Raw genomic sequence first — 118,760 nt, 5'->3', positions numbered from 1 at the left:
TTCCGAGCTGAGCAAGATATGTTAATTATCGAGGAAATTCCTTCTTCTACATCTTGCATCTCGTTATTTGACTTTTCCCCAAATATTTTGATGTTCAGTTATTATATCGCTTTATTTGGAAGTTAAAATCACAACATGAAATTATGAAAACCAAGTTCAGTGCATTATTTTATGGGCGGTATTTTAAGAGCTGCATCTGATCAATCGAAAACGACAAAACATTTTTTGCAGTATTTTCTTGTTTTTTAATTTCAAATTATTTAAAGCTGCATATTCGTTCACCATAAAACCATACATATACACAATAAAACCTCAGGGACACAGATATTCATTTTTTTAATAAGAACCGTGTTACAAATGACAGGATACAAAGAGGCAACACGGACATACCTGGTATTGTAAAGATTGTAAGGCCATGATTTACACACTGAATTGTCAAAGAATTTTCCCGTTATTTCCAGATCATGGCAATGAGCACACAGCGGGTGTGACAAGTTGGCAGGGAATGCTTACTTCTCCATGGCACACGATCCCACCTCTGATGTTTTAAAAGTTCGTGTTTGTTCTGTCCCTGAATTGCATTGTTTAATGGACTTTTGGGCTTGACTGTTTGTATCTCAATATATTTCATTGTCTTCTGAAAATCATAAACTTTATCTGTTTACTCTTGAACACTCGAAATACAATCTAATATGCATTCGTAAAAGGAGTTCTTGGTTAATTGTACTCCTGTACCAAGTTTTATTTGACATTAGACTAACAGCATAATTATAAGGAGTAGCATTTTGAAAGATTTCTATTTCTGATTTTTAAGGAAACATGGGAATTCATACTGATCATCAAAGTTGAAACCAATTAACAGAAATTTATACCATTTGTATAGTTTAATAATTTGCCAATTTATGTCAGGGATTTGAGGCTTGTTTGATAAATCCACAAATGCATTCATTTTATGCCAATTTATGGACAGACATTTAGAGTACTCCTACAAAGCTCAGTCATAACATCAGGTTAATAACCAATGAATATAATCAGAAAACAAGCTCTATATATTCTGTGCAAGTTTTAATGAGAACTTTGGCAGCTTTTACACTTATTTTTTGGTAACATTAATACACCAAATTGTGTTATGTGAAGACAATGGCTGCCTTGGTATACAATATGTCACCAGCCTGTTCACCTTCTAGCATGCTTCTATATGATACAGATAATGAGACAGGAAGATATGCAGACTGGAGTAAAATAATGAAACTCTCGGAAAAACATGGAAAGTTATTAATACCATACATGACTGCTACCAAATACTTATTGGTGGATATTTGAAATGTATATCTTAATGTATCATAAGTTAGTATCTTAAAGTCTGAAGTTAAAATGTATGCCTACAGATAGTTTACACAAACACATGACAGAGCACTAGTAATGGTACATATTAAACCTGTCCACAAACATAACTTGATTCTATTGATCAGAAAAAAATTTACTTTTCAATTTAGGTCTACCACTGTATTCCTTGATATATTAATTAAATTAAAGCACCATAATGTAAGCTGGTAATAACTTTTCGCACGCAGTAACTATAAATAACCTGTCGTTTAACAGATGAAAGTAGATTCTGATTGAAGTAGTATCTAATACAATGTAAGACTCACACTCAGTAAAACATAATATTGCAAATTAATCAATTATTCTCTCCAATGTTTTCTTCCCTTTGCAAAGGGAAAGTGAAGTAGGTTAGAACTGAAGAAAATCGTGTTGGCATCAGACAGGTCTTTTTAAAACATGCAGACATTACATTGTTATAATTTTAATTAAATAATTTCTTTAATAATAGATTTTGTTGGACCATTTAGATTATACTTATTAGGTACAACCTTTCATAAAATGATATACATATACAATAAATTATTATCCTATAACTTATGAAGTTAAACAAGAATTCTAATCAGGTATATACCCACAGCATAGGTATGTTTCCATATATACCAATTAGAGATAAGTTCCATCACCAGAATTTTGCAGTATTTTTTTTTTTGGACAATATGAATGGCTTCAAGGCTGAAATCTTAATAAAGCCTTCCTTGATAAGTTTCAAAATTAGCAAGTAATATGGACAATTAAGTTGCCAATTTCTTCTTCATCCATTTCAAAGACTCCATTTATTCCAATGCTGAAGTTTGATATGCAGAAAATCTTTGAAAGATTTTGAAATAGTAAATTAGTATCTAATTGCAGTTTAAGCCATTTCAACAATGAAATGCAAAATTCACAATTTCCCGTTTGGTGTAAAATATTTTAGAACCAGCAAATTTAATTGTTTAGTTTTTTTTGACAAAAAAAAGTCAAAACCAAATATAAAAGCAACATCCAACTAAATCCTGTGTTTCATTAGCATAACAGATCTGAATGATAAAATCTGACAGATTCCTAAATTTTTTTTGTTTCCTGAATGTTGATTGGAAGACACATTTATTGAAATTCATTCCAATCTACTCTACACAGGCTAACATGCTCTATAATAAGTTTCTGAAATATAAAAAGTGATTGTTTTATTCTGTAGTGTTTGTCAAATGGTAGACCAAGACTTTGAACATTGTTGGAGAATAATAAAATTTAGCTAACTTTGGTCAGATATCATATTTTCACTTACAGAAAATCTTTTTTTTTGCTTTGAAATATGTTTGGCAAGGTTACTAACTAGTGACTAAAATTTAAACAAAAAATACACCAATTTATGGACAGAGCTGTTCCAAGAACAGCTAAATGATTTTCTGTTGAAAATACATCAACTTGATAAAAACTCTAACAAACTCTCTACATTTTAACACATTCAACAAAACATACAAAATCTGACAAGAATTCCCAGTAAAACAATTTTTATAGCAACTACCTACTACTAACTGATGTATAATAACAAGTAAAAAGATTGTATATACTTCATTGTCTATATAATGACGAGGGTGGGGGATAAAAAGATTTACTGTCAATGACTTCCTGGTTCATGAAATCAATTACAAGTCTGTAAACAAAGTTAACATCAACATGCGTTTACTTGTCAAACAATACATTGCACACCATGTCCTGATAGTAATATACAGAGACAGCCTTACAGTAACTCATGCATGTATCTGACGGGGTATATTTACATTATATACACCATCATATTATTATTGCATCAACAATATTTTACTTATCACACATCAGATGATGTACCTATTTATATATACATATTTCTACTTGTCTGTAGATATACTTGTACTAAAGTACCTGATGCATGTCACAAACTAAAATCTCACATCCCATTCATTAAGTCAATAAAATTATACAATAAATGTAGCATTTTTAAAATTGATTTTAAACAAAAATTCTTTTTATAATAATAAACAAGATGAATTTTTTTTTTCATAGAACCTACTTAATTTTGCTTCACAATCAACAATGGAAGTCTTTGGAGAGTAAATTTAGTGGTTGGTGCCTGAAATAATCTGGATCTGTAGCTATCAACAGCAACTGGTGGAACATTTTCTCATGGTTGATCAGCTGTTACTATCAAATTCAAATTTCCCAGAATTTTTCAAATCTATGTAATCTCTGTTAATGATAATTTCAGAAGATGAATTTTCCGATTAGAAGTCCTAAAATGAACGCGATCACTAGGTATACAATGGGGGGAAGGTTTGGGATGGCCTGTTGTGCGGGTGCGGGTGCACTAGATGAGGGAGGGGAGGAAACTGTATCTTTAATTGCTACTTTTCTCAGCCTGACCTCCGTTTCCTGCAAAAGAACAACTTAAACGTAATAACATGCATATACAATGTACCTAAATCATAACTCTACATAATCTCATGACAAAGAAAAACAATAGAGCAATAATTTGAAAACCTTATTTACAATTAGAATATTATCTTGAAATTCAAAATTTTTCCAAAACCTATGTGCATCAAATATTCTTTTTTATTCTCCCTGTTATCAGGATTAGTGTATTTTAAATCAATGATGACCTTAATACAATGCTACAACTACTGCCTTACTAACAACAGACTTAGTCAGATTACCTTTAACTTTGCGTTTTCTTCATTCAATTTTTTCACCTCTGCCTGTAAGCTCTGAAGATCGTCCCCCTTTTTCCCAGGCTCAGAATCCACTATTGATGCCTGAAAGAATGAATTGTACTCTAACAACTCTCAATATCATAGTATGATATCAAAAGTAAGCAATAAAACATGTGCTTAATCCTTAATGTTATGGAAGATGGGTCAAAAAAGTATAGGCATTTTTTTTTATTTAAATTTTTTAAGTAAATGAAGATGGTATCTTGTTATTTGAATTTAAAGTGAGTTACATTTTCTTACTATATCTTTATATGGAAGATTCCTCCATTCTTGATGTATATATTTAAAATCTTCTGATCTAGTGATTTTATCCATTATTTTGTTTTGAAGCAAAAGCATGTTCCAAAAGAAAAGTAACACAACTAAAATATTGCTCAATTTGATATGATGAAATTGTGAAGCAATTATAGTTTTTAAAAAAAATTATCGATATGCATTGAAAAAATTTGATACAAAAATTTTAAAAATCATTCTGTTGTTTTAATAATGGTTCATATATGGATGATTTTCTTAAATTTTTTGAAGGATTTTTTTTTAAAATTTCAAACATATGCATTTTACTAAATCTGACAGCAAAGGTTAAGTACATAAAATTTTGCTTCACAACCTGGCCAATTAAATTTGTTGCTTGTAGATTACAAAGACAGTGATAGGCATTTGCACAGATAACTTACACACTTTATAGTTCTTATTAATAAATTAAATTAATAATGCATTAAACCCATCACTCTCTTTAAGCTGAGGTAAAGTGAATAAGGTAAGTACATAAGTGGGTGGTGAGGTTTCTAACTGGACTTGTTTGACAGGTTTGCTGGAAGCTGGTTTTTCTTCTGACTCTTTTACCTGCTGAAAATAACAAAACAGGGTGTGCATAATAAGGCTATATAAAATTGAAATCTTGGTTCTCAGGCCAGCGCGCATCCGTTTTGAGGTAGCCGCATTGCCGATTTTATTGTATTTTTGAAAAAATAAAAAGTAGGTATTGCGGAGACCAATCCGGGAAAAAAATTCCGCCCTCATTTGTTTCGTAGTTTAGTATTCAAATATCACTTCCGGTAGCTATTTACAATGAGATTTTGGCTACTTCGTTTGAAAATACATTCGAGGACATTACCTACGATGTTTACACGCTGTTAAGCAATGGATAAGGCAGAGAATTTGACCAGAAATGGAAAGTATATCTGTGATTAAAAAAATTATCTTTATGTTAAAGAAAATTCGGAAATTAAAAATAAAAAAAAATACCTCCCTCATCTACTTTATTGCCAATAAAATTAAAAATAAAATGCCGCCCTCCCGCATCTGTTTTGGAGAAAATTGGCCTGAGAACCAAGGAATTAAATTTAGATAGCCTAATATCTATCTTCACTAGCTCATAATATGGGAGAAATATGTATTTCAGTGAGGAACATTGAAGGAGTGAAATTTTCTGTTTGAATAAAACGTTTTGAGCTTTCTTTATAACCTTGCTTTTCACAATTACATGCCTATTTCTTTGGAAAGGAGAAAAATGGTTTATTGTATAGGCAAGGAAAATGCCAGTCTGTTCTGAGAGGCTTAGAGTTTACATGAATTTTACAGAAATGGGAAGTTTATCTGTCATAATCACTCTCTTCTAACTTCATAAAATTCCCATTTCAGCTAAATTTGCTTTGCTTTTGTCTCAGAAATTAGGGTGAGGTAAAACATTGTGATGAATATTGCCTTCTCCTTTCACTAATATAATATAACCTAAGCTATGAAGAGGAATGTAATATTTTCTACATGTCTATAATCATTTTCAAAACCTACTAATTCTAACACAAGGAAAATGTGCTACTTCAGTAAGGTATAATACGGTTTTAAAATTAATAGGGTGTTGAAGAATTTTTTGTCTTGATTGACAATTGTGTGCTAAGAAGGATCCCTTACCTTTGTCACGGGCCCGTGACTACTGTCTGCAGGCATTTCAAAAACACACTTTAACTTGGAGTCCATTAACTTGTCTGGAGTTGCCTCCTTCCACTGAAATAAACAACACCGCAGTAAAATTCCAACTATTTTTATGCCTACAACTAGTCTTTCGTTATCTCGCCTCACATGATTAAAAAGTACAAGTCTACATGTTATGGCTTTTACAGAATATCCACTGTGTTTCTATCTCAGCTTCATCTCTGCAATGAGGTCTTATTAATTTAAAGTATTAGCTTATTACAGCAATACTAAATGTAAATGCTTTATGCAAAATTTCTATTCACAGGGCTCTCGATTCTCTAAAATTGGGGCCTAAAAAAAAAAAAGGTACCTTTTTTCCCAAAAGAAAGGTGTAAATTTCCCAATTTCCATCCAGATTAAAATATTTATAATTAAAAAATAAAAGTCCATCAAACCTAATTGCAAAAAAAAAAAAAAAAACCCAAACAAAACACATCTGCAAATGAAAGTGAAACTGTACTACTATTTTATTAGTAGTTCGCGCCAAATGCATTCGTAAACTGGTTCGGGGAACCAGGTTATTGTTTTTACAAAAATGTATACAACTCTGAGTGCAGAGTATCTGTGTTTTCAACAAAAACCAGACATTTCATTTAAACATTAGTGGCTGCACCTAAAACATACCCGCGCTTCGGCATGTTCAGCATGACTGTATTGGTAAAAAAAGTTGCCCATGTGATCGAGGAAATTAATATGTTACTAACTGTCAAAATATATTACATATAACCGCAATATCATAACTCAAAGATAGTAATGACAAAGCTAATGTACTTTCATAAATAGCCTACGTAAAATGTTTGTTCTGTTTAACTGTTTATTCAAACCAGAGTTAGCATTGATGATAAAATGCTAGAAAAGCAAAATTTGATGATATTTTTTTTAATGAATTTGTGTTATCCAACTTTTCCCAAAATGACGATAATTTTCCCAATTTGAACGGCCCCGGCCCCAGTCCCAAAAAGTGGTGTGAGAGCCCTGATTCATTGAGATTTTTTTTAAGATTGGCCTAAAAAAATAAATTCAAAATAAAAATGTAGCCTCTGATGTATTGTGCATGGTATACAGATTATATAGGGACTTTCCAACTGTTCCTAACTTTCAACAGAACCAAAGCCCTGCTGTTTGGGGGGGGGGGGGATACCAGATTATTTTGGGACTTACCAGCTGCTCCTGACTTTCAATAGGACCATCGGGAGCAAACATTGTTTGAACCATGAATTTGTGTTTATTCTTTTCTTGTGGGTCATAATCAAATGGCTGTAGCATGACTGTAATGAAAAAAAAATAACATCTGATTACCAATAATTAATAATCTAAACATCAAAATATATTAATAAATTGAAAATTGATATAACTCTAAAACAAAAGAAAACATGACCTTAAAATGCACTAAAATGAAACTTAAAATGATCATTATTAAAAGTACATTTTTCAGCGTGGTATTAATTTACGCTTTGTATGCGCTCACAAATTTTCCAAGGAAATTTGTCCAAGCGTACTTAATATAAATGTTAGGCATATAGTGATAGTCTAGGAAATCCGCATAAATTTCTCCAAGCGGATTCAACAGAAATTAAGATTCTACGGAATCATGTCCCATGGAAAAAAGTACGTCTACAGTATGAATATGTACTTCCAAACAATGAAAAAAGAATTGGTTTCCTTTAAAATTAAAACAAACAAAATCCCATATGCAGACATCTAAATGATCAGGATTATCTAAGAAAAACTTACCTGCCACACTGACAGACTGATTCGGCTCAATGATGCCACTATTGGGTCGCACACAGTAGCGCTTTGGTGCTGTAGTTTTCACTTTGAAACATACTCGTTTTTCCGAGGGATTTACCAACTTCAGTTCAGCAGTGACCACATCCGTAAAAGGGCCTAAACAGCATATAAATAAATACAGATTACATCACTTATTTCTGCAAATTTATCCAAAGGAAACTTCCCAACTTCTTTCATACAAGAGGCCTATAAGCCACATCGCTCATCTGAGTAACTTTGGAAATGCCACTCTTTACCAGATCCCCCTGCCTTGCAAGACCTATTGTTAACCTGACCTACCACAGGGGTCATAATTTGAACAGACAAAAGAAGTATCTGCGCTCGCCGTGACGGTCGCAACATCAGCATATCATTATCAGTGCATTTATGCAGTACTGTAAGCTCATGTGATTGTACGTTTGGATCATGATTATTTTTCTAAACCTGCTCATCGTTATATCTGAATAAAAAAACTGAGTTTATAATTGTAAATGTATGGTTAGTTGACTAGTGTGTGTGTAATATACATGTACAATGCACTTACATGAAGTACTAAATTACTGTTTCGAGTAGCACCTGAATGTTTCCAATCAAATGAAACGTATAGAATAATTTCATTAATGAATAATTTGTAAATAAAAGGTAATTTACTAAATATTTCGAGAACATAAGTGAACTCTAGTCTTTTAATTCTCTTGTGGGATGGGGTCAAATAGCATAACGCCACTTTTTATCAATTTCAACACTCTTATACCTTGGATTGCTTACCTCTGAAGCGCAATTCGTTGTCTGGCTCTAATTTTAAAACCTGTTCTGTTTTCGCCATCGTAGCTGATGAAATGGCCACGTATTACCCTTTTTAAGATGTATCAATTTTATTCTCCCTTGTCATCTGCCAAGACGATTTCGTGTACTGAGCCTGCGCAATGAGATAATTCATTAGAAATTTTTTAACAAAACGAAATTATTCAGATCCCGATGCATTTTAAATATTTAAAAACATTTTTTTTTTTTTGTCAGAAATGAAGGACAAAACAGAAAACTGACATGGGAAATAAAATAAAAGATTAATAAAAATGCTTTAAAGGATCTTTCATAACTCAAATGGAATAAAAGAAAATATAGCGGAAATATGAGTCAGATGTCAAAATTAATCGGGATCGAAATGCAAGGGAACGCGGCTTCGGGGCGAGCAGAGCCACATGGCCCAAATGAGTTCGTCTACCTGGTAGCAAAGAAGACGTTGGGAGTAGCCCATTGCGCCGTGCCATTGAAACAAAGTATGGAGGAAAGCTCTAATTTGAAAAGGTTTCTTATTCTTTAATTTTTATCTTTTTATGTTCTTTCAGGTAGAAGATAGCTGGTCACATTATTGGTCCCCTACTAAGGACTAATATGTTGACGGTGCGACCGTTAGGGCGAGCGCAGATACATGTACTTATCCAGTTTTCATTTAGTCAGAATGATCTAACTGTGTCTCGGTACAAGCCCTCACCACAGTTAGAATACGTCCCATATACTTGCAATGTAGCAAATCGGAACGGATCCGCTCCGAAACGATTTTGAAGAATATAAAAGGATTTGCACTGGAAATAACTACCAAATTAATCAAAACAAACCTTTTTGAGATTGCTTATGCCTTTTATCCCATAAAATAATCCATCTAAAGACGGAAATCCAATTAATTTTCTCAACGTTTTTCTCTCGCTTCAAATTTACCTGCCATGTTTACATTCGGAACTCTCTAGATTGTTTGTAGTTAATGCACTGAGTTATAGTGAGTACGAGTTATCGCCCATGTTTCTTTTGCTGCATTACGAATACATGGAACGAATTCTATCGTTAAACTGGGTCCGTAGGACAATATCATTTTAACGATAGAACATTCTATCTAGTTTTCATTTAAATCGGGCTCGTCAAACCGCACGTGACATTCGATCGGCGTCTAAGACTCTGACGTCATATGACATCGTATGCATGTTGAATATATCAAACCAAAGCCTGAGCAGGGCTGATTTTAAATGAAGAACTGTTTTATTAACTATTTTCCTGCAACAAATTCATTAAATCAAGGCAAGTTTATTTTTCTTTTAACTTTTGTCGTTATTCTCGCGAGAACGTGGCTTTAGCGTTTGTGTACGAAGCGATGCATTGTGGGTCAAAATTACTGCGGAAAAAAATTCTATGGAATGAATGTGCAGTAGTCCGAATTTTCTCTTCGCCCAGGCGTTGTCGTTAGAGCTCGCTGCAATCTCTATTAGAACTAAAAGGCTTCCACTGTCTGTCTGTTTCTGTCTGTCTTTTAGTTTATCCCATTTGGTTTTCCGCACTTTAATTCTAAATGCGTTCATAGATGTGAGTGTATTTAATGAGCTGCAGATCAAGTTAGCATTTCGTTCCGCTTCGACGATTTTTGACGTAATAAACTAATAATAGCCTTTTAAATGGAATTTCTGCATTTTAGCTCACCTGAGCTGAACGATGAAGTAATCTTTTCTCTGCCAACCTCTTGTCCTTCATCAGTGTGCGTCTGCCCATTTATAAACGTTTTTACACATTTTATTCTCAAGACCCACTGCATAGGCCCTAATTGGCCATTTTTAACCAAGACAATACTAAATAAAGATGGAGTCATTAAAAAATCTCTCAAGAACTAATTTACCAGAGATGCAAAATTTATATGGACACTTCCTTAGAAAGACTTGTCAATGTTTAGTTTTAAATTTTTTCGAAATCTTTTTTTCAAGGCTCATCAAGCCTACATACCTGAAACATACACAGTATGTGGGAACCCTATTAGCAGGGCCGTCACTGCCCTCAAATTCGGACCTAATATCGGACCCATTCCCAATGGCACAAAGTGCTAGATTTTCCCAATTTCATACTTAAAAATTCCCAAAAACGTGTTTTCTTGTTTATATAGCCTAATTTTTCCACACATGAAAGCTGACATGAACTCTTAAAAATGCATCATTTTTTCATCTTTGTACGACTTACTACATTCCTGTACGCCTTTGTCCGCCATATTTCTTCAATTCCGCCATATTTACTTGAAAATTTTTGGCCACCTGTACCTGTTATATAAAGCCTGGTGCATTTGTTTCACTTGAGTGATTTTCTAGCCTGGCTGTCGACATGTACACATCTCCGATAGCATAGTTGTCATAAATCCATAAACTGACCAAATACATGATTTAAAAGTTAACAAAAACTAGAACTATACTGAGAAGTAAATTATTTTTGAATGCATTTGCTGCAATTTAGAAAAAAATAACACGAAAAACAGCAAAAACCGTTTGGATATGCACGCATGCAGGTCGAGAATACGCATCGAACGCAATGATAAGGATATTTACCTGAATACTGCTATCGTTACAGGGATGTGCACATGTCGAAAGAAATATCCTATTTTACTTTTATTGAAATATGCATCTCAGAATTCATGTAATCCATTGCTAACTGAACAGTAAAAATTGTCACCACATAGCACTTGGACACACGTGGTCCACGACGATAGTCTATTTGGTCAGGGGAAATTTCAAAGGTGGAAAGCTTACTGGTATTTTGGTTGACTGAAAAAGTGCAATTTTTTTTCAAAAATGAATATTACTCTTGTCTGTATATGTAAATGTAAACAAAATTTTTAGACATGGCTTAATTACATTAAATTTATTTTATAGCATGCAACATTACGAATCATTCATCCTTTGACGAGATTCTCCCGTTAAAAGGGGGGGGGGGGTTGGGGTAAAAAAAAAATGCATAACGCTCTCTGAAAAAGATCGGATTTTTTAACGATCAAATATTTTCATTATAAATAATGTGTATTGGCTTTATTTATTTATTTATTTATTTTAAATAAAGACCTTATATAACTTGATTTAAACTTATTTTCATAATTTTATATACAATAAACGAGTTTGATTCTATGGTACATGAATAATCAAAAATAGAATTCATTGGCGGATCCAGAGGTGGAGTGGGGTTCCACGGATTGGAACCCCCGGCCTTTATTTTTGTACACACATACAGAGACAGAGAGAGAGAGAGAGAGAGAGAGAGAATGTTTTTTTCTGTAATATAGAGTACAGATATTTATACGTCTAATAATATGAATAATTTGAAGAAATAAAAAAAATCTCTGTCCTTTCAGTTCTCTAGATCTGTAGATTTTCGCAGATTTGCTTTCCTCCGCGTACCTTCAATCATTTTTCAATCAACTATTTGAATCTCTTCACCATTTTACAAAAATCACAAAATATATAGGTGATTTTATACATAACAGTAGATCTATAAAGCATGCGTGAATAAGAAACTAAACCAAAAAATTGTACGTTGCTATAAATGTGAAGTATGGGAATTTAGGCGGGGGCATATTTTATTTTTTTTTCTTTATAAACGAGCAATATTTTCTCAGGAAACAGTGTTTATTGTTATTCATAATGTGTTTAAAATTAATCACATTCTGAAATTTTATGCTTTTTTTCTGTTAAGCATAGCATTCTTTCTGAAAGTAGCGAGCTGCACTTTAGTATGTAATGAAATTCACCTCTGAGTTCTTTTAAATTACAATGGGGACAAATTCTATTTTGTCTTGGTAACCCTGTCTAAGGGCTTCGACCACCCACAAGTAACATGCAAGGAAGATTCCAGCGAACTTTTTTTTTACCATTTTTGAACCATTTTCAGAAGTAACTAACTTTAAGAAGTATGCATGAAATATTTCGATTCGGTAAAGATAAAGGTTTAAAATGTTCCCGTAGTATGCAGATGGGCAGATGGAGGGGGGGGGCTCACTTTTTCTGAGAATAATCTTTGCTGCAGTTTTAAATAAATTAAAATTTTGATTTGGAAGCTCCCTCCACATTTTTTGTTTGCAGGAAAATACGCAGATTCAAGCATTCAAAAGTAATGTACTGAACAGAAAAGTTACAGGAAGCCTCCTTTATCCCCTACCAAAAAAGGATTGTATAGAGTGTGGTGCTTAGGTTTTTTTGTTTTGTTTTTTGTGTTTGTTTTGTTTTTTGTTTTTTGTTTTTTTTTTTGCTTGTCAACTGATGTTGGAGGTCCCCCATCAATATAAATTGAAGTGGCTGTGTTGTGATTCTATGCATGAGTGCCATGCGCGGATCTAGAGGGGATTAGCCCCCCCCCCCCTACCCTGGGATTTGCAAGGTTATTAAATTTATTTACTAAAGCAAGAAAAAAAGTTACGTAGAAACCCCCTCGGAAAACGCAGACTCCCTGGTAAACGCGAATTTGTGTTAAATTGGTATGAAAAGGCTAAGGTTTGAAGCATTCGAAGTCGTCGGCTACCCCCCCCCCCCCCCCCCCCCCCCCCTCACCGAAATAGGTTTTGAAGTTTGGGCGAGTTTACGGGGGTCTTTTTTTGCATGTCAAGAAATATCTGGGTTGGATATAAATTATTAATAGTCGAAGCATATAGGAAGGGAAAGCAAACTGCCGATGAGAGTTCCACATTCTACCAAAAATTAGCTTTTTTATACCTCTTGTCTAAATAATTTTTGTCCAGATTCCTTACCTGAGAAGGTACATGCATTTGAGAAAGTTCCCAATGTTCCCATTCCTATGATGTAGACTTCACGTTTACATGTATTTTCCTTTCAATTTCGGCGTTTAGGTTTATTTTCTTGTCAAAAGTAAAATTATTATTTTAATTTTTGAACAAGTTTCGACATCCCCGCCTGACAAAAAAAAAATCTTTGATCTGTCCCAAGATCTAATAAATGGTACAGCACAAAATAGATATGACTTTATATCTATTATTGCGCTTACAGATGGTTACAGGAGGAGAGAAAGCGAGAGAGTTCAATGAATAAAAGAGTAATTAAAAATTATCTGTATTCCACCAGGTTTCAAGTTTCCCTACCAAGGTTTTTAAAAGTATCTCCCAAATATTGCAACAGAAATTATTTTTATTTTTTAAAAAACTAGACTGTCAGACAGGGATACTGAATTCTCGAAAGACTTCCTTTAATAATTATAAAACAGCCATGCACATTCCGCAAAAATGTTCATACTTTGTGGTCGGAGTGAGACAATAAAAAATCTTCAAAAATGGAATTGGCAGAAATGTCTGTCTTCCAAGAATATTTAGGTAACGGCCATGTCAATTATTTCTGCCCCCCCCCCCTTAAAATACAAATGCCTCAATATCAGTCTAAAAGGGGGATGTTTTTTCCGCGTGTGTGTTAAAGAACGTACAGATGCACACATAAACTTTTGTATTCTGGTTAAATGTTTTTAAGTCTTGAACTAAATATTTACCGTATATCAAATTACTTGGTTTAGATTTGAGATTAGTACTAAAATAATCAGTTGTAATTGACAAATGAATTTTGCGATGCAAAACAACTGCAGACTATATAAAGAATGTTTATTAGAACTAGATAGACAATTTTCAGTTATACCTTATGAAGCCGTTATAATTATACTTTAGATCCCCCCCCCCCATTTCAGCCGCGCAAATACCACTCTTTTCCACTTGTGATATTTTCCCTGACCAAAATCTGATCAGCACGGACTAAGTGTATCGACGCGCTAGACTGTACGGAGTAGATACAGTGTGTTTATTGAGTTTTTATGGAGTTTATTTCTTTTTTGTGATGCATATTTCAATAAATGGAATTCAGGGTGTATATCACTTGACTTGTGCACATCTTCGAACCGATGCAGTGATCTTATTACCAGGTATGGGTGCGTTTACAGCGTTCGACGCGTTTTCTCGACATGCATCAAAGTCTGTATAAGACCTGCAAATCAAAGACGCTGATGGTTTTGTTCCATTCAAATGATAATAATTTCAAAGTGTGTTTACGGGTTTTAGTGCTTTTTATTTCATGTTTATTCTGCATAAATTGGCGCAGTGTAAAAATGCGTACTCGTGCAACTAAATCTTTCTTTCAAACTTGCATTTTCTTTCTTTTTTTTATTACATTTGATTCAAATCTATAATTATTCAGAAATATGATTATTATGTTGTGTGGTTTTGAAATGTCTTGATCCCATGTGTTTTCAAATGTTTTACCATCGGAGATGTGCACAAGTCGATAGCCAAGCCAAAAAATCATTCAAGTGTAACGAGGGCATTCGGGTATATATCGTTACAATAAGACAAGGTATCTGAGAGAAATATGGCGGAATACGGCCATAGTTGGTATGAAACAAGTCGTACATAAATGAAAAAGTTGCGTTTTTAAGAATTCATGTCAGCTTTAATATGTGGGGGGTTAATATTCAATTCAATTCAATTCTATATTGGCACTAAAGCACAATGACATATTTATATACAGGAATTATATACAGGAATGTGTTGTTAGCCATATATATGTATTGCAAAATATTATACTATTGTTAGCTTGTTTCTAATATCAAAACAGTCTCTGATATATAGACAGATTTGTTTTGTAGATACAAAGTTATGTGGATTAAGCAAACAAGATAAGTTATTAACATCTAGTAACCTTGAATACTTTTTTCTGACATTTTCATACACAGGACAATCAAGTAAAAAGTGTTTTTCATCTTCAACAATAGTTTTACATTGGATAAATGAAAGTATGTTTAAAATTTTCCTAATTTGACAAAAATGTCAAGGATTTTTCCCAATATAGAGGGACCCGGTCCCTGTACCAAAAGGTATTGTGACAGCCCTGATTAGATAGTGTAGATTTTAAATTTTTCAATTGCATCATGACCTATGGGGGTTGGATGGGACAACAATAAAGAATCTTTTTTTTTTACATTGAAATGAAATTGTAAAATCTATAAAAATCTTCTTTTCAACTACCACCGAGCCAGAAAGGTTCAACTTATGTGGAAGCTTCCTGAGGTAGTGTAGATTCAAACTTTTTCAAGTCTTAATTCATTCTTAAGGTAGGGTGGGATGTCTGGGGCCACAGTAAGTATGACAATTAAGGGGGAGGGGCAAATTGGTGAGGAACAGCTGGACCATATTGCTCAGGTGAGCATTGTCGCCCATTGGCCTCTTGTTCCTAAATACCTAAGAATATTGAGCTAATTTGGGTATGTGAGTTTACTTTTGCTGGGATATACATCAAGTTAACATTTTCTTCTGCTTCAGTACTACTGAAATAAATACAATTCTCTAAGAATGCTTCTTAAACTTGATAGGTGTAAATCACCTGTCACCAAGAGTTTTAATCCTATATTTCCACTTCCATTCCTCTGATAGTTGTAATCTTAAGATTGTTTTTAGTGTTATTGAAGATGTCAAAGGGGAAAGGCAATGATGTCCATTAGGATGATCTGAAAATATGAGTATAGGGACATTTGAAATAATTAAGCCACACAATTGAATTTGGGGGAAGATTTCTGTTCAAATAAAGTGGGTGCAAAAAACCAGCTGCTTGCAACAATGTGGGAAGGAAGGAGTATCTTGCATACTGCAAGTTATGTTAAATTGATATTATAAATATGTACTTCTACAGCAAATGATGAATTCTTTGAGCTCTTCACTGATCTTCAAATGTGATGGCTTCAATGATAGGACTGATGCTGTAATCCTGCTGCATTTGTAATTAATGAATATTCAGTGTTTCAGTGTTTTCCTTAAGAACCGGCTACCGGCCAAATTGACTGCTTCAATTGACAAAAATGCCGCGTTGAAATGAAAATTTATTACAAGTTCCACAAAGATTCTGTTCATAAATCTCAGCCCCTAGCCCATCACAACTGATCTCTAACCCTTTACTTTGAAATAAAGGGAAAACACTGACTTTTAAAACAAACAAATTTGTAATAAATATACAGAAAATTTTTCCAGGACAGATTGAAAACATGACTGTATAGTACAGTAATGAATCTTACACAGGAACTTTTTTAAAAAGAATTATTCCAGGAAAATAACAAAGCCCAAACAGCTTTGATCTGCACATATATTACTGGGCAGCATTGTTTTCAGACTGTCACAAACATAATACCTTAGTTGTCATGTCAATTGAATAAAATAATGTATTCCTAAAAAGACATAATTTGCTAGAATATCTCAATTCTCACTTATAACCTTGGAATACTTTCCTTCTTCCTTCTGGACACAAATCTCACAATCCCACAATAGACGATTACCTTATTTTTTATGCCCCTCTTTGAAGAAAGGAGGGTATTTTGGTTTGCTGCTGTCTGTTGGTTAATCAACTTTCTTTGCAGAGGTTGCACATACTGAAATGAAATTTGGTACACAGGTTTTTTTTTACAAGAATATCAAGTCAAGTTCTTTTTGAAACTTTGAAATGTTTTGTTTCACTAAAGCCCCCACATGGAGTATGTAAGTACAATAAAAGTTTAACAAATTAATAACAATTGAACAAATCAACGTATGAACAGATAACAATGATCTTTGATATGGACAGTATTGACAGTTGTCAAAATTCTGTTCTAGGTATGATCATAGACATCGAGCAATTCTGGACAGAGTTATGCCCCCTTTAATTGAAAAATTTCCAATTATTTGGGAGGGGGAGGGGCATAAGTGAACTGAGTGACAGTGAGTGTGAGATGAAAATTTCTTTGAGTGTTTGTTTTCATTAGTTTATAAATTTGTGAGTACCTTGTTTACCACTATATTTATATCATTCATTTGTATCTCAAGGTTCATTTTGAAATATTAGAAATAATTCTTGAGAAAGTAATAGACCCTTTCACGGTGAAAAATGATGTAAAAATTATTGTTTAATTAAAGGTCATATAATTATCTATCAACAAAAACTTCAAATGCCATAAACCAAACACTATTAATTTGCCCTGCAAAAGAGTAGTACCGCAGTTACCATGAAGGGGCTAATAGGGGAAAGCATGTAAAAAAAAAAAAAAAAAAAAAAAAAAAAAAAAAAAAAAAAAAAAAAAAATAATTATAATGAAATGCCATGGATGGATTATTTTGCTTCATTTTCTTTATACTTGAAAAATATTAAAACATTTTATAGGTATTGAGCAAGAATCTCTGGTTTTAATCTTTTTTAGTATACATATATAAGAGGAACTCATTAAAATTTAAAGGTTACAAAGATTTTGATTTCTTTAAGAGAGTCATGTGATGAATACAAAGCGCCAGTTTCTGACTCAACTGTGACTGATTGCTTTTTTTTACTGACACTCTCTTGATGTTAATAAAGTCAATCACATTAAAAACAAATCATAATGGTGGGAAAAATCTTACTGAAATATTGAGTTTTAAAATAATGATCTGACAAAAAAGATCAAAGAATTTTGACAGTAATTTCATAGTCAGTGGTACATGCACTGTGTTGATAACTTGATATAAATTTCTTAAAGTACTAGGAGAGTGTTTGAGAAAGTCAAGGTAGTTTACATGATTTACTGCCTGTATTTTATGCTTGTCGAGTACTTGTACACATGTATTAAATTCAACCTGATGTGCAACAAAAGCTACTTGGGAGAAATTACTTCTCTGACTTCTTAACAAACAAAAAAATAACCATATTTGTAATATTAGGCATAAAAAACAAGCTTTGTAAGTAAGAAGTATTACTATATCTTTAAATATTTGTTTTTCTTAGTAAAGTTTAGTTTAATGATTACGGTATAAAAGTTGTCGTACAGATATAAAACAGAGACGTGATTTTACAGATTTTATGAGGGTCAGATGATGAATACAAAGCGCCAGTTTCTGAATTTTTTGACTGATTGCTTTCTCACTGAGACTCTCTTAATCATGTTAGTAGATATATTTTAACTTAATTTTCCCTATACACATTAGAAAAGATTTAAGTACAAAGTACGTAGATCTCGTGAATTAGCAAAGACCATACATGTTACCTCTAAAGTCTGGATCTTCCCCTCTTTCTTGACAATGATTAGCATACTGAAAATAATGAAAAAAATCTTGTAGAAATATTATGTTTTGTCTACGTAGACTTTGTATTGATATTGCAGATTTATCAAGACCTGTTGGATGGACCTATGAAAGCCTTCAGCACCGAGAGCACCCTGTCTGGTAACTCATTCCAGTATTGAATGATATTATTTTAGACTTGTTAATACATAGATTATCAATTCATCTCAGCATATGATGAATTCATGTAGAGCATGTCACTGATAAATTCTGTGATGGCTTCAATGATAGGCCTGATGCTGTTCCCATTAATACAGAGATTTAAAAGATGATCACTTTTAAACCAATTTAATTCCATTGCATCACTTCCCATTTCAGGATAAACCAGCAGTGCTGCAGCTGTACAGTGTTGGTTCTTGTCTTTAAGCTGAGGTAGGTATACCAATAATGTTTTTAAAAAAACATACTCAAATATATGATCTAGAATAATGGAACAGAGCTTAACCACTGTTATATTTTACCTGTCAAAGTTTAAGGTACACTTGTACAGTTAAATCTGCTTTCATTAGGTATGACTTGCCAGTAACATTTTCACAATTTCATCAAATCAGAAAATTAAAAAAAGTAAGGTTATTGAAGACTAACCTATGTCAAAAGCATTGCTTGATAAAAAGATGTATTTTTAGTCATTATAGTACTGTAAAACAAGAAAATTTGGCGCATACATATTTTAGCACAAACGCAAGTGGGAATGCATTGGCGCAAATAAATTTTAGCGCTTCTACTTGTCAGTAAAATATATAAATGTGATTTTTTTTTTTTTATTCACACCTGTATTTGACTTTGGTTAGTCAAGCATGGAAACACATTAGTACTCCCGTATATCAGTAAACATTCGTTAACTTTGCCGCGGCACGTGTTGCTATCACATGGATGTGATACAATGTTAAAATTTATTTTATTTCCATTTTTAAGTAAAAGAAATGGAGAATTTACTCATTTAAGGTCAAGATCTAGTAAATGACTTTAGACTGATTTTGTGGCGCTAGATCTATTATGACGTCATAATCAATTTCAACCTTCTTTTTCCCGTACATTACGGCTTTTGCAGAATTATGTAGAAAACAGGGTATTTTCATGGCATTCAATTTGAAATCATATGAAGAGTAATCCGGATACCTATATTAGAATTTATATAATTTTAAAGAAGAGGTCATGAACATATAAATTACCATTTTCTGAAAGACTGTAGGCAATCTGGATACATTTCTTTTGTCGAATATGAAAAAAACTCCCATATTCATGACTGGTTTTCTTAATTTCTCATTAAAAATGACTGTGTAAAATATGGTTTTTCTACTTGTTTAACTACAAATTATGACCCGAAACACTTTTTTAGATCAAGCTAAAGTTATAAAGCATTGTCAAAGGAATTTATCTATCAAATTTGATAAATCTGTAGGCATCTTTCATTTACTAGATCTTGACCTTAAATCATATTAAAACATTTGCATGCATCGACAGAAAATTACTTAGATAAAACGTTAATCCTAATCAGGTATTGTCTGAAAGCTCAATCGCCATGCTTGATTGCATTGTATACCTCGAGGCGATAGATGATTGACACGCCGAGAAGCCAAACTTTGAAGGTGCTTATGATAATAAGCGGGTAACAACTACCGGCTTAACAATACTGTAGTTTAATTAAATTATAATTTGGCAGAACTTTCTGTCTTCCGAACAAGTGCAGTGCTATTGTGTATATAACATCCAATGATCCTTCGACATTACGTAATCGCGTGTTCCGGTTTACATGTACTTGTGTAAAAGCTTTGAACACACACAAAAAATGATATTTTAGAAATCCTTTAGCGCACAATAAATTTTAGCGCTCAGGAGCTCTTGCGCCAAAGGTGCTGAAATTAGTAGTGCGCCAAATATTCTCGTTTTACAGTATTTGAAAACAGCAAATGATGAATATCTCGAGAGCATGTCACTGATAATTTGTGATGGCTTCAATGATAGGCCTGATGCTGTAAAACAACAAATATTAGCTTGCAACCATTTCAATGGTAACTGTTTTTACCCTAAGGCTCTGAGTTGAAAATGGGCCCCCCTTTTAGGAATTGATTGTAATTGATCTATCTTCCGTTTTTATTTTGCAGTTCATTAAACTATGGCAAACACTGACTCCCAGACAGAGCTATTAAGATTCGGACCTGTGGGTAAACCGACCTTGACATACAAGGAGCAAGTGACCCCGCATAAAATCTCGCTGCTGATTCTCATCTACGAATATTGTGAACTCAAAAAGAAACAAAATCAGCCCTTCATATTTGGACAGAGTACCCTGGTACCAGAAGAAAGAATATCCGAAAATGAGAAGCGTGACTTTATGACACTGATACTCAAGCTCCTTCAGAGTCCTGATTTATCACTGAAGGATCTACTGGACCAAACTCAGCACATTCTAAAACCCAAGATATCTGATGAATTTATGGACAGATTGAAAGAGTTTTATGAGGAAGACGTTCTTCCATTGATGGATTTCTTCCAGGAGCTGCACAGGATGTTGACGGAACCGATCACCCCGGAGATGCCGGTTATCAGCAGTAGTAGTGTACTGGGCTTGTTCTTCCGTAGAATGATCCTCGTGTTTGATTCTCTATCCTTCAGTCAGGTGACCACCCTCTACAACCAGTTCAAGCGCTATTATGAGGAAGTGAACGCTCCTCCACAGATAGATGAAAGTGAAAACTTTGGGGGTTCCTTAATGGACTCCATCACAAAAGAAACAGAACGCCTGACATGCAGCGCTTTAGGAAGAGAGTCCAGTCATTTGGGACTTGGTCCGGCAAAATCTGAAAGTGGTGGATACTTCTCCCACAAACAAGCTGAGTATTTCATATCCAGGCAAGGATTTCTCTTACAGCACAATGAAAAAGAGGCTCTGAGTCCCAAGGAACTGCAAACTCAAATCTCCAACATGTTACGGTCTAATCCAGCCCTGGCCGAGGCTCACTTCCTCAGCTATATGAACAATCTACGTGTTAAGGAGTATTGTAATGCTCTTCACAATCTCTTCCATTGCTTTGACAGAAACACAAACTTTACAGATGACATTATCACAAATAAAACAGTGGAAGATGATGTCAGCCGCAGATATGCATCACTGAACTTGGCAGGACTTCACTTTCGATTTGGCCACAAGGAGGAAGCTCTGGCAGCTTTGCAGGAAGCAATACGCATGGCTCAAGAGACAAATGATCACGTGTGTCTACAACATGCTCTCAGCTGGCTCCATCGGATAGAGGACTCTGGGAATGCTAGGACAGCAAGCCTGATTGCTCGATCTGTAGAGAAGAGTGAGGAACTAGCTCTACCCAATATAACGTCACTGAGTGTGCAGGCTTTAGCTAAACATAATGCCTTCTCCACAGCCAGACCTTCAAGTGTGATAGAATACATGCTAAAAAGTGACATTCTGAACTGTCAACACTCGCAGCCTCATTTCATGTGTGTTAGCTATGCTCAGAAAGCTGCTCTGTGGCACATGTACGGAAAGAGAGAGAGCTCTTCTATGTGTAGTCAGTTGGTTCTAAATTTAGACACTTCAGAGGGAGGGATCTATCACAATGGTGAGTCAGTTTGTCTGGCTCTGTGTAACCTAGCCAGGATATTTGCTGATGATGGGAACTACTTGTTGGCTTTGGAAGTCATCAACAATGCAAAACAAAGATTTCCACGTCAGACTCAGCACGCTCATTTGTGGATGACATATGAACAAGAGATTTTGTTTGATCGCTCCTTGGTGAGTCATCGAGATGAGCTTGCCTCCCAGGCTCTCACTGGTTTACAAGCATTGGATGAAGACGAGTACTCGCTGAGGTCAGGAATATTCAAGAGAGAGAAAGGAGATGTTAGTGCTTCTCTAGCTACATTGACAAAACTAAGAGAGCGAGTTCAGACAAACTCACACAAATTCAGTCCTGAATTTCCATGCAGGGTGATGCTTGCTCTAGCAGATCTTTACATCCAGACTGGTAACCATATATCAGCCACTCCTCAGATTTTGGAATGCATCACCAAAGCTAAGGAGCATTATCTGGACTATATGCATTCTTTGGCAGCTGTATATTTAGCTTTTGTTCAGTTACTCATGCAGTTACCTGAGAAAGCCCTTGAACTCCTGGATCAGCATATGGTGACAATACTTTCCCATGGAAACTGTTTGGACCGAGCCAGAACTATGTACTGCTACGCTCGGTGCTCAGTGGCAGCTGGCAGCAAACTCAATGAAACAGACAGAAAATCCTCTTTATTATCGGCAGTCAATTTGATGATCAATGTTATAGAATTGTTTAAGAAACTTGAGGCTCATATGAGAGTGAAGGATGCAGTTTACTATTTGGCAAGACTCTACCATGATTTGGGATACACATCAGAGCGGAATAAATGTGCATACGAGTTTAACCAGCTGGACTCGCAGTATCCTACACATAGTCAGGTGTCCGTCCTGCGACTATGATATCATGATAATTATGTTGATTTTTTTTGTTACTGTTGAAGACTATGATGATAAATTTATTTTGTTGATGTTAACATGACTATTAAATTATTAAATTAAATTTATAGTTATTGTGTTCTGTTGTGTAATTTCCATGAATATGAACCCTTGTTGTATAGCTTTGGCCATCATTTAAAATATTTTAATTGTTTGATGTACTCCGACCAACATTTTTCAAGGTGGGTTTTTTTTTACATAGCAGTATTGAACAAATTGAAAACTGTCATAGAAATTGAAGACTCAGAAATTTATTGATGTTTTCATTACACATTCGATAGCTCAACAAACTTTATTTCTACTGCTATAAAAATTTCAATTGAAAGCATCCTATAGAGGTAAATTATATACCTTTATAGCTTTAAAATAAAATTTTCTATTTCTATGGAAATTAATGAAAAAAAAAATAAAAAGTCAAAGTGCAGTGCTGAAAAAAATGATTGGGTAGGGGCAATTTCGACGGGTTGGTCAGAGTACTTCAAACAAATCATCTTTTATTGTTGGCCTTTGGTCACTCTAAGATTTTTCAGTGACTGTCATAATTCCATATATCTTAGCTTAATTAAACATCATTGGATTAAACAATTCTTTGTAAGTGTGAATTCATTAAGTTAAGCTTAAGCATATTCTACTGGGAAAGTCTTATGTCCAACAGTCAGCAAGAAATAACTTGCAGACATTGTAGTGTGGAATTTATAAATACATGTGAGATTGAATTTTATTTGGAATTGATAAATGAAGCAGAATTGAATAAATTAAGGGAAGAGACTAGGTTCTTGGACAATTGTTATGGCCAATAACCTGTAGACAGATCATTTTAATTCACACAATTTTAAGTCAGCTGAGTTTTTAAATCGGTTGCCAGTGGGTTTTTTTCGAGAATTTTTATTTTTGCAAGTATTAATTTTGCAACTGTTTTAGAGACTTATGGATACTGTGCTGTAAATACAAATGCATGACCATCAAACCTTGAATTGTCAGTTGATGCATCTTAAGCCTTAGTTAATATAAACCAAAAAGTATGTCTTGGTATCGGCTAGACCTTCTTTAGAAGTTTTAAATTATGGAAATATTTCAGACACAGTTAAACTTTGATATCTCGAATACCATTGATCCATATATCAAAGTGATTCTGAATCGCCTCTTTGACCCCTGCCAGTATACAAACATGTGAATGTGAATATTTAAACCAAACCCTTCACAGTGGAAGGGTGAGGTGTCAACAATAAAGATTAGAGGGCTTACAAAAGGTCTTACGACTTAAAGTCCAAAAACTTAAGTTGATTGTATTGAATTTAATTATGCAAAATTAATGAATCTGTTTCAAATTGCCAGTGAATAGGTATCTTTCGACCTACAAACCTTTGAAAAAGATTAAAAGCATTTTCTATTTAATATAAATGAGAAAGTTTAAAATTTTGAACAAAGTTGTAAGTTTTTTGTAAAACAGGCACCAGGATTGCATGTACTTGGAAATGCAAGGTTATGTATGTAAAAAATGTTTTCAAGATTAACAGGACCAAAATCATTTGGAAGTTGTGTGGATTTTTTTTTTTTTTTTTTTTTTTTTTTTTTTTGAGTTACGCATCTTTGATTTAGGATGGGGCAGTACTCCTACAAGTAAGAGCCTTGGTTTGCGTCCCTGCGCTCCTTATATACCTTTGAGCTACACATCGCCAAGTCGAAATTATCTCGCTGTGAACCTCTAGCATGCCGGAGTAGGGCATAAAGGTGCTTGGAAACAGATTTGAAGTTAAAATTTTCTCACATTTTTGGTATAATATATGACACATGTTGCTCTAGCATTTTAAAGGTAAATAATTAAATGACAAAATTTCTACTTTTCTTAAGTATTCTAAGGATAAAGTTTACTTTGTGAAAGTGACGTAAGTGCAAAGAAGTGTGACAAACGTGATCCGAAATTCGTAGTTTCAATTAATTTACAAAAAAATGGTTTTTTTAATTGTATTTCCCTGTGAAATGCTGTTTAAGTTTATAAATGATATTATACCGAAAATTTGAGAAAATAACTTTAAATCCATGTCCAATCACCTCTAATTTATATAAGTGATAAAAGTAGGTGATTACATTAACTTTTAAAGTAAATTTTTCACATAGGCCTAATGCATGGAAACTAGAAAAATCTTTTGATATTCTGCAGAACAAGGCCTTGTTCATCATATTGAAGTATTCCTATTTGAGGATTCAAGTTCTATTAAATCAAATTCTGTGGGGCTGAAATGGACTCTTAAGTTTTCATGGAAATTAAGAGGGGGATATGCAAGATCAATTTGAGAATCAGGTGAATGTTGTGGCCAATGGGCCATTGGTTTATGAATGTTCATTTTACATGAGTTAGAAGGCCCACTTGTATCTTAAATATTTTTTTTCTGAAAATTCTTACCCTGGAATACTTGTAATCAGACAGATAATATTGAATTCACGATATAAAAATGTCACTTGACGTTAGATCCGGAAATTTTAGAGTTGCCCTTTTCTCATTAGATTAGGCTAACCGGAAGTGAATCATTGTCGACAACCATAAACAAAAAGATTGTCATGTCGATGGTTTTAAATTTGCAATAACTTATCAATCACTATTCTGAATGATTGAAATATGGCCGAAGATATAGACGATTTGCTGGAAGAGGTTGAGTCGAAATATTTGACGAAGGACATTAAAAAGGGGAGGACTGTGAACAATCAAAAAGAGAAAAGGTGATTTAATCATCATATGTGCTTATTGAAGACTACATAGTTCTTTCATATTGCAGGGTTTAACACATAAATGGAATGAACTAATTTGGAAAGATTTAAAAACTGTCGCAGAAAACAACCACTAAATACCTCGTTTTTCCTTGGCTGTTCTTAGATTAGTGTATTCACAGGGTCTTGGTAAATAAATATTCTTGAACAGAATCATGTGGTGGTCAGACGAAATCCAGTCAAAGCGCTCCCTAATAAAACCGTCCCGGTCAAAGTTTCCCCCGATTTTGGTCAAAGCGTCCCCATATTTTATTTCAAAATGCCCAAATCACATCATTTTGGTCAAAGCGCCCTTTATAGAATATTTACAGTAAAATGATGTTAAATCAAAACCGCCCCCAAATATTTGTTGAAGCGTCTGTCTTTCAGAAAATGCGCCCCTTTTTTTTATGTTCTCAAGCACCCTGTTTACGTTTTTTTCTTTAAAAAAAAATCGTATCTAAAGTTAACCGCCCCCAAGCAATGGTCAAAATTTTAACAATTTTGGTCAAACCATCCCCCATTTTTGGAATATAATTTTTTTCAATTAATATATTTTTACAAAAATGTTACGGAATAAAACTATTTCGTATTTATGATATTATCATTGTTTTGCAGTTACCTGAAAAGAAGTAAAAAAAATATATTAAGGGGCGCTTTCACCAAAACCAGGGTATGCTTAGACCATTTCTTGGGGAGTGACAGTAAAGATTTGGTTATATAAAGATATACTTTTCTATAAAAATATGTTAAAGGGGGCTTTGACCAAAACAAGGGGACGCTTTGACCATTTCTTGGGGACAGTAAAGATTTGTTTATATAAAGATATTTTTTTCTATAAAAATATGTTAGGGGGCGCTTTGACCAAAATCAGGGGGCGCTTTGACTAAAATCAGGGGACGTTTTGACCAATATTTGGGGGTGGTATTTTTTGTATAAAAATATGTTAGGGGGCTCTTTGACCAAAATCAGGGGATGCTTTGACTAAAATTAGGGGACGCTTTAACCAGGACATTTTTATTAGGGGGCGCTTTGACTAGCTCCCGGTCAGACAGGTTCGATTGCTGGTGACCAGATAACTTATTTAGTAGAGCACCTAACTGGAGGGTCAGGGAGCATGGGTTTGAATCCTTAGTTCTATGGTTAGCTAAATTATTCTCTTTTCTCGTTACATTTCTCTTTTCTCGTAACATTTGGTGCGGTAATCTCTGCAAGATTCGTAAAGAGTAAGACTAAAAATTTTGGTCTGGTGTCACTACAAATCTCATTCAGGGTTTAGTGTTCAGGCTTCCACCAATTTTTTCAATTAATATGGTCTGAAAAGAATTGGTAAACCTTTTTGCTTTTGACATCATTTTAATCAATTCCCAGGTAATTACCATAAAACTTCTTTTTTTTACCTCTGAAAGGTTTAAATCCAATAAAATATAAAGTTGTTGATTTTTTATGGCAATGTGCTATTTCAGTATTTGTAACCTCTGATGCTGAAGATTTCCAGCAATAATCTGCTTTAAATTCTTCGTACTATGGTTCATTTTTATAGGACATTTCATATTATCTTTTCCATTTTTAGGGATAATGAATATGACATAGATGATTTACTGGATGACATACAAGTAGAACCTATTCCAAAGGTAAGATATTTAGAAAGGGAATTCATATATTGTAGTACATGTATTTTAATGTTAATCAAACATGTACGTGTACAAGTTAGCAATATCATTAATGGCATCAATAACACTGTATATTTATCATATTTATCAGTAAAAATGCAATCATTATGTTTAAATTGAAGGTTGTAGAATTTTCCTTAAGGATTTGTGTTGGTGTGCAGTATAGGCCAATTTCATTAAATTGTGAATAAGCACTTATTCTAAAGATTATTATTTATTTGGCGCAAATGAATAAAACGTTACTTTTTGTTTACACTGATAATTCATTTATTTGCTGGCTTTTAGATCTTTCCAGCAATATATCAGATTTCCATCCCACCTCCATTCTCATTAACAATGATAATTTGTTTATTTGCAGGCTTCTAGATCTGTTCCCAACAATATATCAGATTTCCGTCCCACCACAGGAAGAAAGTAAGAATGGAAATGTACAGTGTGTAAACTACATGTACAGGTCAAACAAATCGAGATAAAATACAAATACACTATGTTGTTTTAAAGCTCCATAGGGTACAAAGTCATTAAGTGGGCAGCTGCTTGAAGGTCACATCTGATTCTCAACAAAAATTCTTACTCATTTCTAAGGCTGTTCAGCATAAGTTTCTCATCAGGGCCATTTTTTAATCAAATCAGACAGAGACTGTTTTATGTTTCACATTTCCAAATTGAATTGAATGATTGTAGTCACTCATACTCACTTATGACTATGATAAGATGTGGTCATGATATTAAGATCATTTTGAATTCATAGTTTATGAGAATGTTACATCTGATTCTCAACAAAAATTCCTATCATTCCTAAGTAAATAAAGTAATAATGACATAGCCATTATAATCAGGGCCCTTCTTTTATCACTGCATGAAGATTGTTTCTCAAGTTTCATTTCTCAGCTTCATCAAGGCTGATAGAGCCCATTAGTTTTATTGATTTTATTGTAAGCTTAATTTAGTTTCTTTACTCTTCACTTGTAAACTACCCGGAATTATTCCATGTACTGCTAATTAAGATTGTGAGGTGATTTTACAGGTGCTTCCCAGTGTATCTTGGTGGTTCAATGTGTTCTCAGGGCATGGCAAGTTCCGTAAGCCAAAGGTAATATTATATACATTGAATGACACAAAGTGTTCAGCCTATATTTGTTTTGTGATGATGATAAAAATGAAATAATGCTATAAAATTTATGCTGCAAATAATACATAGTTTCAACAAATTTTTAAAGAACATTTTTTCTGTTTAACTATATAGTTACTTGTATTTTTCCCTTATTTCTTTTCCGTGTTGCTGGATGAACCCATCCCCCCCCCCCCTTTTAAAAAAAATTAAAAGTATCTTTCATCCTCCCCAAAAAATGAGTTATTGTGAAATAAATGGAGATTATGGACAGTATTCAAGCTCAAAAGTCCATAAAACGATACAAAATAGGAGCAGAGCAAATATGGACCTCCAAAACATCAGAGATGGGATCAGGTGTCATGGAGGAGTGACTATCCCCTGCCAACCAGTCACACCTGCCTTGTGCTCCTTATCATGATCAGGAAATAATGGAAAAATCCATTGACAATTCAGTGTATATGATAATGGCCTAACAATTTGTATTAAAAAAGTCAGTTAGCATTTGATTTGTTAAATTGAATTTGCTGACAAGGTCACATTGTATTGACCATAGAACTTAGGTAATGATAACTATAAACAAGACTGCTGAAATTCTTCTTTGAGCAACTTGTTTGTCAATAACTTACATCGATTTAAGAACTGACTGTTTTTCCCCATTGGAAATTTCTTCAATTAAGAGATGAAAAATATTTGAAATTTCACTTTGGTAATAAACTTCCTCTAATTGCAAGAAAGTATGTATCCCCCAAAAATAGCAATTATGAAGAAATCATCTGATATAAAGAAAATTACTTTAAAGATTTGGTTTTGCATTGCCTTTACTGCATTTCATTTTTATTTTGTAGGGCATGTGATAAGCTACGTTGTACTTCATGTGACTTCAAAGTGTGTTCATTTGATAATTTTGAATGGAGTAGCGAGACTGACTATTTGTTCCTCCGGAATAATGCTCCAGACTATGATAGACTAAAGACAAATATGGTACCTAAAAAAGGTATAAGTTATCAGCATATACATTATGTACACATTATTTTGTCATTGTAGCAGGGTGTACCAAGTAGTTAAAACTGCCTAAATAATCTGAATGTGATACTTGGGTGACTATAGGCCTTTTGTAATGATTGGCTAGCAATTCCATAAAGTACACTGCTTTTAAATAATTATGGAGCAGTCAATGATTTTAGGGTTCCTCCCACCAATACATATATATATAAATCTTTGTTTTCTGTTATTACAGGTTCCCGTGCCTACTGCTGTCAGTGTAGTCACCGCTCAGTCACAGATATAACAAAGTTAGGTGACCCTCAACTCAAATGGGTGTGTGGCAAGCACTGACGTTCAACTCTGCTCTCAATTTCACCAAGTGGATTAATTATTATTACCTGTACTGCTCACCTGTTTGTGTGACTCCTGTTACATGTACATGTATTTCTAATTGTGCATGAGAGAATCAAGTATTGATTCAAGTTTCACTGAACAATTTTGAATATATTGATGTAAATTTTTTAAAACTGTACATGTTTATACATTGTTGTTTTGTTAAAACAAAGTATTTATGTTCATTTTGAAAATTGTCATATCATGTTTGGTAAAACACCATCATGAAAAAGGTTGTTCATCATGAAAAAGGTTGTACTTGTCAAATTAAACTAGTCACAGCAAATTAAGGTTAACGATAAATTATTAGTTATCTTTTCCTTTCACATTGTCAAGAAAATAGATTAGAAGTTTTAAGTGACTTTAGCCCATGTAACTTAATGCTTGTCAGTGACTTGTTGGCATCTTTGCGTTCACTTTATGTAGACTGCAGTTGTAGAACTATATGGAAAGGAAGCATTAAGATGTCTGTCACCTTCATGGAAACCAACTTATCAAATATTTTGTCCATTCCTAAATTGAAAATTATTTTTTCACTTGTGAATATCAGAAGAAAAAAAACTAAGTGAATGTTTATGATGAGAGAGGCTGCCTTAATTTCCAAAACTGATATTCATTGCTTCTAGCTAGTTAGGTGTTTCTGGAGTAAGAAAGGGCTGGATTGATCATAAAGTGAAGTGCACAACATCTTCAAAAGTCTTAGTCTAATATAATTTTTAAATTGCTATTCAATGGATGCTATAAAAAGTTGAATTATACTGCGGTCAAAATTAAGTCTATGAGCCTTTTGTCAAAAGTATGATTGAAAGATTGATTTACAAAAGAAAGAGAACTTATCAATAAATGTAGGCACCATCGATCAAGCTTTTTACAAGCTGTATTAATTTGTGTATTCTGCATAATAATAGTATTTTATGAAGGTTGTGAATATTACATCAGTATTGTATACAGTTGAAATCTTGTAAATTTTGATACATGTCTGTATATTTAGTAATCTTTATCAATTTTACTGGGTGTACAATGCTTATAAGATACAAAATATACTAGTATCTTTTCTATTTAAAATCATTTCAGTCTGCTGAGAAACAAAGACGAATGGTCTATTAAATTTGTCCTATTTTGTTCATTGACTAGCAATTTGAGTGTGTAACTTGTTACGAAGTAAAATATCTCACTGTTTTTTGGCTTCTGCTTCATTGCTTTAAAAGAATATGCAGTATGTTCGTGCTTCATTTATGCTCAGTTATATCAACTTCATTATAATCCATTGAAAAATTTTCACCATTATGGTACATCCTAATTTTTTATGGTCTTAAACTAGAGCTAAAAAATAAAGTACTACTTCTATTATAATTTACGCAGCTCTTTAAATCTTGCCCTCAACTCTGGTTACTCTAAACCAACTTTTATTCGCATTGACTTTATTTCGGGATTTACCAGGGGTAAACTAGTTTGTGACGAATACAGACCTGTTTACCCATATCGTTGTCTCTCAGTATTTTTAATTTGATATGTTCGTGAGATTTGGCATTTGCCAGTAAGATTTCACTTTCCATTGATTTTACATATATTAATAGAGAACAACTGCTTTTCAGATTACAAATTCTTGGTTTAACAACAGGGTCTGTGTCATTTTAGAATACCACAGCATTTTGGCAATCTGACATCACTTATGTGTTTGAAATCTTTCTCTTTTTTGCGATTAAAAAGCGTGAAACTAAAACAAATCATGACAAAAACTGCTTGCTTAATTCCAAACGAACATATTTCCGATTTCCATAAAAGCAAAATATGAGACGTATTTTAGACTTAAAATCCGTACAAAATACGTCGAAATCGTAAGAGTAAACAGGCCTGCAAATAATTTTCGCTATCAAGCCTTTTTTGGATCTGTTGCTAATAAACACATACTTTAAGGACCGGTTTGCAGCGAGAAACATCCGAGATGAGGAGGCTCTCGCAAACCTTGCAAATATTTTTCGCACACGAATAAAAGTTGGTTTACAGTCACATGCCCACGTAAGCAATAAGCCCTCTGACACCTCTTTGTGGGATTTGGAAAATAAGCAATGTTGTTTGGGGTTTTTTTTATTTTGAGAAGTTATTTTTCATTAAAATCAAATTTGTCCTTCTGGTATTTATGACCTAAGTTTCTGTTTTAAAATACAGCAGAATGTGAATAGCAAGTTTAGCAACTTCATGTATATGTTTAACTTAAAATTATTTGGTAGAAATGACATTGGGAAAATTAACACATTCAATTAAGAAAATAGGGTACTTTTTTGAATTTGGAATGGGGTCTTTAACCAGCCCTGGAAATGCAATATCCCTTCTGTGAGGGGATAAGAAGTTCTAGGAACATTAAATAGCACACCTGAAAAAATTAGAATAGAATTAAATATATAAATTTATTTGAACAATTTTCATTGACCTGTACAAAGAATATGGTACAGAGTTGCTTGATTTGACAATGTTGTTTTATTTGACAAAATGAGCATAAACTATATTTAACCTCACTGTGAAAAAGTTAATGGTTGTGATGAGGATAAAATTTCAGATCTGTATGAACAATCTATACACAGTGATCCATCTGCTTAGTGATGGTTAACAAAATGACACATGAGCGCGGGAACGTTTTGTTTGATATTTTGAAGTTAATGTCGTACAAAAACAATATAGGCAAATGTTTTGGACAGGAATCTGCTGCAGCATCCCTCTAGAGTCCTGAATAGTCGTCAGTCTCAACTACGCAATGCTGAAAAATACAGTAAACTTTATCACATCTGTATAAAAGGTGAAAAATAAAGTAAACCTAATGGCCCTGGGGAAAAAAGAAACTTATGATCTAAATCATGTCCATTTCATGCTTTCAATTTAAAACACATTTCTTCTTAAGTGTACATGTTTGCGTCAATATAATCAATTAATTTCAATGGAATATCTTTCCTGTTAATTTTCTAATATAGCAGTTGCAATAGTTCAGGAACTGAAATGTTGGGTCCATAATTTCCTATTCATCCCTACAGAACACAGCTTCTGCAATACATCCTCATTTCCTGGGAGATTATTGACTTTGGAAGAATCCCTGATAACCTACCTTTCTATGAGGCTTTCCCTCATTTCTGTGGAGATGGCGCTGGGAGTTCTGTCCCCTAGCTTAAACACGCTCTCTATCACTGATAACTCTGTACTGGTCGTGTCCAGTCCACAGAAGGCTATCCAATCATTGACAACCATACCAGCCCCAATTACGTCACTCCCTCTGTTCACAGAACCAGCCTACAATCAACATTTAAAAGTGTACGAATTTTTTTTTTTAATGAAGGAATACATACATTGATCTTTAAAAAATCAAGGGTTTTAAATGTAGAATACAGTTTGAAAAGTTCCATTCTTCTGAATAATTAAAAGTTATGATTTGGTAGCAACTTACAACAAGAGGTACTTGTAAAAGAGAGGATAACTCTTCAAGGTCTTCTATTGATGTTTTTGGATGGACCTATGAAAGACGAAAAATGTCTAATTAAAAAAAATCTTCCAAACTTTATTGAGATTAAATGCTTAGTATCTGGAAATTAATATCCTTGCACATCAAATTTTCAAGTATAAACTTTTCATAAATATACTCAAGTTGCCACTTTTTAGAGAGCTTTTGAGAAGGCACCGGCAGACCGAAAGTTTTACATAGGATTCTTTAAAAATCCTCAGGTGAGCGATGTGGCCCATGAGCCTCTTGTTTGAATTTGGAAAACCAGCCCTGGTCATTGTATAACTAACCAGCCCTCCTTGATTACTGATTGTTGTGTACGTGCCCACTAACACATTGTCATTACTTACTAGCCCTCCTTGATTACTGATTGTGCTGTATGTACCCACTAACACATTGTCATTACTTACCAGCCCTCCTTGGTTACTGATTGCGCTGTATGTGCCCGCTAAAACGTTGTTACTTACCAGCCCTCGTTAGTTACTGATTGTGCTGTATGTGCCTACTTTGTCTTTACTTACCAGCCCTCCTTGGTTACTGATTGTGCTGTACGTGCCCACTAACACTTTGTCATTACTTACCAGCCCTCCTTGGATACTGATTGTGCTGTATGTGCCCGCTTTGTCTTTACTTACCAGCCTTCCTTGGTTACTGATTGTGCTGTAAGTGCCCACTTTGTCTTTACTTACCAGCCCTCCTTGGTTACTGATTTTGCTGTATGTGCCCACTTTGTCTTTACTTACCAGCCCTCCTTGGTTACTGATTGTGCTGTATGTGCCCATTAACACTTTGTCATTACTTACCTGCCCTCCTTGGTTACTGATTGTGCTGTATGTGCCCGCTTTGTTTTTACTTACCAGCCCTCCTTGGTTACTGATTTTGCTGTATGTGCCCACTTTGTCTTTACTTAAAAGCCCTCCAACTGGTTACTGATTGTGCTTTTATGTGCCCATTAACACTTTGTTAAAAAACTTACCTGCCCTCCTTGGTTACTGATTGTGCTGTATGTGCCCGCTTTGTTTTTACTTACCAGCCCTCCTTGGTTACTGATTTTGCTGTATGTGCCCACTTTGTCTTTACTTACCAGCCCTCCTTGGTTACTGATTGTGCTGTATGTGCCCACTTTGTCTATACTTACCAGCCCTCCTTGGTTACTGATTGTGCTGTACGTGCCCACTAACACATTGTCATTACTTACCAGCCCTCCTTGGTTACTGATTGTGCTGTATGTGCCCACTTTGTCTTTACTTACCATCCCTCCTTGGTTTCTGATTGTGCTGTACATGCCCACTAACACATTGTCATTACTTACCAGCCCTCCTTGGTTACTGATTGTGCTGTATGTGCCCGCTAAAACATTGTCATTACTTACCAGCCCTCCTTGGTTACTGATTGTGCTGTATGTGCCCACTACCACTTTGTCATTACTTACCAGCCCTCCTTGGTTACTGATTGTGCTGTACCTGCGCACTAACACATTGTCATTACTTACCAGCCCTCCTTGGTTACTGATTGTGCTGTATGTGCCTGCTTTGTCTTTACTTACCAGCCCTCCTTGGTTACTGATTGTGCTGTATGTGCCCCCTTTGTCTTTACTTACCAGCCCTCCTTGGTTACTGATTGTGCTGTATGTGCCTACTAGCACGTTATCAGCCACGGTCTGACGGAATACCTCCACCCCCAGAACATCTGTCACTATCTCCTCTGTCTCCTACAACATACAATAAACCATGAAAACTTGTCCAATCCAAATGTTGTGTATTCTGAAATACTTATATGGTCTAATTCAAACTAGGTTGCTTTCAATAAAATTAATTGCTTAAAGGAAAAACAAGGTCAGAAATTTAATTCTGTGTTTAAAACTCACATTTCATATATAAAGAAAAGCAGCATCTTATAATAGTGCACTGCTACTAACAAAAGTTTTAAGTTTGATATCAGTTTTAATGCAGATGGGATACTGAATTTATGGACCGATATGAGTAAGAATTTCTTGAAATATGTATTAAATCATTCACAAAAAAGCAAAATGAATAGAACGTAATTATCATGCACTTTTCCCCCCTTAATTAAGCACCTACTCTGTCAAGATCAGGGTGAACTAAAGCCACATAATCATTGCAAGTGACCACATTTCCAAGGGCAGACAATCGCTCCTCTACTCTCTGAATTTTCACACTGTCTGGTAAAGAGTTCCGAATGTGCTGTAATTCCTGATCTGTTGTTGAACTTGGCACTAATAATCCATTTTTGTTTCCTGCAAACACAAATTTAACTTCATCGTGTTTACAGTGATTTAATATGTTTATACCAATTTATTTGCCCCTGAGTTATAAGCACAATGAGTCAGTTCACTATTAATTAATATACAAATAAATACAAGTAGAGTCTCATCCTGACACCAATTATCCGCAGGTTTCACCTTCTGAATGAAATTCGAGGGGAACAATACATATTTTCCTGATTTTTTTTTTTTCCATTATAATAAAGAATATGCCCCTTATATAATATAATCTGATTTTCTTACCTACACACATTCGTCCAATGATTCTGCATCCTGCTAAGCTACAATGTACCACTGGTATGGCTTCAGACAATTCCCCTTCGAAGACACTAAACAAAACAAAACTTTAAAACATAGATAATGCTATCAATGGTTACAATATCTATCAGATTAACTTATTTTCACTCAATATCAAAGAAAATAACTGTCTTTACCGTTCGCTTAACACTGACTAAAATAGACACTTGTGTAGGCTACCCTACAAATGATTTTTTTTAAGCCTAAATTCTTATCAGCATTTTACCTGTAGAAGTTCTCTGATCCCCCGATCGCAACTAGACAGTAGGCGTTTGTCAGTTTAGAAAACACACCTACTTCATTATTTCCTTCAAACTGAGCACGCACGGCCATTACAAAACTAACGTGTTATCGTCTTCTCCTCTATTTATAACCGTCAGAGATTGTGAAACTTATTTTTGATTTCCACTAAACTGTGCAATACATCGTGGTCCAAAGTTGTGAATTACGTCATCAGTTTTGGTGTCGTTTATCAATATTTAGAATTGAAAAGTGATAAAACGCAAAGCATCTTAGAAACGGTACTACGAATCACCGGAATGCCCCGTAATCACCGAAATGCCCCAAGAAGTCACCGGAATGCCGCCGAAATGCCCCTTATTTTGTTATATATAAACAAAAAATTAATAAATATTGATGATTTTAACTGTTCTAGAGCCTAGATACCGAATAAAAATTTCATAATTTTAGCGTAAGTATTTTTATTTGAACAGAAGATTGTGCATGTTATAGTATCTAAGAAAGATAACTCTCACTGATTAAAAGCACGTGCAAAAATAGACATTTTTAATTTTTCCTTTGTTTTCTTTTTAAAATATATTTTAAACAATAAGTCGAATTTTTCATATCAATTAAAATTTTGTTTGTAATATTATTAACGTATGTTCTTGATTTTTAAAAACGGAGTACACTAGTGTAATTTTACTGGAAAGTCCTATCTTTATATTAAGTTTTAAAGCAAATAGAAAGATCTTTTTACGTTTAGTTAAAAAAAAAAAATATTTACCATGTATAAATTTATTAAAATTTCATTATTATCTAAAATGAAAATGGGCCTATTAATGCAACAATTTTTTAAAATCTTATTATTAAAAGTTTGATTGGATCTCTCACTTCTCATCAGTACAGAACAGCTGCGTAATATAGAATCAATGCTTGAATACTGTGATTGTCTTTTTGGAATTCTAATCAATTTGTATGAATGAATCCTCAAGAATATTTGATCCTCTAGTAATTAGCAAAGAAAAGAACTGCAATGTTTAAAGAAAATAACAAAATTTATCAAAATTGTAGTTTTGTTTCGTTTTTGTGTTTATAAAATAACATTTTTTTTTTTAAAGTTTCAATTTTTTTTTTACTAGTATTAATGATTAAAAATGAAGACAAAATTAATTTGATTTATTATGTTAAATTCGTCTAAAACAAATGGATATCTGTAACTATGTTTACTGTGTATACACGGACAGCTAATCTCACTGGGATTAATTAAGTAATTGATCTATTGACAGGTGTGTAGTATTATGTCATATTACATATTAAATCAGGTACATCGAAACCACGCACGTGCGCTATACAAACACCGAAATGGGTATCCTGGGATAATGATCTACATTTGAATCAATGTATAATTTTTTTTTTTTTTAAAGTTGTTGAATACATGCACCTACATCGTTTTATGAAACAATTGCTACTTTGGAAAGATTTGCTCATTTACAAGAGAAATGTTCCGTACAATGTTTGACCTGACTGACTATGTATCTAATCAAGTAACAGGATAAAAAATCATTAATAGAAATAGTCATATTTACATGGCCTTAACGAACTACAAAGTTTAAAACTTTTTTTTTTCATTTTATGATTGCATTTGTCTTTTGAAATTCTTAATCTCGGTCGTAAATTATCACGGGAATTTGGTGTACCGGTACCCCCTCTCTCATTTTGTTTGGTAAAACATTAACTTTATGGTCTGTAAAAGTAAATAATATATACAATAAAAGATAATTTACTCAAGGAATAATAGCAGGTATATATATTTTACCGCTAGGCCTATTTTCCTCAAGAGGCGAATAAATGGTACAACCTGGTTCACAATGCTAAAAGTTGAAGGAAAAGGAAGAAAGAAAAAAGTCATAATTTTTTTCTTTTTATAATCATAGTTATCATTTGTCATCTAATTTTCTCCGAGAAATATCATAAGACATTATTATTTCTTAGATTTTAAACATCGTCGACTTCACTTCCTGGAAGGTCATCACCAAATACGAGTTATCGCCCTTTGAAGTACGATACGCTTTGAGCACAAAACATGAAAATAATTAATTTTACCGTCAGTTATGCTTTACTGAAAAAAATAAGCATTAATTCTTATGAAAAACATCATGTAAAAACATATGTAAGGGCATTTCGGTGGTTTTGTTGGGCATTTCGGTGATTTTTAGGGGCATTTCGGTGATTACGGGGCATTCCGGTGATTCGTGTTACCCTCTTAGAAATATCTCGATCCCGATTTTAATTTATCAAAAAAGTAAAAGGGATCCTTCAACTCTGGTTAAGTCTACTTTCGTTCAATGAAAAATTATAATTTCACTAAAATTAATTTAAGGTCAAGGCCTAGTAAATGAAAGGTGCCTACAAATTTATCAAATTTAAGAAATTAATTCCTTTAATGATGCTTTATAACTTTAACTTGTTCAGATAATGTATTTCGGACCATAATTTCTATGAATGAAAATTCATACTTTAAACTGTAGTTTCAAATAAAAAATTAAGAAAACCAGTCACGAATATGAAAGTTTTTTCCATATCAGACAAAGAAAATGTATCCAGATTGCCAATACATGTATACAATCTTCCAGAAAATGGTAATTTGTATGTTCTTGGCCTCTTCTTTAAAAATAGTGTCAAATTTGATATAGGTATCGGGACTACTTTTCATGTGAATTCCATGAAAATACTTTATTTTCTACATAACTCCATTGGAGCCGTAAAGTACGGGAAAAGAAAGCTGAAAGTATCTGTCCGTCTGTCTGTGCAAACTTGTCCGGTCCATATCTTTCTTACAGAGGAACATTAGAATCTACTACTTCACACAAAGATTGCCCATGACCTAAGGGTGTGTCATGACCTTGACCCAAGGTCATTTGAAGAAGTTTAAGGTCACTGGAAGAAAAAATTCATAATTCGTGCCCGGTCCATATCTTTCTTATGGATAAACTTGGTAGGTTCTCATTTCACACAAAGATTCCTCCTGACCTAAGGGTGTACCTTGACCTTGAACCAAGGTCATTTGGGGAAGTTCAAGGTCACTGGAAGAAAATTTTCATACTTCGTGTCCGGACCATATCTTTCCTATGGATAAACTTGGTAGGTTCTCATTTTACACAAAGATTAAATCCTCCTGGAGCAATTACATTAAGGTAGGTCGCGAATTTACTGCATAAAAATTCTTACGAGAAAACATATCCTGAAAATTTGATATAATGTTCCTTAGAATTTACAGCGTATTATGTGCAATTTTTATCAATTTTGCCTATGTAGTTTTAATGCTATATTACTGTAAATGCGGTATTGTTGTTAATACTTTTTTTCGCTTTTCTATTGAAATGTATGGGAAAATGACGTTTTTAAGCCAATTTTGTGAAAATAGTTTCTTTTAAAAAGGGTGGATAACTTTTTAAAGACGTAGACGAATTAATCAGGAATTTCAAAATGTCAAGATGAGGTAAAATCAAAACTATTAATATAAAAAAATCAATATGTCTTCTCGCTAGATTTTTTGCTAAATAATTTCAAAGTTTTCTTTTATACTGCTAAAATGTTGCGTTTATGGCGTTATTTATATCTACAACGTCATTTGTTGAACGTAATCACGTTTACAGTACAGTATATATATCTCGGCCTTTTGGAATATGCAAGATTTAAAAGGTGACATTGATACAAAATTGAATTTTATTCATCATTTAATTTATTGCGGAGACATATTAGGATGACCACAACTCATTTTTACTAGTATTTTGAAATTCATATTCTGATCACAAAGTCAGAATGAACGGTATAAACATTCCTCGTGTATGAGAAATAACATGTAGCGACAACAACGCGAGTGATAAAATATTAGTACACTGTACCTGTATTTTTAGGAAATTCATGGTCAATAGGATTTCAGGCATAACACAAATATTTGATCACTTTATTCGAAAACGGTAAGAAAAATATCCCGATAGTGTGGAAATAAGCGGCCGGGCTTGGGGGGGGGGGGGGGGGGGGGGGGGGGGGGGGGGGTACCTGCAATGTACTTTCTATATTAGTGGCAAGCTATATAGTATATGGCCCTAAATGTCAAACATTTGTTAATTTCGAATTCTCTGAATCAAACTTCAATACGCAAAATGTAAAACAATTGCATTTAGCTGTTACACTTTGAGCTTTTGTCTAAAAAAATTATATTTGTAAATTGTTAAAAGTGTCTTATAGGTCTTACAGTCCAGGTTTTTGTATATAATTTGATTTTTAAATGCATTTCATAATTTATTTGCCAGCAAAACAAAGCGAGTACACTAGATTTAAATACATAACAATCAAACAATGATGATAATGATGATGAAAATTTAAAATAAAGAAAAATACATGTAATTAATTAAAAGTGATGGATGAGGATTGATTCCATCCTGAAAAGTATGTATACGCATATTTTCGCCCCGGCTTTGATTGGCAGTCATGATGAAATACGCATGGTACCCTGAGTTTCAAATAACGTGCGCACACACAATCCCTCAAGTTCACAGGCACTTGGGGTATGGAAATACTCCCCCTTTTTCCATCCCCCCCCCTATTTTTCTAGCTAATATGCACTATATGTTATCAATAATGTAACTCTTTTGTCTCTATAAGCTGTTTTTAAAAATATCGTTTTCGACTGATACATAAGAGAAGCTAGCTATTGCAACTCCTTTCTCGTCATCCGCCTCACCTCGCTTAAACTTCGCTCGATTATTTATCTAAACCTGAATAAAACATGGGATATGCATACATTAATAGATTTGTTATACATTCCTCTTCTTTTCATATTTCCATTTAATTTTTTTCTGCCTTTGCTCGTTTTGCACTAAGCAATTTTTAATCATGATAACTTTCTTTAGAACTGCAAACCATAAGTTTTCGCTGATTTATTCTGATTGACTTTTAGCAATTTAGTTACATTTACAATATAAATTATTCCTTTTAATAATTTGGTATTTTATTTAATTAGTCCTAGGTAATTACATTTAATCTACTTGATTCGTACAGAATTGAAGTCATTTGCAGAGAATTAAAGGGGAAACAACGTAACGTTGCCTTTGTGACGTAACTGACGTCATAATCAAATGTGCACACAAAACAACCACTCGAATCGTCGAAATTGTGTACCAAAATTGATGACTAAAGCAAACCAGTGACCTACCTTAAATGTTTTAACATTTTTCCATAAAATATTCATGATTTAGCACTTCTGAAAAACCCAGCGGGGGTATTTTGTCTCGTTTGGACATTTCTAGTTTTTATTGCACTGTATACATTGTATTTGTATACCTCAGTAATTTGTTGAAAAAAAAGGAACAATACTTGACCGTTGAGCACCCAAATGCTCAATAGAGGTCCACAGCGAAGTGCTTAAGTTTTTGACGTGCTACTTCGCGTCAACCAAGGCTCTTACACTATATAGGAGTACTTGAGAACCGTGATTCTGCAATGCCCTACGCCTTAACACTACCCCCCCCCCCCCCCCCCCCCGGCTCCACACAGTCCTGACCGCAGTTATCTGTGCTTTAAATCAATAACTTTAAAAAACACACACACACACCCTCACTCACACAGAAAGGGTGCTAAAACTGAGGAAAAAAAGGAGGGGTTGTTTTGATTTTTTGTCCAACGACTTGGGAAACTTTGGTGTAAAATTGTTTCTTTGTTGGAGTAGAAAATTTAATATATACATTGCTTTCCACAAACATTTATAATTTGTGTTATAATTACCGGGTAGTAAACCAAATTGAAGATATCTAAAAAAAAAAAACTTTTTATGAAAGAAAGACATATGAAAGGACTCCAAATATTAAGAAAAATAGTCAATTCTACATTTTCATGGTATGATAAGATTGTTTGTTTTATTTCTTTTATCATTATTATTTTTAAATTTGTTTTTTTATTTATTACTTTTTTTCGCACACGAAAATTTCCTACAAAAGCCCTAATCCACCTGTTGTTAAGAAAGACAAATCTTGGTACGCCTAATCCGTTCTGTCACTGCCTAGTCAGGCGAGTCAATATGCAGAGTTGTCTCCCGTGGTAATTTGTTTCACCTGTCCACATTCGGCATTCGCTCACCGCTCATGTTACTTCAAAGGAAAGCGTAGCCATGACTTGTTTAGGATCATGGCCCAACTTTTACCAACTGATTCTAGGGATTTATCAGAGGATCCACTCACTTTAGAGGAAATTTTAACTGTGTTTAATAATCCTATAAATGAGGAGCAAGCTTGGGCAGTTTGTCATCAATGTGCAAATTATTTTTCTCTAGATACAGCACGGCGCACTTTTCGTGAGTTATATACACATGGAATACGTTCCGTTAGAATTAAAAAGGATGGAGATGTGATCATAGACTCTACAGAAGTGGTTTTACCCAAGGGACCTCAAGGTGGGTATATAACCTGATAACCAAGTAAAGAAAGGGATCCCTTATGTCCCCGCTCTATGCAGGTTTTCTTGAGTATTGGAAATATCAGCAGTAGTTTACATGGTGGTACATGTTTTTAAAATGAATATTTTTTTCAGTTAAATAAAAATCAGTTTTAATTTTCTTTGGCCATCATGTGCTAGTAGAGTTGGAAAAAGTGGACATATAAAAAGCTATGTTTTGGGTTGTCATGTGTCATATATAGGGGCATTTCTTCTTTTATGACTGTTGTTAATTGTCAAAACCTGACAGTCTTACAATCAACATAATTATTGGAAAGGTGTCGAATATTTCTATAGGGTTTGGAGTAATTTTAGTTAATCCAGGCATAATTAGGGGTTATTATCCCAAACAGTGCACATGCCAATACCTGAATGTTGTCGGCATATCCTTTAAAAACATTCAGAAAGTCATTGTCGAGTTCATTTTCAGCATTAAAACGACAATCCTTTGACAAGGACCTCATAATAAATTGATTTGATTGGAAAATATCCAAATAATTGCACTCAAGATTTTAAAATGATTAAACTAAGTGATTCTTACAATAAGGAATAGTTTGAGTCGGGTATGCAATCATATTCCTTTGATGTCACGAATGACTGAATTTTAGCGTAATTTCCAGCGTATTTCTATTCCTCTTTTATTGTAATGAATTATGCAGCAGTATTTATATGTACTGATTTCTTGTTTGTTAGTAGTTATTCCTAGCCTTCCATATTATGTTGCCAGCACCAATATAACTCCATTCTAATTATTCATACATTGTGTAGATAACAACATTTACTATTTTTAGTCTGTATTCATAAAATTTCAAGAATGTTTTCATTAACATTTAATTGTAGAGGATTTTGAAAATCTTACTACTAAGTCACATTATGAACAATGCAGAACATAACATTTGTAAATTTTAAGTTGATTCCGATGACTGTCGTAATTAGGGTTATGTGCTATTATTGGTCGAGGGAGAGACATAGCCCCAAACAAAGCTACTTATCATTTTCTAATCCGTCAGAACAAAGAGGGTACATCTGCACAATGCCTGGTGTTTGTTTATCTCGCCTTTGTATATCGGTAAAAAATGTGTTTGAAGTTTGATAAGAAATAGCTCTTAAAGGATTTCCGATATAAATGGGTGCATTGGGAAATCCCAGCAGCTACCTATACACAATTTCACAGATAGGGTACCTGACTATCAATGCAATCGTTAAATGACCAGGAATGTGCACAGACTTGCAATTTTTAAGATCAATATCGTAACTGGTAAATGCATGTGTAATTCAGGTTGGACATTTAAAACATACAATTCAGTAGAGAAAATGGCGTATTGGCTGCACTGATAGTCTAAGTGTAGGGAAATTTTGAAATGATTCTGATGCATTTTTTGGGGGAGTAGAAAAAGTGTTGCCTGGGTTTATTGAAGCAGTATTTGACGTGAAGGTCACACTTCCGTTTGTTGCTCTACCATTTGTTTATTGTATATATTCCTTTCAGTACCTTATTGAACAGAAATACATGTTGAAAGGCATAAAAAGCTTAAGAAAAATTTACCTATATGGTGAAGAATTTAAAGTTCTATGCTCCGTATTGTTAAATATGTCATCTTTAGAATTTGGGAATGAATCATTTCTAGCAGGCTTTAAGCATTTGTGTGTTTTGGCAGACAGGAATAATTAATGCAGGTAGATCTTTTGTTACGGAACGAGTCAGGCATTGATAATCTAACGGGTACATCCCACTACGCCATAGCAGCGATCCTGGATTCTCCGACATGCTATGTGTGGGCTGGAGGGAATGCAGTGGATTATTAATGATATTTGGCTCCTTCCACAGAATAACAATATCACAACATTATCTTTCATGCTTAGGCCAGGTAAAATTAATCTTTAGATTCTCATCCTAATTAGCTAAATAATTGGGGCGGGTGGGCGGATTTTATTTTTTATTTTTTATAATTGCTAAATTGTAAGTATGAACATTTTTTTCATATTCTTTTAAATATTCAAAGAAAATTCTTGCTTAAATTATTAGATATTTATTGTTAATTAACAAATTATCAAGTACACATATACGGCACACACAAAACAAAATGAGGTGGGGTTCTGATACCAATAAATTTTGTATGCATGACTTCTCATCGGCCTTTCCCTAAATACCCTTTAGTTTTACCTACAAATCCCTCTGTTTTCTGTAAAATATCATAGATTTCCACCTTCCTCAAAAATTGGATCGTTCTTGAGACATGACATGTTCGACAATAAAATAGGTCATATTTACAAAATCTATAAAATGTTCTAATAAAATATCCTACTGAAAAAACCAAGGCCTGAACAGTTTTAAGATTTAACATTTTCTTAGCACTAAACATTCTCTAAATTCTGTCTACGATGTTTTTTTTTTTTTAAACCAAAATCACACACAATTGGAGATCGTTAAAACTTGACCAGGTGTCATTTTCCGTGTCTATTTTTATTATACTTAGTTTTAAGAAAATCTTTAAAAACTTGCTCATGCCAGTGATGGTATCTAGATGTGTTTATGCTATTATTTTTTCTCTGCCTACTCTATACTGAAATTAATCTCTTCCTTACATATTTAAACTGCTTTTATTGCCGATTTTTCTCCATTCTTCACATGGCTCTTTTGCTATAAATAGCGACACGCGACTTTTAATACAGACGGTGGGTTAGATAACTTTTTTTTAACTTCACCCAAATTCTTAACTAAATAAAAATACATGAAAATGCCTTTATTAACACCCAAAAATCAAAATAAAAAAAGCCGGGCGGGAGACTTTGAGAGGGTAAAACGGGGATTGTAATTCCAGATTAATTTTATCTGGCCTTATCTATATCATGTGAATAATACAAAAATGATTAGCTAAAATGCAGTTAGCTGATAAAAGTTCATGTAGTATTTTGTTAATTTATGGTAATATTCGCTCTGGTTTGGATGTATCAGCATGTTATTATCAGCCTTCTAGATTTATAATTACACACATCCCATAAAACAGCTGGTACTATTAACATGAGGCAATATCTTGCTGTTATTATGCTATAAATCACCTTTAACTGCATATACATTTCAGTAAACATATAAAAATCATTAAAACGAAAAAAAAAAAAAAGTTATTTAGTCCCCAGCTTTACTAAAAAGAGTGTTTGCTCCATCATTAAGTCATATATTGAATATAGCACCCTCTCTTTTTCTTGTTGTCTCGAGTCTTGCCCATCCACGTGTGTCACCCATTCTGATTCACGTGTGTGAAAAGTCTTGCCAGTAGTGAACTCATGGTTGCGGTTTTTAAGGGGGATAGTTTCACCATTCAGTCCCCCCACCTGCTGTTGTGACAGGGTCTACCTGTCAAATGTGTGAGACATCTTGTTGACCTTCAAGCTAATAATAGATTTTATGCCACTTCCCAGCTGTAGTGCAGAACCTTTTTAACATTATCCCTTTCATGTATGTCTAAAGAGAATTCTTGCAAAAAACCAATGTTTCCTGGAATATTTTCTAACATTCAATGTCTTTTGACAGCTTCATTCATGCATTTATTAGAAATTACAAGAAATATATATACTTACTTCTAAATCACCTGACCTTGAGAAATTTAAGTTTTCATACAGGTCTTCCAAAACTAAAGATGTACTTCAACATTTTTTGGAACAAAAGTGATCAATAACAGTACTGTTATATGACATGCCTATTTCTGTAACATGATAAATTGATTGAGTAAATACCTGTGCTAGTGAATTTATGAGAGGGAGTCGCCTAACATTTAATCAATTGTATGGGGAATGTTTTAGAACTTTGTATTTGAAGTAGGGGTGGACGCAAGAACTTTATTGAAAATGGCAAAGTTTTGAAAAATTATTTTTTGACTTTAGCAAAAAAGATCACATTCATTATGTGCAAGGACACTCAAAGGTCTAGCTTGTGTTAAAAGTAAGTGCCTTTTCAGCAACTGTCCTGTCAGATCAAAATGTTTGATGATTTGACAAATTTGACTGGTGTTCATGAACCCTGTACATAATCAGAGTGGCTGGTTACAACAAAGCTAACTGTCTGATCGAGAGCTGTAAATCACTCTCTCTGCAGATCTCATCACTAGGATAATTAGCAGGGTTTTGAACTGTAACAGATAAAGCATGCTCTGCATTGAAAAGGAGAGAGAAAAACAAAATTTTTGTTGCAGCTTCTGAGCTTCTCTCATTTATGTCAGACATTGATATTTGACAGTCTCTACATGTTGCAGAACAGGGCAACAATTAATCAATTCTAACAGGTGCTCCAAGTCCTGAAGACATTGATTAAAATTGATTGATTCACATTTACATAAAACTTGTGGCTTTATTTGGTGAAGATAAGTTAAAAGCCTGTAACTTTAGTATCTAGTAGAATTAAACATCAGTGTATTGGGAGATTGTTGAGAGGTGTTGCTGGGTAGATTAAGGGAGGCAGTATTGGGGGACTGTGTACTGTGTAGAAGGGTTGTGGGATAGATAGAAAGGGAGACCTAATCTCTGATGATTGTGTTTCTTTGCTTGCAGTTGGTGCCGATGACAGCTGACTGTCAGATTACGCCACACAATCAAATAAATGTCAGACTGGAAAATGCTACTAGACTACATTATTTTATTACTAAATATTGATTGCCTATCATTACTTTGAATAAAAACTAGCTTCTTCCTATAACCCCTCAACCCCACCCTCCCACCTTTGGGTGACTTGGAAATCTCCTTAAGCCCCCACCCCTCGAACCTCTGAGTCATTGGGAAAAGGGGACCAGAAATTTCAGTCAAATGAAAAAAAAAATATACTACATCAATTACATATGTTAGAAATGAATTTGGAATGTAGAAAACTCTTTTTTAAATTTTAATTATATTAAATTTTTTGGATAGTTTGAATAGTGATGACAGAACATTTACTGGTCATAAGATAAATTGGCCTAGAGAAAATCAAAGTAATAGATCTAGAGTTGTGTGTTTTTATAATTTGTCATTCACCATTCATCACAATAAAGACAAGGTAAGGAATTTGGTACTACATGTATTTCAAAGCATGTCTGTTTATGTTTATATGTTCATCCACACATTCTCTGAATGAGAAAAGATCTAAGAAACCATAAGCCCTTTAGGACAAAGTTTGTGTAATTGTACACTAAGAATATTTTGACAAAACATCGCTAAAATGATTTCCAAAGGTCCTTGCTCCTAGCGCCAAGTGGGGCAGAAAATTCCTGACTCTAGTCTGTCTAAGTGACCAGGTGACTACAGATAGAGGAGGGACGTGACTCACTCCCTCATACATCATAGCGTGGACAAGTATCACAGTCTGATGGTGGACCAAGGCCCATTACAAGAGAAGTACCAGTAATCCTATTAGCCAAGTGTGATCTTCAGCTGAAGTTCTAGCTGTTAATCCATGTCCTTTAACTTAAGAAGGAACAGTTAACTTCAAATCCTGCTTCATAAAAGCTGATTGCACAGTGGAAATATATAAATGTAGTCTTTATATCCAGACATAATATGTCTTTACTGTCTGTCAGTGTGTACAATATGAATTCTGATCTACAGGGGGTTCCTACTTTTGTTTTGTCTAAAAATTCCAAATGTCATAAAGGATGCACTAGATAAGTCTGCTCTTAGGATGATTTTGCTCGTTATGAGGTTGGCAATCAGATACTATCAGACATTTGTCAAATTCACTAATTTTGGCCTTAGATCTCTGTCTGTCAGTTCACACCTTTTGGTTTTAAGGAGGACCCTGTCTGTAACCTGTAAAAGTAAGCTTCGCATGTTACTAAGGTGAAGGTCAAGATCAGAGCTGTATAAGACAAGTGTATAAGGTTAATATTGGTCAAATATAGCTGTCACCATTTGGAATGTGTGGAGCATTGTATTGATTAGAAATAAAGTTGAAGAGTTTTACAGTACTAAAAAATAATTGGAAGGGGGCACCAAATCAGAAGTGTACAAACTTCATTATTCAATATACATGTACCACATTTACATGAGCTTATGAAATGGAATTCATGTTAACCTATGTTCTGTTTCATGTAAAACAAAATACAGATGTGACCATGAATTTAGAATACTCATTATAGTTATTTGGTAATTATAAATTCATTTATACAAAGAACATGCAGAATTATCAGGTTATTGGCATAAACCTGCAAACTTAGTCTGATTTTGTACTGGAATCAATATTTTAGATACCAGTTTTCAATACATGTATATTGATATGATATCAATTTTCAGTACACACTGATATTGATGTAATACTTAAAGAGAACGGTCCCCTCCTTCATTCAGGCTCTAGTTTAAACATTCTTACATTCCATTCTGAATTGTTTGGGTTAATACTTTACTGGGGGATTAAACACAGAGTCAATGTGTATTGAAAACTTGGTCTAAAATTTATCTCCACATGTGTTTTATTGGAATTCTTTGGAATAAGTCCAATTGATTTCAACACATCTATCTTGACAATTGACTTTTTGGATTCTCTTTGGACCACAGGAAATTTAAATGGAAAATACAAGAATTCCTTTGCATAATAGCTTATACTATATATCAAGTATTTGACTTGTCATATCTGATATCAGTACTTCTTAAAAGAATTCAGGAAATGAAAGTGTACGAATGAAGGTACTGCATTGAAAAAACATTTGACATTACCCACCTGTACCTAAGATATATGTACCAGGCAAGAAGGAACTTTTGCAGCCTTTACAAATTACAAATTTACTAAAATATCAGGAGATTTGATGTTCTCTGAATGTTTAAGGTGGTCTTTTCTGAGATTGCTCCTAAAACATGTAAAAGAAAGTTTATAATTACCCTATTTTTGAATTGAAAAATGGGACAGGGCAGGAGGGAGGGGGCATGCATGCAGTGGAGATAGTGACGTACATCATTGATTTGTCTGTTGATAGAATTGTTAACCTATAAAGTATTAACATTCTATTTAGTTTATATTAATTATTCAATAAATATGATACAGAGTATAGTGTGACAAATCTTGATTATTTTGAAATAAAACAAGTTTTTGACCTGGTTTTGGTCTTGGACAAACAGTTCCTAAACCAGATGAGTGAGGTCATTATAAGTTGACCAAAAATCAATTTTGTCAGGAGTCAGGAATTGTTTGATATTATGATCTGCTTTACTGTTGATAGATCTAAATGACTTCATCTCGAGAAAAAATAAGTCAAACTAAAAATTTATTCATTTCCTAATTAAACTCTAAATTTTTTTATGTATGTGGTATTAAATTCATCATAAGGTAAAGACTCTATATTTTATAATCAAGGACTTTGGAATATATATCTTTTAAAGCTTTCTCATTAGCATATGATTTAAAGCTATTGTGTAATGAAAATGGACACTAAAGAATATAATTTGAGTGAAAAATGGATTATTTTATCTGGTTGTCATTTTAATGGCCTCTGTGAATTATTAGGTCTAAAAACCCTAAAGTTAATATTCTGACCAAGTCTACTATTTCCTTAGAACTTTGCAGATGAAATATGCAACATGTCCAAAACTTTTAAAATTATTAATAACTTTCTTTTTCAAATTATCCAATTAATGCAACTTGACTTGAAGTTGTGCATTTTGAATACAAAAATGCTTTTAAAAAATATTTGAACATGTTGATTGTATTTAAAATTTAAGTGGAGTTGTGTAATGCTTTAAAAGTCACATGTTAATTTATATTTGTTATAAGTATTAATGTATTTAAATTAAAACATTTGCTTTATTAATTGCTCATAAACTTCCTGACCAATAAATCAACCTACAAATGACTTACAGAATCTTCTTTTTTTAATTTTCAGTCCGCAGAAGAAACTCGGTGACGGGGAAAGACATTAAAGTTGTTACAGAGAGTGATGTAAGTACATTATAAACAATGGGCTAGTACCCTTGCTGAAGTATAATGAGTTAGTAGCCATATGTATTTAAAACAGTGCACCACCTATTTAAATATTAAGCAACCCTTGTTATATATTACTGGCATACAAATGGACAAATGGTGATGATTTTAAACGAGTAAAAAAAAAATATACATATCTTGCTTTCTCAGATCCATAATGATGTATATGATCAAGTAACTGTTACATTATTTTCCAGTTGATGTATCATATGATAAAAAGTGTTAATTTAAACTACTAATTCTCCTCCCATCTTATCCAAATACCAGAAGATCTACCTTGCTTATCCTATTTACTGTCAAAATCTAGATGTTGACATTGAATCATACCCAAATAATTCCATGGCAATATTAAATTTATAAAATAAAAGTTGGGCCTGTTTTAATATGTTCTGTGGGACAGTGAAGCATATTGACATTTTATTCTGTCCATGCTCACCATTGCCGAGTTATCAGAGCTTCCTGAGATAAATTCCTCCTCAATGGTGATGATTCCTAGATGATTTGTTGACATTGTTCAGGCCTGATAAAGTACACATGGTGACAGGATCATGGCTACTAATCCTAATTCGTCCCCCTCACTATGGCTCCAAATTTGTGGTTCTCTGAATTACAGTTGAACTTTGATAGCTCGAACCCTTATATCTCAAATATCATGGATAATAATTTCAGAGTGATTTGGAAGTCCCAACTGCTTATAATACTTTAAGTAATTTTTGACAACAATATCTCATATCCTTGGCTATCTAAAGTTTTTTTTTTTTGGTCCTTGAGTTCAGGTTAACAAGGTTGGATTATCATGTAGTAAAACCCATAACAATGTTGGATTTATATATGTATAGTTTCAAATTTAACTAATTCCTTATACGGATATAAGATATATAGTGTCAATCTCTTTGAATTTTACTGTTTAACAGTATGTATATTATATATATAGTTTCATATGTTGACAAGTTCCATCTCTTTGACTTGAAGGCATGGAGTTCATGTAAGCAAGAGATCAAATTTTCAATATTACATATCTCAAATTTCTCTTTTCAGAGGATCATGACAAATATATTTAAATATATATTCTAATATAAATTTTCTTTGATTAAATTGTTGCATTTCTTAATGTCATACAAATGTGATGTTTGCTTTACTGTGGGAATTTCAGTACTATACATCAAATGTGACTTTAAGGAGTGTAATTAAAACCCCCATTTGAACAAGAACACAAGTTGACAATGGATGACCTGACCTTATTTTCTGCTATAAATGAGATTACGATCTTTCTCATCACCCTTTTCTTCCCTCTGGATCATGTTTCTGGACAAATTAACTCTTACGGTACCCCTTAATGAAAACAGAATCTTGTGTAACTCAGACCTAAATATGAATCTGTAGTTATTGTAAGAATCTGTAGTCATTGTACGTGTTTGATCTACATGAAGCCTGACTGTGAATGCCTATTGTGGCTGAAGACAGGGAGTCTTGCTTGTAAACAAATCTTGTGGAACTGACCCAGGGGTCATACACAGTATAATTAACACAGACATGACAGAGACAGGTTTTATTTAGTGGTCTTAAAAGGCCGCAAATGTCAAAATATGGTTCAGCGATTTGACTGCAAGGATTAGCTTTTAAAAACTGACATCTCAGTACCGATTAACTGTCCCTAGACAAAAGACTACAGCATGCTAACACCAACAGTTAGGAAAACTATGGCAACAGAAAACTACTGCAACCCCACCATTAATTCTCCTAAATACATTTACAAGCCAAGTCACTGAGAATTTCATAGGAGCTGCCTCCAATACATTGTTCTATCTCATAGCTTGTTGAACTGTCAAGAAATGCTAGTTTATTGTCTTACAGTATACATACACCCTCTTATCACTTAAAGACATGAGTATTTTACAACCCAGTGTACTTTAAACCTGTCAAACAAGCTGAAATTCTGTTAAGTAATTGTCCTCAACTACTGTAGGATTTCTATCATGTGACATTATGGTACTGTGTTAGTCACCTACTGCTGGTTATAACTACTGTATTAATGACTTCTCTCACTGATGTGGTCAGGTTATAACTGGTCTACTTTGTCCCTGATTCTGTGGTCACCCCACATAGCCTCTTGTCAGTGACCAATCATTAATGGTTTATTTTCCCCAGCTGTGCAGCACTACATCTTGACACTGGTACCTAAATATTAAAAGTGGTCATTGTCTCTGTTATATTGCCTGTGTATCTAACACCCCATAAGTCATAAATATTAACTACTGGTATTCAAAAGTTGATTGTAATACAGAATAGATAAAAAGGTTATGCTGTGAGGGTTCAAAATCATAAAAAGTACAAATAAAGGGAGGTAACTTCTGTTTATGGGAAAAACAACTTGTGGTGGAAATGTTTACTATATTTACTTTGTCAATAAATCAGTGAATTCAAGAAATGGTAAAAAGGTTTTCTATTAACATATGATAAAACTAGAAATTTAAGAGTTAACTACCAGCCTGCGGAATGATATTAATTATGTAAATATTCCCGTATATTGTGATTTGTTGACAAATAATGTCCTATTGTTTTTAATTAATTGTTAAATATCCAATTGCTTTAAATTTGATATCTTGAGTTCATAAAAAATTTACTTTGATTTAAAAGTTTGTAAGTGAGGGAAAATGTAGTATTCATAATGATCAAAACCTTGACACCAATTAAGTGTAATTTCTTTTGCAGTTATATATCGTACCAGTATACAAATTGTCATAACCATGGGACACTTAGCCAAGAAAATTTTCTTATGTGGCTGAGAAATACTCATAAAAGAAATATGTAGATCATATCACACCCGCATGAAGTATAAAGATTTATATTTATTTACTAGCTGTGGAAATTGACTTTATATTAGGATCGAGATGCTTGGGGCAGTACGTCTCAATTTAGAAAACCAACATGTTTTGTGGGAACACAAAAAGTCAGGAGGTTTATTTGCTTTTCATTTGTGCTAGATAATTTCTTTTTAGACATTTCACAATTTTGAAACATCCTAGGGTTTGAATAAAAGAATATTTTTTAAAAAGCTAATAGGATTGCATTTTCTTCAATTGTTGGTCATTCAGAATTTAAGCCTCTATTGTCCCTACACTTGGAGATAGCGGCCACCTTTAGAATACTAAGTGGATTTAACGCTGCAGAGAAAATTAGCCTTTCTTTTCTTAATATACACTTATGTGTAAACTGTCATCTAAATAAACCTTTGTATACATGTCATTTTACCTAAATCTCCTAATGAAATCCCAGTTCCTGCTATATACTCTACAGAACTCTGATGACTTAGCCTGATTCTAGCTACATGTATATACTACAGGAATATTCTTTTTATAATATATAACTTGGTGCTTACATCAGTTTTTATCTCTGTATGCATATTAGCTGTCAAGTGAGAGATGTACTACATCTCTGTACCAGTGTGTATACATAAAAAAACTAATATTACCTTATTAAATCCAAAGATTTACTATGGCCACAACTGGTTTGATCATGTTTATGTATGCAACCATTCTTTAAGGAAACATATTTATTTAACTAATCCTTGATTTGTTGTTTTTATTCAAATTGTTTAGTTTTGATTTCCAAATCATGCTAAGTGATAAAATCTGTAAGCTATATGTCTTAAAAACACATTACATAATTTCAATAAGGTAAGTGTTGGTTCTCTGTTAGTTTGGTGACAATTCCTTAGAAAAGGGAACCAGGGGGCACAGCAATAGAGCCATTTAAAACCGTTAACATCGCCAAGTGACAGAATTACGTAATACAAACATCTTGACCTCTCACACATTCCTGTTTTCCTTGTTGTAGTCTTTAAACTGTGTATTTTTGATCATTTCAGAGTTTTACCTTATGGTGGCAAACTAGGGAAAACTTTAGGTAGTACGTCATTTTAATGGAATGGTTTTTATAAAATGAAATGTAAATTTCCAGAATATTAAATGTAATTTTGTCTTTGCATATTTGATGAATATTTTGAAACAAGTGAAGAGGGTAAATAATATTGGTAAAAGATCAAAATTAATTCTTTTTTGAATTGGCATTCCTATTACGACAGGTTTTTCTTATCCACACACACAAACATAAGAATGTTCAGTTATAAGTGACTGGACTAAACTATAATTTAGTATAGCTTACAATCTAGTTTAGAGAGAGATCTAAGGTCATAGATGTGCCGCTTGATATTTCTTGTATGATTAGAACTTTATAGTAATTGCAAGGTAAATATTATAAAGTGTGTGTAATGAATTAGCAACTTAACAGGTTTCAGGGAAAGTTTTTATAATTTTATTGCAAATAAAAACAACTTTGGTCAGTATTTCAGCATTGTTTTGGAAACAAAATGGCTGTTAAGGGTTGCTGTGTTTAGAAAGTCTTGATCAGTTCCTAGCTGCTTGTTTTCTAGGTTTTGATTGGTTAATTCTATGCTGTGTTTTACAGGCTTTGATTGGTTCATGCTATGCTGTGTTTTACAGGCCTTGATTGGTTAATTCTATACTATGTTTTACAAGCTTTGATTGGTTGATTCTATGCTATGTTTTACAGACCTTGCTTGGTTAATTATTTCACTGATTATTTCATTCTATGCTGTGTTTTACAGGCCTTGATTGGTTCAATCTATGCTGTGTTTTACAGGCCTCGATTGGTTGATTCTTTATAATGCTGTGTTTTACAGGTCTTGATTGGTTAATTCTATGCTATGTTCTATTCTATGCTATGTTTTACAGGCCTTGAGTGGTTCCTGCTGTTCTGTGCTTTACAGGCTGGTCTCTTTTGGTTCAATCTATGCTGTGTGTGTTTACAGGACTTGATAGGTTCTTGTTATGCTTTGTTTCATAAGTTTAGTTTATGTGATGCTAAATTTTACAAGCCTTAATATGTTTAAACTCTGCTTTGTTTTACAGGCTATGGTTTATGCTTTGCTTTGTTTTACAGGCTATGGGTTCATGCTCTGCTCTCTTTTACAGGCTATCCAGGCTCTGGGAGTGGTTATCTACCATGCTCTGCCCTGTGATATTGGTTTATGCCCTGCTTTGTTTTACAGGCTATGGGTTCATGCTGTGCTCTCTTTTACAGGCTGTCCAGGCTCTGGGAGTGGTTATCTACCATGCTCTGTCCTGTGATATTGGTTCATGCTTTGCTTTGTTTTACAGGCTATGGGTTCATGCTCTGCTCTCTTTTACAGGCTATCCAGGCCCTTGGAGTGGTTATCTACCATGCTCTGGACTACGGACTCCAGGAATCTGAGGAGCGACACCTCAGTCACAGCCTGGAACATCTCCTGGAGGTGATGATAAATCCAGACGAGGAGGATGATGAGGAATTACAGAACGCCTGCGACGAGGGCATCGAGAAAGATGCCAAGGAGGGGTACACGTTCGCAGACATTATTGTGGTACGTAGCTCCATAGGAGTATATTTTTGCATAACCATGGCTTGCACTTAAGGTTCCCAATATTTTCCTGTAATAAAAAAAAAATACACTTTTATCTCATTACAAAATTTCCTGTTAGCCATATAGATGTACTGTTGTCTATGAGTGTATTATGGAAGGTCATTCTCCCATGATGAGCCTTCTTTTAGTCAGGCAGGTCAGGAAGACAATTTTTATATTGTTGGTCCACACTACAGAGTAAATCTGGATTAACTCACTTATCCTTGGTAGGATGACTCACAGTAATTCTCATATGTAGTGTTAGTTGACTGAACCAGAATCATACAATGTCAAACACATGCATGTGTAAAACAAAATCAGTTTCACCCAGGGTATTAGAACTGGGCATACAATGTGAATCAAGTACATTTTTAATCCAGTTTAAGTTAATCAGCTAATCCTGATATAGACTGGTGTTGATTTTGACAGAAGCCTTTTGTTTAAAATACAAGTCAGATTCATCCATAACCTCAGCAAGTGGTGAAAATCTAAATGTACCTCGTAAATGAAAGAGATTTCAGTATTTTTTTTCCAATTCAATACAGATCAGTCAGATGATAAAAACCTAACAAAATATCCAGATAATTAGGACAGATATAAAAGACAAATCTCCTGGAATGAGTAGAGACAACTGTTAAACCAGTTCAAATAAAAACTTCCTTTTTGATGTCAAGTCTAAAAGACCTGTAAGTTTTTATAGGAGACAGTTGTCAAACCTAACCCACACCTGAACAAACAAGATCTCAAACAGTCCTTTAATAAAATCACAACTTCTTATTCCTTGGTTTTTATGGATGGGTGCAAAGTTTGTAAATACATGAAAAGGAAGCTGAGATGAGTCCAAATTAAGATAAGAAGGTGATCCCCCACCCCTCCCCAAGTGTTGATAAGAAAGCTTACCTATTGATTTTTTGGTCTGGGTTTTTAGGTCACCTGAGTAAACTCAGGTGACCTATTGCTATCTGTTTTCGTCGTCGTTCGTGTACGTCGTACGTCGTACGTAAATCGTAAACTTTTGAACATTTTCAGCTTCTTCTCTGCAACCACTGAACCAATTTCAACCAAATTTGGCACAAAGCATCAATGGGTAAAGGGGAACAAAAATTGTGAATTTCATGATCCCTGCCCCCCTGGGGCCTGAGGGGTGGGGCCAAAACCACTAAAATTAGTGCAATCTTTAAAAATCTTCTTCTTTACTCCTGGACATCAAGCAGTCAAACTGTTTGCATGATTGTAATCAGCATTGAGTCCTCTACCAAAATTGTGAAATTCATGGCCCTGGGGTCAGGGGTTCTAGTGCTAGGGCAGGGCTAAATATGTAGGTAGTGATAATGCATTATTTCTTTGAAAATCTTCTTCTCTGCTCCTGGGTATTAAATAAACCAACTAAGTAGTTAGTTATGATGAGCAAGAGTGCTTCTACCAAAATTGTGAATTTTATGGCCCTAGGGTCAGGGGTTCTGGTGTTAGGGCGGGGCTCTATTGATTATATAGTGAAAATACATGATTTCTTTGAAAATCTTCTTCTCTGCCCCTGGGTATCAAATAAACTAACTAAGTGCATAGTTATGATGAGCAAAATTGCCTCTAACAAAATTGTGAATTTTATGGTCCCAGGGTCAGGGGTTCTGGTGGTGGGGGGGGGGGGGGGGCTTTATAGATTATATAGTAAAAATACATGAATTCTTAGAAAATCTTCTTCTCTGCTCCTAGATATTAGATAAATTAACTAAGTGCATAGTTATGATGAGCATGAGTGCCTCTATCAAAATTGTGAATTTTATGGCCCCAGGGTCAAGGGTTCTGGTGGGGGGGGGGGGCTCTATAGATTATATAGTAAAAATTCATGAATTCTTTGAAAATCTTCTTCTCTGCTCCTAGATATTTATAAATAAATTAACTAAGTGCATAGTTATGATGAGCATGAGTGCCTCTACCAAAATTGTGAATTTTATGGCCCAAGGGCCAAGAGTTCTGGTGTTAGGGGGGGGGGGGCTCTATTGATTATATAGTGAAAATACACAAATTCTTTGAAAATCTTCTTCTATGCTCCTAGGTATTAAATAAACTAACTAAGTGCATAGTTATGATGAGCAAGAGTGCCTCTACCAAAATTGTGAATAATTTTATGGTCCCTGGGTCAAGGCTTCTGGTGTTGGGGGGGGGGGGGGGGGCTCAATAGATTATATAGTAAAAATACATGAATTCTTTGAAAATCTTCTTCTCTGCTCCTAGATATTAAATAAACTAACAAAGTGCATAGTTAAGATGAGCAAGAGTGCCTCTACCAAAATTGTGAATTTTATGGTCCCAGGGTCAGGGGTTCTGGTGTTAGGGTGGGGCTCTATTGATTATATAGTAAAAATACATGAATTTTTTAAAATCTTCTTCTCTGCTCCTAGGTATTAAATAAACTAACTAAGTACATAATTATGATGAGCAAGAGTGCCTCTACCAAAATTGTGAATTTTATGGTCCCAGGGTCAGGGGTTCGGGGGGGGGGGGGGGGGCTCTATTGATTATATAGTGAATATACATTATATTTTTGAAATATTTTCTTCTCTGTCTCTGGGTATGAAGCAGATGAACTACCTAAATAGTTATGATGAGCAAGGGCCCTAATCTTGCAAAATTTTGAATTTCAAGGCCCCAGGGTCAGGGGTGGGGGTGGGGGGGGGGGACTTATATACAGAAAATGAATTAATTGTTTGAAATCTGCTCCTTTGTATTTATAAAACATTTATTTATTTTTTGATAGACAATTTTAACGGTGCCTTTTTAAAATTTGTGCAATGTGTGGACCTAGGGTCAGGGGTTTATTTCACAGTGTTAGGGGCATTACTGATTATTGCTGAATATTACTTATTAGTTGGAATGCATTTTTTCCCCTACCTTGCGTGGGTACATGGGTATCAGTACCCTTGAGAGGTGATTATGAATAATTCATGAATTTCCTTGAATTTTTCATGAATTTTATTCATGAAATGTTCATGAAACGTTCATGAAGAAAATTGAAGATCCTATGAACTTATTATTGGGCATATTTAAATCAATAAACCAAGCTAAGCAACTGCTAAGTGTATTGTTATGATGATCAATGGTGCCTCTTTCAAAATTGTGAATACCGTATCAGGGATTTTCCACTGCCCCGTGTAGGGCCGAATATGGGCCCCATTCCCAATTGCAAAATCACTCTATTTTTAGGTCACCTGAGTAAACTCAGGTGACCTATTGCTATCTGTTTTCGTCCGTCGTCGTGCGTCGTGCGGTGTGCGTCGTGCGTCGTCCGTTAACATTTGAACATTTTCAGCTTCTTCTCTGCAACCACTGAACCAATTTTAACCAAATTTGGCACAAAGCATCTATGGGTGAAGGGGAACAAAATTTGTGAATTTCATGGTCCCTGCCCCCCTGGGGCGTGGGGGGTGGGGCAAAAACTACTAAAATTAATGCAATCTTTAAAAATCTTTTTCTTTACTCCCGGACATCAAGCAGATAAACTGTTTGCATGATTGTAATCAGCATTGAGTCTTCTACCAAAATTGTGAAATTTATGGCCCCAGGGTCAGGGGTTCTAGTGCGAGGGTGGGGCTAAATAAGTATATAGTGAAAATGCATTATTTCTTTGAAAATCTTCTTCTCTGCTCCTGGGTATTAAATAAACTAACTAAGTGCATAGTTATGATGAGCAAGAGTACCTCTACCAAAATTGTGAATTTTATGGCCCCAGGGTCAGATGTTCTAGTGTTAGGGCGGGGCTCTATAGATTATATAGTGAAAATGCATTATTTCTTTGAAAATCTTCTTCTCTGCTCCTGGGTATTAAATAAACTAATTAAATGCATAGTTATGATGAGCAAGAGTGCTTTTACCAAAATTGTGAAATTTATGACCCCGGGGTCAGGGGTTCTAGTGCTAGGGGGGGGGGCTAAATAAGTTTATAGTGAAAATGCATTATTTCTTTGAAAATCTTCTTCTCTGCTCCTGAGTATTAAATAAACTAACTAAGTGCATAGTTATGATGAGCAAGAGTGCTTCTACCAAAATTGTGAAATTTATGGCCCCGGGGTCAGGGGTTCTAGTGCTAGGGGGGGGGGGAGTAAATAAGTATATAGTGAAAATGCATTATTTCTTTGAAAATCTTCTTCTCTGCTCCTGGGTATTAAATAAACTAACTAAGTGTATAGTTATGATGAGCAAGAGTGCTTCTGAAATTTATGGCCCCAGAGTCAGCGGTTCTAGTGTTAGGGCGGGGCTCTATAGATTATATAGTGAAAATGCATTATTTCTTTGAAAATCTTCTTCTCTGCTCCTGGGTATTAAATAAACTAACTTGCATAGTTATGATGTGCAAGAGTGCCTCTACCAAAATTGTGAAATTTATGGCCCCGGGGTCAGGGGTTCTAGTGTTAGGGCGGGGCTCTATAGATTATATAGTGAAAATTCATGAATTCTTTGAAAATCTTCTTCTCTGCTCCTGGGTATAAAATAAACTAACTAAGTGCATAGTTATGATGAGCAAGAGTGCCTCTACCAAAATGTGAAATTCATGGCCCCAGGGTCAGGGGTTCTAGTGTTAGGGCGGGGCTCTATAGATCATATAGTGAAAATTCATGAATTCTTTGAAAACTAAGTGCATAGTTATGATGTGCAAGAGTGCCTTTACCAAAATTGTGAAATTTATGGCCCCGGGGTCAGGGGTTCTAGTTTTAGGGTGGGGCTCTATTGATTATAAAATGGAAATACATGAATTATTCGAAAAAATTTCTTTTCTGCTCCTAGGAATTAAATGAACTAAGTACATAGTTATGATGAGCAAGAATACCTCTTCCAAAATTTTGATTTTATGGCCCTAGGGTCAGGGGTTCTAGTGATAGGGCGGGGCTCTATTGATTATATAGTGAAAATACATTAAATCTTTGAAAATTTTCTTCTCTGCTCTTGGGTATTAAGCAGATGAACTACCTATGTAGTTATGATGAGCAAGGACCCTAATCTTCTAGAATTGTGAATTTCAAGGCCCCAGGGTCAGGGGTACCATAGGGGGAATGTACTTATATACTGAAACTGGATGAATTGTTTGAGATCTGCTCCTTGGTATTAATCAAATATTTTTGAAAAGCAAGGGTGCCTTTTCAAAAATTGTGCAATGAGTGGATCTAGGCCTAAGGGTCAGGGGTTCATGTGTGATTGGGGCATTACTGATCATGCTGAATATTACTGATTACTTGAAATGCATTTTTTGTTCCCCCACCCTGCCTATGTGTATTAAGTAAACAAACTAAGCAACTGCTAAGTGTATTGTTATGATGATCAAATTGTGCCTCTTTCAAGATTGTGAATGCCATAGCATCTTGCTTAAAACATTAATCAAATTAAATCGCTGGAAAGTTGTTGCATAATGCTCAGGTGACCTATAAGGCCCATGGGCCTCTTGTTATAGTTTAAGTGTTTTAAATCAAAACTTTGAAGAACATAAGCTTTATGATAGTATTGAGAGATATTTGGTCTGAATTTCTTTTAACATTCTTCTCAATATAAAAGTGAATGTTGTGTAGAAATTGATTTGAGATGAATGTATGATTGAACAAACAAAATTGAAAGTGACAGGTGTTTTATTCAGGTACATTTATAGTGTAAATATGTGGACTTGACTGTAAGAAATAAGAAATGCTTGGACTTCTAAATTTATATACTTCTATATAGTGTCAACCAAAGAGGGAAAAAATAACAATATAACCTTAACAAGCATTTTAATGACAGAGTGTATATTTTGAAGCACAAGGGTGTTGAGTTTTTCCATTAACAGTAGATAAACTGAATTAAAATTCCAGGCATGGTGAAGACCGTATTTTATCAGAATTTGGCAACACTAATGAAATCTGGTCAGGTATAGCTAGGAATCGATTGATTATTACATTCAGGTTACCCCTTCAGTGATTAGGAGGGGTTCAAATTCTGACATGAAATATTTATGTACCTAAGTTTTTCCATGATGATATTTCACAGATTTTAAGCCTTGTCAATAGTTAGATATATATCAGGTTTAATCAATCATCTACAAAATAGTAAGTTAATTTCAATGTAGACAAACGTGAAAGGTTATTGTAATTGATGTTGATGGTACGGAAACGAACGGAGAGATGAGACAAATGATTAGGGGTAAAGGCCCACTCAAATTCCACAAATATTTCTATACAAAAGTTTTAATTTGTTCTCTGTATATGTACCTATAGAGAGATGAAATTAAAAAGGCGTTTTCCATCATTGTGATAAATAGGGATGAATTAAACCAGTCCGCAACAGATGGTTGGGAAGTTTATGTTTCCTTTAGGAGATTCCACACTTTGACAAGACAGTCTTCTAGCTGCCATTTATATAAAAGAACATCAACATTTAGAGACAATAATTGTCCCTCATCAATCAACATGTTTAACTCAGGTAGATAGCTCCACTTAGAATAAGCTGAATCATTTCAAATTGTATGGAGTGGAGGGGAAATTGCAAAGAAATATGACCCTTGATTAGCCTTATTTTTCAATTCTTCAAAATGAGGTGTTTGGGTCTTGGTGACATTACCATTGCATAATAACCAAAAACTCAGACATGGCTAAGCTGTAAAAGGAAGATTTGTCTACAGAGATTGCACCTCAGCTTCTTAGGTTATATCCTTATTTGTAAGACAACCTTAAAATGACATTGACTTCACAGTACACATAAAAAATGGTTCACAACTGAAGCATCACATTGCATCTTTGTCCTATGTGACTCCGACATATTTATATAATACATGTAAAAATAAAATAATTCATAGAAGCAGTACATGCTGACCTGAGTGCTAATTGTAAAATTATGCTTGATATTTATTGTACAAAGTTATTTAAAAATACATATCCATTGAATTATTAAATTTTGTTAAAAAAGTGTACATTAAAATATATGAGGTATATTAAAGGTAGTTTTGCTAGATTCAGACTAAATGTGATCGTGTATAAACTACAAATTACACATGACATATGAGAAATGCTGTGCCTTTTAAATTTTAATTGCAACTAGTGATCAAAGGGTTTTTTAAAAAAATTGTAATCTGAAAACAATTTTTCAAGGTTAGTTTCACCCTTTTGATTGTTACTGAGTGTTTCTAATATCCAGACCAAGATATGTGTATTGCTTTTAATGGTACAAAGTCACGCAAAGATTTTCTTTAGGACAACATATTAAAAAACAACAAACACAAGTCTGAAATTAAATTTCCAACTGTTCAAATATAAACACTTATGAATGAGTAGCAGTTAGTCATAGAAATATTTGAAATGGAATGTGATTTACATTTTTACAACATTATCATGATTATACAATTATTAAAACGTGTTAGTCATAAGATATTTGTTATACAGTTTGTTAACAAATGTGAAAATGAAACCAAGAAAATGTAAAAATATGTGTGGTAAAACCATTAGCCTTGAATTTCTTTGGTGAAACTGCATCTGTAAGCAGATGTATATATATGAGTTGGATACAATGTCCACCTGCATTAGTTGTCATCTTTGTGCACTCAAAGAAAAGAATTTCAGTGATGCCTGTTCTGTTGTATTGATTTGATATGGCAGGTTTCACCACATTATACAGATTCAGTCTCAAATATGTATGAATGACCTTGACCTGAAAAGTTAGAACTGCCATGGACCCAGGACTTTTAGAACATTTATTTAATTTTAAGCAAATATGACCCATGTAACAGTAACTTTTTTGGAAGCAAAATGGACTTAGCACCAGTGTTACTTAATGATAATGGCTGTTGGGCTGGAGTAATTTTGATATCTGGCTATCATTTAACATTGATGTTCATTGTACATGTATACCACTTATTTGATTGGCACTTCAAATTGAAATTTATGGCCTAAATCTTTTTGATAGGAATATGACAGACACAAAAATACTTAATTGATAAAATGCACCTGTAATCTCCATTATCAAGAAAAACCCTGACAAGGAATAAACAGGTTTTTGACTAACGCATGTAAAACAAGTTTGCCGTATGAGGTATTGATACCCTGTCCTGTCAGAAGGAGTTTATCAGAGGAGGGTGGCCCCCCACCATATCTTGTTTAATCCTGTTGTTCTTCACTAATCCAGCTGTGGGGGGATTTGTCACCAATCTCCGCTGTCTAAGCAGTTTGTTTGTTTGTACTTATCTGACCGGATGCCATTGGACATTCTGTTCCTGTGTCCACCTTAACAATAACGTGACCTCAGGATTCCATAGAATAATAAGAGCCACCAATATTTGATTTGTTACACATCAATTTATTTTATCTGGGATAGGGCGAAATTATGATCATAATGTGTGATTTTATCATTATACTATAGACTGAATGTATTGGGAAAAATAGAATCAATACAAGCATTTATATTACCGGTATTAGAATATAAGAATGTATTGCAGGTTGTTTGACAAATTAATGCATCTACTTTTCTAAACGTCAAACAAGAAAAAAAAATATCTTTCATGCAACAAGCAACACTGCAGTATGTTAGCTGTATTATGATGAAATTGAGCGAATTGCTTATTTGGAAATGGTAAACATACTTTAAAGAGAGAAGGATTGATCCCTTGAAGCAGAGAGAATGTTTAATCTTGGTATGCAATAAAATAAACAGTTCCTCAGGGTTTGAAAGTAAGACAGGAACTCCACAAAGATATTTTGCCTGAATATTTCTATGAGATAATCAATTAGACATAAACCAACCACTATGCAGATAGTGTCAAGTATGCCAAATCATTTTGAATTTGTATTGAGTATCTAATTATTTAATGTTTTATCCATAAATTTTGTTCATAGCAATTTTAACAGCTTCTTAGGTGACCCCAATCCCCCTTCCCATATCCAACTGTGGATGAAATCAGGGCGGGACATGATATTCTTGAAAATTTTGAATTAGCTCCATCGCTAATCTTTTATAATTTATATATTTTTACAGTATTACCGTTAAACATAAAGTCAAACAATGCAATTGTAATTTGATACTGTAATTCTTTATTTGTGTGACTTTCAGTTGTGTTCCCAGCACATTTCCAGTGACCTCAATGTGGGCCAGCACTACAAGGCAGTGTGTAAGGCCCTGGTGGCCGAGGCAGAGGAACTACTCACCTTCCTCAACAGAATCTCCTCAGGCAAGAAACAGCTGGAGAAGGTGGTACAGGACGAGGACCAGGCCAGGCTCGAGGAGCTACAGAGGTCTGACTGGGTAGGTCCAGCAATTAGTCTGTAGTTCAGGGGGGGGATCAGGCGAGGCTCGAGGAGCTACAGAGGTCTGACTGGGTAGGTCTAGCATTGTCTGTAGTTCAGGGGGGTAGTACAGCATTGTCTATAGTTCAGGATTGAAAGATGTAGGTCCAGCATTTACTATAGGTCATAGAGGTAGAGCAGAGCTTGAGGAGCTACAGAGGTTCTGACTCTTTAGTTTAGAGGGGATCGTCAAGCATTGCTTAATGAGCTACAGAGGTCTGACTGGGTACAGTGTAGGTCCAGCATTGTCAACAGTTCAGGGGGATGGGGGGGAGGGGAGGGGTAGGCAAGGCTGGAGGAGCTACAAAGGTTTCATTGGTAGGTCCAGTGTTGTCTTTAAGTTCAGGGGGATAGGGCAAGTTTGAGGAGCTACAGAGGTCTGACTCGGTTAGGTCAAGTGTTGTCTATTGTTCAGAGAGATATGAAGATATGGCATTGTCTAGTTCTGGGGGGAGGGGGGATTAGAGAGAGGTAGGTCCAGCATCTGCTTCAGGCTAGTTGTTGGGGGGGGGGGAGAGGGGTTCAGCATTGTCTATAGTTCTCGGTGATAAGAAAGATGTGTATCACAGCGTTATCTCCTATTATTATAAATTGAGAAATTGCATTTCTTTCTGGTAATGAATTGTGTCCCAAAAATTCCTAATGTAACTAAAGATACCTGCAGTGCTGACAAAATGGACTTTTGGAATTTCTATTATTTATATGATTTTGGACAGATAAATAAGAATGGTCTTAAATAACATGAGATCAGGTTAATAATAAATGACACTCATTACTAAAGCATCATATGATGAAGATATAGCAACTTTGGAAGCCCACAGAATTTTTAATGCCTATCTTTGGTGAGGTTTGTGAAGATGCCAACTGAGTGAAACATTTTAGAGTTTCTATTGATCAGGTGGATTTCTGCTTTGTCAGTGGTTTGGGTTTTGGTCTGAGTGTTCGGTTCATGAAGCTGTAATTATACAGAATGATAAACCAGGGCTAGGGCTGGAAAGTCAGGCTAATAAGGATATTGATCTCCGACCACCAAACTGAGAAATCCATTACCTACAAATATACAGTAAATATCAGGGCTATTAAACAGGCAAAAAAAAATCACAGAAAATTATATCATGAAATGTATGAATTAATGAAATGATTATCACATAATTGGTACAGCATTTGTAATACACCAGTATTATGGACAGTATGGGTGAGATGGGAGATTGCCCAAACTGTTTTGAAAAAGTTTGTTTGGTTTCTGTTGAAGAGCAATGCTTTTTGGTAAGATACACTAGCTATAAAAAGTTAAACTTAATTTTTTTGTTTGTTTGGTTAACACCAATGTAGCATGGTCTCCCTTTTTTCAGGCTCGATTATGGGTGCAGATTATGAAGGAACTAAGACGAGGGGTCAGGTTAAAGGCAGTGGAGCACATCACAACGCCAACAGAGTATGAGTTAACTCCCTTTGAAATCCTTCTGGACGACATCAAATCTCATCGCTACACCCTCAACAAAGTCATGGTAACTGTTCAATTGGTTTCTTTTGAGTGATGATAAATTAATTATGAAAAAAAAGAATGGATTATGTTTTGATGGCATGAAAGCATGGTGTCTTTTTTTTGACTAGTGTTATTTTAAATAAGGTTTTTTTTAGTGTTGGCAAATCGGACGATTTTTATGAACCGGTTACTCGCTTAATCTTCCGATCGAGTACCCGGTTAGGCCATAATAAATAAATTGCTAGATTCTCATCCGAATTTTTTCAAAAATCGAGGCGGGCGGGTGGCTTTTATTTTTCCTTTTTTCAATTTTACAGATTTTTTTTATTGACCTGGTCAATCGGATTTTATCACAATACCCGAATTCATAGGAAAGGTTCAATTATCTCTTACTTCACATCATCATCAATCTTTTTCAACCAATGACCCTTGTTTAAAATATATACATGTATGCATGTATTACAGCAATTACCATCTTTTCAGCTATCAGAATCATGTCGACTTTCGCAGGATTTAAAACGAAAGTAGAATGAGATGCTATAGACAAAGGAAAACAGAAATAAAAAAAATTGAGGCGGGGGTAAAAAATCGGGGCGGGCGGGGATGAGAATCTAGGAATATTTTTATTATGGCCTTACTCGGATGATTTTATGTTATAGTTTCCGTATTTATTATTAATCTCATCCTTTTAATTATTGGTAGAAATAAACAACACATGTAATATATACGAACTTTATTTACAAATACAAACTCAAAAAAAATTGTTTAGTCTTCTGTAAGTCACTGGTTGTCGAATTATGTTTCAATCTAAAATAATTTAGCATATTTGTATTATATACGAAAATCCGATTTACATAATTTGAATTTGGCTTTTAAATATTTCCAATAATTGCGGCGGCATATTGTTAACATGGTTAATTTATATGTTCCTAACACAATTAAGCTGAGGTAATTATAACTAGGTAAAACGCGTTCCCCATGGCAATTAAAACCATCAATTACACAAAACAAAACAAATCGATCCTATTTGTGAACCACTAGAGCAGGTGAACCCGAGATCAAGCCTAACGGTAATTAAATTAGAGAAATGTGTCAATTTACATTTACAGATGACATAAAAATTATTTTATACGTATTTCATTTTATGAAATATGAAAAATATATTTTTATTCGAGTAACCGAATAGCAGTTTTACTAACCGATACTCGCATCGTTCGACGGTTAACCGGGTACTCGTTGCCAACACTAGTTTTTTTTCTGGGTTCAAAGTATGCATAAAGTTCCTTGATTTACTAAAATGTGCTGAACAACAGTACCCAAATTTGAATACCCATGCATTTTGTTTTGTTTTGACCATGGTTTGTGTTTGCAAAATATTGTAACCTAAACATTGTATGTACTTTAGCATGGCGTGACCATTTTCAGGTTAATGGTGACATTCCACCCAAAGTGAAGAAAGACGCCCATGCTGTGATCCTTGACTTCATTCGTTCTCGTCCCCCGCTACACCCTGTAAGTGTCTCTCTTAACATCCATATAAAGCTTACATTCATATCATATGTGTGTGTTATAGACCATATGAATTGTTTTCATACTACCTGTAATAAAGTAGGGAGGAGGTGTGTTCTGGGATCAATGTGTCTGTCTGTGCATCTGATTTGCATCTAAAGTAGATTCCAAACCAAATTTTCAAAATAACGATGCATCTGAAAAACTCAATGAGATAAAGCCTTTCATTCAGCAGCCTTGAAATGAAGGGGGGGGGGGGACTATTGGACAGATGTAGTTTAAATCTAAGGCAAAGGAGGCAGAACTTTTTTGGTTTACTTTTTTTCCAATATTGCATTTTATAAACACAATAATATTGTCAGAATTATATCAAAGGTTAGTTACATCTCAATAGGAGTAATAAATACCAAGTTTAGCATGATATATTAATAAATTAGTAATGTCATAGTGGACTCAATCATAGAAGAATTACACGCTTAGTTTGGACTTTCAGTAAGGCGTGGCAAAAAAAAATTTACACATTTTCACTGTTGAATTATACATATGATAGAAATGCAGCCGAATGTCAACTGGTGTAGTAAATAGCCAATTAAAAGTTCTCTCACGGCACAGAGGTGGGGCATAAGTCGTCTGATCATTATCAACAACAATTTTAAGTTCCTATGTTATTAATTTCGTAACCAATGAGAATCTACAGGTAACTCTTGATGGCTTTTGATTTTTTTATCTCTGCGAGTGACTGGTCCCCTATATAACCACAGCATTTCCATTATTTCTTCACATATAAAAATTTTATATGTGAAGTAGAGAACAGAGTGGGTAAGATGCCCCTGTGATATAACTAAGCAAATTTACTCTTGATATTTGTTAAACCCTTGATCCCTCGAACAAAATGCAGTCCCGTTATGCATATTCTATTGAAATTTACCCTCGATACCTCGAAGTGGCTATGTGTATACAAAGTTACATTAAATTAGCAAGTTAGAGTTTACCTGGACATTTAATTGCCCCAGGCAGAACACGCGGGTCTCGTGAAATGGGATGTTTATTCAGGTGACTTATACTGCAAGGTGATAATTGATTTATAATTAATCTTATGTTGCCTATATGCTTTTAAAATAATTATCATCGACTGTATTACGATGATTTAGAAACGCAGTGTCACTGAGAAATTGTAATTGCAGATTACAAGACGAAAACACTTAGTAAATTTAGTTTTTATTTCGAGTCAGCGTCAAAGTTTAACGAAATATAAAAATCCAGAAACAGCCTCAGTGTAATATGACAACTATTGTTGGACAAATACTTACAGAACTTTGTTCAATGCACGTGTTTGGAAAAATAACAATGCTATGTACCACGCGGCACTGTAAAATGTCGTTTTCATATAACGAATTAGCATGATGTTATTATAAAGAATAAAATAAACATAAAATGACGATTTTTTTTTACAGATTAATAAATATTCATCTAAAATACGAAATCATATCGCTGTTTTATAAAAACCACGTGTGAAAAGTTAGCACTGCATGAAAATCATTACATCCGGTAAGACTAATTTTAAAACCTGCCAAACAAACCTGGAATTTGAATGAAAATGCATTTTGTTCTCTGTTTTTTCCTCGACTTCATGGTTTGTGTTACCTGTACTTGTATTCTCCATTACGTAGCGCCGATCACGCCCTTGAAAGTCCAAACTAAAAATTGAGCTATGTGATTAACAGTATTAAACAGGGATATTTGTCCTGACTATCTACTCTAGTGATTATTATGTTCCCCAAACGAAGTTGGGGAACATATTGTTTTTACTCTGTTTCTTATTATTATTATTATTTTTCTTCTCGGGAAAATTTTGTCCGCGAATGATCTTGTAATAAACATCCGATTAAGGGGAAACCTTTTTAGGGTAAGTAGGCATGTTATGTAGATTTGCGGAATCAAGGTCATTTTGCGCGCACGTGCTTGGAAGAGCGCGCACGTGCAAAACTTGAAATGACCAATATATTATGGATATAACCGTAACTTTTCTATTTTTAGACGAAATGTTTTGAAACTCATAATGTAAGGATATATGAGTAGTATGCACAAGATGACATGGTCAAAATAGCAAGATCGCATGTGTGTGTTGGCTGATAAAGTCTCAATATCTTTCTTGTTTTTTGATAAAATCCTTTGAAATTTTTAACATAGTCATACATAAGGGAGATATACAGCCCGTAATAAAAGAAATATCATGAAAGCATGTGCATGCACGTGTGCTTGCAAGAGCTCGCACGTGCAACACGAGAAATGTCCAATATAATTGATACAGACGTAACTATTTAAACTATTGATGATATGCTTTAAAACTCATATTAGAAGTATATATTAGAAGCATAGACAAGATGACATGGTCAAAAAAGCAAGATCTCACGCGCATGCACGTGCGCTTCGCTCTGATTGGCTGAAACTAAAGTCTCAATATCTTTTTTGTTTTTTGACGAAATCCTTTGAAATTTTAAATATAGGCATGTATTAGGATATCCTACAATAAGATATATAGCAATTATCATGAAAACGCGTGCATGCACGTGCGCTGCAATCTGATTGGCTTATGCTTTAAATAGCTATAAGTCCCTTGGTTTTCAACCAAACAGTATGGGATTTGGAACATGGATAGATATAATGGACTTCTACAAGAAGACATGGTCACCATACACATGCCTACACGTGCATGTACGTGCACTGCAATCTGATTGGCTGAAACTTTGAACAGCTATAACTCCCTTGGTTTTCAACCAAACGGGGTAGGATTTAGAACATAGATAGATGTATTGGACTTCTACAAGAAAGTATGGTCGTCATGCTCATGTGAGCACGTGCGTGCACGTGAAATGAGTAAAACTAAAAAAATACACTTGAAGTAGCGTATTTTTTAATACTATTGGATTAAATACTTTGATATTTAATATATTAAAATCTATAGATTGTGAAGACAAGATAATATGGTCATTATGCACGTGCATTCACATGCGCACGCGTGCAATGCTAAAATATGAATGAAATTGGTAAACTTCTAGGTAAACGTTGTTAAAGTCTCATATGCAAAGAGTTTGTCTTATTTAATGAAGCTTATAGGGAATATGGCACCAAAAGGGAGTTGGGGAGCTAGTGATTAGCACTAGTTATGGTGTTAATCTTAAATTAGTACAATATCCTGACAGACAGCACCAGAAATACACATTGTAGTTTGACCAGTAATGACCAATCATTACTAGATAAAACATCTGTTTGACTGTCCACTACCAATGGTCACTTGTTTTCTGTGTCCACTATAAATGTTCTGGTCAGTGTAATGTTTGAGGTTAGGTGGAACTCATAAAGGATGTTTGTCATTTCTAACTGTATATGATAAATTTATTGAAAGTGTCATGTCTGGATCTTATGTTTCTGGTAATTAATAGAAATTATTGTTTAAAAATGTTGTTTGACTTGGTACGATCTAATATCTCTGGGTTTAAAATTGAAATTAAGATTAAATTTTAATAAAATGTTGGGGAACATTAATGTTATATTACAGACTAATGAGCACCTCTGTTTGAGTACCTTGCAGCTGTAACTAAAGCTGTTTTAACATCAACAATTCTTGATTTTGAATTATGCGTAAGAGTAAAAATCCTGCAATCTGCCAGTTCACAGGCAAAGTATATACATATAGACATCTGTTCTCCAGAAGTTAGAATCGGTCTTATCTAGGGCGATCAGACAATAGCCTGGCTATTATAACCAGGGTAAATCAGGAACTGTGTGTATTGTCAGGGGTCTAGGGAGGGATCTCACTGAATCCTCTGTAGTGATCCTGGAAATGTTAACCTCTTCACCCTGTCCTGTTTCACTGCTAGAAAATGGTGGCATGTCCCCAGAACAGGTAAAGGGCATGGCTGTCTCCAGATTTATTGTATATGCATTTGCATGCCTGTACCGTCATTGGTTGTGTGTTTTTAAAATCCGTATCTTGAGGAAGCTTTTTCTGTGTATTAGACATATTACTTAAGGTTTCCACGTGGGACATTGTTAAAAGATGGCAGAAAATCATTTATCAAAGTGCCATCCTTGACTTCAAATTTTTAGGTTGCTTGAATCCGTCCATATTCATACTAGTGCGGTAGTGCCACAATGGTGTACAATTCTACAAGCATGAAACTTCTTTAACATAATTTAAACGTGAGAGCTGCCATGCAGATTGAATACATTGACAGGTGACAAACATCATTAAAGCAGAAATCTATCACCTTATAGAGCAGTATGTCACGGTGTCAAAGGCAGCGATGCAGTTAGCCTTGAAATAGAATTTATTACATTATTCAAATGTGATTGACATATCTTGCAGTGTTAATGTATAAATAAAACAGTTAAATTGCAATGTTTATATAATGTGTTCGACAAGGGATTTTCCTCACATTTTTTAGCAAGTCATTAGAAAAAGGGATGTAGGAAATGTTTAACACAGTCGACATGCTGGAATTTTCAAGTGTGAAAAAAAATTCTCAAAGCAAAAAAAAATGTTTACAATGAATTGCTCTGCAAAATGTCATTATTTAAACAGCTATACTGTTAAATAATGTAACAAGCACGCTACAGCAACACCTTGGATTCATTATAGGATGATAATTGAAACCAAAAAAAAAACAGCACATGAAACAGAATAAAGACAAGTGTGTAAGTTATTCATTTCTGATGTTGACATTCTTTTTTTTTTTGTAGGTTAAAAAGAGAGTATTGAATTCCCCACCCAAAGTTGAGTTGCAGCCCCGGGAACAGATCTTACAGGAAATCCGGTCAAAACCCAAACTGAGGCCAGCCAAAGACAGGAAAATAGGTAGGCCAAGGACAAAAATCAAGGAGATATTGTAGGTCACCACTCAAAAAATTTTTGTGACATCTTATTATCTAGAATTACTTGGTATTTTTATGCAATTGAATTTTGAACCATGAATTATGTCACTATAAAATTATAGTTTAAAAACGTTATGTCCTAGCATTAAAAAATAATTATCAAAGAAAATGCAGATCTAACTTTAAACATTAAGTTTTGTCAAAAGGAAGATAACTCTTGTTTCAGTGGAAACTTCCCGGACAAAGCTAAATAATGAGGATGATGAGGAATATCCCCAGCCGGTCAGGAAGGTCATCAAACCGGACTTCACGCTCTTCCTCGACAGTTTTGATGTAAGTTTGGGGATGAAGCCTTAGAATCTTGTTTTGATAAAAGAGGAAATGTGAGCTGAATGTCTCTAAGTGTTCTCTCCATTGTTTTATGTCTGTTGTTTTTGGTTTTTGTTGTTTAGGAATCAGAGAATGATAATGACTCCAGTATGGGATCCTCCCACTCAAGTATCAGCTCCCCCTCCCCAGAAAAAGACAGCATCAGATGGCGAAGGGCTGGTAAACCCTCACTGCATTGATTCAGAGAAAAAATTATTTGTATATTTTCCAAGTCGTAGTATATGTTTTTGCAGAAACAATTAAAAGCACATTGTAAATCTATAGCTCAGTGGTACAATGATGGATTGTTCATCAACTCTAAGTTTTCAATTAAGAATTTTTTATAAACTGATGAAAAGAATTCATAAAACAACTGTTTCATATTTTATAACAACATTATGTTTCTTTCAGTTGTTCGAGATGTGGCGACCACTGAACGCCAATGTAACCTTGAACGCCGCCACACAATCATGGTCTGTGAGTCCCCCCAGGTATTCCCCTCTACCCTCAATGGCACAGCCCAGCTACAAGTAGATGCTGCAGAGCATAAAGTGCATGAGTCTCGTGGCAAACTGAGGCGGTCTGCCCCTGTGTCTAAGTCCCGTGCATGTGTGAATGATGTCCGACAGAAAAGAATGTCTCTTCCATTGCATGGCATTCATGAAGAAGACAGTGTTGAGTATAGGTCCCTGCATGATCCTGCATGTGGTTTTAATTCTGTTTCTGAGGAGAATGATGTTTCTGAAGATTATGTTTTTGATAGATCTCAAGGTTTACGCATGCCTGTAACTCGCTCTCAATATCAGAATCTGAAAAGATCAGCCACCATAACAGAATCAGCAAGCAGTTCACAGACTATTTCAAAATCAAGGAGTTCATCTGAAGTTAAAGAAAAACCTCGTCCTATGGTAAGGGCAAGGAGTATTTCAGACATGAAACCATCAGTACTTGTGAGAGCAAGGAATGTTCCAAAATCTCAAAGTACTAATGATGCTTCCTTAAAAAAGTCTGAAATCAGGGAAGATGACAAACTTAAGACACCAGAGAGAGAAGACAGTTCTCCGAAGCCAAAACCGAGGCCAGCACCAAGGACTTCCATTACAAGGAGTAGTTCAATGTTAACTAGGCCAAGGTCAGACTCTGAAACCAAAGAAGTAAAGAGTGATTCCTCCAAATCTCATGTAAATTCTGATAAAGAAAGTGTTAAAGTTATCTCCAAAGGACACTCAAGTGAAGCTGAAGTGAAAGTCAGAAGGAGATCTTCAGAAACTTCGACCTCAGTGGATGGAGAGACTTCAGGTGAAAGAGTTCGTAGGTCATCTAGGCACAGTGACAAATCACCAAGTCGACACAGTGATAAATCTCCAAGTCGACGCAGTGATAAATCACCAAGTCGACGCAGTGATAAATCTCCAAGTCGAAGCAGTGATAAATCGTCAAGACGACGGACATCAGAAGGATCTGGAGAGGAGTCATCAAGGAGACATCATCGGGAATCTTCTCCATCTAGCAGACGACACCAAGATTCTTCATCGCCAAGCAGACGACACAAGGAATCTCACCACAAAGAAGATTCCCCTCGACGACACAGAAGAGAAGGTAGGGATGAAAGTGTTCAAAGTGAGGTTGTGAAATCTGATGGCCATTCACATCATAGACACAGACACAGAAGGAGGTCTGAAGAGGAAGCAATTCCACAAAATACAGAAAGTGATAATTTCCTTAGACAATCAAAAGACAGAGTTCCACTTAGACGATCCATGCGTGTCAGTGGAGAAGGACAAGATGAAAAATCTGTTACACCAGACAGGAAATCCAATAGTGATAAAGAACATAATAGTGAAATGGAATCTCCAAAGCCTGAAGTGAAAGTGAGGAGGTCTGTTCAGTTAAATCACAGTGAGGAGGGTGAGAGGCCATCAGTTCAGCTGACCACTCCCTCACCAGTGATGTCATCAGCTGAGCCGGTGCAGCGAAGAAGTAAAGTACAGGCTGTAAATCGGTCTCAGAGTCAAAGGACCTTCTATCGTCACTCCACAGACTTTAGTGGTACCAGTGCAATAATTCCAGAGGTGAACACATCACCCTCTACACCAGTTGGTCGGGGAATAATGCTCGGACGACATCGGAAGGAGGCCGAAGAGTTACTGAAGCCCATCCACCAGGAGGAGGAAGTAAATTCAGAAATCCCCGACAAAGCGAGGGACAGGGAGAGTCCCGAGCGCTCGCCTAAATTGTCGGAGTTGAACGTGTCTGAGTTGCTTCATGTAAGTGAGGGCCCCTTGTTTGGGGCTGTGTCTACTAACGGTGTTCCTCCTTCCTCTACAGACTCTGACTCGCCTGTGAGTATCTAATGCTTGCTATTGACATCCTCCCTCCTAGAAACACTGACTTACTCTTCTATCTCTCTGTAGGCCAAAATCCTAGTCTTGTCTAAGGAGATCATTAATATACATTGTCTTTTGATTTTGGAAGTTGGATTACAAGATTTAAAGTTACAAATCTTTGAAAGAAATGTAATATAATGTTAGTGTTTCTAGGAGCTTATCCAATCAACATTTTATAAAAAAAAATTTTTGAGAGAAAAGATTTAATGGGATGATTTAAGGGTCCATGTCATAATTTTTTTTCAGTTTATTCAGGTAAAATATTTTTTGTTTATTTTGTAAAGAATAAATAAAAAGAAAAAAATGTAAAGTGTTGATTGGATCAAAAGAAAATATTGTCTGGAAAATAAATTTACTAGAAAGAAATTAATTCATAAAGAATTTTGAATTTTAAATGATCAAGCATGGAGCATAAGTTGTGCATATGAAGAGGTTAATAACAGTATTATAAGTTATTTTCCAGAATTTTAATACAAAGAGGGCTGGTTTGTTAAGGGTCAATGAAAGTTTTTTTCTATTTTTAATTTCAGTCAAATTTTCAGCACCATATTGTAAAATACTTTCAATTCTTATTGGTAATGTGTTTTTTGAAAGTGATTTATATTTAAATTTATCTATATAATAACATAGATGTTGTTTAGGTGTTGTTTTATATATACATTCTTGTAAACATGTTCAGTTGTCAAACTATTTAAAAACATTTAAGGACTTTATGAAAAAATACAATAGTTGAGATTTTGCTTTGGTAAAATAAGTACAATAGAATACTAAAATTGGAAAAGGGGTATCTAAAGACAACTTGGAACCAAAAATGGGATTTCTTCATTGGCCCTTTATCCTTGTATACACCAGGGTAGAGGCGAACTCTTTATCTTCGATCTTTGTAGATTTAGGCTCATACACACAAGATGTTTAACTTTTAGATGGATAGTTTTTTTCAGCCTCTGCACTAGTGCATTTGATATTTTTAAGCAAATATAAGATATACTTTAGTTCTTAGCATCATAGTTTAACAAGTAAGATGCTATCCCTCATTTTTTTGATATATTTTTCATTTTCATTAGTTCTTTTTTATTAGATCATTCCATTTTATGTATATGTTCATAAGTTATACTTTGTATGAATTGAAAATTATTTTTTTCTACTGAGTAACAATTTTTTTCTCTCCTCTACTTAAATTTTCATGTTATAATTATTTACCACACATCAAAATTGACAGCTCCTTTTTAATTTTCATAATTTTCCATTTATGTTCATTGCATGGCTTTGGAGTGCACAACCTTTGGTCAATGTTAACCTTATAATGGGTGTTTTTTGTAAATCAAGTCAACATTTAATGTTGTTGAACTTGTTTTTTTTTCTTTAATTAATTTATTTTAAATTCTTGATTAACATTTACTTGATAACAAATAACATACAGTGATTGAAATTTTAATGACACATTGTACTAGACGGAACAAATAAATTTAAAAAGTTTGAAAAGCTATGATGTCACACAATGTCATAATGTTTTAATTATTAATTTTATTGAGTTTATGAATGTCCACAATTTTCTAACTTTGACAACCGAGCTAGATTAATTTTACATTGGATTGGTGGTTTTTGAAACTTGAGTTTCATTATTGTTTATTGAGTCATAAAAATATGATTTGCTGATAAACATGATAAACAGAATAATAAAAAAAATATCAGAAAGTGAATTTTTAATTTAAATTTTTTGGAGATAGTTTTGGAATAATTGAACTCAAGTTTCAGTTTTGTTTCCTGGAGGGTTTAAGTAATGAGAACTTCTAACAGCACAAATCATCTTCCATCCAGGGAATAAAGATTAAAATATTATAAAATGCCTGTGGAATAATGCTTAATGATTTTATGTCTTTGATCTATAAATAGAAGTGGAAACATCCCATCGAGTGTTTGTCCTTGACCCTAGAGGAGGTCACACACATCAGACAGGTGTTAACGAAGGCTGAGCTGGAGACGTTAATTACCAACCATGAAATGTACAACCTGGTGTCCAAAGGAAAGGTAAAATAACAATAACCACCCCAGCCCTCTCCTTTCCTACAAAAGACAAAAATGTCAAGGTGCATGTATAATGCCCTTGTCTCTAAAAATATGAAGACATAATGTTTAGAGGGAAAAATTACATTTTAATAAATTTGTTATTTGACAGGTGTGTTTTACCTGTAAATTGGTGAAATTCTCCATGTTTGGTCAGTGGGGAACGAGATGCAAGATCTGTAAGCGCAATGTGTGCAACAACTGTCTCAGAAAGGTAGGCAACTCCGATATTTCTCCTAAAGTCATGATCAAGAGTAAAAAAGTCATTTTCATGATTTCATGATATTATTTTTATGAACTGGGCTACACTGATGATATTTCTAAAATTAAAAATGATTTTCATTTAGTATATTGATAATTTTTTTAAATATACATGTATTAATGATTTTTTTTAAATTGTAAAATTCTAAAAGGTGTATTGGTATGTGTTAGTTTCAGACTTTGAAAGGAAATACCGGTAAATAAGGGTTACAGTAGCTTGAAATGTACATACTAATGTTTATAATAATAATATATGTGTATGTTTCAGATGAACATTCCTACAGAACACTTCCAGAATATTCCAGTACACACCCTCAGTCCTATCCCACTCAGTCAGGATATACTGGACGTCCTCAAGGTCTACGAAAGGTAGGGGGGAAAATGTGACTCTGTAAACGATTAATCTGAATTACCTCATTCATGAACACTGTATGCACTAAGTTATGTCTTTTGAATTACAGCACTGGGTCTGTTCCACACACACCTTGCTCAGAACGGAAGACTCCGCCTGAAGTGGAGAACGTGGCCCCAAAACGGAAATCCCTCCAGAGATCCCACACAATAGGGGCGGGATCTGCCCCCGCCCTGCCCAACAAAAACCTGCTGAAGGGACCCCAGATGAGTGTGTGTTGTGACTGTAAATCCATGATTATGGAGATCATTCGCTCCAGTAGGACTTCTATTGCCCGTATTAATAAGGGACAGGGAACTCCGCCCAGCCCTGACCAGGAAGAGGAAAAGGGGGAGGGGCTTAATCTTTCCACATTGTCTCTCAACATCAAACAGTTTTTCAATAAGTGAAATGGAAATAACTTAACCATTGAGATGTGATTTATTTATCTGTGCAATTTTTAAAATTATTAAGAGTATAAAACAAAATTTTGTAAATACATTTGTCTTCCTGTAGATTTTATCATTTTAAATCACTGCAATAAAATTAAAGCATGAAACATACAAAATTTTGCGTGCGAGAAATTTTCATAGAGCCTCGTCATCGCGAATATTTCTCGCCGCGAACCGGTCCTTTATATATTAATCTATTAAAACAGATGCAAAAAGGCTTGATCAAAATTAATCAAAATTTATCCCTTGTTAATCGCATATATAAAAGTTGGTTTACAGTAATACACATCAGTCACTATTTTAATTGGTATTTTGATTTTGTTCATAAATTTCCAAATATAACTATGAAAATCTTGGGACAGACTTAAGGAAAAATTAAAAGATATTTCTGAATGACAATGAGATTAAATCAGGTTTAGAATGATATTACTTTTACTAATCAGAGATTATGATGAGAGGACAAACTAATTGTAGATTGATTATACGGTACTAATTTTTGATATTTTTAGTTTCTCAGTGTAAGTCCTGAGACGTGCCATGTGTTATGGTATTTCCCTTGTCTATTTATAGCTGTGATCTACCTCTCTCTTTTTACTTTCAATTTAACAAAAACATGCATTTATTATTAAAAGTGAAATAACAAACACATGCAACAGATGCATGTTACTATTTAATGTTTATTGTAGTTGAATATCATATTTTTTTTTTTAGATAAGATAGAGGATTCATAATAAAGATAATTTGTTTTGAAGTACATGCCACAAAACCTTTTTATATATTCATGATATGGAAGTATTTATTTCATAAGGATGATTGAATGTAGTTAATGAATATAGTTGTAAATATGTTTTTTTAAATAATAGCTATGTGCCAAGGAGTTTTGTATGTTACATGAATGACTAAAAATGTAAAATTTATGAATGGACATTTATTTATAGCCAGAGCTGTTAATTTAGCATCTCAATTGTGTTCTTGCTGTCCTCAGTATATTTGTTGAAAATATGCTTTAAGCATTTATACACTCTTTTCAAATCCATCTGGTGATAGAATACTGTAGTTTTAATTACTCTAAGATGAATATTTGTACCATTAAACTAATCTGACCATCAATACCTTAACCATATTGTTTTGGAATTTCAGAATACTGAAATTATTTATGATAGTTTATAAGTAGAACACAACCAAATGAACAAATACCATTAAACTTTTTTTCAATACCTTTATTGTTTTGGAATTTCAGAATACTGAAATTATTTATGATAGTTTATAAGTAGAACACAACCAAATGAACAAATCCATATTTTTTTATTTTTACATAGATTTGTCTCGTTCAGTTTTTCTCCTCACCCAAAAATGGTTCACATTTTATTAAGGTTTAAAAATTTGACTATGAAAGCTTTAAAAGATTCCATCCATTGTAAGATATGTACAGTTTTATAGCGTACACTCATTTATTTATACACATATACTTTAGCTTTAACTGTATCAGTCCTGCAGACTTCTGTGAAGCTTTTGGAAGGACTTGTTTCTGTGTTTTCAAAGTCTGAACAAATCGTACACTAGATTCTGGTATTTTGTTACCGATTGTCTGTTTTCATTTCACTACTGCTACTGTGTTATGCAGCTCTATCTAATGTTAGCAATAATTTGCAGTCAGTTCAGCAATAAGTGTGGAACGAATGTAAACATGTTTAAAATCTTTGTATATTAAACTGTTTTAAAACACCTAAAATTGTTGAGGTAATTTTTCTGTTTACTGGAAAATAATTTCCTGTTTTATTGTATTTTAAAATCTGTTAATTACCCTAGTATATTTTGCCAAAATATACCAGTATGTTGTAAAAACCATTCCTATTGCATAGTGCTGTAGTTAGAGCATCTGATCTAGAGCAGCAAAGTAAGGAAATGATCATTCCTTTGGGGGTTGGAGGCGTAAACTGTGATCCTAGCTGTGTCACAGTTAGTGTTTGCATGAAAAAGATCCCAGAATGGTCAAAGGTCCTGAGTGCTCAGTATAGGTAAACATTTGCAGTCTCCACCAGCAGGTTGTGGCATCTCCATATGAGTGAAAAATTCTCAACAGGGACGTAAAACAGCAAACAAACCGATAGAAGTTAACATATAATCTCTAATAATGACTACCACTGACTTTCAGTTGTCATACTTACTTTACAGTGTAGAGATATTCTCTAACAACGATGTCTGGCTCCAGTGTCATAAAACTTGGACTTGCTTTCGACTTTTCTACTGAAATCGTAAATTCAACAAAAGCGAGTTTCTCTAAGTTTTATGACCCCAGAGCCTGGCCTTAAGTTGTCCACCAATCTTGCCAGTGGACAGATCATCATTTACTGGCAGAGTGAACAACTTGTGCATCATAATTTTTTTCCACTTCTTTATGATAGACAAAAAAATCTCAATGTATTCAATAAATATATTATTAAAAATCAATTATGAAAATGAGAAAGTTCACAACATACATGTATATGAAAAAAAAGAGAATCATATCTGATTGTATACAAGATACTCTCTGTGGAATGATTGCTATAAACAAAAAAGTCTGCACCAAACATGGATGTCCCTCTGATCAAACAGTGCATAACAAATAAAACAGTGCTTATATAAATAATCAAAATTACAAATACATTTCATTTAAAAAAAAGAAAGCATTCCTTTCATAAAATCATATTATATCAAATTAATGAACAGGCATTAAGAAGTCTTGTTTGTGTAAGGGATTCTCTCCAAACAAAGAAAAAAATTGTCGAACCAAAGAATACGGTAATATGGAGAGTAAAACTGGTCTAATCTGGGCACAATTGGTTCCAGAGAAGTTTGCTGAATTAGACATTCCTACATGAAATTAGACATTTTTTTTTTATTCAATTACAAGGACTTTTGATGCTCTATAATTGCTGTAAGACTTGTATCTCAGAGCAAGTTCACCGCAACATTAAGTTCTGACAAGACTATAAACTCCTAGTAGTAAATGGTTGAGTATTAATATTGTTTCAAGATATTGTTTTCCACTTTTAGACAGTTGTTACAACTGTAAAATACCATGTGTTGTTACACTGCACTTAAAATTATGTGTGTTTGTACATGTTCTTGTTGGAGACGAGAATTAAATTGTCAAAAATGCTGTAAAAATCCAGATTATTTAGTAAAACAGTTACTAGCTTTTTAATTCGGCCTACTTGTGACTATATGGAATTGATACCAATACCTGACCAGAATAGTCATGTAGACCTCATCAAAAGCCAATAATTGTAGGTTTTCATTGTAATGAGCAAGATTTAAGAATTCATGTACCAGATTACACAAGTTTTACTGTATTTCTCACCAAAAGCTTATTAAACCAAAAACCTAACTAGAAACATTCTATTTGTACCCTTGAAGTTTAAAGCATTCAAAAAAAAAAAAGAATAATGCACAAAACAAAAACAATGAATTGCCAATAAAATTAATTACAATATAATGAACTAAAGATAAAACAGATATGTTTTACTAGCAAACCATTGCATCTGTAATTCACTAGTTGTGCATGGTAACAAAAACACACAGTTAAATTCACCTTAAATTATTGCTGGCCTTTAATCATGATTTCTAACACTGGCCTTGTCCCCCTTATCTTGCTCTTAAAACTGAGCTGAAAACTCATAACAGAGATATTGCACTGGAAAATCTCTCAACACAAACACATTCATACCAAATCTCTTACACTCTGATACATCTTTTCCCCTCCATTGGTACACTTGTACTCTTACATGTATTGGTTATACAGGGACTTATCTGCTCTACAGCACACTAAATCTAAAAATCACAAGCAAAAAAAAATTTCTATGGATAACATTACAGTGGTGTTCCCACCATTTGTATGCATATACCTTTAAAAAATAATACTGTAAAAAGAAAATTTAGATGGTTTATAGAATTCACATACATTCGGGTACACATTTTCCTGTGTGGGATTAATTTACTCTACAGGTATGCAGTCACAAATTTCTACCAACAGACTGAACAGAAGTTGTGAATCTGCAGTTTAGAATCACCTGATAATATCTAAATATCCAATTTATTGTGGAATTATAAATTTAATCTACCTGGAAATGGATAACATTGTAATAAGTATTTATACCAATCCTTTTACAGTAATAATTCTTTTTCCATACACATAGAAACTAGTACCTGTACTAGCTACATAAAAAACTGTACATGTAAAAGCATTAAATCAATTTTTGCTTTGAAAGACAGATTGTTTGCAAAGACAGATAATTCCCTTTTTCTATATCTACAATCTCTCTGACTGTTGACAGCAGTCTCTGGTGTTATAAATGTAGCGCTGTGTCAGGAGATGTGTAGATTTTGTGCGTTTAATGCCCGCCACCTCAGGCCCTGACCGGGGCCTTGACTTTCTGACTGCGTGCCGCTCTGTGTCTTGCCTGGACGTGTAGGAAATGCTGATGCAGGTCTTTGAAGTTGATTTTTGACACGAGCGGTCTAGGGTCTTTTGAGGACTGGGGTCTAAAGAAAAAGAGAACAATTAACAGATCTGACACTGATTGGTGGATTAAGATGATCAAATATTGGTTGTCTTCTTCAAAGTTAAATATTTAAGAAAGAATTAACATTATCAAGTAGCCATGACCAAAAAGACACATAACTCGATGCATGATTTTATAGAATATTAAATTATAGATACAAAATAAAGGAATGAATAGGGTTATTCTCTAAATGACTACCTTTAAAAAGTCAAATGCTTGACAACAGATATCATTTAAATTTCTTTTGATCTTCAGAAATATTAAGTATTGGGTACATACTTATCCTTGATAGCCATGAGTTGATACTGTGGTATACAGTCCAGTCTGTTACGTAGGAGTTTGAAGGCCTCAGACTGTGGAAGCAGCATCAGTAAACTGTAGAGACTCCGGATCAAGTCCTGATTATGTTGAACATCCAGCAACTGAAGCCGCAAATCTAACAATTGCAGGAATACATGTAAATCAGTTATCCCTCGATATATATACAAACTTAAAATTACATTAACAGTAGATATGTCAATAAAATGCAAAATGTGTATATGTATGGTGATAATGCTACTCACAAGAAAATATAGGAGATTCGATCAGTTGTACAAGTTTGTCTATTTCCTTTAGGAAGTCTACAGTGATTTCTAGATCACCACTGATTCCACATTAAGGATAACAATTCATTCATTTAGGAACAGACATACAGACATCAAGCAAACTCATCAGACATCAGTAGAATGAACAACATACTAATTCTATCATTAACTCTTTACAAGGACTATAAAACAACTCCATTTACTGTCGGAGCAGCAAACAGTTGTACTGATATTGTTCCTAATACAAATGACTTCATCTCTTTATTGTTTTAAACCTATCCAAAGAAAATCCTCTTGTAAACTATTTAACCTGCTTCTATATTTATGGTATTGTTCATTTCTGTAGATGTCACAGAAGGATACAAGGCCTGTAGAAGGTCGCTGGCATGGTGATAGTTCTGGGTCAGGTAACACAGGGAAATGGTTGCTATGGGACTATGACACCAGGATTTATACAGACAACAAAACAAAGCACAGCTACCCTGTATAAAAATAATATATTGAAATTATCCCAATGACGAAATCTATATAGTTAAACAGTATTTTCTGCAGTTGTCCAATATTTGTAAAATTATGTAGAAGGACAAATATTTAATACATTTTTTTTTGTACCACAGCAAATTATTTCTTCAATGTTAATTAAGATATTTAATTTATTTATGCTTATACCCTCTCACATTAAAAGGCATTGCAAGAAATTAATCATAGCTATCCTAACAACTGAGTGCTTTAATTATTTGTTTCAGAAAAAAACCCATATCAATTTATTTCCAAGATGCAGAAAATTTGAAATATGCAAACCTGAGTATCTAGATTTTTGAGTTGTGTCCTCAGTTCAAAGAGTTCGGTGGACGTTAATAGAATGGTGTTCAGAGTCTGAACAATTTTACAGGCAAACAATACATCGGGCTCATCCACTATAATATGGGAAAAGGATTTAAAAATATCTTCCGCTGTCAGGAGCTGGCACAACTGTCTAAAAACAGGAAGAAAATTAAAATAAACAAATACAAAAATAGAAATCATACAAAAAGCTTTAAATTGTTAACTCTATAACATATGGGTTTACATGGTACCAACTTTAAATTTTTTTGTAATTAATTCATTGAGAAGTAGAAATACTGACACCATGCAATGTCATCTCATAAATTTAATAGCATATTAAAGTTTAACCTTGTAATGAACCATATGATTTTGAGTTATATCTGATGACAGAGAATTCTAAGCTGACAATGAAAATTTTACCTGATGATAAAATACCCCCGCTCGTCTGGTTCTAGAAGCTGTCTATCTTTCTTGAACAGCTCTACCAGACAAGCCATGAACTTGGAGAAGTACTCGTTGAGTCCTCCGCAGTTCTCGGGGTGATCCTGGGGCTTAGTTTTACCGGGACTTGTAGAGGTAGGCGGCTTCTTCTGAAGACCCGCAGGATTGGACGAAATCTCCGCCAAGGCTTCAAGGTCCAAAAGCACAACCTTAAAAATTTTTATATCTACAGTTTCTTCTCCTCACTGAAAAGTATACACCATTAAAAAAAAAAATTGACAAATAAATTCTTGTTCATAATCGTGTAACTAACATGGGTATGTGTACATGTGTATCTTCTAAAGTATTCAAGCCATTTCCCAGGAAAGACAAGGCCTGGGCTTCATAAGGAAATGGTAGTTTAACTGACCAATAACTCCTTATAATATTTAAAACTACCATTCACTAAATATCTACCTGTAGTACAATTTGAATTCTTCATATTTTCTCATATAAGCACTGCGTAAATGCAATCAGTTCAAATGTATGCCCAGCAATAAAAAAATACCTACTAGTTTTCATTCATCTTATTGAAATAATTAAAAACCTACTTTATTTACACAGATAGATCTATATGACATTGTCTACATACCTCTTCTGATTCATCGGACAGTGTCTGTAACAGTACCGGGAAGAATGTGTCCACGTACTGAAATGTCCGCTTGGGAACCTTAGTCAGCATGTGACTCAGCCATTCCAGGGCCGCTATCTTAGTCCCAAAGTTCCCTCTCCCCAGAATCTGACAGATGACACTGATTACCTCCCTTACATCAAGCTGGGAGGAACTAAAATATAAATATATATGATGATGACAGATCATTCATCTGGTGTTCATGTAAGCACTGACTGACTGAATGATTTTTTCTTAAAGAACTGAATGATCACATCATGGTAACTAAAATGACACAAGTGCAAAAACTGATGATGTTAATAAAATTAATAGACTTTTGTTCTATATGTTCTAATTACGAGTGTCTTTTAAGAAGATTGACCAAAAATGTATCTAAATTCATTGTGTGTATCTGCAAACTTGCAATATATGTTAAACATTTAATAAGGTTTCTTACTAGAAATTCTTCACAAAAACAACATAAAAATATAAAAAAGATGAATGACCTTGAAAGATTGTTTGTTGACTCCTCATTTAGTTTTTCTGATCCTTCACTTTTGACCTCTTGTGATGAAGGAATGTCATCAGTGTCAGATACAAGATCCTTCAATGCATCATTCAGGGACTTAGCTGCCTCAGCAACGCTGAATCTTGTTAAGGATTTTAAAATGTAATTGATATCAAGATTCAGTTTAGAGGAATATGAGAAGGATACACTCTACCACTTTTTAGTTTGCTGATTGTTGTCCCTTCAACATATTCCATATTTAACTAAGTAAACATGTATGGCTGGTTTTCCATACTTGAAAGAAATGCTTCCTCTTTGTTAAGTGTATTCAGGTTTCCTTATCTCTTCCTTTTTATTCTATAAAAGGATACTTTCTTTGTTTATCAGAAGCACTCTGTAGGTTTGGTAGAACAGCATTAATTATTCCTGGTGTGTACTGAATCATGGTACGACCTGCTTGACCTATGAACTCTCTTAACCAGGTCATGGCCGTAAACTGAATGAGATCATCTGAAAGAAGGAAATGTTTGAATATACATTGCTGACAAATAGCCAGTCATGCTATTTATAAATTACCATAGACTTAAAAGAGAGAGGAATTACCAATTCTTTCATAAATTCCAGATACTGCAGATATTAGATTTACATGTACACGAAGATAGACGAAGATATGACAAAATGTATGATACTTGCAGTAAAACAGAATAATAGTATTACCCACTTAAAAAATAAAACAGTAAATTGAATAATAGTATATACCCATTTCTGTTACTTCCACATGTATCAGAAAGTACTTATATTACAGTTACTAGCAGCGTTAATAGGCACTTAAAATTACTACATTTTCATTTTTGTAGTATAAACAGACACTTAACCATTTCGTATACTTGTAGCATTAAAAATCACTCTACATTCTTTTTATTTTGTAGTACAAGTATCAATAAGTACTTACCATTACTGTTATTTGTAGTATCAACAAGTACTTAAGTTTACTATATTCTGTAGTAACAATAAGTACTTACCATTACTATTACAGTGAATGATGAGGATATTAGCCATGCCTTCATATTTAACACCAACATTACTATTTTTTACTCCAGCCAAAAATTCGGTTAAAAGATCATGACACCTAAACAGAAAAACAAAAATATTCTGTGTATTAAAACAGCATACAATTTAAATGTCAAACAGGAAAATTAACAGCATGTCAATAGCTCTTCAAGTAGTGATAGCTATTTTTAAGGTTAACAGGAAAAACTATAACAAGCTTTAGACAAGATTTCCTTATAAAAAATGACATTCAATTTTTATAGTGTATTCTATGATCATTTTTTCCTTTTTGAATCCTCTGTAAGTAACTCAAAAGATTTCATTTACTGAATAACAATAACTTACATTTTACGAATCTCAGGATTTGAATCCCCCAATATATTGAACAAACCATCCAGGAATTCTGGGAGCAAGACTATCATGTTTATATCTGGTACAGCATCCAATATTGCTAACTGTACAAAGTAGGCAAGTGCATTTTACATCTGATTCAACTAATAAATATGCATAAAAGTCAAATTAAATTTATTTCTAAAAGGTATTTACCATTATAAACAAATAACATGTATCCAAAAATATTTGCATTTCATATCATGAAAACTGATGGAAAGCTTCTAAAAAATACAGAATCATTTACCCAGGAGACAATGAACTGCCGAGCTTCTGGATTTTTTGCGTAAATTCTATCTCTGAGCAGGGGCATGAAGGCCATTAGGTCAAAGGAGGGACTTTCTGTAACAATATCCTACAATACAAAAATTCTAGTTTATAAGAATAAAATAAACAAGTCTCCATCAAAGAGAAATATCATGGTAACTAAGTCAGAATTTAACATTCCCTGGTAAATTAACCTAACATAGACATGGGGATATTTTTATTTATATATGTATATGCACATGTATACTTAAAATAAAAAAGAAAAACACGAAAAACTTCAGTAAAGCTTTACTGAAGTTTTTCGTGTTTTTCTTTTTTATTTTAAGTATTTAATTCCGACCACTGAGACTTTTTATTGGATTATCTATGCACATGTATATATACATTCCTTTATCAGTTTGTCTTGTAGTTCTGTCCCTTTCTATATGTACATATACATAATAGTCATGATTATATTTACCTTGATTAATCTGTCCAGTAATTCTGTCCCGTTCTTCACATTCTGGTCAGTGTCCGACATCAGCTGTTTTATTATAATTGAGATGGTTTATAAATCAAATTATAAAGACTGCAAAATTTTTAATGTTTGTTACCAGTTTCAAAAAAACTCTCAAAAATTTGCAACTATTCCAAAAATCAATTTGAAAATAAAATCAAAATGCAAGAAAAATTGTCAAATGTTTTAGAAAGTGTAAATATAAAAGCTTCATTTAAAGTATTAAAGTATAAAGTAATGGTGTATCAATGTAAATAAAAAAAAATTGTATATATGACATGTAGCACTAAATACAGAGTCTAGAGGAAAACTTGTAATTTCAAGTAATTATATATCTTATGGAAACATGAGACATCCAGTACCTTACTGATTCCATCAAAGATCTCATTGAAGTAGGGCAGCACGTTCCCTCGGCACACCTTGACAATATTATAAAGGGCTTCACAGGCGTAGTACCGGACTCTACTGTCTGAATCTTGGAAGGAGGCCAAGACGGGCTGAACCAGGTCCCTGACATAATTCTGAGATTCCTACAGATTAAAAGATGCTGCGCTAATATAAACTCGTACACAGTCATATACTACTATGTTTAACTCTCTGTATGCCCATAATACTCTATCATTACAAGAAATTGTAGAGGGGATCAAATTTACATAAATTTTCAGTCTATCCCAAAAGCACCGGTCCATCAGACAAAACAGGTGAAAATCTTATTGGTCTGATGCACTAACTAGAAAAATTGGTCTGTTTGTCCGAGGTTTGTTTTGGTTGGGTTTTACATTTTATATTTTCTATTTCATCATATACCGGTAAATGCAATACCAATATACATTATCAAATGTTTTGTCGATCATGATTGTTTTAAAACCTTCTTCCGCCATGATTTTTGTAAAATATTTGATAGAACAGTACAGTGTACAAGGAAGAAAAAGAATAATTTCAGTTGTAAATATTTTAAAGTGATATTTGTTTATTGATTCATATGTCTTTGATATAAAGATACCTTGTTATGATCATTATATGATAAAAGTTGGACCGGTGAAAATTTATTTGGTCCTGTGAAATTGTTTCAACTGCCTGTCCGAATGTTCTATGATGATTTTTCTTTTTCGTGAAGACTGTTTTTCTTGCATTTTTTGTATATATTTCTGAGTTTTTCTTTCTAATGATACAGTAAAACACTGTTATAAGGAAGTGCCAGGGACAGACAATGTTGTTTCATTATGAACTTAATTGGTTATATACGTTAAGTTTATAATATATTTTAAAAGCATGGGGAATGAAAATCATTTTGCTGTAAGTGTAGATCAATTCGTTGTAAGTGTGTTCGCTATAATCCTGTTTTACTTTATTAGGAGAAACCAGAGAAAATGCCACTCTGTGCCTTGTTTATTACTAATTTACAGTTGAACGGATTTTAAGCCAAAGAACAGAAACAATTGTGAAGAGTCTCAACCTTTCCCAGGCCAATGGCTGCAGCTGCCAGCCCAATAGCTCCCCCTTTCCTGGCATTGGGGTGGTTAGACAATGCAAAATCATCTCCCAAAATTTTCAGAATCCTCCTGATCTTCACATGGTCATTAGCTATCACATATTCTCTGACCAATCTATAAAGTATTTAGAAAATAATCTGACATACAGATATTTCTTACTAAAACATGTCCAAATTTTTGTGTGAATTGATGACATGAAGTACAAAAACTATAAACTCTTAGCCTTTTGTTATATACATGTACTAAAGAAAGATAAACACACATATTTTTGAATCTTTTTTTTTTCAAGGTTTAAAAAGATGTCGAAGGACATTACATTCTATATGCTTTAATCTCATGACCACTACATACTTATTACTTTCACCTGTTCATCACTTTATGCATGTTGTTCAAACACTTTATCAGATGCCTATTCATTAAACAAGTCGCCATTTTTTAAAACATAAATAAAATTGTTAATTGTTTAATCACCACTGAATATAAAGCACTGACAAAACATATAACAGATAGGTAACTGTCTGCAGAAAGAAGTGACAATCAGTACAATGCCGACCTTGAACTTGTGCAGGAGCTTACCTCTCGACTTCCAAAGCCCCTGTCTTTCTTTTTTCATACAACTTATCGTTTAGATTCCTAACACACTGGGGACTAAGTGGTGCATATTCCTTGTCGTTCATATTTTGTGATCATTTTATTTTGACTCCTAACCGCCAAGATTAACAGGGCGCAGCCATCTTGCGAGTCACGTGAATACAATTTTTTTACCGCTTATATCATTATTTTATATAAATTGTAAGAAATAAAGCCTATTTGTTTCTTTTCTTAAGGTAAACAAGTGAATGATCATTCTTATTTCTATAATGATAACTAATAACAACTTTCGCAAACGATAGATGAGTATCCTGGATTGCATGAGGAGGCAAGGGGCCCTAAAATCCGTCTGCTTTTGACAGCTCCGAAAATCATGTATCAAAGATGCTGGTTTTCTAAAATGTTTCCATTTTTTATTCCTTAACTTATTGACAGTTTGTAGCTGTTAACCTTTTGTTCGCTATGTTTCTGACTCAGTTTAGTCGGCATGAATTTATGGCTAATCTGTGACAAGAGTTGTCTTTCACTGATTGCCATATTTGTGAAGAAATCGAAAAATTACCTAAAACAAACGAGAGACCCTACATTCTCTATATAAAAATCAACAAGGTTGCCAACTCCATAAAAAGCTTAATGAACGGAAGTAATGGAGGATGGAGCATGTAAAATATCTGGATATATTCTTGTGTTTTTGTAGAATTCTGGTCACAAATATTTAAGGAAAAGAAGATATTTTGATAAATTGTATTTTTAAAAAGGCATCCTCACTCATCAGGTATTTATCACAAACCCAAACTACTGTGGACCAGACGACGAAAGTCCACAAACCAGGGTCCAGCAAATGCAGATGTTGGATGAAGGGGACATGGTGTTTATCTACTGTAATACGGATTTCCTTTTCTCTTGTAGTGGATTCCTCAGGCTATTTCAAGTGGTATATTAAATGTCTTTTATATTGAACAATTTATTCAAAAGTATCAATTAATATCCCATCTAATATCTCATCTAAAGGAATGAAGAATGTAATCTTTATTGTCTATTTTGTCACTGAAAATGTCAAATAAAACCCAAATCTTGCACGTCTATCAACTAATTTTAATAATTAATTTTGACCAGTCTATCAGCTAAATTTGCCAAGACACAAATATCTTAAGTTTATAATATGTACAGAGAGTAAAATGCATTTTGTCAGAAAATGTCAACTTTTGCTGAATTTTAGGTTTATAAACAAGATCATGAAGATGTGTTTGTGAAACACTGATGCCCCCCGTATGGCAACATAGTGAAGATTAAATTTTTCTTAAATGCAAACTCACTGGAAATACAATTCTGAAATATGAAAGTAGGCCAGGGTTAAAGTTTTTTTTCATAAGATTGAAAATCTCCAAGGTCAAGGTCAAAAGATCAAGGTAATTGGTATCCAATGAAAGGTCTTGCCACAAAAAATACACATGTGAAGTATGGATCCTCTAGCCCTAACCCTTCAAAAGCTATGGTCAAGGTTAAAAAATTTTAAAAGTAAGTCAAACTCCAAGGTCAAAAGTCTTGCTATCAAATGAAAGGTCTTTTTGAAGGGATTAAATATGTAAAGTATGAAAGCACTAGCCCTAACCCTTTAAAAGTTATGGTCAAGGTTTGATTTTTAAAAAGAGGTCAAACTCCAAGGTCAAAGGGTCAGAGTTCTTGGTATCCAATGAAGGGTCTTTTCACAAGATATTGTATGAGATCACTATCCCTTAGCATTCAAAAGTTATGGTCAAGGTTAAAGTTTTTTCATAAGTACGAAAATCTCCAAGGTCAAGGTAATTGGTATTCAATGAAAGGTCTTGCCACAAAGAATAAGTATTTAAAGTATGGAAGCCCTAGTCCTAACCGTTCAGAAATTATGGACAAGGTTAAAAATTTTTAAAAGTAGATCAAACTCCAAGGTCAAGGTCAGAGGATCAAAGGTCTTGCTATCAAATGAAAGGTCTTGTCACAAGAATTAAATATGTAAAGTATGAAAGCACTAGCCCAAATCCTTTAAAAGTTATGATCTAGCTTTGCTTTTTAAAAGGAGGTCAAACTCCAAGGTCAAGGTTAAAGGGTAAAAGTTTATGGTATCCAATAAAGGGTCTTTTCACAAGGATTACATATGTGAAGCATGAAAGCCCTATCCCTTACCATTCAAAAGTTATGGCCAAGGTTAAAGTTTTTTCAGAAGTATGGAAATCTCCAAGGTTAAGGTCAAAAGGTCAAGATTGTTGGTATCCAATGAAAGGTGTTGCCGCAAACAATACATATTTGAAGTATAAATGTCCTGGTATCTACTGTTCAAAAGATATGGCCAAAGTAAAAGTTTGGAATTTTTGTGTAAAAGTGGGTCAAACTCCAAGGTCAAGGTCAAAGGGTCAAATTTGGTGGTACCCAAAGAGAGGTCTTGTCACAAGGAATACACATGTGAAATACGAAAGTCATAGATCCACAAAATCAAAAGTTATGGCCATTGGGCAAGGTTAAAGTTTTGCAAACAAACAGAGAGACAGACAGAGAGACAGTCAGACAGACAGATGGAAAGACACAACAAAAACTATATACCCCAAAACTTTGTTTATGGGGGCATAATAAAAATAGAAGTTTAATTTTAAAGATTCTACTTTGTGGACAAGACTCAGTTATAGTGCAAAGTCCTGAATTTCAGTCCAACTCCCACTAGTAGTTTTCCTTCCTTGCTTAATTTTTTTACAGGAATCAAACCACATGGTTTGTTTTGCAATGGGAGAGGTGAAGAATACAGTAGACTATTCTGGTAGGCATCTCTCTCTCCCCCCCCTTACATGTATTACATAGATGAATAATATTGTATGTTATTTTTACAGCTGCTTTCTCTCTGCTGTTTTCTGGCAATAGTGACCTGCTCAGGTATTGACGGGGGTGATTTTCTGTCCCTACCTCAGAACTGGCATGTGCGAGTCCTGCTTTTTGTGATAATGTGGTCCTCTCTCAGTAGCCTTGCTTTATGGGGGATCAAAGTCACAGGGTCAGACCAAATGCTTCCAGTCAACTGGTGGCTCTTGGTGAGAATAAAATTAATTTTCTTAGATTTAATTATTGCTAAATACATAAATACATGTTCATTTTAAATTTTTGGTTTAAATTTTTTTAATGTATATTAAGACAATTTTCATCACTACACTAACTATTATAATTCCTCTTCTAAAGTTTTATTCCTCTCTTTTCTTTCTTTCTAAAGGATTTCTTACTATATTCCATGTTTTCACTCTCATATCTTATCTCCACATCTATTGTTGCCAATTATGTTGAACATTTAAAATTGATGGAAGAAAACTTGCCAGAAGATTTGTCCACAAAGTTCATTATCTCAATAGTAAGTATAATGTATGATATTAAAATGCATATGTCTTTATCAGTTTAAAAATGATCTTAAATGCAATTTGTTTAAATGTGTGGCTTTGACACTTTTGATTTCTATCAATTTCTCAGTCTAAACCAGTAATGTACAGAAATTGTTAAGCTAAAGAAAAATACTCAAGAATAGTACAATGTAATTTGCTAGTTGACAAAATCTGGCTCAGGTGCCATAAAACTTAAATGAGCTTCATTTCCATTTCCATTTGATCACTCCATCAAAAGTTTATTTATTGTGGAGAAGTGAGACTTAAATTGGACAAAAAGTGAGCTCATCTAAGTTGCAGAGCCTGAGAGCCAAAAACTCTCATGAAACCACAGGGGCTTGTGTAGAGAAAATAAATCAGAAAAAAAAATAGTACCTAGGAGAAAAAAACACATGTTTTCAATAGTAATGCCTGGCGTCCATCCGTCTGTCTGTCTGTAAATACTCTAAAAGTTTATTAATAGCTACTCCTACAGCTGTAGTCTTATTGCAGTATCTTGCCTCAAAAAGAGCTCAATCATTAGCATCATTATTCTATTTATTGCTGTTGTAAAGTTTTAAGTCCCAATTGCTACTTTTGTCTTCATTTGTTATAAGTACAAACCAGTAGAGCTGAAAGAGACTGGAGAGTGTGATGAAACTGAAAAAAAAAAATGATTTACATGGGGATGTTGTTCCCCCATCTTATTTTCATGTTTTTCTTGATATTGTGAAAAAATAGAAATGAGGCAAAATCAAGAGAGACAGTTATCTCTTTTATATACCAAAAATAACACATTGGAATAATAAACTGTAAATTATGATTGCATGGAATACTTATTTAAATCATACGAACATGTATTTCAGATTATAGGATACATCTGTGTCCTGGTTTATGGACTGTCAGCATTTGTTGGATACAGAAGATGGAGAATACAGCGCCATCTATTCAGGAGGAGACAACTACTGGAATCAGAAGACTTCATGGAAGTTCTATAAATGGATATGTATGCTTTATGATATATTTGTGTAATGGTTTGGGCCATGGATATATCAGCCCGGTTAGCTCAGTCTGACTCTGTAGAGCACCTGACTAGTGATGCAAGGGCTCAGGTTTGATCCTGGTCCAGCCATATATTTTCTCCTTCCATTACATTTGCTTATATAGATGACCAATGTTTCAGGCAAGGGATTTTAACAAATTAATGATTGATACATACACTGTAACAAGTTAAAAATTTTCAACCTCTTTCATGAAAAAGAAAACTGAATATACATATGTTTGGTAGAGATGTTAGGGTAAAATGTCAAGAAATAATTTTTTCTTTTTATAAAAATAATTTCTAGTAACAAGGGTATTTTTTTTCAATCTCAAAAAAAAGCATCACTACTTGGTATTAGAGTCATCGCCATAAAATGGATTTAAGGAAAAATTCCATACTGAATTAATCCAATGTCATAAATACATGTACATGTATCTCAATACCAAGTATTCTCATTACATTTGAACCTATAAGTTTATGAATGTTGACAGCTTGTTACTTTTAGATGGAAAATACATGTACATTGTACTGCTCTGTTGTGTACTTTCTGAATATTTAAGGTGCTTCTTGGAGGAGTAACCACCCCCTGTTGACAGGATAATTGGTGCTTTGTGAATTATTTAATAAAGCAAACAGCTAAGATATATTTATGCTATTAGTATAATTTTTGGAATTTTCCGATTTTCAAGGTTTTTGTAAAAGTAGCAGGTAAAATAACATTACCTTCTAATAATGGTCAAGTCAGTCTGATCCTTCCCACAAAATAGGTTTCTCAGGTGCATTAGTGTAGCTTTTCTCTTCCATTTTTGAAAGTACAAACCAGTAGCTCAAGTTTGAATTAATTTTTCATTAAGCTTCACTGCAGACTTGCCTGTGACTTCTTATTCACATTTATTTAATAAAAATTGTAAAATAAAAGGATATTTTAGCCGGGCTTATTGCTCAAAGAGCAATTGCCGGCTTATGTGATCCTGTTCAAGGCAGGATGTTGACCCCATAGTCGCCATTTTAAAGTTACGCGCTAAAATATAGTTCTTATACTCTCAACCGCTTTTGAGATAATACAAACGCTAAATAAAGCAACAAAAATAAAACGAAGTTTTATCTATATAATATAAACATTAGAAGCAATGACTTTGAAAACTTCATAAGTCAAAGAACATAGTTCATTAGCGTAAGGATTTTTGATAATCAGTGTTACCTTAGTTCTCTACACATACGAGGTAGACTGGCCTGTTTGTTTACTTCAGCTTATTCACATTTATTTAATAAAAATTGTAATATAAAAGAATATCTGTTTTGTATTTTTTTTATCAATTGCCAGTAGTATTGGTGATGAAATAGTGCTAGTCCAGTAATAATTTTGTTTAGTCATCATGAATACGAGGGGTGATCAAAAAGTTCGCGAACTATCTCTATATCTATAAAACCACAATTCAGATGGTACACACATAACCATGCACAAGTTCTATAAATAGCATATGCTGAAGTAAGGATTTTGTCTATCATTATGACGTCACAATGTGAAAATGACGTCACTATGTAGGTCATTTGTGGCGAAAAATGGTTGTCTCAGTCCTACTCGTTCAACAAACGACTGTAAAATTTATGGTATATCTTAGAAACGCCTTTTCAGTAGCGTAAAATAATTTGTATACAGTTTATTAAGATAAATGACTTCCTATATATTGAATCAATGATTGGATTGATAGTTTTAGTGAAGGAAGGCAAATGGTTAAAAATGATACTTGTTATGTTGCCCAGTGAAAGCAAGTTTGAAAAGAGATGTGTTTTTAATTAAGCAATTTGCTATCAAAGATCTCCAATTTACACTTTGAAAAATAGTTGAATATTTCAACAATTATATAATTATTAAATACCTAAGATATCATTTACTTTAGATTTTAAACATATAAGATATGATAAAATGGAGGCACCCATTCTCTATCCACCTTGAATAAACGTCTCTCCCGAGAGAGAAAATTTGGGTTTTTTTTCGCCATGCTTATTTTTGGAAAGGATATTCTTATCCACCCATTCTGTTGCCGAGATTTAACCATTTCTGATAAATGAACTGTTCTTCTTATAAAAATTAACTAACATGAAAAGAAATATAAAACTCAGAAAATCTTTCAGTTTTTGTGACAGAATGCTACGCAGAGGGTCACGTGATCGCGTATATCACATGATTCGCGCATGAGCAGAACGGTTGCAGATGTACATTAAAATCAAAGAGGACTAATTTAAAATATAATCAACACTGAAACCAAATATTGTTTCTTTTATGGAAGTTACCGTAAATCTGGAAATTTTTGCTGTAGATAAATTTTTAGCAAATTTTCGAGTGCAATGCATTCGCAAAAATATTTTTCTTAAAAATAATTCACCAATAAGAAAATATAAAACAAAGCAGTGGTCATTCGCAAAATTTTGGTACGGAAAAATTTATCAACAGCATTTTGACCCTAATTCGCAAAATAAAATCGACGTAAAAATTTCCAGATTTACGGTATTTAATTAGTTCACGAACTTTTTGATCACCCCTCGTACTATTATTTTGTTTAGTCACCATGAATACTAATATTATATTATATTAAAATAAAAAATGTTTTATTATTATTTTTTTTTATTTTAATGAAGATACACATATAATACATCTTACATTGGAGAAATTTGTTCCTCAGCAGTAGAAACAGTTACTTCCCTAACTGAGACATCAAGTCACCCACCCATATCCCGAATTTATTTCTATCTAGACACCTTTGCAAGCAATTCAGAATTGTATTTCAGACGTAAGATACACCTATTACAATTACACATGAAGCATTTGAAACATACACATCCATACAATGATATACATCTACAGTTCTACACACACGAAAAAGTTTACAAAATTTAAAAGAAAATGTCCTTCTAGAAACAGCAGCTGTGAAGAAATCGCCTCAGTCTGACTCTCTTTTTATAAAAGATTCATTTATAAAGCATGCGAGTATGTTGTTAAAGCTTTGGACACCAGTTGCTATGGAGATTCGGGCCTCTTCTCCTCCTCCCTGTGGGAGTCGAATGAGCTGCTGAGGGGGTCCCTGTCATCCTCCCCCTCCTCATCCTCCTCCTCAATCACCCGGATCTTAGGTTTACTGGCGGGAAACTTCTCCGTGTCGTACTGACTTGATAGCAGAAACCCGCGCGCCTTTAGGAGGGATGCGTTGGTAGCGAATACGTTGTCATAGAGAAGCCCGGCGACAAGTCCGCCCAATAGAGGGCCCAACCAGTATACCTAAACAAAGATATAAGTACATGATGTAGGGGCAGATGAAATATGTTTTTAAGGTACTTCTAATACATACATATGTAGTATACAAATACTGATGAATGAAGGTTCAAAAAGACAGCTTTTTTGAGAAGGTGGATTAATTGTATATTATATAAAACATTTATATTTATAGAGAAAAACATGATAAAGACTAATTATTTTATCGAGTGATTAATTATCTCTATTTAACTACAAAGATTTCATGATTGATTATGTGCATTTCCATTTATTTGATAGTCTGACTCGGTGTGTTGAATTGAATGTTGAGGATAATGTTCTTTATAATTACTATCCAAGAAGTATAAAATTGTTCCCAAATATTTGATTCAAAACCACACAGGCATATCAAACAAAAAATGGACATTTCTAAGAACTTTAAATTTAAGGTCCGTAATCCAATACCAAAATTAACATGCCATTAAACACGGATCTTCAACAAGAGGTGTTTTTCCCCGTCATATTAAATTTTCTTCTATATGATGATGTTGTTTATAGGCCAAATATAGTTTTAAAGAAACGAAATTTATGTATTTATTTTCGGAATTTTGCATGGTATTTCCAGTATTTTTTATTTTGCATTTCCCTTATTTATTCATTTTTTAAACACATTTCTGGAAAGGACGGAAATGAAAAGTTCAATATTTAAGAAAATTCCAGCGAAGAAGTACATCCCTGGTATACATTAGTAGTGAAATTATTTTATCAAAATGAATTTTACTGTATTCAAAACCGCCTCAAAGCAAATTAAAAACAAACCAAAAACAAAAGATGTGTTTGCGGAACACTGATGTCCCCGTATGGCAGCTATAAGACGAAGATCAAAGTATCTCACATGCAAGACAAACGTCAAACTAAGTCAAGAGATCAAAAAATCGTCATTCAAAGAAAGGATTACTATACCTGTTAACTGCGAAAGCTCAATCACCAACCTTTCAAAATTTATGGCAATTTTTTTAAACTTGCTCAAACTCTCAAGTTCAAAATTTTTACCTTGGGGCAGGTTTTGCCAAACGAAGTTCAGAAGTTCATAAGTGAAATTTAAAAGCCATAGAGCCAACATAGTTATTTGAAAATTACGGTAAAAATTAAATTTATTCAAAAGTAGGTCAAACTCCACGGTCAAAAATCCCAAGAGAGGTCTTTTCACATGGAATAAATCTGTGAAATATGAAAGCCTTATAGTTTTACCTGTTAAAATTATGGCCAAGGTTATAGTTTTTTTTTAAATGGGCCAATCTCTAAGGTCAAGTTCAAAAAGTAAAAAAAAAAAATACACCCAGGGAATGGTCTTGGAAAAAACCCAGGGAATGGTCTTTCAAAAAATTATTAATACACACGTGAAGTATGAACACCTAACAACAACAGTTCATAAGTTATGGCTAATGTTAAAGTTTGGTAAATTTTTGCCATTGCGGGCCAAATTCTAAGATCAAGTTTAAGGGGTCAAATGTGATAATGTCCAAAGAAAGACTTTATCATAAAAGATACAAAGAAGAAGTGTGAGCGCCGTAGCTTTAACCTGGACAAGGTTTACGTTTTTGCAGGCAACAGACAAATGGACAGGGCAAAATCCTTGATCACTGGGCATTACAAACAAACTGTACTGTTCGCTCCTACAAATAAAGCTAATGCCTTTTGAAGTGATATATTTTATCCAATGTTCTCGACAATAAATTCTGGTCTGCATGTAGATCATAAAGTTGATTAATTAATCATTAGAGAGCAGGAAGTGTAATGTTAATTACAAACAATACTATCAATCCTCCAGACCTAGATGGCATCTGTCCATGCAGTGATAAGAGGAAATTTACCTTTATCGGCGCATACCTGTAATAAATTAATTACATTTCCCATGTTGACCTTTACTACGTGCAGGTATTGGAGATATTAAAAACAAAAACAGAAAAGTGGGGATCAGACCGACACTTCAACTTGACAAATGGACCGATGTTATGTGGAATACATGTATTTGTAAGTCAACAGGCCCATGGGCCACATCGCTCACCTGAGCACATTGGCTAGGGAAAAAAGAAAAAAAATAGTTCAGTATATTGAATAGTTTAATGTGTGTGTGTGGGGGGGATGAATTTTAAGCTACCTGATGATCCTTACATATCAATGTAACAAATTGCTTTGCTGTTATTGAGCAGAAGATTTTTTTCTATTTATTCATTTGCAAAAATTTGACCTCCATTGTGAACAAGCCCTACCCCCGGACCCTTATTTGAACCAATTTGATTTATACTACCTGAGAAGGCCTCCATATCAAAATCAAATATTTTTTCCTAATATGTGTTTCCATGTTTAATTTTGATCACCTACTCTGGCCCCACCCCCATCCCAGTGGTCATAATTTGAACAAACTTGAAACTACACCAACTGAGGATGTTTTCATATAAATATGACAGATCATGGCTTTGCTGTTTTTGAGAAAAAAATTCTATGCACAACTTTGATCTCCAATTGTGGCCCCACCCCCATCGGGGGGAGGGGGTCATGGTTTGAATCTACACAAATTGAGAATGCTTCCATATAAGTATGACTAATCTCCATTTGCATGGGCTTTGCTGTTCTTGAAAAGAAGATGTTTAACGATATTTTTCTATAATTTCTATGTAAACCCCCACTGTGGCCCCACCCGAACCCTGGGGTTATGATTTGAACAAACTTGAATCTACACCAACTGAAGATGCTTCCATATACATATGACTAGTCACGGCTGAGCTGTTCTTGAGAAAAAGATTTTTAACAATATTTCCTATATTGCATAACTTTGATCTCTCATTGTGGCCACTCCCAATCCCAGGGGGTCATGATTTGAACAAACTTGAATCTACACCAACTGAGGATGCTTCCACATAAATATAACTAATAATGTCTTTGCTTGGCTTGAGAAGAAGATTTTTAAAGATATTTTTAAGTAAAACTTTGATCCCCGTTGTGGCCCCGCCCCCTTCCCGGGGGTCATGATTTGAATAATTTGAATCTACACTACCTAAGGATGCTTTCATATAAATATGATAACCAATCATGGCTTTGTTGTGCTTGAGAAGAAGAGTTTTAAAGAATTTCCCTATGTATTTACTGTAATTGTCCCTTGGGGCCCGCCCTACCCCCAGGGGGTCATGATTTGAACAAACTTGAATCTACACTACCTGAAGATGCTTCCATACAAGTTTCATCTTTTCTGGCTCAGTATGTCTTACATTATGAAATGAATTGAATTGAGGTATTCCATGTGACCAGACCTTTTTTAACAAGTTATCGACGTACAAAGTACGCTTAGGTTTCCTTCCTGAGAATTTCGTTTGTAAATATAGAATCAAAACAAACTTCAACAGCAATGGCGAACAACTGACTGACATTAAATATATAAGTATATATCTTTTCCTGGGTCCCATCTGGATAATGATAAGTAAACTAGAGAAAACGAACTATAACAAAAAAATCACTTAAAATCAAACCAATAATCAATCTATCACGTTATATCACTGTAGCTGCAGACTGAGTGGTTTAACGAGCAATGCTGTTGTTTCCCGACACAGTCTACATCTATCCTAAAAAGTCACCAAGACACAAACTAAAGTCACCAAGACACCTTTATTATAAGTTACCAAGACACAATCGATAGTCAACAAGACACTAGTCATTGAGACACTAAGGAACTAGATTCCTGAGCTGAGTGGTATAACAAACAATTCTGTTGTTTCCCAACACAGCCCAAAAACCCAGCCCAAAAGATTTTACTCTAGCAATTTAAGCAATAACCAAGTAACCATATATCATATGGGTGCCTGTATTTATACCTTGTCTCCTATGCCTAATTACTAATGATTTGTTAATAACTGGGGAACCCTTATTGGCTGTAAACTTTGATTGGTTAAATATAAAATGCTTTGATTGGACGATTTCAGAGGCATTTCAATACACCATGATTATTCTATTTCACTACACTATGTATGACCTCTCTTTGATCTTGGGGCTACTTTTGACAAAGTTAAACCTTCGCCATACCTTTTGAATGATTTAGGCCCATACTTTACTATTTAACGTGTATATATCTCTCTTTGAGACAAGAACTTTTTCTAGGGTACCAACAATTTTTACTTTGAACTTGAGTTTTATTTACTTAAAATTAAAACCCTTAATGTTGGCTATATCTTTTGAACATAGGTACAAAGGCTTTATTTTACATGCATTATTATTTCTAACAACAAATAAAGATTAATATTTAAATGTCAGCATTTTCCGGTATTTTCTCTCCTACTTTTAGGTCAAAAAGAAAACTTTAATCCTGACAATAATTTCTGAATGGCTTGAAGAAAAGTAATGATTCACAAGAGCATTACAACTTGCGTATTTTTGGACTCATGACCTTAGAGTTCGAATGTACTTTTGAAAATTTTGACCTCGAGTATAATTGAACGGTTGGTGCAAAGGCATTTATATTTCTTGTAACAAGATTTTTCTCTGGGTACTAACATTTTTCAATTCTTGACCTTAGAGTTTGACTCGCATTTGAGAAACTTTAAAATAGACCATGAGCTGTCATTGGTATTTCGTGAGCATATCTTATTTGTTATTTAATATTTAAATATTTCATTAATTTTGCTCAAAAGTGTCCATATGAAAATCTGCAGTTTGGTTACGTAGAATGATTACTGGGTTAACGAATTTCCTTGGGGATAAATGCATCAGAAAATATGGTGGGAAAACACAGATATGAGCTATCTATGTGTCATTAATTTTCCAAGAAATTTGTTAAAGCAAGACACGTACCATATAGTATAAGTTTTAATGCCAATTAACAAAACGTACATTTTTACCGTCTAATATTACAAAAAAATTCAAGTTTTAATTAATCACCATTCTTAAACAGCAAGAAAATTTTTCTTACAAGTCTTACAAATACATGTATTTCATTTGATCGATTTGTGTTCTCACAAATTGATCAAATGAACAGCATTTTTTTTTTCAGCTTAATATGCACTGTATGCACACTGTGTTTTAAATTAAAAAATCCTAACTAAATCCGAACAATGACAAGGATAGCGAGAACTTAAGTTTTATACATTATATTATATCTGATTTAATAAACTCACCCAGTGGTATTCCCAGTAACCCATGACGACAGCAGGACCAAAACTCCTGGCAGTGTTCATACTGGAGCCCGTGTACTGGATCTATAGTATAATAAAGTGTAAACTGATGAAACCAACAGAGGAAGAATTGAAAACGTTTTAGCATTTGAAGTGCATCCGATAAGCACGTATTGGGGGGGGGGTCAAGTTTTGACCAATTTTCTTTTCTTTTCTTTTCTTAATACATAGTTATTTTTGCTACTCAGTTAAAAAAAAAATTCAGTTTTATTCCAGACCCTAAGCATGATTTCCAAAAAAATTGTTAATTGGTTTGTTGTCAAAGATGTCACAAATAGAACAAAATTCAGATCAAGGTGTTTTCTAGTGGTTTGAATCATTTGAATTTAAAGTAAAATTAGTTTATTTTTTAATGAAATTTATTACATCCTCATAAAAAAAGATCAGACGGCTTTTAACTTAATCAAAGGGCATTATGCACATTAACCTGTCTAAGACAGGATTTTTATATGCGTTATGCACCTATTAAAGACAGAAGCCCTTCAATCAAGAACGGGATGTCCTCAGCATTCCATCAAAATCAACAGAAGCAAATTACAATGTCTAGAATGCAAAGTCATACATGTGAAAAGAAGAAAACACTTGCTGTGGCTTTCAACTCGACATTTAGATATATCGACGACGTATTGTCAGTTAAAAACGGTTATTCCCATTCTTATGTAGATAAGATATATCCTCGTTAAGCATGAAATAAAAGATACCACAGAGTCTGACACATCTGTTTCATAATAAGGTATTTTATGTCCGTTGATGTAAGACGTTAATGTAACAATCTAAAAACCAAGCTTGATGATAACCTTAATGACTGACTTTCAATCATCAACTTTCCCTACGTATGCTTCAATATACCTTCATCACCTGCATATTTCTCGGTTGATTCGATATGCAAGAGCATGCTCTACGTATGAACAAACCCTAAAACGAGGTAAACTATTGACAAACAAGTTGTTGAAAGAAGAATATCAGCAGTCTTGTTCAAAGTCATCATTTGGGAAGTTTTGTGGTCGATGCAATGTCCTTGTCAGCAAATACCTCTGCAATGCTGACTGACATTTTTCATACTAATTGTTATACTATTATCATATACACACGGAATTGTAAACGGATTTCCCCTTATTTCCCGATAATGACAAGGAGCATTCGACCTGTCGACATGGGATGCTCACTCCTCCATGACACCTAATCCCACCTTTGATTTTTTAGAGGTCCGTGATTGCTGTGCTCCAGTTACGTATTGTTTATTGGACTTTTGAACTTGAATACTATTCGTTATCTCCATATATTTCATACTTGTTAGATACATGTAACTGAGTCAACTTTAGTTACACACGTACATTAATAGTTAAAGATGCATTTGAATGAAGGAAATATTTCAAAATTAATTTTGAATGTATCTAAAACGGTATGTTCTCTTTACAAATTTAATTCAATTTTGGGACCAGAAAAGGCAACGATATTTGGAATTAGCAAATTGGTTTTACTTTTTTTACAGCCCCTCCCCTTATTCTAGGGCTTGGTAGGAGACACTGCAAGGGATCAGTTTTACAAATTTGTAGGAACGTCAGGTCCATGATTTGCCAATTAACAAGTTTAAAGATATTGAACCGATTTTTTATATAGTCTACCTTGATGAATCTTAGACCAAATTTTGCATTTCGTCTCGTTCGCTTCAATGAATTTTGACTGAATAACGCCTTTCAGATACTTACGCAATACTCTCAGGATGCTAGTTACATGAAGAAAGCACCCCAGGAAGAAGCAAGCTAAGGCTAAATAATGAATATGACTTTACCAATTAAAGTTTATGAAAAAGGTGAATATAGAACAGTGATCGATTTCATAGAATCTATAAAGTTAAACAATATAAATCTGTGAAAAAGGCATAAAACATGGACCTCTGGAAATCCCAGATATGGGATCAAGTGCCTAGGAATAAAAAGCATCCCCTGCTAAATTAATGAGCCCTATTTGATTTTACCAATTAAAAATTTATGAAAAAGGTGAATATACAGAACAGCCATTTAACGATTTATTTCTCAATGTTTTTAAATCTATCATCACAAAATATTAAACAAAACAAATTCCATATAATTGTTGTTAAATGGCATAACACGAGATCATCGAAAATTTCGTCTATTTATACTGCCATTTTGGTTTGCAAGATAATTCGGATTATCGCGCCATGTGTAGATGTCAACTACAAAAGTACTTGATAGAGAACCAGGAATTTCTCGCCAAATTTTATGCAATTGAGGTAAAAATTTGGAAGAATTAATCCATGACCAAGCGCAACTTTTTTGTGCGCAATAAATATACAGTTTTTTCATCTGGTGGCACTGTAGCTCTCCGGTCTGTCAAAATATTTTTTCGGAGAGCTAAAGTTCTGCAGCTATTTTCTCTGAAGACTACATAAATGTTGTCAACGAGGAACTCCAGCAACCTTTTATTAACAACTTCAGTGTACTTATGTATAGAATCAAACTGATTTTTAACAAAGGAATTTAATTGATGACAATTAGCGCTTCATTTTTATTGAAATTTTTAAATTTATCAAGTTTGTAGATGTTTAACTAATCTCGATTATAATTGTTTTATTTGATTATCTACATGTTTATTTATCTACATATGTTCATTTATCGGAATAATATTAATGTGATTCAGGTGAGAATTATGACCCTTTGGCCTCTTGCTAATTTTACCTTTTATTAAAAATTGTGATGCATGGATACTTACATAAAATGTACTTATGTTTTAAAATCAAACTGATTTTCAACATAAAATGGAAATTTAAAGAATAAAATTAAAACAGATGACAAAGAAGACAAAAAAAAGAATTGGAAATTTTTTATGTATTGTGTGTAATATGAACATTTTTATTGATGATCTTTTTTTTAAAGATGAAAACCCTATGCTTAAAAAGTTATGGCAAAAAAAAAGTTTTTTTTAAATTTAACTCCAAGGTCAAGAAATGTTGTTGATATCCATGTTTGTTTGTGAAGTATGAACTAAAAAGTTATGGTCAAGATTTTTTCATAATTGTTTTATTTGATTATACATATGTGAAATATAAAAGACATGTTTATTTATCTACAATATGGTCTTTCAAAAGAATTACATTTGTGATCGGAACTGTTCAAATGTTATGGTCAAGGTCAAAGTTTTTCATATACGGAAATCTCCAAGGTCAAGGTCAAAATGTCAAGGTTGTTTGTATCCAATGAAATGTCTTGCCACAAGGAATACATATGTGAAATATAAAAGTTACTGTTTAAAAGTTGTGATTAAAACTTTTTAAAAGTAGTAAATCTCCAAGGTCAAGGTCAAAGGGTAAAAGTTATTGGTATCCAATGAAAGGTCTTCTCAAAGGATTACATATGTGAAGTACGAAAGCCTTACACCGTAAAAGTTATGGTCAAGGTTAAAGTTTTTTCATAAGTTAAATCTCCAAAAGGTCAAAAGGTCAAGGTTGTTGTTATCCAATGAAAGGTCTTGCCACAAACAATACATATGTGAAATATGAATGTCCTAGTACCTACTATTCAAAAGTTATGGCCAAAGTAAAAGTTTGGAATTTTTTACATTTCAAAAGGTCAAATTTGGTGGTAAATTTGTCACAAGGAATACACCTGTGAAATATGAAAGTCATAGCTCCACTAAATCAAAAGTTATGGGCAAGGTTAAAGTTTTTGTGACGAGACGGACAGACGAATAATTAAAGCGGGGGACAATGAGAATATTCAGATTAGCGTTTTTGACGTTTTTAACGCACGAGTCATTACTCAAAATTTAAAACTTTTGGCCAAACAATTTATAGTCAACGTAATATGCATGCTAAAGTAAACCTTAACTTTAAAAACATATAAAAATATATCTCGTATTTACAGTCTTTCGCAAAACCAATGTGGGCGATGATGGATAAAAGTGATAGATAACGCTTAATAAAATTACAACTATTTCAAAAAAATCATTGAATAAAAAGTGTAAAAAATTTTAAGTTGTAAAATAAGTCAATTTTTCTTTAAAACTCAAAGATTGTGAAACTTCCACTTTCTGAAATGAGAGAAATTGGGAGCAAAGTATGTGCTGCAAAACTGTAGTTATTACATGGTTTTATATTTTGCTTTTATGGTCAAAGACTAAAGACATAAAACCATAACGCTACAGTTTCGCATATACAAGAGAAGCAATTGAAGATCTCCTGTCTAAGGACCCGGGGACAATGCACATATACGGCCACACCTGTGAGTTGTCGGGAATACTGTTTATTTCTATTTTATGATATTTTTACCTCTTTATTGCGATGTAAATATTGGCTTTACATAAAATCCGAGATCATGAAGTGACAAATTCTTATGACAAAACCTCAGATCGTTTGATGGCGATTTCTTATCACGGATCCGAACTTAGAGTTTTCGAAATTTCACTACTTACTTATAAACAACTAAACAAATAGTGAGATCAAACCGTTAAATGTGACCTGTCACAGATAACCCCATTTCATGACACTTCGGTGAACGTGACACAAATTAGACCTTAGAGAAGAGAGACAAAAATTTAACAGGAATGATTGAAGAGATATTTGATTGTACATAAGTACTTCATTCAGTGAAGACAGATATTCTTCATGGGAGACGTGTTAATCAATTGTAAAATTCAAAACAGTTTTTCCCAATACATCCGTTTTAGAAATGTATAATGACAGTAAATGCTTGCACTTGCTTCAGGGGCGTAGCAACAGGGGGGGGGGGGGGGGGGGGGGGACCTTTTTTTCCCAACCTCACTTATAGGAAATGTTAATTGAAAGGCTGGTTGGCCCCCCACTTTTAGTGATGTACCAAAAATGTAGTATTAGAATTGTTACTAAAGGTAGTTGACACTACAAAGGATTTTCGACTTTGGTCAGCTTTTCCTTTTTTTTTTTTTTTTTTTGCTTGTCAACTTTTTCAGGTAAGTAGAAAAAATTTTTCTCTGGCTGCCCCCCCCCCCACTTTCAAGAACGATGCTACGCCACTGTTCTTGGATGTGTATTTATGCATTTGAGAGGAGAGCATTACACCAGAACCTGACATTATCCACACGTGATGCAATTAGATTGATAAAAAATACTTAAAAGTTTGGAAAGAACGTTTAAAGTGAGATTCACTTTTGGTTTTGATAGAAATAAGGGGAAACCAGGGTATTATAAAAGGAAATCTGACATTTGATTTTCCCCTATCCCTTTGCTGTACGTCAGGTATTCTAGGGTGTGTTATATTTGTCAGAGAATGATTGACGGTTTAAAAAATTGAAAAATTGGTTGCGTAACTTTAAATTTCATGCATGAATAAAAATACGCAGTTGGAAGATAAGTTTATGCAGTTGCATTTGCAAGTCATTCCTGTGATGCTCAAATTAGCATATTTCTGAAACAATTTAATAATAGAATATCTTCTATCACATCTAAAGGGGTGATTGACAAGAAAATTGTGTGGTAGACCCTTTGTATATCATGCAAACACTTTCGAGTACTTACTGCAAATAAATGGCACATAGTAACAGACAGACCGATGGACAAAGGAAAGGATCCATTCAAATCTCTTCTTTTCTTGTCACAGGACGCAAAGACAGTCAATACCAAGACAAGCGTGACGAAAAACTCTACTCCAAAAGCCTGAGCACCTGTTAGCGAAGGATTCACTTTGGTCAATCCAAGGGAGCCACTTTCGCGGTGACTTGCAGGCGTCAAGCCATATAGAATTGCTGCACCTACAACTGCACCAGCACACTGGCTGATGATATAAAAGATACCACGAGCCAGGCTGATGCGCCTAGTAACGAAGAAAGCAATAGTTACTGCTGGGTTGATATGGCCTCCACTCACGTGACCAATGATCCAGACGACAGTTGCAACACTGAGTCCAAAGCAGAGAGCAATCTGCACTAATTTCCCATCTTCATCCCAAGTCACCACAGAACCGCATCCGATCATTGTGAGCAGCAATGTTCCCAGAAACTCAGCTCCCACCGCTCTCCAGAAGCGGAGAGATTTAATGTCATCCAAACTCGTCACCATTCTGGATCTGCAGAGTCTTGAACACCCTCGATGCTCCAAACTGGTGCCTTTTCCGTGCTTAATCGCTCCACTCATAAGCCGATTATATAATAGAGGTTATCGAAATTTGGTCAAATCCTTACGATGGAGATGCATTTAAATTTTAGGAAATTAATTCCTTTATGAGTACAATAAACACCTACAATCCAGATTGGTATGTTCGCGGTTACCTTACGATTTTCACCCCCTGTCGAAGGTAAATATAATCTTTAGATATCAGAGCCACCCTGATCCAGTGATAAACTGTCGCACTATCACGAGCCACAGGTAATCAACCTTTATAGACGAAGTAAAGATGCGCATCTAATACGCATATACTTCCTCTGTATATATATCTAGCTACAAATTTGAATGACAACAGTTACACGGTTCGTCGAGGGCAAGTGATTACGCGATGCATAGACGGAATCATTCACAAAAAACTTCATAAGGAGTGGGGTTTATTTCTATTTAATTTATCATTACGTTTTATGAAACATTGTATATAAAGCCCGCTCGTTCGGGATAGGAAATGTCATCAGCTGATGGTCAGCGTACTGGATCCCGGGGGGCAGGAGAGTCCATTGACAGGACAGTGGTATTTATTTTTTGTGGAGCGTTCTACAGAATATGACAAAATTATAATCATAATAACACACCTCTGGGATGTTTTAGTGATACTTTAGATGATTAGTTTTTTTTTTAGTTTTCTTTTACCTTGAAGTTGTACCAAAATTGTCTGATAAAAAACGGTGCACTTGGGATAATTTTATTGAACATTTCAAGTTTGTAGATAATCGACTGTAAAGATATATTATTCATCTAGCTTTCCAAACACTTTGAGATAGCGACAAAGATATTTAAGTACCTTATGTAATGTTTGGAGAAGTTAGAACTCCACAAGGTAGTAGAAAATTCTTGACGATCCGTGCGATTAGGCTACTCTGATACTGGCAATTTTGAGGAAGTTTTGAAATTTCTAGTTCTCCCAGTTTACATAAATTAGATAAACCCAGTAAAAAGACAACAGGAGGGTTGGGGAAAACAAATCAGCTGTCATAACCACAGTATCAAGGTATCCATTAGAACTATTCCAAAAACAGGTAACGAAGAAAACATAAAACCGTTTTGTTATTGTAAACATGCACAGCAAATCATTTAAAAATGCAGGTAAACATTGATATCGCATATCTCACCTATGTATTTTAAAAAGACTTCCTTAACTGAGTGACAATTGCAGTGTCTTTGATATGTTGAGCATGTCAGCATGGTTTTCAACAGAACAAGAGTGTGTCGTCACTTTACGACTTTGGGTCGTCTTTCACTTCAAGTCTTCCATATCATCTATCAAAAAGGTGAACAATAAAACTTAAAATTAATTTTACATATGCAGAAAAAATTCCACTTTCACTCGCATCTTTATTTCTGAAGTGTGGGATATTACTAGTGGATAGAAAAAGATTTTTTTATTTACAATTTATGCAGTATACATTACGTATTTCCAATAATTTTGAATTATTGTTCCAGCTGACAGTTCTTGTAATAGTTTTTCGTTATTTGAATTGCCCGATGAAGCTTTATGTAATGTTACAAGAAATTGGTCTGAATTCCATATCTGTTCAATTTAAGTCTATTTCTTAAAATTGAATTTAAATGTACCTAACAGTCCCCTCTTCATGAATTCTCCTTACAAAGATACATTTATCGCAGTAAATGTTCACCCAAACCCCCATTCTTACTCCTAACCAGACTAAATATTAGCTGCTGTGAAAGAGAAACTTCAGATTAATTGTATTATAGTGTATTTAAGGAGTGATGTTAATCAATTGTGGATTTAAAAAATAACTAATTTTTGAAGATTTTTAAATAACAAAACTTTAAAAAAGACAAAAAAAAAAAAAAAAAAAAAAAACAAGAACAAAAAACGGTAACATCAAAATGTATAATTTTTCTACACTTTATGCAACAATTTTTCGCTATAAATTAAAAAACCAGGATCTTTGACATCATAGATAATTGCCTTAACAATGAAATTTAGATAATGACAAACTTTCAATTTTACTCCTTTCCACTTGTTTTAGTTTAATGCACAAACATCTTCAAATGATGTTTACATCTTCTAACTGAATTGATACTGATAAGCATTTTCTGAGAACGTACATTTTTTAACCGAGAAAGGCAACGGACAATATTTTATGTATAATATGTATTAAAAAAAAAAAAAAAAAAAAAAAAAAAAAACATTTATCTTCGTTTAAGTTAACATTTATCTTTGAGTAACATAATGATCTTGTGGTTGGGTCGAATTTGGTTGACATCCTTTCCGCACATTGTTTATGTTTGTTTATTCAACCATGGCACCTGATCCCACCTCTGATGTTTTAAAGGTCCGTGTGTGCTCTGCTCCTATTTTGTATTGTTTTCTGGATCTTGAATACTGTTCTTTATCTCCATATGTTTCATTTTGGGATATTTCAAATAACAAACTTGTACCAAAATCAACAACATAAAACCTTACAACTTTCAGACTTTATATATAAGTATTCCCCACAATAAATTAAAGTCAATACTTTCTGACTTTCTGACATCATTGACAGTTTTATTTATTTAAAAGGCAACTCCTAAACTTACCTAGCTTGTCATTGGTCATTTGCAAAATTGTTTTGTCAAAAAAAATTATTGTACACACAAGTACTCTAAAGTTGATATTAAGATGCTTTAGTTTCTGATTGACAATGTGTGTAGTTCTTGAATACCAAGTCTTCAAACAATCTATTGGAATTTGTATGGGTACCTCTTGTAACCCTTTATTAGCAGACCTATTTTTGTATTCATATGAAGCAGAATTTGTTCAAACTGTTTTACGTGAAAGGAAAAGAACACTTACTGTGGCCTTCAACTCGACATAAAATATTTCGACAACATATTGTCAATGAACAATAGTTATTTTCATTCATATGTCGACACGATGAAACACACATCCCGGTGAGCCTGAAATAAAAGATACCACAGATCGAGTCTAACACATCTGTTTTATATATGGATATTTTATTAGAAAAAGACGTTAATGGTTATTTAACAACAAAGCTTTCTGATAAACATGGTGACTATAACTTTTCAATCGTCAACTTCCCTTACTTATGCAGCAATTTACTATTGTCACCTGTATACGGAGTATAAAACTCTCAGTTGATTCTCAGTTGTTGGCCATTATTAATGCACTGAGTTGTCCACGGATTTTTTTCTTCTTTTTTTCCCAGAACATGACAATTAAGGAGAACACGGTGGGTGTGACCGGTTGGAAGGGGATGCTCACTCCTCCGTGGCACCTGATCCCACCTCTGATGTTTTGGAGGTCCGTGTTTGCTCTGCTGCAATTGTGTAATGTTTAATAGACTTTTGAGCTCGAATGCTATTCGTTTTCTTCACATATTTCATTATGGCATTTTGACTACGAAATATTCCGTTTGGCTTATCAATTAAAGTTGTAACTGGTCGACAGGGGATCGTCACAGTAACTGGATATAGACTATACTGTCGACTAATACAACGTAAGTACTTAAGCTTTTCTGTTGTCAACTTTCCTTATAAATGTAGTAATATACCACCATCACTTGCACGCATGGCAGTAAAGATAATTCAAACGGAGCAGGTCAGAAGAGATAAACTGAAAATCATCTTCGCTAGCCAAGGGTTTTTGGTCCGCACTGCTCCCCATAAACCAAAAACCCTTGGCTAGCGAAGAGGACTGAAAATGGGTGCCAAATAGTAACGTCCGTAACTTTCTTGCCGTGCATGCAACAATAGACGAAACCTAACGTTGTTTAATTTAAAGTAGTTTTAAAATATGTATACATGTTTGTATTATAAATGAGAATAAAAATTTACGGCAAAACACTTATTGCTTTTACAACGCAAAATAAGGCATTAATATACCTTGCAAATTAGCATTTTTACTTTTAATTTAAGGGGACGAAGGACGCATGGTCACAAGGCTCAGTTTAATTACTAGTAGATCATAGTCTCTGATAATATACATATGTGCAAAAACTGATTGAAAACACATACAGTACTTGTATAATTTTTGGACAGTTTGTTTGACTTCACCATCTTGTATGAAAGTATAGAAAAGTCTTTTAAAAAACTTTCTTTGTAAACCGGAAGTAGTCATTACTTCTGCTATTTTTCCATTGTCGATGTAATCAACAAACATGGGACGAAGGGGACGAGAAATTTCTATTAATAAAAAGAAGACCGTAATATAAATAAACAGAAAATGGATAAAAAGCAGTTAAAGTGACTGAATTATCAAATTTGAATTCCTCAACCATTTGTCGATTCTAAAAGCGATTCCGTAAGCGAGGCGACGTTTAAAATAAACATCGAAGTGGACGACTCCGATCCATGAAAGTTTGCGACCACAAGGCTCTCTCTAGAATCGTAAAGAAACACAGAAGAAAAGGTCTGACGGAAATCACCGTTGAATATAACAGGTTAGTGCCAAAATCAGTATCTAAGAGAATTACTATAGCATTATTAATAATAAAGAAGCCCGTAATATATATATTCAGAGCGAGATGCACCGTCAGAAGTACTGGAATAGGATTGTGGCAACAAAAAATTAGGGGTGCGTAAAGTGAACAGGAAGAAACGACTTCAGTATTGTAGGGTGAAAATATCGGAGAAATGAAGAGGCTATTGCTTAGGGTGTCTTGGACAAGGACCCTCACGCTGTTTGAAGTATTGGTTGGGGGGGGGGGGCAATAACTTACCATGGAACTGGAATACTGGCATTTGTAGACGGTGATATGTACTCTCAGAAGGACATTAGTGTGTTAGATGAACACCTGTGGCCTGCGATAGCGAAATATTTTGCAAATTCATCATGACATTTTATGGATGACAATTGCCCTGTCCATCTCTCATGAGAGACAGAAGACTGGAAACATAGGAATGGCATTCCACCATTATTTTGGCCCCCCACAATCCCCTGACTTAAACCTAATTGAAAATGTCTGGATTGTTCTTAAAAGTCATGTTAAACGTCAGATTTTCCACATCCGTACCACCGACGACTTGAAACACGAACTACAGTATGCTTGAAACAATCTGTCAATACTTACCTCAGGACCCTCTAGTCTAACGAAACGATGTCGGAAAGTGATTGCATCCAAGGCTTCATCTCAAAATGTTAAGTCAAAATACGAAGAAATGAGGTAAGTGCATAATTTTTATTGAAGTAGTAAACATGATTGTGAAAAATGACATAAATGTAAAAAAAAAATGTTTCACATAGTCTGAAAAATTCATTCAATTAATAAATTATCGTATTTACCATAAAAAACAAGAAAATATTTTATTACAAGCGTATATCTAGAACAAATGACAATTTACTGATTTTTTGTTGACTTATGTAGTTGCGGTTATGAAACATTTAATGTAGGCTCTAGGAAACCTTTGTTCATCTTCAATTAGTATGTACATTCACGAGTCACTAGTCATCTAGAACAGAAATCTACGAATGTAATGCCACAGATTTTAATTTTTATGATGCCTTCTGACCCATTGTTCCCGTCATCAATCTTATGATGAACTTGCATTACTAACCTCAGAGCGATAAAACTCTTGAAGTTATGAGATTCCGACGAGATTCGATTTTTTAAATTAAGAACTATCGTTACATCAGAGGGGAAAAATTCGCCTTGAAATATCAACAAACGGCAGTGAGAGAGAGAATTTTTAAAAAAAAAATCATAAATAGATGAGATGAAGATAACGAACAGTGATCGTTTTCAAATGTCCATTTAATTTTGAACATGAAGCCAGAACAGACCCTTTGAAAAAAAGATGTAGGATATGGTGCTAGGGTTTTCCCCCCTAATGTTTGGATTTTTTTTCAACAAACTATAGTAAGTGAGGAAAAGCGGAAAAACAATTATCGTTTTTAACTGACAGAGTCCAAAACCAGCAAAATCTGGTTTCAGAAGAGGAAACAAATGGCAGTAATTGTCGCAACAAAGAATATGAAGAATGCTTCAAACCAAGTTATTAAGGTGTAGATAACGAAAAGTGATCGTTCTAAAAATCTGTTAACAAAATTAATTTGTGTAGAGGACATAAAACAGATTAATTTTGGACTCTGTATACCTGATCAATACATGGGCTTGCGGCGGGTGTGATCGGTGAACAGGGGATGTTTACCTCTCCTTGGCACCTGATCCTCCAAAAAACACGGACCCATGGAGGGGCAGGTGCCAAGGAGGAGTTAACATCCCCTGTTGACCGGACACACCCGCCGCAAGCCCATGTATTGATCAGGTATACAGACAATTCCATGGTCATATTCAGTAAAAAAAAAAAAAAAAAACGCCTTAAAATTGATTTTATAAAGTCAACCAAAATACGACCCAAAGGTAGGTTATATTTGCTATCTAGGTCATTATAACGTTCATAGAATTAACGAAATGCTGCCTTTTTAACAAGGTTGTTGTAATTATTGTAACGTCAATGTGTCTGTCAGTATCCTGCCTCGGTTTTAAATCTGATCGTTTTTGGGATATGCTCTTTGGGTCTTGAATAAGTTAGGAGATGTAAACACCATTTGCAGGTGAAAGTGGGGTAAACTAAAAAATAAGAAAAGTTGTTGCGATGTAAAAGTAGGAGTCATCTTTTGTCATACAATTTAGTTGTAAGTTGACCCACTTTCGCTTTAATCAATAAAACATCCAAATATGAAATAAAATCTTAGTGGTTTTTTTTTTCTTCTTATTTTCAAGTTCACTGGGATATGTCGAATCGACATATGAATAAAAGCTACTGTTGTTCATTGGAAATACATTGTAGATTAATGGTTTTATGAAGTGTAGAATGTTCGTAATCAATTTTCTTGTGACGTTTTCATCTTAATCCGTTTCCCCTCTGCAACCCTGTCTTTCACTCTACCACACTTTACATCAACGAAACGGAATACTGCATAAAGCATAAAGAACACGAGGAATTAAAACATCCAAACTATCTAATAATGTATTTCTTCGCACAACAAATATTTAAAAAATAATATCATTTCAAAGAAACATGAGATTATCTCAATCAACATTAATGAGTACCACGTATTATAACGAAATCTACTTATAAAAAAAGATAACCGAACTATAATGAATTCGTACACAAAAGAAGCGAAATGTGGACTACCTGTATCATGCCTACAATGTAATAGGTCTTCAAGATTAAGTTATCAGTATGAAAATGCTCATTATCAATTATATTCACACATTTACACCGTACAATGTCATTAAATAGTATAGGGCAAAGGTATATCAAATAAAGGGTGGATATATCTCAGTGCAATATGGAAATAAATATCAAGAAAATATTTGGAGTAAAACGAGGACTTAATGATGCATTGCCTTGGATAACTGGTGCCCTTTTTGCGCCAGATGATAGGATTATACTAGCGGATAGTAACAATCCCAGAATCCTTTTGTACGACGAGGAAGGCAGCATCCTAAACGAAATTACGCTACAGGGAAACCCACGTGATATGGTTCTCCTTGAGGACGATCATCAGCTTGTAATAACTTTTCCCAATGAATTAATGATCCAGTTCTTCAGTTTGGACGACATGGAGGTGATAAATTCTGTACATATAGGGTATGAGTGCTTTGGGATTACTCGAATTGGGGAGGTGCTTATCGTAGCATGTGGAACCCATCTCATAACACTGGACAGGACTGGCGCTATTCTAAAAACAACCCCAGTTCGAGATTGTTCTGCGAGGTATATTTGCGCAGACGACAACGAAAATCTTTATTTCACAGGATGGAAAACTGACACCATTCACAGCATTTCCCAAACCGGGGCTTATTCTATAATATTTGGAGACTCCTCTCTTAGGTACTGTCGAGATTTACAGATACACGATCGAAGTTTACTAGTGGTAGGTCGCTGGTCCCACAACATCTGTAGATTCAATTTGGATGGCGAACAAAAAGAAATTGTGATGTCAAAGGCGGATGGCTTAGATGTGCCACTTGCTTTAACTTTCTCTAGAAACAAACAGAAAACGTTTCTGGTTACCAACAACAACGGAAGATCTGTAGTAATTTGTGAAATGATTGACCCACAAGACGAAGAACAAATACAACCTCTGGAAGGTGTACTTGAAGAACCGGAAAAGAGCGATGAAGAAAAAATAGAATCACTGTAGTTTTATAAATTTTGTTTTAATAGTTCCTTCTCTCCATCCTAAGTGTTGTTCTTTCAACAGTATCAATCATTGAATATTAATGATCATATTTTATGTTTTCTTACCAGTAAACTGATTCTACTAGTAACCAGAATTTTGGATTCTTATTGACATTACGATTCAGGCAGGTTAAGAGTGCACTTCTGTGGCTAAAGAGAAGTAAATCCATGACGTGTCATCTAACAACTAAATAGGCGTCTATTCGTTATTTTTTTTATGCCTGTCTTATATCAAGGGTTTGATGTATGTTCATATCTGGTTATATATCGATTCAATTTCAAGCAAATAATACA

General features: G+C 34.1%; 8 protein-coding genes across 10 annotated transcripts; 4 read left to right on the top strand and 4 right to left on the bottom strand.

Annotated features, from left to right (window-relative positions):
• Positions 1 to 1,048: 1,048 nt before the first annotated feature.
• Positions 1,049 to 8,783, bottom strand: LOC134269448 (vesicle-associated membrane protein/synaptobrevin-binding protein-like). The gene is made up of 7 exons (XM_062751642.1): positions 8,625 to 8,783; positions 7,821 to 7,973; positions 7,248 to 7,354; positions 6,024 to 6,116; positions 4,878 to 4,958; positions 4,056 to 4,154; positions 1,049 to 3,774 (listed from the first exon to the last, which is right to left on the bottom strand). Exons 1-7 carry the CDS (start codon positions 8,680 to 8,682, stop codon positions 3,607 to 3,609), a joined length of 759 nt encoding a protein of 252 aa, XP_062607626.1. The 5' UTR covers positions 8,683 to 8,783; the 3' UTR covers positions 1,049 to 3,606.
• A 10,288-nt stretch (positions 8,784 to 19,071) lies between these two features.
• LOC134269447 (anaphase-promoting complex subunit 5-like) lies at positions 19,072 to 23,318 on the top strand. The gene is made up of 2 exons (XM_062751641.1): positions 19,072 to 19,122; positions 20,856 to 23,318. Exon 2 carries the CDS (start codon positions 20,867 to 20,869, stop codon positions 23,216 to 23,218), a length of 2,352 nt encoding a protein of 783 aa, XP_062607625.1. The 5' UTR covers positions 19,072 to 19,122; positions 20,856 to 20,866; the 3' UTR covers positions 23,219 to 23,318.
• Positions 23,319 to 25,784: 2,466 nt separating this feature from the next.
• On the top strand, positions 25,785 to 30,506 carry LOC134269435 (cilia- and flagella-associated protein 418-like). Its single transcript, XM_062751629.1, has 6 exons — positions 25,785 to 25,972; positions 27,573 to 27,633; positions 28,031 to 28,086; positions 28,700 to 28,765; positions 29,632 to 29,780; positions 30,024 to 30,506. Exons 1-6 carry the CDS (start codon positions 25,872 to 25,874, stop codon positions 30,119 to 30,121), a joined length of 531 nt encoding a protein of 176 aa, XP_062607613.1. The 5' UTR covers positions 25,785 to 25,871; the 3' UTR covers positions 30,122 to 30,506.
• Positions 30,507 to 32,845: 2,339 nt separating this feature from the next.
• On the bottom strand, positions 32,846 to 36,698 carry LOC134269434 (eukaryotic translation initiation factor 6-like). The gene is made up of 7 exons (XM_062751628.1): positions 36,458 to 36,698; positions 36,178 to 36,263; positions 35,732 to 35,907; positions 35,251 to 35,361; positions 33,597 to 33,662; positions 33,261 to 33,442; positions 32,846 to 32,918 (listed from the first exon to the last, which is right to left on the bottom strand). The coding sequence occupies exons 1-7, from the start codon at positions 36,562 to 36,564 to the stop codon at positions 32,909 to 32,911; spliced, it is 738 nt and encodes a 245-aa protein (XP_062607612.1). The 5' UTR covers positions 36,565 to 36,698; the 3' UTR covers positions 32,846 to 32,908.
• Positions 36,699 to 42,534: 5,836 nt separating this feature from the next.
• On the top strand, positions 42,535 to 79,534 carry LOC134269445 (protein spire homolog 1-like). 3 transcript variants are annotated; one of them, XM_062751639.1, is made up of 14 exons: positions 42,535 to 42,904; positions 50,784 to 50,839; positions 56,094 to 56,303; positions 65,400 to 65,591; positions 66,985 to 67,140; positions 68,544 to 68,630; positions 73,371 to 73,485; positions 73,729 to 73,835; positions 73,955 to 74,051; positions 74,283 to 76,138; positions 78,152 to 78,286; positions 78,435 to 78,536; positions 78,852 to 78,952; positions 79,045 to 79,534. In XM_062751639.1, the coding sequence occupies exons 1-14, from the start codon at positions 42,640 to 42,642 to the stop codon at positions 79,382 to 79,384; spliced, it is 3,819 nt and encodes a 1,272-aa protein (XP_062607623.1). In that variant the 5' UTR covers positions 42,535 to 42,639; the 3' UTR covers positions 79,385 to 79,534. The 3 variants fall into 3 exon arrangements, with proteins under 3 accessions (XP_062607623.1, XP_062607622.1, XP_062607624.1); XM_062751638.1 differs by having other exon boundaries at positions 74,283 to 76,213; XM_062751640.1 differs by lacking the exon at positions 68,544 to 68,630 and having other exon boundaries at positions 74,283 to 76,213.
• A 2,312-nt stretch (positions 79,535 to 81,846) lies between these two features.
• Positions 81,847 to 91,421, bottom strand: LOC134269444 (protein VAC14 homolog). Its single transcript, XM_062751637.1, has 16 exons — positions 91,250 to 91,421; positions 90,637 to 90,787; positions 89,543 to 89,710; positions 89,145 to 89,207; positions 88,665 to 88,772; positions 88,373 to 88,482; positions 88,000 to 88,106; positions 87,349 to 87,487; positions 86,976 to 87,113; positions 86,452 to 86,644; positions 85,800 to 86,029; positions 85,356 to 85,530; positions 84,918 to 85,036; positions 84,534 to 84,613; positions 84,250 to 84,406; positions 81,847 to 83,950 (listed from the first exon to the last, which is right to left on the bottom strand). Exons 1-16 carry the CDS (start codon positions 91,348 to 91,350, stop codon positions 83,815 to 83,817), a joined length of 2,175 nt encoding a protein of 724 aa, XP_062607621.1. The 5' UTR covers positions 91,351 to 91,421; the 3' UTR covers positions 81,847 to 83,814.
• A 489-nt stretch (positions 91,422 to 91,910) lies between these two features.
• LOC134269441 (uncharacterized) lies at positions 91,911 to 96,601 on the top strand. Its single transcript, XM_062751634.1, has 5 exons — positions 91,911 to 91,926; positions 92,023 to 92,198; positions 94,123 to 94,320; positions 94,497 to 94,631; positions 95,505 to 96,601. Exons 1-5 carry the CDS (start codon positions 91,911 to 91,913, stop codon positions 95,634 to 95,636), a joined length of 657 nt encoding a protein of 218 aa, XP_062607618.1. The 3' UTR covers positions 95,637 to 96,601.
• Positions 96,602 to 98,447: 1,846 nt separating this feature from the next.
• On the bottom strand, positions 98,448 to 110,560 carry LOC134269443 (aquaporin-5-like). Its single transcript, XM_062751636.1, has 3 exons — positions 109,665 to 110,560; positions 104,096 to 104,176; positions 98,448 to 98,957 (listed from the first exon to the last, which is right to left on the bottom strand). Exons 1-3 carry the CDS (start codon positions 110,277 to 110,279, stop codon positions 98,700 to 98,702), a joined length of 954 nt encoding a protein of 317 aa, XP_062607620.1. The 5' UTR covers positions 110,280 to 110,560; the 3' UTR covers positions 98,448 to 98,699.
• Positions 110,561 to 118,760: the final 8,200 nt, after the last annotated feature.

Source organism: Saccostrea cucullata, unplaced genomic scaffold (genome assembly GCF_032062105.1).
Source record: "Saccostrea cucullata isolate Sc308-1 unplaced genomic scaffold, CSIRO_AGI_Scuc_v1 ctg182, whole genome shotgun sequence".
NCBI classification, from domain to species: Eukaryota; Metazoa; Mollusca; class Bivalvia; order Ostreida; family Ostreidae; genus Saccostrea; species Saccostrea cuccullata.
Note: the sequence above shows the minus strand (reverse complement) of the source record. Positions and strands in the feature narration are given on the sequence as shown.

What these genes read in the sequence shown, in the direction of transcription:
- LOC134269444 (XM_062751637.1), bottom strand. Translation starts at nt 91,350, where the DNA reads ATGAACGACAAGGAATATGCACCACTTAGTCCCCAGTGTGTTAGGAAT. An exon ending in TACTGGACAGATTAATCAAG is followed by an intron (nt 88,773 to 89,144) that starts GTAAATATAATC and finishes TTTGTATTGTAG; the next exon opens with GATATTGTTACAGAAAGTCC. An exon ending in GGCAGTTCATTGTCTCCTGG is followed by an intron (nt 88,483 to 88,664) that starts GTAAATGATTCT and finishes TACTTTGTACAG; the next exon opens with TTAGCAATATTGGATGCTGT.
- LOC134269443 (XM_062751636.1), bottom strand. Translation starts at nt 110,279, where the DNA reads ATGAGTGGAGCGATTAAGCACGGAAAAGGCACCAGTTTGGAGCATCGA. An exon ending in CTATGTGCCATTTATTTGCA is followed by an intron (nt 104,177 to 109,664) that starts GTAAGTACTCGA and finishes ATTATACTATAG; the next exon opens with ATCCAGTACACGGGCTCCAG. An exon ending in GTTACTGGGAATACCACTGG is followed by an intron (nt 98,958 to 104,095) that starts GTGAGTTTATTA and finishes ATCTTTGTTTAG; the next exon opens with GTATACTGGTTGGGCCCTCT.
- LOC134269434 (XM_062751628.1), bottom strand. Translation starts at nt 36,564, where the DNA reads ATGGCCGTGCGTGCTCAGTTTGAAGGAAATAATGAAGTAGGTGTGTTT. An exon ending in GGATCAGAGAACTTCTACAG is followed by an intron (nt 36,264 to 36,457) that starts GTAAAATGCTGA and finishes TGTTTTGTTTAG; the next exon opens with TGTCTTCGAAGGGGAATTGT. An exon ending in TTTTACAAGTACCTCTTGTT is followed by an intron (nt 33,443 to 33,596) that starts GTAAGTTGCTAC and finishes TGTTGATTGTAG; the next exon opens with GCTGGTTCTGTGAACAGAGG.
- LOC134269448 (XM_062751642.1), bottom strand. Translation starts at nt 8,682, where the DNA reads ATGGCGAAAACAGAACAGGTTTTAAAATTAGAGCCAGACAACGAATTG. An exon ending in CAACGAATTGCGCTTCAGAG is followed by an intron (nt 7,974 to 8,624) that starts GTAAGCAATCCA and finishes TATGCTGTTTAG; the next exon opens with GCCCTTTTACGGATGTGGTC. An exon ending in TCAGTCTGTCAGTGTGGCAG is followed by an intron (nt 7,355 to 7,820) that starts GTAAGTTTTTCT and finishes TTTTCATTACAG; the next exon opens with TCATGCTACAGCCATTTGAT.
- LOC134269447 (XM_062751641.1), top strand. Translation starts at nt 20,867, where the DNA reads ATGGCAAACACTGACTCCCAGACAGAGCTATTAAGATTCGGACCTGTG.
- LOC134269445 (XM_062751638.1), top strand. Translation starts at nt 42,640, where the DNA reads ATGGCCCAACTTTTACCAACTGATTCTAGGGATTTATCAGAGGATCCA. An exon ending in CATCAGATGGCGAAGGGCTG is followed by an intron (nt 74,052 to 74,282) that starts GTAAACCCTCAC and finishes TGTTTCTTTCAG; the next exon opens with TTGTTCGAGATGTGGCGACC. An exon ending in GCAACAACTGTCTCAGAAAG is followed by an intron (nt 78,537 to 78,851) that starts GTAGGCAACTCC and finishes TGTATGTTTCAG; the next exon opens with ATGAACATTCCTACAGAACA.
- LOC134269435 (XM_062751629.1), top strand. Translation starts at nt 25,872, where the DNA reads ATGGCCGAAGATATAGACGATTTGCTGGAAGAGGTTGAGTCGAAATAT. An exon ending in AACAATCAAAAAGAGAAAAG is followed by an intron (nt 25,973 to 27,572) that starts GTGATTTAATCA and finishes TTCCATTTTTAG; the next exon opens with GGATAATGAATATGACATAG. An exon ending in AAGTAGAACCTATTCCAAAG is followed by an intron (nt 27,634 to 28,030) that starts GTAAGATATTTA and finishes GTTTATTTGCAG; the next exon opens with GCTTCTAGATCTGTTCCCAA.
- LOC134269441 (XM_062751634.1), top strand. An exon ending in TCCTCAGGCTATTTCAAGTG is followed by an intron (nt 92,199 to 94,122) that starts GTATATTAAATG and finishes TTATTTTTACAG; the next exon opens with CTGCTTTCTCTCTGCTGTTT. An exon ending in CAAAGTTCATTATCTCAATA is followed by an intron (nt 94,632 to 95,504) that starts GTAAGTATAATG and finishes CATGTATTTCAG; the next exon opens with ATTATAGGATACATCTGTGT.